At 41.9% G+C, this 124,567-nt stretch overlaps 7 protein-coding genes, 1 non-coding gene and 1 gene segment (V, D, J or C); 7 read left to right on the top strand and 2 right to left on the bottom strand.

The window, feature by feature from the left end:
- Positions 1–1,860: 1,860 nt before the first annotated feature.
- On the top strand, positions 1,861–7,219 carry ube2v1 (ubiquitin-conjugating enzyme E2 variant 1). Of its 2 annotated transcripts, XM_063911770.1 has the most exons (5): positions 1,861–2,003; positions 3,904–4,052; positions 5,325–5,450; positions 5,971–6,134; positions 6,204–7,219. In XM_063911770.1, the coding sequence occupies exons 1-4, from the start codon at positions 1,985–1,987 to the stop codon at positions 6,115–6,117; spliced, it is 441 nt and encodes a 146-aa protein (XP_063767840.1). In that variant the 5' UTR covers positions 1,861–1,984; the 3' UTR covers positions 6,118–6,134; positions 6,204–7,219. The 2 variants fall into 2 exon arrangements, with proteins under 2 accessions (XP_063767840.1, XP_063767839.1); XM_063911769.1 differs by having other exon boundaries at positions 5,971–7,219.
- Positions 7,220–18,724: 11,505 nt separating this feature from the next.
- Positions 18,725–22,584, top strand: LOC134883356 (transcriptional repressor scratch 2-like). Its single transcript, XM_063911683.1, has 2 exons — positions 18,725–19,174; positions 21,317–22,584. Exons 1-2 carry the CDS (start codon positions 19,015–19,017, stop codon positions 22,126–22,128), a joined length of 972 nt encoding a protein of 323 aa, XP_063767753.1. The 5' UTR covers positions 18,725–19,014; the 3' UTR covers positions 22,129–22,584.
- Positions 22,585–43,148: 20,564 nt separating this feature from the next.
- On the top strand, positions 43,149–45,967 carry LOC134882408 (transcription factor 15-like). The gene is made up of 2 exons (XM_063910070.1): positions 43,149–43,771; positions 44,954–45,967. The coding sequence occupies exons 1-2, from the start codon at positions 43,289–43,291 to the stop codon at positions 45,017–45,019; spliced, it is 549 nt and encodes a 182-aa protein (XP_063766140.1). The 5' UTR covers positions 43,149–43,288; the 3' UTR covers positions 45,020–45,967.
- A 9,609-nt stretch (positions 45,968–55,576) lies between these two features.
- On the top strand, positions 55,577–64,780 carry csnk2a4 (casein kinase 2, alpha 4 polypeptide). Its single transcript, XM_063911367.1, has 13 exons — positions 55,577–55,726; positions 57,129–57,410; positions 57,513–57,624; positions 57,710–57,811; positions 59,377–59,427; positions 59,688–59,747; positions 59,987–60,070; positions 60,690–60,800; positions 61,786–61,887; positions 62,362–62,462; positions 62,671–62,819; positions 62,913–63,002; positions 63,306–64,780. The coding sequence occupies exons 2-13, from the start codon at positions 57,310–57,312 to the stop codon at positions 63,548–63,550; spliced, it is 1,308 nt and encodes a 435-aa protein (XP_063767437.1). The 5' UTR covers positions 55,577–55,726; positions 57,129–57,309; the 3' UTR covers positions 63,551–64,780.
- On the top strand, positions 59,469–59,605 carry LOC134883647 (small nucleolar RNA SNORA57). The gene has a single exon (XR_010168309.1). It is a non-coding gene; the product is annotated as a small nucleolar RNA SNORA57 (small nucleolar RNA).
- Positions 64,781–65,669: 889 nt separating the features above from the next.
- Positions 65,670–73,901, bottom strand: slc2a10 (solute carrier family 2 member 10). 2 transcript variants are annotated; one of them, XM_063911552.1, is made up of 6 exons: positions 73,664–73,901; positions 70,779–70,845; positions 67,928–69,142; positions 67,575–67,697; positions 66,161–66,296; positions 65,670–66,069 (listed from the first exon to the last, which is right to left on the bottom strand). In XM_063911552.1, exons 2-6 carry the CDS (start codon positions 70,780–70,782, stop codon positions 65,973–65,975), a joined length of 1,575 nt encoding a protein of 524 aa, XP_063767622.1. In that variant the 5' UTR covers positions 70,783–70,845; positions 73,664–73,901; the 3' UTR covers positions 65,670–65,972. The 2 variants fall into 2 exon arrangements, with proteins under 2 accessions (XP_063767622.1, XP_063767621.1); XM_063911551.1 differs by having other exon boundaries at positions 73,671–73,901.
- A 14,374-nt stretch (positions 73,902–88,275) lies between these two features.
- On the top strand, positions 88,276–90,482 carry tp53rk (TP53 regulating kinase). The gene is made up of 2 exons (XM_063911653.1): positions 88,276–88,676; positions 89,734–90,482. Exons 1-2 carry the CDS (start codon positions 88,451–88,453, stop codon positions 90,213–90,215), a joined length of 708 nt encoding a protein of 235 aa, XP_063767723.1. The 5' UTR covers positions 88,276–88,450; the 3' UTR covers positions 90,216–90,482.
- Positions 90,483–91,328: 846 nt separating this feature from the next.
- LOC134883331 (Ig mu chain C region-like) lies at positions 91,329–99,548 on the top strand. The segment is given in 7 exon segments: positions 91,329–91,537; positions 91,623–91,961; positions 92,471–92,803; positions 92,916–93,035; positions 94,323–94,658; positions 95,803–96,120; positions 97,704–99,548. Coding segments are annotated over 7 exon segments (1,833 nt in total).
- si:ch73-267c23.10 (serine incorporator 1) lies at positions 99,156–119,637 on the bottom strand. Its single transcript, XM_063911652.1, has 10 exons — positions 119,389–119,637; positions 114,481–114,642; positions 112,586–112,779; positions 111,458–111,537; positions 111,223–111,360; positions 109,641–109,810; positions 102,875–102,965; positions 102,234–102,441; positions 101,455–101,682; positions 99,156–100,741 (listed from the first exon to the last, which is right to left on the bottom strand). Exons 1-10 carry the CDS (start codon positions 119,425–119,427, stop codon positions 100,606–100,608), a joined length of 1,446 nt encoding a protein of 481 aa, XP_063767722.1. The 5' UTR covers positions 119,428–119,637; the 3' UTR covers positions 99,156–100,605.
- Positions 119,638–124,567: the final 4,930 nt, after the last annotated feature.

The raw sequence follows: 124,567 nt of genomic DNA, 5'->3' as shown, positions 1-124,567 counted from the left end.
GGAGGAACAATGCGGTTTTCGTCCTGGTCGTTGAACGACGGACCAGCTTTTTACTCTTGCAAGGATCCTGGAGGGGGCCTTGGAGTACGCTCATCCGGTCTACATGTGCTTTGTGGATTTGGAGAAGGCATATGACCGGGTTCCCAGGGAGATACTGTGGGAGGTGCTGCGGGAGTATGGGGTGAGGGGGTCTTTACTCAGGGCCATCCAATCTCTGTACTCTCAAAGCGAGAGCTGTGTCCGGGTCCTCGGTAGCACGTCGGACCAATTTCCAGTGAGGGTTGGCCTCCGCCAGGGCTGCGCTTTGTCACCAATCCTGTTTGTGATATTCATGGACAGGATTTCGAGGCGTAATTGTGGGGGAGGGGGTCTGCAGTTCGGTGGGCTAAGGATCTCACCGCTGCTTTTTGCAGATGATGTGGTCCTAATGGCTTCATCGGTCTGTGACCTTCAGCACTCACTGGATCGGTTCGCGGCCGAGTGTGAAGCGGCTGGGATGAGGATCAGCACCTCCAAATCTGAGGCCATGGTTCTCAGCAGGAAACCGATGGACTGTCCACTCCAGGTAGGGAATGAAGCCTTACCCCAAGTGAAGGAGTTCAAGTATCTCGGGGTCTTGTTCTCGAGTGAGGGAACAATGGAGCGTGAGATGGGCCGGAGAATCGGAGCAGCGGGAGCGGTACTGCATTCGCTTTACCGCACCATTGTGACGAAAAGAGAGCTGAGCCAGAAGGCAAAGCTCTCTGTCTACCGGGCCATCTTCGTTCCTACCCTCACCTATGGTCATGAAGGATGAGTCATGACCGAAAGAATGAGATCGCGGATACAAGCGGCCGAAATGGGATTTCTCCGCAGGGTGGCTGGCATCTCCCTTAGGGATAAGGTGAGAAGTTCAGTGATCCGGGGGGGACTCGGAGTAGAACCTCTGCTCCTTCGCGTTGAAAGGAGCCAGTTGAGGTGGTTCGGGCACCTGGTGAGGATGCCACCTGAGCGCTTCCCTAGGGAGGTGTTCCAGGCACGTCCAGCTGGGAAGAGACCGAGGGGTAGACCTAGGACCAGGTGGAGGGATTATATCTCTTCGCTGGCCTGGGAGCGCCTTGGAATCCCCCAGTCAGAGCTGGTTGATGTGGCCAGGGAAAGGAAAGTTTGGGGCTCTCTGCTGGAGCTGTTACCTCCGCGACCCTGACGGAAAAGCGGGAGAAGATGGATGGATGGTATTATCCTAATAGTTATCACTTTATCAATCAATATTTGATTGTATTTCACTGTACAATATTTAACCCTACATTCTGTAGATATTTTTGTTCTATTTACCTCTACATGGAATCTTGCATTACTTGGTCACTTTCAACATTCTCTGTGTCATTTGGCTTATTGTGTTTATTAATTTTTCTGACATATATATAGTTAACTTCATCTGCACTATTTGTAGACTGGTCTTGCAACACAACTTGTCCTCCACTATGTTACTTTTTATCTATCCTATCCTTATTTTATTTTTATTTTCTCTTATGTCTTATAAAATAATATGATGCATTGTTGGAGGAGCTAGGGATTTAAGATTTCCTTTTCCATAACTATATATGTAGCTACTGTGCATTTGATAATAAAACCCCTTGAACCTTGAACATTTACAAATCGAGAGGAAAAAACGTAGTGACAGAGTCAGAGAGGCATGAATGGAGCAGAACGTGATGGGGATACTGGGAACAGAAGGTGAGGTGGTAACAGCTACAAAGAAGGTCCTTTTTAAGTATTTGGGTTAAACAGGACTGATTGGATTTAAAATAACTTAAACACCGTGGTATACTTCCACGTCTGGTGATCGGATGACATGGTGATACACGATCTTGAACAGTAGGTTGCAGTATGCACCTTACAGTTGTTTGCGATCTGCCAATGACCGAGAGAAGAAGAAGAAGAGGAACTTCTACGACGGACACGCTCCACCGTACGTGCGCGCTTCCGTGAATCTATAACAAAGATGGCGACCGCCTTCTCAGGTAAGCCGACTTCTCCGACAGTTCAGATACTATTTTTCATATATTTTGCTTACGAGGTACAACCCGGAGCATACCATATTAGCTTATAGTTTCGCAGTTCCAAAGAGTCCAGCTGCAGTGCAGGTTTACTGCTGCAGGACTGTCTGAGAGGTAAACGCTGACGATGCTAGCTAGCTCATTAGCTAGCTGCGCTGTCCAACAGTCCATGATCATCACGGCTTCTACAGCAACATACATTTACAATTATGAGGGTAGCAGGCAGAAAAAAGTCTACATATGGGTGCAGTGCACACCACAGACCACATTAGACCGGGCTGCAGTGTGTTAACGTCACTCTGTTTGCTAGGCGGTGCCACCCGGGACTAGCTTGATGGGCAAATAACTTAGCTTTCCGGAAGAAGGGTTCAGAATAAATGGTTCGTCACTAAAACTGAACCAAAAGCAGAGTGTTAAGGAACTAACTACATTTACTCAAGTGGACTTTTTTGACATATTTGTACTTTACTTTAATGCTACTTTATATTTATACTCCACTACATTTAAGAGGCAAAAATCGTACTTTTTACTATATTACATGGAGTAAAAACAGCTTCTAGTTACTTTGTACATACAAACAAATGATATGCTGATATGGTATAATGCAGTACTGTACTACTAATCTACACAGTATTTCAATTATCGTTATTCGGTCCACATTGACCAACCACTACACTAAAATAATGTTATATGTATAAAAATATAATAACATAATAATAGAATACTGTGAAAAGATCCATTCTGCATAACACGTGCTTGTACCTTTTGATACTTGAAGTACATTTAGCTGTACTTAATGTTAAGTACAGAATACTTAATATTATTCTGAAATGGGTCCTTGTGCAGAATGAGTATTTTACGTAAGAATAAAAAATCACAACATTTAAGTGCTTTTTTAAAAAGTAAAGGATCTGAGTACTTCTTCCAACACTGAGTTGGACAAAGATAACACTGCTGCAAATAAAGTTAGGCTCCTTATACAGCCATCTGGAGGCTGCCCTCGATTAAAGATATTTCTAAAGTCGTCAATTCAAGCGATTAGTCAACTATATGATACATTATGATTATTAGTATTATTATTTTTCCTTTCTCCCAAAATGGATCAGTTTTATAGACTGATCAACTATATTATAACAGCATGGTACGTTCTGTTTGATATAAAACTGTAATAATGAACCTTTGAAACTTGTAAAATAAATCTAGTCACAGCACGGACGCAGCGGTCCGCCCGTCAGGCGTGTAAACAGCAGAAGCTCCTGTAAGGATTCTTAATGTGTGTAAGAACAAGCAGCGAGGACACATGGAAGATTTAGTTCTAGTTTCCGAATATCCGAATACAACCCAATAAATACAACTAGGGGGTCTGCGGAGGTACTGCAGGGAGGTTGTGATATTTTTGGTTGGTCAGACAATTGAACAATTTCAGACTAACTTTTAGTGGATTTGTAATAGGATTTTTCAATTATTCATGCTTTACTACCTCAGCTTTCAAGAAAAGTTCTACCTGTTCAGATGTGCCAACAATTACAACATGGATCACACAATGATCCATGTTGTAGCGAGGACACATGGAAGATTTAGTTCTAGTTTCCGAATATCCAAATACAACCCAATAAATACAACTTAGGGGGTCTGCGGAGGTACTGCAGGGAGGTTGTGTGCTTTCAACTTCCCGATTCTTGCAATTGGATTTAGCAGAAAAGTCTTGGTCTGTTTGAGAGTGAAACATATAAGGACTCTCTCTGATAGTTTAGCTTTAGATCAGGAGCTTCTGTACGGGAAAATAATAGAGTATGGTATGACGTTTCTGCATGTATTTTTATCCCATTGTTAATAGACAGTTTGTGTTCTTTTGTTTTGGAAGGCGTCGTAGTTCCCCGCAGCTTTCGCCTGCTGGAGGAACTGGAGGAAGGTCAGAAGGGAGGTGGAGACGGTACGGTGAGCTGGGGCCTCGCAGATGATGATGACATGACGCTAACTCACTGGAACGGCATGATCATCGGCCCGCCCAAGGTGAGCTGCCCCCTGAGTTTACAGCACCGATACATTACACTGCTCTTCTATTCAATGGACTTTTAGCATTGTATAAAACAGTGTTAAGGAAATGTCATTGTATGAGGAGTGACAGAGACCTTTGGTTAATTTTAGACTAAGAGGTCTGTTAAAGTTACAGTAGCTATTGTGGTAAACCTCATTGCTATACGTTATGTTGTTGCTCTCCTAGGGATCATGTGCAGGTCTCTCAGCTGTGTGCAAACTGACCCTATGACGGCTGCATGTAACTAAAATGAAAAGTGTCCCCTCTGCCTGCTGCAGGATGGTTGCAAAGAGACTGCGGCCGGAGCTTTTTTTGTGTGACTCTGCTGCAGTGTGCTAGAAGCTGCGGTGGGGGATGCACAATGTTCTTTGAGCTACTTTTGTTTGGGTTTCAGTTTGGTGGGACTTCCATGTTTCAGCCTACTTTCTGTAGGGTTAAGAGAATGTAGTACTTTTTGAAGTAGACGAGCAACCTTGTGCCTTATCACTCTGGTTCATTGTACGGTTCTGATGGTAGTAATATGGGTCATCAGTTTCCAAGGTGACTATAGCATTTGTAGCTGTGTCTTATTTCCAGTACACTCAGCTTTTTCTATATACAAATCTGCCTTACTCTTCACACAGCTGACTTCTCAGGCTAAATAAAATCTGATGAAAAGACGACTTCTTTACAGATGTGTGGTTCTCAAAGGATAGCACAAAAACATGTGATGACCTTCAAGGATGTACTGCACTGTAGATAAAAGTACCAAACAATATATTAAGGAATATTCAAAGAGTCCAACTCTTTACAGTATCAACATGCAAAAACATATTAATGCATCAGTTATATTGATAAAAAACATCATTTATGAAATTAGAAAAATGACAATGAACATTTTACTGCAGATTGAATGGCTTTACCTTTTGCTGATAATACCTGTATGCCTTTACTCCATTCAAGTTTTGAGTGTAGGTTCTTAAATTAGTATTAATACTGCGGTAAAGGACCTGATACCTTTTTAAACACTGTTCAGTATTCATAATCCTGTAGATATTCAGATGTGATTAGGCCAAAAGCTTTAGAACAAACATGTAGGGACACCATGAGTGAACATTGTGGTTTCATGGTTATGTTTACGGTTATATGAACTGTACTGTCTTTGTTATATTAACCAGTGTTTCACAGCAGAACAGAGGAGCTCAGATGAGTGGACATTCCCCTGAGCTCTCTCTCCCAGAGCTAACCTGTAGTCTCTTTGATTGCAGACCATCTATGAAGGCAGGATATACAGTCTGAAAATAGAATGTGGAAACAGATACCCAGAATACCCCCCCCATGTCCGCTTTGTGAACAAGATTAACTTGAACTGCGTACACAGTTCAAATGGTTTGGTAAGTACCCATACTTCACTATACACTCACCTGTTGTTCTAATACTTCAAAAATGATGCCCTGACTTCAGTTTTTGTACGTCAGATTTTAAAACAAGGGCACTTACTTGGTCACTGAGCAAAACTTAAACATCGGCATATGTCACCTTATTTACCGATGTGCTGATGGCAGTGAATAGGGCTAACATTGACTGATGTCTCACCAAAGTATGCTTAGAATTTAGATTTTTTGTCCTCAAACTTTTCTCCGTTTCTCGAGCTTATTTAGCCCTCAACATGTTTTGTGAACTACTTTGAGTTTTGTCCCTTTACGTTTCACTCTGACCTTGAGCTTTTCAAATTATTCTACATTTATTTTGATTTTCAAAAGCTTTTAAAATACTTTAATATCACTTCAGACATGATCACTTGCTATATATACAACCTAAGCTCCAGGCGGAACAATAGCTTTCTTATTGAGGCCATAATAAAAATACCCACCCCTCTTCCTCCTGCTCCTCTTCCTCCTCCTCTTCTTTCAGGTGGACTTAAAGTCTCTGTCAGCGCTGTGCAGATGGAAAAACTCCCACAACATCCGGATGGTGCTGCAGGAGCTCAGACAGCACATGATGATGAAAGAGAACAACAGGCTCTCCCAGCCACCCGAAGGCCAGGTGTTCAGCAACTGAGGCGCACACACACACACGACACACAGTGACACACACACACACACACACACACACACACACACACACACACACACACACACACACACACACAACACACGACACACAGTGACATCCACACACACACACACACACACACACACACACACACACACACCTTACACTGACTGTGCTTCTTTCAAAATACACCACCGTCATGTTACCAAGACTCGTCTCCCACTTCCTCCCTCAGCATCCTCCCATTGGACAGAGAGGGATGTGTACCCAGTGCCCATTAAAACCCACATGCAGACCATACATTACAAAACAAAAATGACCGTACACCTTACTAATGTTATTTTTATTATCTTTACGCGTGTTCTACATCCAGATTCTGACATAACACAGTTCCTGATTAAGTCTGCCAGTAATGTTTGTGCGCTGGACTCTTCACAAGTGGTGTCAGTTAGTCCCTCTTATATGGGTGTTGTGGTGATGGGTTTGAATCAGCAAAACAAATGTACTTCTGTCACTCCCAGCAACATGTTGAATGTGGGCTCATTCTGCAGCATACCTCAGCATCTTGCAGAATGCTGAAACAGATTCCTTATAGATGAACTCCCGCACCCACCACGATGCTTTGCTTGGTCACCCAGGCTGCGTTAGTATGTAACTCCCCAGCTTCCGCAATCCCGACGATGTGAATTTCACGGGCCTTCCTTAAACAGTGCATGTCCGGTACATGGGAGTAAACTGCTACTAGACATTTAGCAACGTATGTATCAACAGCACTGCTGGCTCATCACTCATGTTCTCAGACTTGTCCTCTGTGTGCCATATGGTTCATAGTGCTTTGTGATTGATTATTAGCAGCCAGTGGGATGTGGGGGGGTACAGTTTCTTGTGCTCGGGATCACCACTGTACTGTGGCCTGAGCCGAGCAGGAGGAGGGGCTGCCATTTGTTGTGTTTTTTGGTTTCTTCAATTCCGGGCTGACCTTCCTGTGTATACTCCACTGAACGCAAAGTACGGCTTTGGATGTTTATTTTATAATGGGTTGAATCTAATCAGGGTAATGGTGACCTGTTGCATGGTTTTATTTGAATTAAACGTTATTACTTTTGCACGTGTTGTGTCGTTATTCTCAAGGGTTGACTGTTTTTTTTTTAAAGTCAATCTTAAAACAATAGTTGGTGGTCCATGTGAGTGTTGAAAGAAGAAGGGTCAGAATTGAAGCAGAAAAAAATATCGGTGCTAATAAGTTCAGTTAATGTTATACATTTTACATTTTATTTATAGAATCAAGAATAAAGTTGTAACGTTTTAGCATCAAAAAGTGAAACTACAAAACAAAAGCACTCATAAAAATGATATATTCTAAATAACTGAATTATTATTAGATACGTTCATTTGTTGAAACTTTTAATGAAGCAGCTGTTAAAGGTGGCGCATATTTAAATAACTTTATATATTTAATCCAAAAAGCACATCATCCTTTATTATGTATAATATGTAAAGCTGACATTAATGGACTGAAGTGAAGCCCGGTCCTCCATCATGCAGTGAGGAAACTGGAATGATGTCAAAATTATACTTAAGTACAATACTTGATTAAATGTACTTAGTTAATTTCCACCACCGTGAAAAGCTGCATTTGCATACCACAGAAGAATGTTTTCAACTGGTATAGTACAATCAGTTCTACATGCCATATCTCAACTCTGAAGTGCTATGTATTCTTTTCTGAAAATGTCAGTGCTAATAAGTTAAGGTAATGTAATACAGTTTACATGTTGTGTATAGAATCTAGTGTTCATGCTGCCTCATGCTTGCATCCACTGTCGTTCTACATATAGACAATAATGTGTTAGGAGAGCCAAACCCAACCAGAAAACTGACATTTATCAACTAGGCGATCCCACATTTTGTGTTTCCGTTTCTGATCTGCATCTCTGCACTTTCATTCCTATAACAAGCCTAAGTGAGAGAGACTAGAGACCCGGCAGAATGAAACAATCCCATCCATCACAGGACGGTAAAGTAAGCTGTGGAGTTAAACGCGTCTCGTCCGTCAAACTGTCCTGACAGCACGATGTTGCTCTGAGCGGAACCAGACGCAGCATCTCCATCCAGCAGCTGTTGGTGCTCCTGTTTGCCTCCTCTCTGAAGGGAAACAAAGGGTGGCACGTGACCTGAGGCAGGGGGAGAAAAGATGAATCAATCACTGGCTGATACAGCTGGGTGCCCTTCACTCCCTTATATACCACACACACACACTTTATGGACTTCAGAGAAACCATCAGCTAGATACAGGGCTGTAAACCACACTGAGTCCTGAATGTCCCGTTCCATAGATTCTAATATGAAACACTTGGAATGTAAGGTTTTTATCAATTACTTTTGATATGTTTATGTGACATGCTTGCTGAATGGGACCATCCATCAGTCTGTGTGTGTTCACATCTGAATCAAATGAGTTCCTCGATGCATGAACATTAATTGTGTCATGCATGAAAATCAGGACCAGGAAAAATGGTCACTGTGCTTTAGTATTTTAAAAGAGGAAGATATGGGGGAACTCTTGCTTTTATCGTCTGTTAGAGTAGACAGAGCTGGGTAGTATTGGTGTTGGTCTAGTCAGTAGATACTTGAGTAATAATCACATATCATTATTTGTCTATCAGGACAGAGCAGGATTAAAGGCAGTTTAGAGTACTCCACTCACTAAGTATGTTTTCTACAGCAAAGTTGCAGGCCGAGATATCCTGACATTGAGTCTCAAGTATGGGGCAAGAGACAAATACTCTGGATCCTATACTTCCTAAAATGCAATTCATTTATTCTCAGTCAAAAAGTACCCCCCCCAAAAAATGGTAAGGACAAAAGGTATTTCCTTTATTATTGTCACGCCTATAGTGTGGGAGTGTGTATGTGTGTGTGTGTGTGTGTGTGTGTGTGTGTGTGTGTGTGTGACATGTGGTATGTCCTCAATCTCTCTAATCATATCTGCTGTGATGGACAGGCTCTCTATCAGAGAGTGAAAGAGAAGACAGCATAATGTGTCCTCAGTCAGCATAATGATATTAACAGTCAGATCAGCAGTCTCTCCACCTGACACACAGAGGTACACAGACCTCACAAGAACATTTATCAACGCTCAGCAACCTGTGGTTCCCCACAACCCCAGAACAAGGCTTTTATCAGTTATATTTAGTACCTATATTTAAACTGACAGTCTCCTGTTGAAATACTCGCTCAGGTCCCAAACCTCAATATTTTCATTTTGAAGAAGTTTAGAGAGAACTTCTACAGACTGTTAGAGGTCCGTAGGCTTTCATTATGCGCTGTGGTTTCTTCACTTAATACAGCTGAACTGGAGAGCAGGAGTGGTGAGGAGACAATGCACTGACCTGCTGTCATGAACACTGATCAACACTCACACACTACACCCATGTTCCCACCACACCGTCACAAAGTGAACTGGTCCTGCAGCTTCAAGAACAAACCGTGACATGTACAAACTTGTGGATCTTATAACTAAAATTGAATATCTTGTTCCCTCAGGACGGCATCCTCTTTATGTTCAGATGTTTTCCTAAAAAAATAATGCCTTGCTCCCTCAGAATAAGGGAACTACCTCTCTAGATGGATCTAGTTCCTACCTCACTTCCTGAATAATATCTTGTGTGATCCATCCATTCAACATCTAAACCCATTTATCCTTTATAGGCTGAGCCTTAAACAGCACACTAGTTGTACACCCTACTGTGCAACAAAATCCACAGTAATATCTGGTTTCTGCAAGTCAAAAGAATAAGAATAAGAATACCTTATTCTAGGAGTCACAGGATGTTTGCGCTGCAGTAATTACTGGTGATTAATTGAATAGAATCTACACCATCATCAAATGTCGACTGTAGTTTTTATTACGCTTAATGGATTAACTACATAATGTACAAGGCAAGTTTTTATTTGCCACCTTGGGAAACAAAGTTCAACGTGTCAGTCATGAGTCAGAAAAAAGGCAGCGGAAAGAGTTCTCCCACTGAGCCAGGAAACACTGGAACCCGCAGACCCAGTCCTCCTGTCTGCAGCGCTCAGACCCACTCTGCAGAGGGAAGACCCGAGGCAGGCTGTGACCTTTACACTGAGATAAGTTGCATCGCTCTGTGACGAGCAACTGCAGTATGTAAAAGTCAACACGTATGCTCACTTTTGTCTAACTGCGTACAAAATCCCTGATTATCATATGAAAATAAAGAATTTTGAACTTTCACTTCCGTAAATTACGGTTATAACAGCATTCCTACATTTAAAATGTTCCTTCAGCAAAAGAATAAAACGTTTAGCATCAAAATAAACTACCAAACACAAAACAGTCATCGTGCAACATTATATATTTTATATAACTGAAATATAAATATTGATGAATTAATTTGTTGGGAACTTTTAATGAAGCAGCTGTTAAAGGTGGAGCATATTTGAATAACTTTATATATTTAATCCAAAAAGCACATCATCCTTTATTATTATGTATAATATGTAAAGCTGACATTAATGGACTGGATTGAAGCCCTGTCCTCCAGGATGCAGTGAGGAAGTATTTAGTAGCATAAACTGGAATGATGTCAAAATTATACTTAAGTACAATATTTGATTAAATGTACTTAGTTACTTTCCACCACCGTGAAAAGCTGCATTTGCATACCATCTCGATAATTAACTCCATGGGCCGAGTCTCACTCCATTTGTTACACTCACATAAAGCACGGAGGTGTCAGATGGCCGCTGACACACACTCCCACATCCATTCTCCTGCACGGGCCTCTGTGCAGCGTGCAGGAGCCCATCTGCTCCCAGGGTCAATACACACACACACACACACACACACACACACACACACACACACACACACACACTGAGCATGCCAATTAGTAAAATGAGACAGATTTTTCTCGTTCTTTTGCATTTTTTATAGCGAGCACATGTTTTCAATACTCACATTAATGGACTGAAATAAAAAACGCAAGAATCTATATTTAAAAACATAGATGCTTACACTATTGGCCACTGATAAAGCATCATTTTTTAAGATTTTATTTATGTTCTTCATGTGTTTTTGAATGGAATATATTCTTATATTTTTACTTCATTTTTTAAAGTAAGCAGCCAAACTGTTGTAGTAGTGTAGCATACTGTGAATCACTGTGCTGGTTTAATCCTTACTTTACCCTCTATACATTGTACTCAAGAATAATATATTCTTTTAAACTTAGTGGAATAGATGCCAGTCTCTTCACTGCACTCCTCTCAGCTTAGTATTAATCATTGGGCGTAGAGGTGTGTCCCAACATGTCCTCCAGTAACACCAGTCCAACTGTACCCTCAGTGGAGCTGACTGGTAACCAGTCTCACGGGCTGAGCAGGTGACGCTCGTTCACTTACATCAGGACTTTATCCTCTCTGCTCTCTGACGTGTGGAACACACCCAGCAACCACCTGAGGCAGAGACAGAAGAGCTCCAAGAAGAGGTTTGAGAACATTTGGAAAATACTTTTTGCATATTGATACCAACCATTAAACAAATGTATGTTATTATAACAAGAAATATTTATTTTATGAAGAATAGGATAATTAATTTTTTCAAAAGTACATTGCAAAGTATTTACCAAAAATAATCATTATCACATAAAGGATCTTGTTTAATGTTAAAATGTATGTAAAATGGGAAATGGAGCTGATATTTTTGGTCAGATTGCAGCAGTACACATCAGTACATTGCAGTACAATAGGTATTAATACAATATGTGACTAGCTGTGAAAATCAATCCCACTGATGAACATTCTGGCCATGTGGATAAAGAGGCTGTTCGTTTGTCACACTCACTACATATACAGACTTTATCAAGTCTATAGTCTATGTAAACATACATCAAGACACTTTGATGTATACATTGACCATTCATCTAACTCCCGATGTTATAAGAACAAATGATCAAAATGCAATTTGCATGCTTATAAATATAATAAAGGTTGTTGTTGACATTATATAGACACCTCTGCAGAGTTCCAAAATGTTGATGCTCGTCAAATACAGCCACCATCCATCCTTCCCTCTACTCAGCAATAGTTCCTGCAGGAAAAACCTCAGCAAACTTTCCTTCAATACGCATTTGAGCATTTATAATGCTGGAAGATTTCAGGTCCACCTTTTGAGAAACTCTTTCAATCAGCCTACCACAACAACATAGTGAGGCTTTCATCAACTCTATCTCTGACCCCAACCATGTCCGGAATTATTACCATCAAATGGGAGATCCAAGGTCCAAAAGTTCAGCCAAAAAACCCCAAACATTTCATTCAGAGTTAATCTCATGTCAAGTGTAAGTTAAAGGTTCTTAAACATATTGTCCTCAGTTATTGTAATGGTATATTTAAAAGTCTGGTCCCTTTTTTCTTGTCTTAAATATTTGTCTGTGTGTGTGGATCTGTATTCTATCATATCGTATCATAACGTATTGTACAATATTTAATAAACCCAACCTATTAAGTTGGGTTTATTAAATCGCCAAGCGCTCACAATCTGCTGTAGGTGAATCAGAATTATTTTATTTGTCCCACAGAGGGAAAGCTTACATTGTTACAGCCAAAGTAAAAATATGGCCTGCACATAATATTCAAAATAAAAAGTAATTACAATTTACAAAGAACACGTTTGGTTAGAAAAGTAGCAGCAGCAGCAGCAGATTTGATAAAATAAATGAAGTGTAACATGCAGAATGTAGTGTGGTAGAAGCTAGATAACAGAAGTAATCGTATATTGCAGTTACTTAGAGATTCAGATCAAGACAGAAACACATTTCATGACGTGTGATCGAGTCTACTCTGGTTTTGTTCTTAAAATCTGTTAAATAAAGGTGCCTGTTAGTGTTATCAGTAACCTTCCACAGCCTGTATTCCCTAACAGAATGAGCAGTGGGGGGGGGGTTCAGATGGAGAGTGATCTGACGGCGGTCGTGACGCTGTGCATTTCTCTCCGTGTGACAGAGCTTCCCGAGGCCCCGTGTAGCTCTGCACTGTGGATGCTTGTAAGGTGACGGAATGTCCCCCCCTACCACTCCCCTCCCTTACCCAACCCTACAACGCCCCCCCCCCCCATCTCCTTGCTCACACACACTCACCCTCACAGCCATAATGAAACCCCAGCAGATGGCCAGGAGACAAAGGGTGTGTGAGGGTGAGAGGCCCCCCACCTGTCCCGACACCCCCTCCCCACCACACTTTTTCTAGTGACACCCACCCCAAACCAATTTTGGGCAAGGAGAAGCATGCAGTCTGTTGCTGTATTGCAGCTGGAACCCACAGGAACTACTTCCTCAGCACACACACACACACACACACACACGCACGCACACACGCACGCACACACACACACACACACACACACACACACACACACACACACACACACACACACACACACACACACACACACACACACACACACTGAGCATGCCAATTAGTAAAATGAGACAGATTTTTCTCGTTCTTTTGCATTTTTTAGGGTGGGGAGCGTTAATTAAAAAAACGTAATCTGTTACAATAACTTAACTGTAAAAAAAGAAATCTGAAACCTAATCTGAGTATCATATTATAAAAGTTATGTAATCTGATTACTCCCGTTACTTTTCGATTACCTCCATAACAAATGCAAATAAATACAAGAGAAATAAATAGCAATAAGATGTTTTCTGACAACAGAACAATGTCACCTTGACAAGATATATAATATGTCTTAAATTATAGTAAAGGCCTTTCGTATAATAAAAAATGCTGCTTTAGTTTAACACCTAATAAAAAACCAGCACAGACTTTTTGCCATCCTCTTTTTGTATATTACGTGACCCGTTACATGTAATCCGTTAGTTCCCAAGCCTGCACACTCTCTCTCACACACACACACACACACTTTCTTGCCACGTGCCTCTCGTTTAAGACGAATGGTCAACGCTCTCTCCGTCCCTCCTTCATGCAGATGTGGGGATTCAGCCCCGATTCCTCACTCGTAGCGAAACGAGCTCCTGTAATGTGCAGACATTAGCCTAAATGGTTCTTGGTGTCCCTTATCAGGCGAGAGCTCCCATTTGGGGCCCCCGTGGCAGGTAATTCTCCTTTTGACAGTGCAATTGAACCGGCCAGCACTGAAGGGCTATTTGGCAAAGAGCCATTTAGTGTAAGTGCTCTCAAGGCCGGCGAATGACACTTGTAGAGACAATGTCACCCCCACTGACACCATCAGCTGATTGTGTATTGAACACAAATGGAGGAGCGGTGCAGGCCTCAGGCCACAAATATGCAGCATTATTGGCAGGGTGAAGTCCAAGGCAGGAGTCCAGGGAACAACGGTCCTGTCGATCCCTGGTGCCAAGGACACCATGACAGGCCTGGGGGGCATTCAACCGTCTCATTTCATAAGGTGCTGCACGATATATTCTACAACAACTTTCCACAGAAAGGCTCTCAACACGCCGACACAGGGAAATGTAGGCTGAATACAAACATTAAAACACACACACATTTCTTTGTTAGATTAATTGAAAGCAATAATATTGACTTGAAGCTAATATTTTTAAATAAACGTAATATTATTGCTTAACCTAATTCAGCTATGTGAAATTGGTTGACATAAAACATTTAAAGTCAACATTTCAGTTTGTTCAATGTACAGATATTGAATTTTCCAGGTGGCTTCTTTTTCTGAAGTTGATCCTTAGCTCTATATGTGCGCACCAGTGTAAGGTATCAGGAACGTCTCTCTCTCCCAGAACTCTTTCTTCAGTTATTGCAGTTACATCACCATCCCATGTAGAGTACTAATTGCCCAAAGGCATTTGATGTATGGATTCTTACTAAAATTACATGTTTTCCTTCCTTCCTTTTTACTCTTTTTTTTTAGTGATTACAGGGGGAGTCAAACAACAGTTTATTTACTGCCAGGCGATTCAGAGACAACAAGCCCAAGAAATCTGTGCTTCACCAAGAAATAGTTCCTGTCCCCTCAAACCACAACCTTCTTTTATACATTTCTGTCCAAATGAAATGCAATGTTTCACTTTGTTATCTTTAACGTTGTTGGAGGGCATTTTTCATAATGTTGGCCATATATGGAATAGTTTGTTTGTTGCAGTTTTGTTGCTTCTTTCAGTCTTTATGCTAAGCTAGGCTAACTACCTTTTACCAGCGGCTCCTTAACGTTCAGTCATGCACATTTGTTATCTCACTTTGGGATCATAAGCAAACAATGTATTTCCTAAATTGTTGAACTAAAATGTGTAGAATTGAATCACCAGTTCTTCTATATCTCATTGCTTCTGTATTTGACATTTTTCTCCATCGTCGCTGTGGTTTCTCTGTTTCGGACAGCATCTGCAGCTCTTGTCGGGTGCTCCCCGGAGACGCTGACATCCGGCGGAGCAGAGGCCACTGTCTCAATGATTGATGACCCCAGAATGGAGAGCAGAGAGATGGACAGATTCCTTTTATCAGGATTGAGGTCTGACTAGATTAAAATGCAGTTGTACAACGCCACCTCCCCCCTTTTTTTGGCATCTCTGTTGGCCTCCTCAGCATCCCCTCTCTATGTGAGTCACTCACCTCACCTGACGGCTGCCACTTTTCCCCTCATCTTCTCTGCTGACCCCTCATCCCACCTCCCCACTCGAGGTGACACGGTGCGGACGTGGCCCACAGTGCGAGACTTTAACCAGTCACTTCCAAATTGCCATGAGGTGAGTTATTTGCTTCTGCAGGAACGTGTGTGAGACAATTCTCAGTGGAGCGTTCCTAACACCATTTGCACAAAGCTGGTAGGTTAAAGAAGTGTATGAAATGTGTTGGAACATAAATCACAAGTCACAGCTAACCACAATCAACTCTTGAAAAAACACGCAGACTGAAGAGGGGAATTTCAGCTTTTTCTTCTGAGTGCTGATTAAAAGAAAAGAGACAATCACTCTCATTCAGTGGCGTGCAGCTGCCTCATTGTTGATGCTGGAGTGGGAGATTTCTGTGGAGGTGCTAAAAAGATGCCTCAGTGAAAAGGGCCTGCGTTTGTTTTTCAGATGGCTCTCTAATGACTGGATGTGATTAACACAAATTATCTCACTTATCACAGCTCAACAGGCTCACACACAGTCTCTGGGAGCTTTCTCTGCTACACTACTTAACATGCATTTAATCAGACTCAGCAGTCAGAAGCACAGACAGCAGCGGGCGGATTTCTCTACATTTCTGGATATGTTATTCCTCTTAGCTAATATAGGGCAGATAATACAAATGGTATAAAGTTATAGAGTTGGTTTAACGTCCAAGTTTTATCTTCCATGTTAAGCTGAGTTTGTTTGATGATTTTATTTGAGGTTTATCAATGAAATCATTGCAAAGATTCCCCTTTGTGTACACATGATTAAAACACCCCTGCATATTACTTGGATTTGTTATAATAGTTTGGGTAATCGTAACGAATACATAGTATAACATAGTGATTGTTACAGATTTTACACTTCATTGAATATATCACATTGCAACAGTGGATACAAGATATAAAAGCTTTTAAACACACACAATCTTTTTTAAATACAGTCATCGTTGGCTCTTCTGTCTGTAAACATGTCCTTCTATGTGATGCTGAATGCCCCCCCCCCCATCGGTGTGTGAGATTATATTACATGTTTTATGATGCAGTCATACTGAACTGTACCGTGCAGAGCCATCTGTGTGTGACGCTGCGTTTAAGCTGCTGCCGGCTCACAGTTTGACCTTGTGACCCCGCAGGCACCCAGGGGTCAGCCTGTCACAGCCCACAGACCGGAAGTCACCGTTGGGGCCCTTTTTATCCAGATGAGGGTTATATGGTTATATAGAGGGCTGAGGGTCTTTAGAGAGACATAAAACTGCCAGGGACATGCAGGGGGGAGATAAAAAATAGAAATGGTAAATGTGTTTGCTCATGTATGTCACACATGCAGGGGGAAATATGTAAAAAAAAAAGTTGATTTGAATTGCCCCCCCCCCCCGGAAGTGACTTTGGGTGTTTTGATGTGTAGGCCTTAGTATTCTTAGACACCAATACATTCACACATCTTTGAACTGATTTAAGGTTAATAATTAATAATAAACAAGCCATGGACAGGGTATTGTTGACTTTAAGACCTTAGCCGCCCCCCCCCCCTTTCTTTTTGATACATCTAAACCTTTTTCGTATTGCAGCAAAGATGAAGCTTAGCTAATGAGATCATGAAAAGTTGTAGTTTAAAGCTACATATGTATATATAAGATTCCATCTACATGTATACAAACTCTTCTTGCACTGTTTTCATTTGTATTTGTATTTACTTGCACATTTTGCAACATTCTCCTGCACTATTTTATTTCTATTCTGTTATTTCTTTCACTATTTGTATTGGTTTTATTTGTTTTATGTCCTATATCTATTATGTTGCATTGTAAGAGGAGCCTGGGACTTAAGATTTGTCTTGCCATATCTACACTGTAGCTACTGTGCATATGACAGCAGCCTTTGAATTTGAATATGAATATAATAAAACAAAATCATTTTAAAATTAGAATTAGAAGATTGGAAAGTGTCCAGGATGAAAAAGCTCCTTACGTCTACCCAAATTATTGAGCAAAATATGAACAATATGCCTAACCCTATAGAAACTAACCCTAACCCTTCACCTAACCCTTGTATTGTAAATACTATTTAAGAAATAAATATCTATCTTAATCAAAATCAGAATAGAAATGTTGTTTTTTTAAGAACACCCTGTTAAATTTAACCAAGTAGAAAATAAGATATGACATGAATTTATGTGGCAGATTTCCCTCTCTGAATTGTTTCGCATATATAAAATATATTGATTAATACATAAAAACGAATATGAGACGCTCACAGTACGAAGGAATAATCTCATCAACAACAAACTCATGCGTCCTTATTGTTCATACAGACACATGAAGGATCTGAAGACAGATACATAAATGTGTGTGAACATTGACTCTGACCTAAATGTGCTGAAATCTGATTTAATCTGATTTAAACACCAAGACAACGTTCCTGCGCGTCAACATTTCCACAAAGCGCTGGATGTGTGTCTGAAGAGGAAATATCAGAGGTGCTGCTGCTGTACGGAGTAAGGGGTGTGTGTTTGGGCCAGCATAAATTGTGTTAGCTACTTCATTGAAAGACAATGGAGGACAAGATGTTGTGTGTAGTGTCACCCACGTGCTTCTGCACCACTATTGTCTGCTCTCCATCCCTGGGAGAGGGGAGACGGAGGGGTGAAAGGAGGAGGCGGAGGATGTGGGAGGAGGTGGGTTAGTTGACTGCTCTATATGTGCGTGTGTGTGTGTGTGTGTGTGTGTGTGTGTGTGTGTGTGTGTGTGTGTGTGTGTGTGCGCAGGGAGAAGCACAGACGGCTCGTGGTAATTTGATGTGTGTCCCCGGGGATGTTTGATGGATTAATGCTAAGCAGCTCCCTCTTCCAAAGCACCACCTGATCTTTGGGCTGCTGCCCCACATATAAAAGGCTGCAGAGTGCTGAGCTCAGCTAGTCCTGTCGCTCTCTCTCTCTCTCTCTCTCTCTCTTCCTCGCTGCCTCTTTCTCCTTCGCCACTTTCTGCCTTCCTCTCCATCCTCCCTGTCCTCTGCTTTCTCTCTCTCTGTGTGCTCTACATTTCCTCTTTCTCTTTGAATCCTGTACGGGACAGATTTCTTTGTGAAGCTTTTTTTTCTCCGCTGTTTGGCCCGCTTAAGAAGGCCCGCCTGGAAGCTCTCTACATTTCTGTTCTTCTCTTTTTTTCTATCACCATTTTTTCTATGAGGCTCTAGCATCAGTTTTGTTCTATCAGGGAAAGAAAATGCCACGTTCCTTTTTGGTGAAGCAGCCGAAGGTTCATGATTTCTCGTCTTCCAACTACTACCATCAGCAGCAGCAGCAGCAGTGGGACGACTCTTACACTGTGACACATGCCATCACAGAGTCGGCCACCAACTTGGCGGTGCGTTTGAGTGAAAATGGTGAGTACCTCTCAACTTTTTGTGTATTTCTGCCGCAGCAGCTACTGATTCCTTCATCTGGAGATGGTCCATGTAGTCCTCCACGCAAAACTGGGAGAAAGAAAATCCTTAATAACAGACAGAGAGTCCTGCAGCTATGTTCATGTTGTTGGCTTTGTTACCTAATCTTTTGGAAATCCCCAAAAAACCCACATGCATGGCTCCCCCCAACCCCTTCCATATGCCACAGGACTTTTGTTTTCTAACTCTATGGATGCTAAATAGTATTCAGGTCACGCCAGCTCAATCTGCTTAATACTCAAACCAGATCACACAGCAGCCTTTAATACTATTGTGTACATGAATGATGCCATGTATGAGTGTACACGCGCTCTCAATCTGATGCAAGCCTTTGTCAGGTCCAACTAGAAAAGAAGGGGAAAAAAAACACTCTGGAGAAAGCAGATAGCCACATGGGACTGTGTTGTCCTTAGATGGTGCAGTTGCCCTTGAGTCTCTCCTCTCATCATGCACCCCCCCCCCTCCCCCCGTTCATCGCTCCATCTCTCTCCATCTGATCCTGCAGGATGTTAGATAGCCACAGGGAGTAGGATTGCAGCAACACAATCCATATGTGGAGCAGTGAGAGGTGATGGAACAGGGTTTTTAGAAGATGGGTATTGACTGGAAAATAGAGAGTGCTGCAGGTAATTCAATAAAGTGCAACATGAGCAGTGCACTGGCAGACAGTACATTCTCATCCATGGGATTTCTGGATGTGAGAACGACCCTGTAATACAAGCAGTATTGAGTGTGTGTGTGTGTGTGTGTGTATGTGTGTGTGTGTGTGTGTGTGTGTGTGTGTGTGTGTGTGTGTGTGTGTGTGTGTGTGTGTGTGTGTGTGTGTGTGTTTGGCTCTGAGAAACATCCAAAGAAATGTGTGCCTTGAGCGGATTCAACACCCAAAAGCCCCCCACGTACCCCCGCCACCAATTCCCCCCCATCACCAACATCACAGATCTTGTGTTCGAGTTGAATCATTTGTCCCCCAGATTTAGGATGCCAGCTGTCTGCTTCCCTTTGTGTTCCAGTGTGTGTGTGCGTGTGTGGGGGGGAGTGGGCTCAATATACCATTGACTGCTGTCAAGATCAGAGCACCCCCCCCCAACCAAAGACACACACCCTGCCCAGCCCTCCCTTCTCTTTTCACCAAATCCCAGTCCCCCACCTGTCACTCAATCTCCCCCCTTCCATACTCATGAACACTCTCAAAAACGCCACAGATGGGGAATGATCTGATTAAAATGATTTAGTGATTGAGGGGATTTCACTGCTGAGTCGCTCTGTTTTGATCACAGACCCCGCCCCCACCATGACTCCCCCCCCCCCCCCCACACACACACACACGGACCTGCTGCTGGTGCTGCAAAGCGGCGACAGGTGGATCGATCTGGAGCCAAACTATTGCTTTGCTGACTGTTTTGTCAGTGTCAGCACATTGTGTTTGACTCATATTCAGCATCAATGTGCCTTTCACATTTTTCCCTGTGATAGCACTTGTTGGAGCCAGTGGAAGTATTGATTGGGACAATGTGTGCACCAAACACTCATTAATATTTAAGTTCCAAAGCTTGCTGAACCTGGCACTTACAAATAGCTTCCTGTGTAGGTTCCATAGTGATGAGAGGGTATGGCAAGAGGGAACTGTTTCTTAGAGGTTACTGATGGTGCATTCCAGTTAGACTGGGAAGTGGGAGAATCCAAGTTCACAGTGGGAAAATTCAACTGGAACGCCCGCTGAGGCCGGACTTCCTGCTTGGAAACTCGGAGACACCTAGCCATACCCGAGATCATCGGGGATTAGTTTTATATATGGTGCTGCTCATCTTCTATATTTGGATATGTTGCTACGATTTTTGTATTCACAAAATACAAAATAAAACGTAGTTATCGACCGGTTTTGCTAACAATGGCTAACCGGAGGTGACTGCTAAAGCTGGAAACAAGGCGAACAACTTTCCTGTGGGCGTCCATATTTGTCGGATGTGACGTCACTCCCAGGTCGACCTCTGACTTCCAATGTAATTGGAACGCAACATTAGATCATGAAGATGCTCCCAAAGAAAATTCAGGTCTTTAATTTTTCTTTTTTTCCTTTCCCAGGCTACATCCAGGATTACGTCATCCCCTCAGTGTTGCAGAGCACAAAGGAGCCGGGTCATGAGCAGACTGGGCTCTCCTCACTGCCCCTGTACTCCCCAGGTGGCAGCGCCGGGGAAGAGTTCTCTGACCACGACATGGAGCATCCAGACAGTCCCGTCTCCAGCAGCACAGTGGAGTCAGACAGTAGCAGCGCTGATTTAGAGGCATGCAGCATCAATGCCTACCTGGTCTCTGATGGCCGCTCCCGCAGGAGGCCCAAGCAGAGGTGTCCCCGCAAGGGAGGCAGCCAATCAGACAGTGGTGATGATGTCAGCTCGGCAGACAGCAGCCCCACCAAAGGGACATCGACAGGGCGCCACATGTGCGGGGAGTGCGGCAAGTCTTACGCCACGTCTTCCAACCTGAGCAGACACAAGCAGACTCACCGCAGCCTGGACAGCCAGCAGGCCAGGAAGTGTCCCAGCTGCCACAAGGTGTACGTGTCCATGCCGGCGCTGGCAATGCACATGCTGACACACGACCTGAAGCATGAGTGCACGGTGTGTGGCAAAGCCTTCAGTCGGCCTTGGCTCCTGCAGGGCCACATGAGGTCCCACACCGGGGAGAAACCGTTCGCCTGCGCCCACTGCGGCAAAGCCTTCGCCGACCGCTCCAACCTGCGTGCCCACATGCAGACGCACTCGGCCTTCAAACATTACTCCTGCAAACGCTGCAACAAAACCTTCGCACTCAAGTCCTACCTGAACAAGCACTACGAGTCTGCCTGCTTCAAAGGGCTCGAACCAGAGGACGACTGCAGCTCTGAGGACTGATGGGAAAATATTATTTTTCTTTTCAATTTATACACTTTTTAATAGTCATACAACAAGTTCAGAGAAAAGCTTGCCACTTCTTAGGCTTGCCACATGCATGCATCATAATCCTGCCTTTTGATATAAGCAATAACCTCACAAAATAAATTATTCAGGAATTATGTATGAAATTCATAAAAATCTGAGTGTTGATCACAAATATAAAATATTTTATATTGTTTTTTATAAATTGAATTGCAATAATTTACATGCCAGTATTATTTTATATGCCAAGTAGCTCTTAATTTACCTCAAACGTATCTTATACATGTAAAGATGTATTTGTATTTATTTATTTATTTATTTGTTTGCTGATTTTTAAGGTTATTTATTTATTATTGATTGATGTATTTATGAATTGAACATGGACTTATTAGAAGCCATGAATTGGATTTGTTAAAAACAAAGCCTCGATATATTCTGACACTATACTTCTCTGTCTGATCAATTCGGTGATGACAATAAAACTGATGAAAATAAATAATTGCTAAAACTCCCTCTCTCATGCCTGAATACATGTGAAGATTAAGCACACTTACATTAGTACATAAGTGAAATGTTCGACCGGAAGACAGCCTTACATTTAGAAGGTATTCTTTTGTGTGCAGCATCACGTCTAAAATGTCTTCACAAGAGCAAGGGGAAAATATTCTGTAGTAATTTTGATTTAGAAGTGTACAGTCAAGCACAACTGTCCATTTGAAATATTCTTAAATATTCTGATTAAATGGCAATGGAGCCGTCATTAAACCTGGGATGCGTCGGGACATGCCCGAGGACAAGTGGACAGGAAGATCTGAGGTCAAACAACTGGTCATTTGGATGTTGGTTATTCTGATTCTGCCTATTGATTTTGATAATAGCAACTCTTGATAGCAATTGTTTGATTTGATATAATGATCAACATACATAAGCCATATACACCATTTATTTGTTAACTAACTAATGTAACATTACTGGTGGCTAAGGTACACAGCTTAATCTTATTTACCTGGCCATGGTCCTCTTTTATTTCATCGCTGGCTGTGATCTCCAATAAATGGTTCCAGAAAGAAAGTAAAGTAAAGATTGTGGATCGTTTTATCTGAGTTAATTTGTTAGCTAAATTTAGCTGTACAGCTTGCTAGCAGCGCAACACAACGTAGCAGATGACGAACGGCTGCAGACACTGACACAGCTAACGCTTTCATCCGTCTTTAAATTCCAATTCTTACTCTGTTCTCTGTCGGGTTCAAATCTAACTTTGTTTAACGTTTCTGCATTTGCATCCTTTCTGCTTTGGTTTATTTTCGTACGCATATTTCTTCTATTTGCAGCGCGTTGATTATGTATGTGTCTTGGGCCGATGTAGCACGTTTGCACAGTTCGGCCACCGTACAGAGCAGTGCGAAAAGTATGTTAATTTAAATCAGATTCCAGTCGTTGCTTCACAGCCAAAGTTAAATTGTATCTACTCCCCTCCCAGAAAGTGAATCTGGCGTTGAAGCAATTCTACCTAGTGACCAAACAGTGGTACTACTACTTCTCTGCTTCTGCTCCACTCTGCCTGTGTCTGTCTCAGTCACGGGATATAGTGTTGGAGCAGGGGTGTCAAACTCATTTTAGTGTAGGGGCCACATGGAGGAAAATCTATTCCCAAGTGGACCGGACCGGTAAAATTATGACATAATAACTTTAAAATAACAACAATTTCAGATTGTTTTCTTTTTTAAATTTGGTCCAACATAGTACAAGCACATTCTGAAAATGTACACATCACAAATAATCTTCTTGACAAAACACTTCAAATAAGTTGAAAATTCTGAGGAACAAATTGGTGCAATTTCAAGAACACAATGCCTCAGCGATTGGAACATAAACTTCGTCTCAAAAGGCATACATAGTCACAGCCTATCTGGGATTGACCAAAATACAAACAACTCTTCTATCAAATACCTCATTTTGCCATTTCCACATATTAATCCTGGGCTAACTCGACAAACCATACAAACTGAGGTAGACACTATTCAAGACGGTTGAGTTGTCCCTGCCTTGTAGGCTACACTATGTATTGACAGAAAAATAAAAGATGTGCAATGCATGAACAATTTCAACAAACCAAACTTATGAACTGAATGACATTATTACAGTAAATCACACACTGTTCACTTTCTTAAAATCGCCACAGAATACATACCTTTTCAGAGCTATATCAGGGTGCAGTGTCTCATGCAGCATTTTAAGCGGGGTTACTCACTGTTTATTTTACTCCTGAAACCTAGCATCTTTTAGCTTTCACAAGTGCATCAATATCAGGTGTCACATCTTGTGTGGCAGCCAATTTCAGGATGTCATTCAAGTGCTTGTGCGTGAGCCTTGAGCGCAGCTTTGATTTATTGATGGTCATTACAGAGAAAACTTGCTCACAAAGATATGTGGTTCCAAACATGCGCAACACTTTTGCAGCAAGGGCTGTCAAGTTGGGGTAACCTGGCAAGAGGTGCTGATAAAATGTGTCCAAGCCAGCTGCGGCAAATTTGCCCTTCAAATCTGAGTCACACTGCAAGTCTATTATTTCAAGTTGAATGTTGACGGGCAGATCAGAGGCATTCACGGTGAATGGCGAGCAAAACACTTTGAAGTCTTTCTCCAGTTCACCAACAATCCGAAAGCGTTGCTCAAACTCCCGCAATAGTCCCGTTATTTTATCTTTGAACCCAGTGCTCGAATTACGTGGGAGCCAGAGGGAGCCGAGCTCCCATAGAGTGATGACTGGCTCCCATGAAAGCAACAAAGTCAAATTTTTGAGGGGGTCTCTCATATCTGAAGGTGTCTGCCATATATTGCATTGTAATTTAATCGTAAACAACACTCATTATCCATCCCTTTGCGGTCTCCAACCATTAAAGACGTTACATTAAAATAGGCTAATACCGGACGTGCTTATACGCTCAAGAGCGCAGCATACTGCACTTCACCACCACACCACTAGGCTACGTGAGCAAACTGGATAAGATCGATTTGACAGCACTCGCAAGTCCGAAGAAGTCACATAAAAATATGCTTTTGAGGTAAAGACCAACAACACATCTTAAATTTAAATGTAATTGCCAGTTGTGCCGCCGAAAAAAAGGCCACCTGCACCGAATTCATATTCGGCCCTGACCAGTTTCGGTTTTACCACTAAAAAAACAAAAATAGTTGCAGATTTAGAATCAGAAAATGGCCTAGCAACAGCTAGTTCTAGCCAGGTGCCTAACTCTACTGAGCCAGAGGACGTTGTGGCTACAACCAGTCATCATGATGTTTTAGCTGGGACACTTACCAATGACGATGAGGACGTTGAGGAGGAATTGGACGGAGAAGAGGCTGCGGAGACGGGGTCGGGGTCCGGGACCGATATGGAACTGAAGCACCTGCGCCACCTGCCTCAGAACTGGGGGCTCACACAGTGGCGATCGTGGAAGGAGAGAAATCCATGGTTGTGTACAAGTGAGAGTGGCCTTGGGTGCGCTCCCTGCCAGGCAGCAAAAACTCTCTTGCTCCATGAAAAAAAGACTGGGGTGCACCTTTCAGATGCATGGGTTAATGGGACCGTCAGTAGCTCATTGCAAAAGCAATTACGTAAGAAGATTTACCTGCACCGGGACAGCCTTGCTCATAAAAGAGCAGTGGAGATAGCAGAATTAAAACAAAAAGATGTTCTGCCCACCAAAGTTGTAGAGCTGAGTTTGGCTGTTACATCAAGCTCATTTAGGGCGGCGTACACTATAGCCAAAGAGAGATTGCCATACACCAAAATGACGCCGATCATGACAGTTAATGAGCTTAATGGTGCAACAGTGGGCCCTGCACAGTGGGCCCTGCACACCGCTCCGATCACTCCTGTGCTGCTATTGTGAAACATATAGCAGATGAAATGAAAAGAAGACTTGTTTCCCATGTCTTGAAACTCGACTCACGTATCAGCATAACGTTGGATGAAAGCACTGTGCATGGACGCTCCTATATGATTATCTACATGAGGTGCGATGTAACAGGTAATGGACACAGGGAACGTGTTTTTGGACATTGTTGAGTTGGAAAAAGGAGATGCAGGATCTCTTTACAATGCGTTAAAAGACAGTCTTCAAAATGTGGGGATAGAGGCAGAATTTCTTAAGAGGAACTTCATCAGCATAGCCACAGACGGAGCCGCTGTCCTTACCGGTAGGCATACAGGACTCATTGAAAGACTTAAACAAGACTTCCCTCGACTGCAGGATGTACATTGCCTGGCACACCGATTAGAACTAGCTGTTAATGATTCTTTGAAGGCTGTGGCTGGGTGCAACCATTTTGACATTTTTATTTCAAAGCTTCATAGTCTGTATCACCAATCCACCAAAAACGCACGGGAGCTTGAAAATGCTGCTAGGGAACTAAACATGCAGATTTTAAAAATAGGCAAAGTCTTCACAATCAGGTGGGTGGCAAGCAGTTTCGGGACAGTTAAAGCTGTGGTGAAAGATTTTCCTGTTTTGGCACAGCACTTTACAATGGCCAGCGAAGATGCCTCGCGCAACGGTGTGGAGAGGGCGAAGTATGGTGGCCTACTCAAGCATCTGACATCTACTGGCTTCCTCTCCGATTTGGCAGTGATGAAAGATGTGCTTCGTGAACTGCAGGGGCTCTCATTGAGACTACAGAGAAGGGACACGTCTCTGGTGGATGGCAGCAGACAAATCCATCAAACCATCGAGATACTGTCTGCTATGAAAGAAGATGCCGGTAAAACGGAATCCAAGATTCGCGCAGGCATAGCAAGTGGTCGGTTCAAAGGCGTTGTGCTCAGGGAAACGCAGCCTAAGATTAATAAACCCCAGTTTTATCAGTCCATCCTTGATAATCTCAGATCACGTCTTCCTGACAGTGAACTTATTGCCATGCTCAAGCCTCTAGATCAGCACTTTTGGCCTGCAGAGAGGTCAGACCTAATGCTATTTGGAGAGCGCGAAGTGGGGAGATTCGCAAAACTCCTCTGTGAATCTTCTACCGAGGCTATCGAGGAATTCCGAGATTGGAAGCTTCAAGGTTCTCAGGGGAATACTCTTAAGAAACTTATCGTCGCATGCCGCACTATACTCCTGACCTCAGCGGAGTGTGAGAGGGGTTTCTCGGCTTGCAATGACACAGACGATAAAACTAGGAACGGACTGCGTGCAGCGAGCATCACTGCCCTGCTATTCATTGACTTGAATGGACCTCCTATTGAGAAATTCAACCCTGTGCCGTTTGTCCACTCATGGATTAAGAGTGGCCACCGGACATCAGCATCATGGATTCCTGGGCGCAGGCCCCAGCCAGCTGAGAGCAGGGCAGTTTGGTCTCTTTTGTCTCCGTAAAGCCCAACAAACATGATCAGAGCATCGAACTGAATTGTTACATGATGGGTGAGTTTTGTCTATATATGCGTTCATTGGGTTACATTATTTGACAAGTCCTGAGAATGTCATGTTTGCTGTTGAACTTGTGCTTTCTTCTATGTTGTTTGACAAAGCCATAGGCTACATAATGCATAACAGTTCACAGTCTAGCCTGTCCCTAAACTGAAATTCAAAAGAATATGTTTAATCTATTTCCGTAAAGCCCAACACGGTCAAACATGATCAGAGCATCGAACTGAATTGTTAGGCCTACATGATGCGAGTGTTTTGTCTATATATGCGTTCATTGGGTTACATGATTTGACAAGTGCTGAGAATGTCTGTTGAAGTTGCGCTTTCTTCTATGTTGTTTGACAAAGCCAATATAGGCTACATAATGCATAAGTTCACAGTCTAGCTAAACTGAAATTCAAAAGAATATGTTTAATCTATGTATTTGTATGTATTGCGATATTGGAATGAAATATGGACAATCAATAATATGTTTAAATGAAATGGAACCGATTTCTGTAAAACAAACCCCAAAAAATCTGTCTGTTGTGTTGTGCGTGTGTTACGTGTGTAAGTTGTGTCTACCGTGCGCAAAAGCGCCATTCGCACCTATTCGCGGCTATTTAATTGACATGTTAGGTTATGGGGGGGGGGGGGCGGGGAGTCCAACTTGTTTTTATAAAATAGAGAGACCCCCTTGAAGACAAAAACATAATTCGAGCACTGTTTGAACCGCTTCATGTCTGCAGCAGGTTGGGTCGCGCACACATCTTTCAGACAAAGGAAGTGAGCAGCGTCACCACGCGCGAGTTGTGTCTCCCACAATGACAGCTTCAACTTGAACGCACATATGCTGTCATAATACTGCGTGACAACTTTGTTGCACCCTTGCAGCATTTTGTTCAAGTTATTCGCCTGCTCTGTAACACCCACCATAAAGGCAAGGTCCTGCATCCATTCTGTGGACTGAAATTCAAACACTGCTTTTCCTTTTTTTCCATGAACTCTCCAATTTCCTCTCGTAAATCAAAGAAACGCCTCAGCACAGCACCTCGGCTTTACCTTGGTGTGGTATGGCAGTTGTGGTCTTTCTCTCTGAGAAGGCTGTCAAACTGACGGTGATTCAGGCCTCTGGATCGGGTGAAATTAACAGTTTGGACGACCTCCTTCATGACGTTATCCATCTTTAATGACTTGCAACATAATGCCTGTTGCAAAATACAGTGAAAAATCCAAAAATCACGTCCTCCATTTGCAGTCTGCACTTTCTCTCTGAGTTTTGTCACCTGCTTTTTTCCCGATCATTGATGGCGCACCATCTGTAGCCAGGCTGACAGCGCGGGACCAGTCCACTCCGACCCTGTCCAGTGCTCCATGAGGGCGGTAAAAATATCAGCTGCTGTTGTGGTATCCGTCATAGGCACCAACTCCATTAACTCCTCGGTGACGGTCAAAGTGTCATCAACTCCGCGGATGAATATTGCCAGTTGCACAACGTCTGTAATGTTCGTACTTTCATCAATTACAACTGAAAACGCAATAAATGACTTCACTTTGCGCTTCAATTGACTGCCCAAATCCGCCGAAAGATCAGAAATCCTGTCTGCAACTGTGTTTCTTGTCAGGCTGATATTTGCAAACGCCTGACGCTTTTCAGGGCACACACTCTCTGCAGCATTCAGCATGCATGTCTTCACAAATTCACCCTCACTAAATGGTTTTGAATCCAGTGCAATTTCATTAGCAATTAGGTAGCTGGCTTTCACTGCAGCGTCACTGATTTCTCGGCTATGAGTAAACACAGACTGCTGTTTCTGAAGACACGCCTACAGTTCATTCACCTTATTTATTCTCTGTTGTCCTTGCAAGTTGTGGTATTTTTCGGCATGAAGAGTTTCTTAGTGGCGCCGAAGGTTATATTCTTTCAGCACTGAAACATGCTGTGAACACACCAAACACCAGGTTTCCCATTCACTTCCGTGAATAAATAGGACGATGACCATTTTTCTTGGAAAACTCTGCACTCTGTGTCCACTTTTCTTCTTTTTGACAGAGACATTTTGGGGCAATGAGAGTTCCAAAGCGCGCAATGTTCAAAGGAGAAGACGTAATAGGCAGATAGAACAAGGCAGCTCCGGGCTAGCTGTATTGCTATAACGTTACTTGCTCAGCCCGGGATAAACAGTTTGCTTGCTTAACAGAATTGCTATTGCAACATCCAGTGGACACATTTAGAACTGCAGTTTATTTCATTGAAAAATTGCGGCTCATTTTTATACTGAACTTTGCAAAATCATCTCGCGGGCCGGATTAAACCCATTCGTGGGCCTCTGTGTTACAGTATGCATCGTAAAGACAGACAGAGGCTTGTTACTTCATAGATGAAATGAAAGGAACTATCCATGAATGTAGAAGAAAAACATACGGCTACACTAATAGAGAGGATAAAACAGAACCCAAATTATTTATTGTCTGTCCTTTAACCTTGTACTTGCCATAGAGTCAATATGCGTAAGTGTATATGTGACCCTTGTGAGATGTCTTCTGTCTAAAATGACTTCAGGAGCTGATCAGGCTGGTGGTAACAGCAGGTTTATTCCGCATACCTGCATTCATAACAAAAGAATAGGGTAGAACCTTCATCACGTGGGCTACATGCATGGTCTGTCTCAACGTAAATCCTCCGTTGCTTTTATACTACCTATCCCTACATCTCTTACACTAAGTACAGTGGCGGCTGGTGAACATTTTTTTTGGGGGGGGCGCAGTTGGGTGGCACGGTTTAAATAGCACTTTTTTAGAGGTTTAGCTTAAGACAGTTGGTTAGGTGGCTGCGGCCACATTCGTGCTTCTTACATTTTTGTGTGAAGTGCTTTAGATCCTTCATCACGGTTGTAGTCCAAAGTGTTTCAGTCCCAGGACTTTGAAATAACAGACAAGGGAAACAAAAAAAGCCATTGCTCACTGTACAACCAGCTAACCAATTCCGCTTAGCATACAAGTTTGAGGAGAAAGTCCGAGTGTAGGTTCTCCCGCGATCAGTGGTCGTCTGTTGAATGTTTAAATCCGGACGCTCGGGTCCCAAGTCTTTCAATTTCTTCTTTTCGACATCTGATAGTCGATGAAACGGTGTTTTAAGTAGAGCTTGCACGGAGTTCTCAGCCATCGATGTCGCCATATTCACTCAATCTAAGTTTCAGCTAGCTACGGTGCTGCTCTTTACGCTTGTGGTTAGGGAATGATAACGATGCTGATTCGCCGAAATAGTCCAATCGCGTATCTAAGAATGTCACATTGAACTAAGAAACAATGCCATTGGCTGTGGGCGCAAAGATTAGCGCCCACAGATCTAAGTTTCATCCCCCAATGAAAAGCTATCCTTGCTAAAATGACTGAGAAAAGTATAAGCTCTCCTATAGACTCCCATGTTATCGGCGCCCACGGACGGTAGCCGACCTGCCTATTCTCAGAAAAGGCGAATGGCAATATATTATGTCCGGACACATTTGAGCGGTTCTTGACAGTGGTCTCCCATACACATTTAACCCATAAACACGGTACATTTCTTATTTCAATTATGTTATATAACGTTTTTTAACTCAAAAAGTCAGGGTGGGCGGAGCCCAAGCGCCCACTATTGACGCACCGCCACTGACTAAGTACAATACAAATGGTGATCGTATAGTCTCTGTCAACTCAATAAAATAAATTAATGAAAACAGAACTTGTCCCCCTCTTAATAAGGTAAGGATAAGATACAAGACAATATTACAATAATGCAATTTCACACGGGACTGTTACCTTTTCCTTCACTTATTTAGAAATAACACAATATAAAACACAGTTGGCAAATAACCGGCAAACGTAACTAATTTGCATAATTCACATTATAGAGCAACATACTGCAACATACCTGCATTCATAACAAAAGAATAGGGTAGAACCTTCATCACATGGGTAACAGCGCATGGTCTGTCTGGAAAGACGGCATCCTGTTAACAATTGCTAGCTACACAGTGGGTATTTTTACTAACACTAAAACACCTTAAACGTATGTTCAATCTTCACTAAAATGTGGCGAAATCATTCTGGGATACACAATATCTAACCACGTGCAGCCGGCTGAACTTACACATAGTTATCAAGCAAGTTAACATTGATTTGCCCACGGACATCTACAGACACGCTACCTCAACGTAAATCCTCCGTTGCTTTGAAGATTACCCATCATCCTTTGCTGTTTGTAATCATGCAGTTAAATCTTTATGAAAGCAGGTGGCGTAGTTGTCCCATTTAGCTGGATTTAACCTGAACCTTTTTAACTATGTTACATATATACTTCTGTAAAGAAACACAGCTGCAGTGATAACATGCAAGGTGTCAGATCTAGAGAAGGTTAACTGCTTTTGGAAGAGCGGCTTGGCTGAGAACAAAAAAGCCCATGAGCCGACTTCAGCTAGCTGTCTACATCGACTTCACAACTCAATGCTGTTAAAGTAAGACGTGGGCCGGATGCTGCGTTCTTCATCTAGCCTTCATCTGTCTTCCTTTCTCTTTGAAAAAAGATTATGAATAATTATAATAAATTATGAATTACTTTTGTAATTGTTAGCAATATATTATTACAAAAAATTAAACTAAATGCCCAACAAACCAAGCCGACAGTTGACCGTTAGCCATTGGTAAAGGGATCTGCCGCCATAGTGTTGGCTGTGTGTCTGTCAATTTAGTGATCATTGCCGGGACGAGAGCGGACCTTCAGTTTGCAGCTTTAGCTACTTGAATTAAGCTAGTGTAAACCAAGCTTAAACTTTCTAAAGCCACGTCTGATTATCTGTGTCCGGAGTCAACCTTTCTCCTCTGGATAAAGTAGTTTCATAGCGGCAGGAAGTACGCCGCTGGGAAGCGTGGTTAGCTATGTAGCTAAGGTATGATATTGTCATACCGAAGTGGCCCAGAAAAAAAAGGAGATGCAGGGGGCATTGGCTTTTTGCAGATTTCTAAGCAGTTATAATTAAACATATTAATTATAATATTAAGATTTCATTTTTACATCTAATATGTATCATCATTCGAATGTAGTGTTTAAATCCAATATTAAGAGTTAGATTTAACATAACGTGTCCTATGAGAGAAGGCTAAGGTTTATCTACCATTCACTTGAAATGAACCGAGGTGGAGATCAATGAAAAACACTGCAGGATGTCAATATTGAATATTGAAAGATGTACTTTTATCAATCTCCATGGGGAAATTTGAGAATTCTGCATTTGACCCATCCTAGTGTTAGGAGCAGTGGGCTGCCATGTGTACGGCGCCCGGGGAGCAGTGTAGGGGACGGTGCCTTGCTCAGGGTGTGACAGGTCTTTCGGGGACCTTCCAGTTCCCAGGCCAAGCCCCTAACCCCTTTGCCACCCCCGTATAATAATATAAATAATGCCGTAATATTTAGTTAATCAGAATAAATGATTCTCTGGTACGCTGACGTGTGCTTAGCTTAGCATGTTGTGCTACTTTATCACCTGAAACCATCTGCAGTTTTTCTCCTGACCAGCAGAGGGAAGCAGGCTCTGAACCCCCTGTGTTGGCTCAATCAGGAGGACAACACAGGAGGATGAATGTGTTGGTCTGAACATCCACATTCTAAATCTGAAACCCCACATCAGGGGGTGTGAGCTTAACGCAGCAGCACCCAGCCTCCAGCTGTCCTCCACCCAGCCTGCCATGTTAGGAGATTCCTCCACAGCAGCGCTCTGCAGCCGGACCACAGGATGTGCTGTGGGTCAGGTGTCATGAGAACTGGGCTGTTAGTCCAGACCAGACAGGGCTGAAGACTGAGGCCACTAAGGACTCATGGGAAATGCAAGTATGTGCCTCAGTAGACCGCAGACTGGAGATGGCTATTTTCAGACACAATGGCTACCATTCAAAAAAACATATTCATGTCTGTGCACATACTGTATGTAAACATTCTCCCTTACTGCACACAGAGACGCACACAGATCAACTCTCCTCCATGTGTTGCAGAAACAGCTATAGTGCTGTACAATAACATCTAACTCCTCAAGGCTGCACCTATCAATATTTCTATATCAAAAATGAATGCAAAGGCTGTAATGTAGAAGGGATCACAGGGATCACCTGTTCGTGTCTTCATTGTCTTTGAAAAAGGTCTCAAACACGAATGACTTTTTATTCATTCATAACATTACATTACTTTATTTAATACTGATCAGAAAAAAAGTAATTAGTTACATATTTAATTTATCTGCTTACCCGCACATTCATATGTCCGACCTACAGCCTACAGATTTGAGGTGCTTATCAAACATCAACAAAGGTCAGCCCCTCAAATCAGAGGAGTGTGGTTTCATACCACCCTCACCGGTAAATCTAACCAGGGGATTTCAGCAAGCAAGACCCCACATATAAACAAAGAGGTTTTTCTGCAGAGACAAGCTATCTGTCCATATTTCCATGTGTGCATTGGTCAATGGGTTCATGTGAGCATGTGTGCATGTGTGTATGTGTTCATGCATATCATAAGCTGATATTTACCCTCTCATCCAACACTTTGACAGACAGTGAACAACTAGACCACAGAGCCTTACTGAGATGACTTTCCATATTGCATTTACTGAATCTCAATAAGTAATTGTTAGCTACTTTTTACTCAAAAAAGTAAATGTAGATGCAAAACGAAACATTTGAAAGCATCACCTTGTTAGCGGAAGTGGGCTTTTGTTTGTTACTATCTGACATTGTAAAGACTGAACCATTTTTAAACAGGAATGGAAAGATTAACTGACAATGATATGTATTTGCAACACTTAAATAGTGTCTTTTCACAGCAGGACATTATGAAAAACTCACTTGACCCCTTCATGCCCCGTGGCCAGACTGAAAAGGATATAGCCATAAAAACAAGCAATCATGCTCTACTGTACATGTCGGCCTACATAAAACCTCCACGCAGACAAAGGAGCAGAGCCGCGCTGCGTGCCAATCAACACGGAGGATATGACCGCCATGTCCAGAGCGGGAGAATGACCTCCAGGCCAAAACGGATGAGTCTTTTAATAGCTTTCTTTATCAGACCTCAGCCCTGTCTGTTACATCGTGTCAGACGAGCTTTTACAGGCCACTTGTTGATTTCTCTGCTGCGATAAACTGTTGAACCGCGGAGGCCTGGGCTCTGAGGTCCCAGGTGACTCTAGAGGAAGAACCGGAGGAACTTCAAGCCCAGCCTGGTGGACATTAAGAGTGTGCTCCAAAAGAATCCTTGCGTGTGAGTAGACGTCCTGTATGCAGGGGTTGACCTGATGTTCTGCCTGTGTGGGGGCCCTCGGGAATCTCATGGGAGATGATGACACCGGTTCATCAACCCAAGGAGCAAGACACACCTGATTCTTTTAGATATGAGTCTCATAAAGAAGTCTCCAGTGATAACTCTAGCAGCTGAAAATGTAACACAAGAAACATTTACTAATAAAACATTTCAAATTTGGAACTCGGGACCAACTGGGCAGCTCTTTCAGTGATAGGCCGCTTTACCCGCGGAGTCTCATGGAGAGATACCGCAGGTCCTTGCTTCCTGCAGCGGTCAGACTGCACAACCCCCACGACCCCTGGTAGCCCCCTACACAGATTGGAATACCCCTGATGTGCAATAACGCTGCATGTAAATACATAACTTTGTTCATGACTCAACACTTTGGTAGAAGAAGTGATGGGGAGATTTAAAAAAAAGCACCACCTGCAGACAATACATACATCTAAACATAAATACATATGTATGCTTACAATACTTTTTTGACAACTAGTGCAGTTGCGCTGCTGCAAAGCTTTTCTCTATTCAATTATTACTAATATTAAACGAGTCGCAAGGTCCAAACTGCACCACCCACCAGACAAACAATCCAAAAGTCCTCCAGATTGTACATGTTCTCTTTTGGAAATAAAATTAAAGTGAGCAATTCTTTGTGCATGCTATTTTCAGAAAATATTCAACAAATGATCCCAATGCAAAGTGGCGGGGACATGTCTTCAGCGTCCCCAGCTTCCCCATTATAAATGAAGCCTATGGGTCTGTGGAATATACACCTGTGCAATTTATGCTTTATTTTTCTTTCAATGAATTTACAATCTGTAAACAATACCAGCCTTCTATAATTTATATGGTCACTTTTACCCTTTTATTTTTTCCCATGGTGTACTTATGTCTTGTTTTGTTTTATTCATTGTGTTTTTATTATTATTATATTGAGCCTACTTTTTAATGATTTAATATGTATTTTAAGTCTATTCTCTTTACTTTATCTGCATTATACATCAGCTGTTGTTCTGAACATTTCCCCTCATTGATTAGGAAAAGAATGGCATCTTCCAGTCTTCAAGAGTTTCTCCAGCCAGTCTTCAGAAGGAGAGCTGAGACATTGGTTGAACTTTTAATGAGACACCCCCCCCCCCCACACACCTGTCTCTGACTGTCAGGAGCTGTGAAAGACGATCAGCGTCTGCAGGAGGTGGAGGAGCAGGGGAGGGGGGGTGGGGGGTGGGGTGGGATGAGTCTTATCTTGAGGTCACGGCGAGGGGCAAATGAAAGATAATAGTGCTGCTACTGTAATGGGGTTACAGTAGCTCCTACACTAACGGAGCGCCGTCTGACTGACGACTCACTGACACATCTTTAGAGAACACTACGATAAGGCTCCAAACTATTCCAACAATGAGAGAGTGTGCAATAAAAGTATTTAGTACAACACAGGAGTAGTCAGAGCAAAGATTAGTTAAATTGAACATTTTATTTTTTCAGTGGGCTACAACAGAATACTAAATTCAGGCTTTTGATTGAGATTAACACGATGAAACTGATGTTTATTCATGTTAAAAGATCTGAGCTAAAAGATGAACTTATATCACTTTTGTAAAAAATGGAAGAATTTTCCTTGAGTATTTTCACATTATGCTATTTGATACTTTTTACTCCAATATATTTACTTTATAGATTAGTTACTCACTACTTTGCAGATTTAGATTATTAATACAGAATATAAATCAGATAATGCATTATTGTATATTACCAAAGGTTAAGCTATACAGTAGTAAATAAAGTGATTAAAATAAACCCTCTTTTATCAAGTGCAACATTAAAGTGATGATTCATCAATATCTTTTATTAAATAGTAATGCTACCAATACTCTTTCACTTTTACTGCTCATACCATTTTTAATGTTGGACTTATACTTGTAACAGAGTATTTTTACACTGTAATATTGCTACTATTATTTCAGTAAATAATCTGAATACTCCTTACACCGCTGCGGTTCCTCTTTGATGACACATGTGATTTTGGAAAATGCAGAAATACAAAGTATTTTGTTGTAAGACTATTAAAGCTGCCACTGAGAATATTTTGATCTAAATAAAGATTAGTTTGGCCACTCTCAGGCATCCTTTACTGAAAGAAGAGCATTTCCATTTGTTGCTTTTGTAGAAACGGTAGAATCAGATATCTGAAAATAAATAAAAGACACAAACTGGGCAGCTGTGATATCCAACAAAGAGAGAGATCACTGTCCTGTGCGGCAGGGAAACATTCCAACAATTAGGGAATTTAAAGTAGTTATAAGTAAAGATACTCTGGAAGCTGTTTACATTAAACTCTAGTCTAAACTATTCAAAATATGCCACTACACTTTGTCTCCCCCACCCACTTTCTCTCTACACACACGCACACACACACACACACACACACACACACACACACACACACACAGACACACACACACACACACACACACACACACACACACACACACACACACACTCACACTCACACAGACAGATAAATCATGAAGGCGCTGTGCAGCTGGCTGTGAGGAGGAGGCTGCAGCTGTTTCCGATGAGTCAGGTTATCTGACGCGGTGTTTCCCAGCAGAGATACTGTAGTTCTGACGGCCATACGCTCATCGTCCGTCAATCCACACTGTGCAGAGGGGAGTCACTGCATGGAGCTGGAAAACATGCACTGTGTTTATTTTGTCTGTCTAAATCATTTAAATCATGTACAATCAATAAAGCACATTGCTTGCAAATAAATACATAAAAGAGAAATGGCTCTTCTGTTGTTAATAGTGCACAAAAAAAGGACGGCTGTCACAGTCTACTTCCTCACTCACCTATTTTCTGCATTAGTATTTCTCAGTCACCTTAGTCACCTTGTAGCCACACCTTGTTTCTCTCTCACACTCTGTTGCACCCATCAGCTCCATTAGCACATTGGCCTCCTTCACTGCTTCAGATTGCTCTCCTGGTTCCGACCTCGCCTGCCCCTGGCCAGCCTGCTTCACCCGTTTCCTGATCCTGCCTGTCCTGGGACTATTCTGCATTGCCTGTTTCCTGACCCTGCCTGTACCTGCATCTACCGTCTTGCCTATTCCTGGAACCCTCGCCTGTCTCTGACCTACCCTTTGCCTACTCCCTGCTGGTTTGGCTTGTACCAGAACTTTGCAGTACAAACTACCATAAATAAAGCTGGTTACCGACTTTCTCTTGTCTCCCGTGTGTTGCATTTTGGTTCTCAGCTCGTTCCTGACAACGGTGGGTCGTAAACACTGTCTGTACACTTCACTACACTGCCAGTCGTCCATTAGTCCCACCATTGATTTATGTCCATAAGACCAGACACATTTACAGCACATGGAAACCTGAAAACCCTACGCATCATCAGTCTAAACCATCCCACCTGTCCCATTAAGGACACAGTTCACCCAATTTCAAAATGTACAAGCTATTTTACTGCACTGGATTATTCAAGCAATATTTGGAAATTTGCTAGAAATCTGAAGTGTTAAACTTCACTGAAATGAGCTTCCTGTCTGCCACTGAGTGCTGCTATAAAACTCACTAAAGCAGGGTTGTCCAAACTACGGCCCAGGGGTCGAATGCGGCCTGTGGTTGATTTTGAATCGACCCGTATCACATTTTAAAAGTATAATGAAATATGGCCCACACCTGAAACTTGCTTTTCTTAAATTGTATTTCTTAAATAAATATGTTAACCTATATTACACAGTAGTATTCATGTGTTAATAAGCCCACTCTTTCAAATAAACTCAGTCAATTAAAGCTGAAAACATTTTCAAACAAGTCTTAGTTGATAAAAAAAGACCAATAACTTATTTGCATAATAGCTTGAAATATACCCTTCATATTTCCCCTTATTATAAGCAATATGAAGCTCCTGTTTTAAGCAATGAGCTGCCAAAACTGTTTGTAACAAAATAAATGAAACCGTACGAGAGCTGTGATGTCGGTGATTTAAAAAAAAAAGCATATTAAGGTATCAAGCATAATTTACCTATATTTGATTGATTTTGCTAACTTATAACTTAACCTATAATCTACCTAAGGCAATATACATCACCTCTACTGTAGTCAGGGGCCAAGCCCTTCGTATGTTTTTTCACATGTGGCCCTCAGTGAAAAATGTTTGGACACCCCTGCACTAAAGAATCTTTTGCAAAGCAGACATTACCATTTTTCATAGCATGAAAAGCACAGTTGTAACGTGTGTCATAAATAATGGCTCATGTCCATTGACAGTAAGCCATGGGGGTTGGCCAGCATGCTCAGCTGTGTAACTGTAACATATACAGAATGCAGCTATTATTGATGCTAAATATCCCCTTTGCTTTGCTGGGAAATATCTGAAGAGAAAAAAACTCTACTTGTCACAGAAATGCATCTCACCTATTGAGTCATTTCTTTTAGTCTCTTGGTTGAGAAAATCTACAACCACTGAAGCACTATCGTGTTTTAAAGTGTTAGCAGATAACATAGCTACTTTAAATTGACTTTGTCTGTCATTATAGAGCAAGCCAGGGTGAGAGCTAAAGGTGCATCTGTCACCTGTCATGTTATATGTAATAACCTATATCAGAGTTATTATGTTGGCCAATGCTTTAAGCCTCTATGTTGATGTAATCGACACACTCTTCCCAGGTGAATAAAAGTCGATACAAATTGTTTCCAACTGAACTCTTAGGCCATTATTTTTCCATTGCTGTTCTCCATTAAACTTGAATCAGATTCCATCACCGTACAAAAATGACACTTCAAACACAACAACTCCAGTAGCCAATCTTTACCTCAGCGTATGGGTGTGTGTGTCCGGGTGTGTGTCCGTGCTCAATAAACTGTTTGCCCTTCCAGCGGAACCCGATTAACTGAAGACATTGGTGACATGGGAGTAAAAACTGTTAATTCCTCCAAGGGATGACCTGCTAACCAACCTAATGGGAAGAAATTCTTCTTTTTGGACAAGCTGAGCATCTCCAAATAATCTTAAAGTCAAGTCCGGCTTACAACGCACTATTTATCTTGTTAGCAGCTTCGTCCAGAGATATTGGTGTCAGCTAGCAGCAGAGAGCCTTCAGTTACCTTCATAAGGATTTCTCACATCTTCCCGGACACACATTCCGCTGGACACACACTTCATTAGAACTTTAATGGCATTCCTTTCAGTTGATGCAGGGGGTGGGGGGGTTCAAGTATTTACGGTTACAAACTGAGAAGCATGGTGTTGGGGGTGTGAGAGCAGCGGGTTGTGTTGCTGGCTGCTCGTGTGGTAAAACTGCATGGTGTCCCTGCTTTATGAGCAGAGCCAGGTTGCACACAGGTCGCTGTTGTTGGTGCAGCTGAGCCGGGGGCCAGGGGCCGCCGGAGCTCCGGTTTGATGTGTCGAGAGGTTGTGTTTGTAAAAACAGACCCTTTGATGACACTCTCCCTTTTCCAGTGCTTGCCCCCCCCTTCCCTCTGACAGCACCAGTCAATCTGGAAGCCATTTGCTGCGTTTCCATGCAGCGAGAGTTCAGGTTGATCACCTCCAGCATCTGCTGGGTGTTTATTTACCCGCAGCAATTAACCCATTACACAAACTGAAACAGGGCAACTGCAGAGCCACCGCTCACTGTGGCCCTCTGAGGACAGGAGCCAGCGGGGCCCACTGCATTATAACATTAGTCTAAAATCTAAATTTGTATAACCAAGTAGGATGACACATAAAAGGAATTTGCTTTGGTGTAAATGGTGCAAATAAAATACCTTTATCTTTTAAACAAGTGTACAGACAGGATGAACTGAAAAGCTAAAAGAGCGATATACTCAAAAGGATATGTTGTAAAGGATTCATCAGAATAATCTTTCAAAAAAAGAAGCGGATAATAGTACAACTTTTAAAACTACTTTTCAAATGTTTAAACAAAGACAATATTTACACAAAATATGAATAAGAATATATATGTATATGAGTACATTAAAATAAAATAAAATATGACAAATACTATATTTAAAGATAGAATCGGAGGATGAAACCCTCTTTATTAGTCACATACATGCACACAGCAGAGCACACACAGTGAAATTGGTCCTCTGCATTTAGCCCATCCTAGTACTAGGAGCAGGATGTGCAGGATATACAGTGTATAAGAGTCTATATGAATGATTTATAAAGTGGTCTCTGCAGAATCTGAGGCAGCGTAAGAAACCGTACTGAAGGGAGAGTGGTATGTATTTTTCAATTTGCTGATGGAAGTAAGGGAAGTTACAATAACTTGGCTTTACCTGAGCCACAGGGCTAGACTTTTTGCTAGGGGACACATCATTCAGTTCATACAGTGTCTGATTGTTCTACTTATGAATTGAATTTTTGTATCGAATCAAACGACCTGAACCCAGAAACAGAGCTGCTGCTCCACACCATGCTGCACACAGGACCCACACAGCATGGTACATTATTTAGGGTTTCAAATTGTAATTCATTATTAATCATTAAATAAAGTTAAATACAAGCGGTTTTCTGTATTTATACAAGTGGTTTAAACCCCCCCCCCCCCCCCCCCCCCCCATTCTGAATGCTGTTTGGAGCATTAAGAACCTTAAATACTGATTTCTAATAGTTCCTCACTGTTTTATAAACAGAGAAAAATTGGCAGTAGTTTATAGAATACAATAAAAATAATAATAATAAATTGAACTCAAACACATGTCTATAAATTATAAAACAAGAGAAAATGATAATGCTGAAGTGGTCTCTTGATTTTTTCCACGGCTGTACATAAAACACAATTATCTGTCTGCATGGTCTTTGCAAGGACTGTAGAATCACGTGGTCCCTGATACACCACACACACATCACACACCACACTGACTGTTAAAGCAACACAGAGTGTAACACCACTGTTGTGAACGTCATTACTCATTGCAATATCCATTTTTTACAAAGTGTTACTGTTATTACTGGCTGCAACTTCCCTCACTGTTAGAATGCTGCTCCTTGTTTTAGAATGATTGGATTGTATTAACGTGGCTTGCCTCTTGTATGCGTGACTGCAATGATTTTAATTCATAACTTATACGGCAAACAACTTAACTGTTATTCTCTGATTCCATTTATTTGGACCTTAATTCCTTCCACAAACATTGAAACTCAGGATTCAAAATCAGGATTTCTGATTCTGACTGCCTAACAAACTGGTGTCTAAATGTTTTTCATTTGTTAAATCCAGTGGCGGAAAGTAACTAAGTAAATGTACTCAAGTACTGTACCTTAGTACGTTTTTGAGCATGTACTCGATTTGAGTATTTCCATTTTTGGTACTTTTTAAAAAAAAAAATGTAAAGATATCTTTTGGGGGCTTTTTGCCTTTAATCAGATAGGACAGTGGAGAGTGACAGGAAAGTGGGCAAGGGAGTCGGGGTGGGATCCAGAAAGGATCACGGGTCGGGAATCGGACCCGGGTCGCCGGCATACGGTGCAGGTGCCGCAGCCAGTTGCGCCACGGCCGGGGTCCAGTTTCGGTACTTTTAATCCATTACATTTTGGAAGCATATATTGCATTTCCTACTCACTACACTTATTTTACAACATTAGTTACTAGTTACTTTTGCAGGTTCATTTTATTAATACAAACACGAAATTAACTGATACATTATGATATACTATGATGGGTGGAGATACCTGTTATATAATCCTTTACGGTTAAAAATAATAGACACATGATTGCATCATTAGTTAAAAACCAGTGATATAATATATGTTATTCTGAAAACAGCTTCTTTGGATAATGAGTACTTTTACTTGAGTAACATTTTGAATGCAGGACTTTTGTAACAGAGTATTCCCCCGTAGTATTATTATAAGATCTGAAAACTTCTTCCACTACTGGTAAAATCTTCATCTCCAAGTAGAAGTAATTCCTGCAGCGTTTGTTAAGTCATCAATCTGCGTCTGAAGGCCACCAAACTTTTGCTCCAAATTGGCAGTTTTTAAAAACGCATCAACAAATGTCAGCTAGTGTTTGCTCTGCTCTCTACCCATAAACACTAATGGATTGTTTTGAGGAAGGTGTCCACATCTTGCCGTACTCAAATCATGTGGACTTTTAGGACCAAAACATTTGGGAAGATGGGAGCCAGGGCTGCATGTGCCCCACCCCTCCCCCTGCAGCTGCTGAGGGGCTGCTGGAGCTGCTATAAGAGCCCTCCCTGCCCAGATCACCATCACTCTGGAACATCCTACTGGGAAGTGTCAAAACAAACTGAAGACTCGTGTGCAAACCTTGGAGTTACAACACTTTTACGCACGGCTCTAGACTGCATGCAGCTGTTTTCTACGTCAAAATAAGGGATTGTCTTTCCCCTGGAACACTCTTGGCTACAAATGATGGCTTTCACTATGCTGAGGCCGGTATCGACCCATCCCTTCTCTTACCCGGCTGACCTGACCTTGATTTCGGACGACGATGAGGAGAACCGCAGCGAGAGCGACAGCAGCACCGACCAGGGCTACGGCTGCTGCGGGATCCCGGGGCAGAGCTACAGGCTTGAGTCCGGCGCCGTGGTGCCGCATCGGAACGCCGCTAACGCCAGGGAGAGACACCGGACCCAGAACGTGAACACGGCCTTCACGGCGCTCCGGACGCTCATCCCCACGGAACCGGTGGACAGAAAACTCTCCAAGATCGAGACTCTGCGCCTGGCTTCCAGCTACATCTCACACCTGGCCAACGTGCTGGTAGTGGGGGACGGGAGGGAGGACGGAGAGCCGTGCCTCAGCGCTGTCTACAAGGAGGGGAAGGGAGGAGGAAAAGGCAAAAAGCCCCGGAATATCTGCACGTTCTGCCTCAGCAACCAACGGAAAGGGGTAAAATATGAATAACCTATCCTTCTCTCTGACAGAAAAGCACTGGCAGGTGCCAAAGGTTCCATTTCAAAATGCCTACTTAAATGACTTTATTATTGGGAAGCGTAACGCACACACCAAATAACACTTTAGATCAAAGATTCAAAGGTTTCATTTTCATATGCACAGCTACAGTGTATAGCAATGGACATTTTAGGTCACAGGCTCCTCCGACAATGCATTAAATAAAACAGAATGCAAGAAGAAAAGAACATAAATAAAATAAAATAGTGCAAGAGAATGTTGGAGGTGACCAACGTGCTTGTAAATACATACCAAGAAGAAGTCAACTATATACATGCACAATCTTCTACTCCTAAAAGTCTACTGCTTGATACGATGTATATCTAGTACGTTATACAATGCATTCATCACAGTGCAGTTTCGATTTTATTAACACCCCCGCCTGTAATCCCTGCTCCATCGTTCATGCAGAATGCAGCGCGCGGTGCCAACTGGAACATTTGGCCGGGATTATAAAACGTGTTTAATGGTTCATTTGTGTGCAGAATGACTAAAAAAATCACAGCATTTCAGATAGTTCAGTGTCACTGATGGATTACAGCGTGTATCTTTGCAGATAGACAAGGGGCCACAATAGTTGCAAATTTAAATATAAAGTTAAAAAGAGAGATTTTGTTTTGGTGTGAACTGAATGCATTTGTACGCTTTTTTATTACAGCATTGTCACATTTTTCACCAGACCAGAATCTATTGAAAGCTAGGAATATAATAAAAATATAAAATAAAAATTGTGTACATATATAGTTCTATAGACGTAATAAGTTTACATTCTCACACCCCCATTTTCCTGGAGTTTTCTACAGTTCATCAGCAAAGAATAGTTTATAATAGGTCATGTGACAGTGCTGATGGATTAGAATTGGCTGCATGCTTCAAAGTAAAATGGCTGTGGTCAGTCTTGGATTTATATCTTCCTGATTAATTTATTGGTGCATGATCATTCAGTTCATGGAGGTGTTCTTTTAAGGAAAGCTGTGTTTTTATCCATTGTTTACAGCTATGTAGCTAAATCTATACATTTGTTTGTAGGAATTTACATGACACCACCTAAATTTAGAAATGATTGTCAAAAATATTTCCTGCAGACACAGTGACAGTAATTTCTCTCTTTGTTCACAGCTAAAAGACAGACGGGACTTTGTGAAAATGCATGGAGGCAGTGGGAGACAAATAAGTCGACGATGAGAGGGTCTGAGCAGGACTGGATCCACTCTTCTGAGCAGACTTCAGGGAAACCTCCACAAACTGTTCCACAAGTCTGGAAGCATCTCTGACTCTGAGGACCACTTTGACTTTTTGCTTTGGTTCAACGGTCACTTTACCCTGTGAGATGAGAGGACTGGCACCAAAACCACCAGTGTCTGCAGCACAAACTCAATGCAAACACACAAACTAATGTCATAGGGGAATAAAAGTGAGAGGATAAGAGCTGAAGCTGCTACATGGCCATGGATGTTCTTTTCATTTTTAAAGACAAACATGTTCAGGGCATTGGTGGAATTCTAAACAATGAGGCAGAGTATCTATTGGCCTGAGTCTCAAAGCAGCATGCAAAGCTTTGGTTCTTGACAGAGGTTTTGCAGCATGGATTATGGGTAATTATCCATTATTACTTAAAGGCACAATCAATAATCACAACCTTAATTAAAGGAAACATTCCCTGTTCAAATTCAAAATAAAATGTTTGAACCTGCTCTCACTTTAAAAAACGCTTGTTCATTATATCCACAATCGATATATGTCCACAAATGAAGTTATCAAAGTTGCATAATGCTGGTTAAGGTTTATTTACATAAATAGTTTTGACTCTAATCCATAGGTCAAACCTATTGAGTCATATTTGTGAAATTACCAACGCATTAGCATGACTGCTGAGACAGAGAGATGCAGTTATTCTATCCCTGACCTGATGAAATGTACTGGGCAAGGCACTGAGACAAGCTGGCATAGAAGTCTGCATTATTCTTTACGATGAAGAGGATTTCAGATAGCAGTGTGAGGAGGGATACGTGAGGCCGGACCACACACAGCTGTTGGGAAGATGTGTGCGACAGGACATTTTTGTGGGACACTATGTTGTTTTCTTTTTCATGTTGTAATGTACTTTGAAATTAAATATATTTTTACATAGAAGTGGCTCTCGTGTTTGCCGTTAACAATGGATTTAACTATTTGAACTGATAATGCACACACACTATTCCTGTTGAGTTGCTGCAAATACCCTGGTCCTGCAAATATCAAATGTGAACTGGTTGCATTTGTTTGTAAGGTTTGATAAACTCAATTTGCACAAATAAGAACAGAGCAACATTTTGTAAACCTGGACAAACGAAACCAGAACTATCTGCATGGTTACTACAGCTTAGTTTAGATTAGTGATGCAAAAGCTGCAAAAATAGTCTCTGCAAATAACTTCTACATTTATCTATGTTCCTGTTTTCAAATGCTATACACATGTAGAGTTCATGTTACTTCAGGACAGCTGGATCCAAAGAACAAACCACTTAACCATAACTGGCATCTTCTGCCTGTAATGGCTCAGAGAAGGAAACGTATACGGGGAATTCCAGAAGGTTTACCCTCTCCGTCTGAGTAATGCCAAGGAATCTCATGGAGGAAGTAATCAATCTTTTCCTTAGCGGGTTCTCTGAAACGTGCCATATCCCAGCAGTGTGAGTCCCCAGACAGCCTGTCAGTAGGTAGGGGCAGTGCCAGTTAGGAAGGCATGAATCAGAGTCAACTCTGAGGTAAAGGCCAAACAGGAAAGAGACAAATTAGCATTGTTGGATCTATTGTGGAGACTGATGATTACTTATGGGAACCATCGGGGGGTGTAGCACATTACTGGAGCCATGCCAACGAGATCAACCACAGAAAGGAAGAAGCAGAGTTCAAACTTTGGTGTTAGAGCTCAAAAAAGAAAAATCCCGGTGGAGGTTCAAATATTTCAGCCTTTTCGCATTTAACAAACACAGATCTGTTTTTTTGAATGACACAACATTTTTTGGGTGAGTTTGTATATATACCACAGTATTCAAAGCTTTGGATATTTAGAAGCAATATTCAGGAAAAAAAATGAAATCTGAGGGCTGATCTTTGCATGACTCTGCTCTGGTAGTAAATCTCCCGGGTTGGAATCCACATGTGGTGTTGATCAGTCACAGCTAATATCACCTAGCACCCTGTGTCCAGACAAACACAGCTGCTACAGAATTAAAGTTCAGAAAGTGAACCCGCAGAGACAGAGAGAAATACTGTTTTTAATTGGATATGGCAAAACTTCCAAAGAAGTCCAGAAGTTTGATTTGAAAAATCTGCACAGCTTTGCAACAATCACATAATGTGGCAAAATTAAAAGTATAAAAGGTGTCCACTGTGATGGATTACCTCCTTCAAGTCGCTACCAGATGCATTAGAAATAACACATTCAAAAGGAATTGTTGACTTATTCACTTTCTTTCTTTCGGGAGAGAGAAGACTGATATCACTCAAGTATTAGCTACAGCCATGTTGTGTTTAGCTTAGCTTAGCATAAAGGCTGTAAACAAGGGGAAACTGCTAGTTTAGCTGTGGCCAGGTTTGTCTCATGGTTTAGTAGTTAATTTAAACATAATGGATTCCTGTATCATAGTTTCAGCATATCTTTTTTGAATCTTTCACAGCAAAATGTTGATTGTGCATCTGGCACATCTTTGTGTGTTCATGTTGGGAATAGCATGTCCATTTACATTACAATATCTTATGATATCTCTGTATTTCTGCCATAAGCATTCCTCACAAAAGCTATGAAAAGTGACTCATTATCACAGTGTGCGATGCAACGGTTGAGTCAGAGCCGACTCTGAGATTTATTGCTGATTTTAAACATTTGACAACAGAGTTATGACTAAACTGAATCATTTAAATGACCCCTGAAGTGATGTTTGGGGGTACACCCCTCTGGAAGAAAGTTATTGCACTCCGGGTCCTCTGGGGCAACACAAATAACTGCACACTTGCACAAAGCGTCCCAACCCTCCACTTTCTCTCCACCTGTCAGTGCTAAAGCCTAATTAGAAGCTGCTGTGTGAGCTTATCCTGCAGCTCAGAGGGCCCGGCGGAGCCCCGCTCAATGTCTCCCAAGGGCCCCTCCATGCAGGAAGATGTCATAGACGAACAGGAAGGAAAAGGCCTGATCGCTCGACCCTGCCGAGGTTCTCCCTGTGGGGCCCGGGGCCCTGGGTCAGTGCCAGCTTTGACATCGGTCAGGGCCCAGATGACCCACGTGATCAGCTGATGCGGGTTTTAATTCCAGGGTGGGAAAGCAAGGCCGAACATAGAAGGAAACAATAAGGACATCTAATAAAGTAAAGGTAAGTACACATAGTATAGCTCGCATACAAGCTACTGTACATGTGAGTTCATAGCAATCTGTAGTTGTAAGACATCCAAAAAATATATACATGCAGATTGTATTGCAGTGTAAAGTTAAACAGAAACATGCATAGGCGTCAGTACGTCAATGTGTGACTTAAAATCAGTAGGTGCGGATTGTTTTTTAACAGAAATAGGGTCAAAAGTAGCGATGCTGTCCATAAAAACTAGAATGGCAGAGGCAGGGATCCTACAGAAAGGAAACATTTCTTATCTTTTGGATTACATATATCTTTATGATAGGAGATACAAAAAAGGACAGAATAGAGCAGCCACCTCTGACTGGAGTGGATTTTCATTAAAGTTAGGGGTATCCCTGAACAGGACAGTATAAAGATCCAGCTCGGCATAAATGAATATGTCCAAGACTTTAGCAACGCTTTCCCTATCTTCATCCTCATCTGGTAAGCATTAGTGAAAGATACCATGGGGCAAATAGAAAGGGCTAAGATTGTGATATAGTTCCCCTCCACCACACTTCACCCTAAACAGACCCTTATGGTGCTGTAGCTCAACTGTTTGACAGGGAAAATGTCCCCCCCCTCACTGCCTCTTGTTCAACCCTATAGTTCGCAAGGCAGCCACTGGCCTGTCAGAGTCATCGCCTTCTGACACGCACTGTGGTCCTCACATGGGACTGAAGCTTTGGACAGGACGCTGTTCCAATCCTCCAAGTCCTCTGCAGCAGCCTAACAGGCACTAACCGGGCCAAACCCAGTTTTCTTTAGTATGTGTGTTTGTACTAACTGGATCAACAGTAAAGTGCAGGCGTTTTGCGAAGATTGTACATCTGCAACAATTTTGCAACCCAGTTGTTAACAGAGTGAAGCTCAGCTCTTTGCTGTGCGCACCCAGGGTTAAATCATAATGGATAAAGGAAGAATAATTAGTGGGCATCAGTACTTTATGTATGCACATGACCTTACATTGTATTGGCTGTCAGCAGTGTCCATCCATACAACACAAATCGCATTAACATGTATGTCAACACTAACATCAACATGAAGCCAGTGTCATGTTAACATGATAAAACAACATAGTAAGCCAATGGAAGATTGTAGCTAGTTAGTTAGCTATTTGCCAATTTACCTAATGTTAAAAATAACATGCCGGGTGCCGATTGCCTTTCTTTAGACATTGTTGGTAACCTTCAATCCAGCAGCTGTATCTCTTTGTTTGGATTCTTTGAGGGATCTTTACAGACTTATCTGCCCACGTGTAATTGTTTCAATCAATCTGGGGTGCACAAGTTAAATGTTGATGTCAAGGCTAGCTGTTGGAACAGTTCCCGGGAGATTCCAACCTGTTTCTCAAGTTTTCCCCCTGTGCATGAAGGAAATCATGCCTTTGTGGGAACAATTATATGATTGCCTGAGACATTTGATTGGCTATGGAAAAGTCCCTGTTTAAAGAAAAACCCATTTTTGAATCGAGGAATGGTAAGGGAGTCTCACAAAGACGCACAATGGGGGTTAGCAGTGAGGTTAACGAATGAAAAGCAGTCTACATATGCTCTTGGTGTGCCTTAACAAACCTGTTTAGAAAACAAAAGGACAAGAGCTTTAATTCCTCATGTGTGTGTTTTGATGTTCAAAAGGCCAGTTTATGATTAATGTGCGATCATAACGTGTATGATAAAAGCATCAGGTTATCACAAAATAAAGCTCAGTGGATTAAATCAAACTACACGTGAACAAACAGTTGTTGTATGCTTCCTTAGCTGAGTAAAGGTACTATATAGTAAATAAAATAGTGCTCCCAGATGATGTTGAGTCTGTGAAAGCAAATAGCCTATGTCTTAGCTGAATCAGCTAAAGTGGTGAATTTGTTGGGATTAGGAAAAGCAGGCTGCTGTCTGGTTTTTACTGCGAGCTGTCGGTCGAGTTGTGTTGTTGTGCCGTTACAGGTCGGTTGGCTGTGTTCAAGGCCAAAGTGAGTGGTTGCTAAAAAAAAATATCTTACAGAATACAGAATGCTCCTTTTTAACTGCTTCTACGGTACGATACAATACTATACGATAATACTTTGTTGTCAGATCGAGTCTGAAATGGTTTTTTTGCATCACAGCTGCTCGATTTGCAACATCCACAAGGACAAATACAGTCCCAGAAAAAATAAGAGACCACTTCGGCATTATCAGTTTCTCTTGTTTTATTAATATAGGTACGTCTTCTGAGTTAAATGGGTTTTTTTCCACACTGGAAAGGCTGACATACATGTAGAGATAAAGAAAAAGAAATTGGAGTGGTCACTTCATTTTTTCAGTGGCTGTATATATAAAAGTAGTCAGATTAAATGAAACAAAACAAAGAAAAATCTGGGGTCAGGTACCAGCCATGCTTTTCAGTTAGTGTGTGCACTGTACAGGACAGCCAGGGTTTATACACAAAAACAATGGTGTCATGGGGCTGTATGGTCTTGGTATATGTATGAATACCTTAATAGCATACATTGAGAAAAGCCTGAACCAAGTTTTATTGTCAGCACTCTAAGCCACCATCAGAAGTGACTGGTTTAAATTGGCAGAAGACTCCCATTGGCAACATTCAATAAGAAACAAAGTTCACGTCACTGTGGTGTTGTGCTTGGAGCGGGCACTCACTCTTGTCAAGAGCACAGCAGGCAGGTGGGGAGGTTGTTGGGGGCAGCAGGTTTCTGTCAGCCAGACTATTCATTGTGCTCTTTGGGGCCTTGATTGAGGATATCCTCTAAACAATTGCTGTGGGTGTTGAAACTTGTTCAAAGTTTTCAAACGTATATTCTTCTTCCAATCCATGTCCGAGTTACAAGCAGTACACACTTGCATTCATTTACCCCAAGATAATTCTTTATGTCTTGTTAAAATGCAGATCCACAGGCGTGCTTATACCTTTTGAGTTTTCCCATGCATGTGTGTATTTTTCTGGATTGAGGAGACAGTTGTTTAATGAGAATCTCTGCCAACCAAAGGCAAAACTGTTATTCAGCATCACACGCTGGGTTTGAAGGGAAGTGCGCAGTTCGGTTTAATTGTATGTGGGGAAAAACCAGGATGTGAATGTATTCGCCCTCTCGAAACATCAGATTTATTTTTGGTAAAAATGTTCAAGATGGTAAGATTGATCTCACATGACAGACAAAAGATCAACGACCTGTATTCTTCAGATGTAAGCCTTGAGTATTTCATATGGCTAAGACGAGATGCAGGCTAAGATGTGACAGTCACACTGCTGCGAAAGTCTGCCTCTTTCCTCCTGTAAAGAACGCTGCCAGACATATTGTACTATTATTATGTCAGGAGATATCAGGCATTAGATTTGTCACCTTTCACCTCTGCATTAAGGACCGCCGCCCTGAGTCTGAGGTAGCCGGAGAGCAATCAGAGCCCTGACCTGGTGATCTGATATTGTCTGTACTAATGTTTCAGGTCATTACACAACTTCCTCCCAAAAGGCGAAAAATTGTCCAGAGATTGTTTGCTGTTGAGAGGAGAGTGTGTCAACCCATAAAGAGCACACTCCCACACACTCATCTGCTCTGCTGGACCCATTTCAAAAACTCGGCCCTGCTTGAAATCAGCAAACAAGGTCGCCAATCTCTACAGATATATGACCGTGTATATATATATATATATATATATATATAAATATACTTTATTTAGTAATATGCACCCTGGGATAATATCATAAGCTCAAATAATTCCAATTGTACGACTAGATTTAGAAACATGGCCCCAGCATTATGAATTACCACTAAAGAAATGTGAAACCCATCAAATATAATCTGGTTTTTGGGCTGTTGACCATAATGGCAATAAATAATCTTTCAGTTTTATAGCGACAGGGGTCATTTTTTCTTAATTTAAAAAAGATCTACGTATTTTTGACCACACGTTGAAAAATACAGTAGCTAAACATTAACAACCAAAATAAAAAATAGCCAATGACAGTGTTGGTCTTATTTATAAAAAGGTTTAAAACAAGACCTTAATATGGTGAAATAAGACAAAGAAGTAAAAGTGTACAAGGGAAGCAGTGGCGGCTGGTGGAGTTTTCTCCAGGGGGGGCTATAACTCCAAAATGTATTAAAAAAAAAAAAAAAGCATGCATACATGTACTAAGGTATCAAACGAGTGTATTTACATAAATGAAAACAACAAAAACAACATTATAGATAGATAGATAGATAGATAGATAGATAGAAGTGCAAAGAGAAACAAGTGCGATATATAGAGTATGTTCAGTATATGCAGTTAAGAGTGATTATGTAAAGATAAGGGCAGTATAAAGAGGGGGGAATAATTGGCATAGTATAAACAGATGTAGTATGAACAAATATACAGGTGTGCTATATTACTATACAGATGGCCCATATACATATATAATAAATATCTATCCATCTATCTCTAGATATATCTCTATCAGTGGCGGTTGGCCAATAGAGGGCGCTAGGGCGCCGCCCCACCACTCACCTCTCACCACATTTCCTTGAATAAGACATAAAAAAATTAAATAAAATTTAAATAATAAAATAAAAATATTTCGAAATATATGTATATATTTTTTTTAGATGTGCAAGATAAATATTTCATAGTTAATGATGAGTAAAGTTGTTTCGTTCGTTGACATTGTCTGATTGGTGACGTATTTCCGCCCTGGGGAACAGGAATCTTTGCCCATAGACTCTTGTTAAAAGTTGTACATGCGCAGTAGCTCCTCTTCAATACAAGAGATAGGACGATGTTGGGGCGCACCTCTCCTGCGCCCCGAGCTGAATGCAGCTGGATTTGGCGGCGGGGCTGACGTCACAGCCTTCTGTCATAAAGTATGTGTATTGTCCATGTTATATATGATATATATTATTTAAATATATAGATATAGAGATATATCTAGAGATAGATAGAGAGGTAGATAGAGAGATAGATATTTATTATATATGTATATGGGCCATCTGTATAGTAATATAGCACATCTGTATATTTGTTCATACTACATCTGTTTATACTATGCCAATTATTCCCACCTCTTTATACTGCCCTTAATCTTTACATAATCACTCTTAACTGCATATACTGTACATACTCTATATATCACACGTGTTTCTCTTTGCACTTCTATCTATCTATCTATAATGTTGTTTTTGTTGTTTTCATTTATGTAAATACACTCGTTTGATACCTTAGTACATGTATGCATGCTTTTTTTTTAAAATACATTTTGGAGTTATAGCCCCCCCTGGAGAAAACTCCACCAGCCGCCACTGATCTCTATATCTATATATTTAAATAATATATATCATATATAACATGGACAATACACATACTTTAAGACAGAAGGCTGTGACCTCAGACCCGCCGCCAAATCCAGCTGCATTCAGCTCGGGGCGCAGGAGAGGTGCGCCCCAACATCGTCCTATCTCTTGTATTGAAGAGGAGCTACTGCGCATGTACAACTTTTAACGAGAGTCTATGGGCAAAGATTCCTGCGCCCCAGGGCGGAAATACGTCACCAATCAGACAATGTTAACGAACGAAACCACTTTACTCATCATTAACTATGAAATATTTATCTTGCACATCTAAAAAAATATATACATATATTTCGAAATATTTTTATTTTATTATTTCATTTTTATTTCATTTTTTTTATGTCTTATTCAAGGAAATGTGCAGAGAGGTGAGTGGTGGGGCGGCGCCCTAGCGCCCTCTATTGGCCAGCCGCCACTGAAGGGAAGTAAAGATAATAAAAAAACATTATTTCAATGTCTACAAACGAGTCTAAAGAAAAGTTTGTTTATATATGGCAAGTACTGTCAATTTGAGCTCATAAGTGAAGTTCTATAACTCTCAGAACCTGATTGGCACATCGTACTAACATTATCCCTGTCTGTTCAGTGTTGTAAGCCTTGGGTGGCTTGAAGATGAACAGAGGGAAAAATAACATGCATGTCCTTTTTAATGTTGAGGCTCCCCCTCTTGGACAAAGTAAGTAATTTTCTCTTATTCCTTCAAATATTTGTTTGACTTTCTTTAAAAAATATATAGATTTTTAAATAACACATTTAAACAAATTAATTATTTTTACAATTATAAAAACATATACAATGATAACATAACATATTTTTACTGGTGAATGTTGCAGCAATCCAAATTACCAGGCTGTAACAAGTATATTACTTGATAAATATGAGAATTAAAAGACTTTTCGAACAAGTTACGCTCAACAAAAGCCTACTCAAAAAAAGAAAAAATAGAAATAAAATAAATAGAGATGGATAATTTGTGTTAACTTGTCTAACCATGTCTGTCAGAAATTAGGTCTCCAAGCCCATACACAATCCTACACTGTTTAAACTCATGTCACCCTTCATCCTTGGTCAAATAAATATAAGCCTATCATAAATGGCAGTTGTTGATGCCAGAAACCCACTATGGTCTTAATCTGCAGAAGTTGAAATGGAAGTTTGGTATGGAGCCGTAACCAGCAAGCACCTCTGTGTTTAGTTTAATGAGAAAACATCCTATATTATCTCTAACACTGACATTAAATGCACACACTTAAAAGTCAAGGGAGCCAGTGTGTGAGTGAGTGTAATATTCTATGGAACAAATATTTACTTCATATGCTAGCTTTATAAGTTGCACGTTTCCTACGATTACCTTCAAAACCGATCCAACACCGGCTGCAGAGGATCTCACTCTATCTCTCTATCTCTCTATCTGTGAAGGACCAGTGTATGCAAAATCTTTTTTTTACTGAGGGCCACATACAGGAAAACATATGAAGGGCTGGGCCACTCACTAGAAGTTAGCTATATTGCCTCGTAAGTTAGCAAAATTAATCAAATGTAAGTCAATTATGCTTGATTGTTATGCTTTAAGAAACAACCAGCCTACATCATAGCTCTCCATAGGGTTTATTTTATTTTGTTACAAAGGGTGTTGCAGCTCATCCCTTAAACGAGAACCCTCAGATTGCATTTAATACGGGATCATTTGAAAGGAACATCTCAAGCTTGTTATGTAAATACTTTTTGGGGTTAGAAAGAATGGTTAGAAAATAACTTTAATTGACTGAATTGATTTGAAAGAGGGCTTATTAACACATGAATACTACTGTGTGATATATGTTTACATATATTTAAGAAGTACAACATAAGAAAAGCACAAGTTTCAGCTGTTGGACATACCTTGAAATAGTTTGCCATTGACCTGGTTATTAAAGAATATTTGAACATTTGACCTAAACAGTGTGCTGGGGTTATCTGAAAATAAACATGACAGTTGCTACTGTTTTGACAGTTATTCCTCCAGCAGATTGTCCCTTCACGGACTCCGTTGCATTACTCGAGGACGTAGGTGGCGGCGGTCAGCCATATTGTCTCTGATACAGCAGAAATCACACTCTTGCAGACACACCGGAGACGGAGGGAGGCGAGGAACTTTGGCTAAACAACACCAGCTTACTGGGAAGCCTTTCAGTCGTCGAATTGATCAAGGGGGTAAATATCCACTCCATGTTCCTCTACTGTAGATAATGCAGACTCCCGTTCTCTCTGGGAGCTAGCGAAGGAGCATGTTAGCCATGCTAATGTTAGCGGGCTAGCAGCTCGGGCCCGCCTAGAGCCGACAAGTTGCCAACACCTTCTACTCACAGCTCTGTTGTAGCGTTGGTCATTGGCAAATAAACACATCCTATCACCAACATTTCACCACTATATGGACACATTAGCAGCCAACGTTATGTATGCATGTACCTTTAAAGTTTTTATTCGAATGTCGACATCGTTTACGTTGTAGCTGTCGCATAATTCCGAATCAATAACTGAAATGATTACGTTTGATTTAACGTTAGCAAAACAGTTTTAAATGATGCTAAATAATCATTCAGCATGGTGACTCTATGCAAGACGATCGAGCTTTTGTAAAAGTTAAGAATTAATTGAATTTAGCGATGGTTTCTCTAACGCTAGTTTGATTGGATGAATGCCGAGTGAGGTTTGAATCCGGAAAAGGTCTTCATTCAGGTAACACGAGTTTGTCTTGAAAGCAGTTATTTAATATTATACCATACACTGTGTTATTAACGTTACCTAACACGGGTGAAACCTTTCGTTTCTCATTTGAAGAAAAACAGCTATAAATCAGTCTTTTACCGGATTCGTTAGCAAATGTTAGTTATCTGAAGATGTAACCAGCAAAATAACTACATGAACCAATGCTGTATTAGACAGTAGATTAAATATAAAAATCAACTAGCTAACGCTAGGGTGTGAGTTGGCTGTACATGTTTAACGTTATGGTAGCTACTACGCAGTCGACCTATAGGACGATACACATTGCGCAAATTGTATCTCAAATCTGACATGATATCTATTCACAATACCGATTCAATATCGGTGTATTGGCCAGGTCAAGTCACTACCCAGTCGCCTGACACAGGTGAAGGCTAGCTTCAGGCCCAGCTCTCCTCACAGCAAACGCCTGGCACAGTGCCTGTATGCTGCAACCATCCGTCTGTTGGTCTGATGCTCTTTCTACCCTCCTCGTGAACATCAACTCAGGAGACTGACTGTCAGGGTCACTCATGATATATCTTAAGTAACCATTGAGTGTCCCTGTCTCCAAGTCCCTTTGGAAGAGTTGAACTAAAGAAGCAATCAGCTTTAGCTCATCTATCAACGGCCAGCTCGCTGTTTTCACCAAATCGGTTTACCATCAAAGGGGCAGACAAAATCATATGACTTGTAAAATGATTTATTGTTTGTGTGTTTATGGCCATCATGCACTGGTGTTATTATGTGTGGAGTCCTTCTTGAGAAACTGCAGACAACTCTGATGTATCAGTAATATTGAAAAATTAAAGTGTTCTAATCCATTATTTCCATTCTCACCCTTTTTCAGCTATCCCACCGTGCCCCCGGTGGCCCCTTCCCCCGTCCTCAGGCAAACCCCCCCCCCCCAACCCTTTGCCCTGTTGGGATCAACCCCTACCTTCCCTCCTCCCACCCACCCATCCTCCCTGTACTCCAACAGTCTTCCGCTGCAGTGAGAGTTCCTGACCATCTCAGCCAAGCTGTCGGACATGTCAGGACCCGTGCCGAGCCGGGCCCGAGTGTACACTGAGGTCAACACTCACCGGCCGAGGGAGTACTGGGACTATGAGTCCCATGTGGTGGAATGGGGGTAATCACCTTGCAGACCTTACACAACTTTTACAGCATGCAGCTTGACAACTCTTCAATCCAGCTAATGGTGATTGTGTTTTTTGTTTTTTTTCAATCACAGGAATCAGGATGACTTTCAATTGGTGCGTAAGCTCGGACGTGGCAAGTACAGCGAAGTCTTTGAGGCAATCAACATCACCAACAATGAGAAGGTGGTGGTGAAGATACTCAAGGTAAATCCCTACAAAAAAAGCTCAGATTTATGATTACATGCTTTTATTCGATCTGCCTTACTCTGCCTCCTCTTTTCCCTTTCAGCCTGTAAAGAAAAAGAAGATCAAGCGTGAGATCAAGATTTTAGAGAACCTACGTGGAGGTCCTAACATCATCTCCCTCATCGATATTGTGAAAGACCCTGTAGTAAGTAAGACTTCACGCTCTGGTCATAACTGCAGCGAAGGCTATATTTGACATGTTTGTTATCAACAAACTTATGTTGTGTATGTTGGGGTTCTGAAATGTCGTCACTGTACCAATAGCGTGGCCAGCCCATCATCTGTGCAAGGTTATCCATTTTGCTTGGGAAGTATGTGTCTGTAAGTACTGAGCCAGCTCTGGCTGTAAGTTAGATAATGTGTCCTCGCAGTTTAACACCCTTTATATTCCTGTTTTGTCACGACTCTCCCCAAAGAATGGACTGTTAGTATATTATGATAAAAAGATGCAGAAGTTTGCATTTGTTTCACACTGCAAAAGTGAGACTGTTGTATACACTTAAACATAAAACAACTATGAAGTACTATCACAATCTATGAACCTCAGCATAACCACTGATAGTTTGATCATCACATCGGCTTAAGAGTCCTTTAAAGTTAACAAACCCCAGGAACAAAGCAGGGGAAGTCAAATAAAGTAGGAACTAAAAGAGCTTTTGTGCTTTGCAGTTTGTGTTTCATGTAGCGCAAGGATTAGTCAAATTAGTTAGATGATAGCTCCTTTACGGATGACTGGCGTTAGAATAGGTTATTGAAATAATGAAAAAGAGAAATACAGAGGTGGAAATAGGAAAAAAACAACACCTGGGCCCCACAGCATATTTATTCTTGAAAAGGTAACTGCAGTGAAACTATGGGCCAATTAATGTCCCTCAATTGATGGTGCCCTGAGTTGAAACAATCACTCAAAACAGAAAAGTAATGTACACTTTTGATAAAACAGGTGTAACATTTTCTTGTTACGATGCCCTTTTCCTATATAAACTGATCGACAGTTGTAACCATAGATTTGTTTTCTTCCTCCATCATAATCACATTACCTAGGAAGAGCCCTGTTTGAGGAAGCAGCTGTTCTCAGACATTTAATATAGTGCTGAAACAAGTTGATTCACGGACTGTCCTGACAGTAAATACTTTTTGTTTGCATTATTGGAAAATAAATACCTTTTTTAATATGTTGCAGAGACAGACTAAGCAGTTTGGTGACATCACCTGGACTCTGGCAACTTGTCGCTTTAGAGGCTGATTAATAGAAAATAAAACCATGAATAAATATAGTGAAAGCTCATTGGTTAATGGCAGCTCTAGTTCATACTGTAAGCAACACATGTGGTTAAAGGTCAACAGACTGTTTCTTTTACCCTAGTGTCACTAAGGATATAAGAAACAGTTAGCGTGTTAATTGAGCAAACAAAACTAGATCAGCTGCCCATTTCTTCTGTTTTGATTGGCCAGTGACCGTGGTGGCTGTTGACGTCCCCATGCTGGCTCAGTTTCCGTGCGTACTGGTGAACAGATTATAAATGTATATTTGGAGACTTGGTCATAGTGTTGCTCACAGTGTGGCTTCCTGGTTAGTTGAAGTTTGCCTTAGCTAATACAGTGTTGCTTTTTATGTCTAATAGAAATATTTAACCCGTTGTAGAAATTGTTGGCTGTGACCGCAACGCATTAAAAAGACAAATATTGATATTCCAATGTTTATTTCAGTCCCGGACGCCCGCCTTGGTATTCGAGCATGTTAACAACACAGACTTCAAGGTAAGAGCTAAACCTTCTCTTTATGCGCTCAAATGTGGAAACCTCCTTTCTTGGCATGCTCGTTCTTTTCCTGTACACGTGTGTGTATGTTATGGAGGAACATGAAAGTCCAGTTCTATGTCTTCGGTGCCAGAAAGTCCACCATCTTCTGGTTCTATCCTCAATTACTGGTACATTTCCATGTCATGTAGGACTGTCTCATGAATGTGTGTGGCCTGTTAATTGTAAGACATTACTAATGACATTGTTTTGGTCTCCAGCAACTCTACCAGACCCTGACAGACTATGACATTCGGTTCTACATGTACGAGATCCTTAAGGTGAGTCGGCAGTGGTTCAGCCATCTTTGTGCTCATTATGTTTAACCTCTAAATGTCTGGAGGATGTGAAGCATTAAGTCCTTAATCAAGCTTGGGTATTTTCGCAGTGCCAATCCATTGTTAAGGCAATCGAGATTGGGTTTGGTCTTGTAGGCCTCATCTTCTTGTAATCTTTCCATTTTAAAATGACTAAGAATGAAACCTGTGACCAACGAATAACGGAGTGTGTCTGTCTGTAGGCCCTAGACTACTGCCACAGCATGGGAATCATGCACAGAGATGTGAAGCCACATAACGTGATGATTGATCATGAACACCGCAAGGTAAGGGATCAAGTCAGTCTGTGTCTCGATAACCTTAGCAAAAGAGTGTTTCAGGAATGAGTCCTAAAACCGAGACTTGACTTAGCATTTTAACACTTCTGGTTCCCTCGTATCAAAGTAAACCGTTGTTTTTTACAGGTTTTTGGTTAGAAGCCTGAAATAAGGTCTGTGGTTAACACAAGCTGAAGAGATGATTACTTTTCCGAACCCTAAGCCTACCACACTGTTGAATTTCTAAAGCTGCCATGTGTCATTAAAAACACAACAGTTTCTAAATGTCATCATGCTGGAGATGAGCTGCCTTTAGCTTAGCGGTGGCTATGTGAAGTCATGTGACCATGACTTTTTTGTGTTGATAGCCTAATGCTTTTACATTTTTTCTGATTGCATTGGCTTCAAATATCATGAACGTGGTGTTAATGTGGAGAATGTCCTTCAGAACAAAACATATTTAGTATCATAAATGCTTGTTGGACACAGATCTTATTTTCTGCCCAATCCAAATTACTATCCAAAAATCCCCTTGCCATACCTAGAGGGAGCCCTTGCAATGCTAACTTCTGAGTAGGCCTACAGGAATGTCCTGTACACCAACTAACTGCTTCATATCTGTCTGTAGTTGCGCCTTATTGACTGGGGACTGGCCGAGTTTTACCACCCGGGACAGGAGTACAACGTCAGAGTGGCCTCCCGCTACTTTAAAGGCCCCGAGCTCCTGGTGGACTATCAGGTGTGTGTGTGTGATGATACCTGTACTGTGTGTGTGTGTGTGTGTGTGTGTGTGTGTGTGTGTGTGTGTGTGTGTGTGTGTGTGTGTGTGTGTGTGTGTGTGTGTGTGTGTGTGTGTGTGTCAGAGTCGGATGTATGATACCTGTGCTGTGTGTGTGTGTGTCAGAGTCGGATGTATGATACCTGTGCTGTGTGTGTGTGTGTGTCAGAGTCGGATGTATGATACCTGTGCTGTGTGTGTGTGTCAGAGTCGGATGTATGATACCTGTGCTGTGTGTCAGAGTCGGATGTATGATACCTGTGCTGTGTGTGTGTGTCAGAGTCGGATGTATGATACCTGTGCTGTGTGTGTGTGTGTGTATCAGTCGGATGTATGATACCTGTACTGTGTGTGTCAGAGTCGGATGTATGATACCTGTGCTGTGTGTGTGTATCAGAGTCGGATGTATGATACCTGTACTGTGTGTGTGTGTCAGAGTCGGATGTATGATACCTGTGCTGTGTGTGTGTGTGTGTATCAGTCGGATGTATGATACCTGTACTGTGTGTGTGTATCAGTCGGATGTATGATACCTGTACTGTGTGTGTGTATCAGTCGGATGTATGATACCTGTACTGTGTGTGTGTGTATCAGTCGGATGTATGATACCTGTACTGTGTGTGTGTGTCAGTCAGATGTATGATACCTGTACTGTGTGTGTGTGTTTCAGATGTATGATACCTGTACTGTGTGTGTGTGTTTCAGATGTATGATACCTGTACTGTGTGTGTGTGTTTCAGATGTATGATACCTGTACTGTGTGTGTGTGTATCAGTCGGATGTATGATACCTGTACTGTGTGTGTGTGTTTCAGATGTATGATACCTGTACTGTGTGTGTGTGTTTCAGATGTATGATACCTGTAGTGTGTGTGTGTTTCAGATGTATGATACATGTACTGTGTGTGTGTGAGTCAGATGTATGATACCTGTTCTTTGTGTTTCAGATGTATGACTACAGTCTGGATATGTGGAGCTTGGGTTGTATGTTGGCTAGCATGATCTTCAGGAAGGAGCCCTTCTTCCATGGCCATGACAACTATGACCAGGTAAACACCAAGCTGGGTGGGCTGATGGGGATCAAACCTGTACCCGTTGATTGTTGTGCTCAGCTGAGCCCTGCATGTGCACCGCTTGCTTTCATTCCGGTGTACATGTTGATGTATGAGCTATTTTATCTTCTTTACATGTGGCTCACTATTATTTAATATTTTTCCGTTTAAACTGATCACTATAAATGAAATGAAACCTCTTTAATGCAGTAAGTTTAAGCTGGAAGCACCATTTCTGTTTCCCCATGAATGCACACAGAGCAATTTCCCCATTCCTGAAAACGCAACACACAAATGTATTAAATAGAAGGCTACAGCAATGAAAATATATATGAACTGCTGTCTTTTTTTCATGAACCCAATACTTTCACTAACCGACTTGTCTGGGGTTGATGTAGATTTATGTGTTTGAGGGTGACACAGTCTCACTCAGAGCTGACCGACTGTTGGTTCTTGTCTGTGCTCCTGTAGTTGGTGAGAATAGCCAAGGTTCTGGGGACTGAAGACCTGTACGACTACATCGACAAGTACAACATTGAGCTGGAACCGCGCTTCAACGACATTCTGGGGAGGTAAGAGCTGTTACTGCTGACTCAGGGCAGCTATCACAGGCTATCAACCCCTATGTGAACTCCATATTTAAAATTGAGCATATAACAAGTCCAACTTGTAACAGTTGGGTTCCTCCCTGCTCCATGCATGCTGCTCTGCTGTGTCCTCGTTAATTTAGAGCATAATAATGTCAGAATGCAGTTTTAATGTAGTCTTATTTTCCTTCAGGCATTCTCGTAAGCGGTGGGAGCGTTTTGTCCACAGTGAGAACCAGCACCTGGTCAGCCCCGAGGCTCTGGACTTCCTGGACAAACTGCTGCGCTACGACCACCAGGCCCGGCTGACGGCCCGCGAGGCCATGGACCACCCCTACTTCTGTGAGCATTCATCAACATCAACATAAACATGAAATAATAATGAGCAACAGTAAAACAAAATAAGTGATTTCTGTATTCCTGTTGTTCCTGCAGTCCCCATCGTGAAGGATCAGTCTCGTGGGGTGGCATCAGCCAACCTTCCCAGTGGGAACACAGCTGTTAGCTCAGCCGGCGTGATCTCTGGTGAGAACACACCAAATCAACCTGTAGTGAAGCGCTGTACTTCATATTTATAGGCTAATAGTTTCAATAGAGTTGTTTATTTTAAGGGCTAGATGGGCATTATATTGAAATCCAAACTACATCATCGCAGTGACATGTCCCTCATTGTCCCGTACAAACACACTCTTTGTCCCACGTGTGGCTTGTGGGCACCTGGTCATCCTTAGTGTGGGTGTAGTCCAACCCACCCTTTCTGCCCATGTGACTGAACACACCGTATTAAGTATCTAACCCCCCCTCTGTGGCCCCCCTCTCTTCCTTCAGGTATCTCTGGCTTGCCAGCCTCCACTGCCCTGGGCCCCCTCACCGGCTCCCCAGGTCCTCTCTGTTGCCACCAACGTCCTAAGCCCCCCGGTACCCACGCCCGCTGGCGCCCCGCAATGACACCCCACCCACAACAACCCCCACTCCACCTCTCCCCAGGCTCTCCCATGTCCCCCACCATCACGCCTGGCGGGGGGAAACTCGACAGGTGCCACTCTGCCAGCTCCCCCCACCATCCAACCTGACTCTGTGACCATGTTCACCAACCTCCGGGCTGCAGGATGCCATCGCCTCAGAAAAGAACGATGTTTTTCCGTTCCTTTTCCTCTCCTGAACTTGTTACCCTGACATCTGAAATGAATATTCTGTGTAATTGAAATATACAGGTATTTCTTTAAATTTCCCACAAGCTGTAGTGAATACAAAGGGGTGTGTGTTTGTGTGTGCTGAGTCTGAGAGCGCTGTCATCCACGGCTGACTCCTGTGTGATTAAGTTTGAGTTGTGAAGGAAGTCCTCAATAAGTGCTGCATCAGAAAGCGAAGGAAAGACGTGTTGGCTATCAGGACCAAAAGGAGCACATCCTGTATAGTTTACTGCTGCAGCGTCGGCAACAAAACCAGACCTGAGGCGCTGTAATCCTCTCCCCGATGAGTGTACCGGCCTCCAGGTCGCAGCATTTTGGACATTTTTGGTGCTGTTCAGTGCTCCAGGTGTTTGTGAACACAATGACACTTTCTCTGCCTGAGTAGTTTTGTCTTGCCTTTCTTACCAAACCAGATCACAAGTCTTCTTTTGATATGCGACTCTCCGTAAAGTCATCCGTTAATAATTAGTTTTGTATAGCTGGTTAAGGTGTATCACCATCAAGTGGTTTGATCGACTTTAGTTTTATACTAGGATCTTTAAGAAGCCAGGTAAGGTTCATTCAGGTTCTCAAATAAATGGTTTCTCAAATGTGCTGCTTTCCAGTTCCTTGAATTACTTCAAGACATAACCAAAGTTTACTCAGTTGGTTGGAAGGAAAGACTGACCCAACCTAGTTGTGTGGGAGTTCCTCACGGAGACACTGAAATGTAGGTTTTCGTAAATAAGATGACAACATGATCCAATAATCCTCTGCAGGGGACTGAAGTGCTGTAAGCGTTGGAGGAAAGGTCACCTGTGCTGTGACATGAGTCGGACCGTTTTCTGGCTTCCACTGACATGTAAAGGGAGTGATTGGAGTTGAATAGCACTTAAAGTGTTCCCAGTGTTTTAGTGCCAGATCTGTACGTTTTAGACCCTGCTGTACATAAGCATTTTTTTTTCTCATTTCAGAACCTGTAAATGCAAATAAATCCGAACATGTATACATTGACCTGAGAACGGAGCAGTTTGAGTCCCTATATCACTGTATATATTTTGATGTCCTTATGTAGAAGACTAGTATTTCAGAATATTTGTGTAAATAAACACGTGTTTTATTTATCAGGTACATCTGACTGATTTATGTCTGTCATGTTCATACAGACCTCTGACATCACCCTGCATCAGGGCTGCTGTTTCCAAATTACTTTTTAAAGGGTTCCAAATTACTTTTATGTAGTTTTCAGAGTTATTAGCTGCTTTTAGGTATTCCTCCTGTCCATGCTGGGAGGGAAATAATCCTCTCCTATGTAGAGTTAATAGGTAATGTTAACCTTCAACATTCTTGAGTTAACCAAATGGAGTGCATATTTACTTAAAAATAAACGAGATAAAAAAAGATTTCTCATTGTTCCTTATGTTTGAGTCACATTAGGACATATAGGATAGATTGGGGGGGGGGAGAACTTTGCAGAGCAATAACTGAAAGGATTCATATGATAATAAGCATCAACTTAAAGATTGCAGTTGGAACATTTCAATACTTGTGTTGATAACGACTGTAGAACTATTCAAAAAGTCAATTTGAACATCATGTCGTTTTTAGCAGTAAAGCTGAGATGAGGCTGCCATGGGGCCGCAGACCTGAGGGCTTCAGAATTCCTAGTCGACAGTATCACAAAATCAACTGTCCTGCATTCTGACCTAATGTGCAGCCCCTGTGTGGAGAAAATATTTTGTATTTATTTATAGTGCATTCCAAGATGTTAAAATCCTGTTTGAGCAATGCACCGAACACTGGCTTATATCGCACTCACTTGATGGATTTTTCTTGTATTTCGGAACCCGGTGCAAAACATTAATCAGATGCTAACTATAGGTCTGTGTTGCTGTGTGAACAGTGCATCATGGTACCTTGGAAGCAAGAGTAAATAATTACCACTACCATACAACATTTAGGATTTAGGATTCGGATCATTTCAAACTCAAGACATCATTGTTTTCTTTGTATTTTCCACATCAACAATATGTTACAATTCTTTTTCCAAAGGGAACACAAGGTGGAGGGGTTGAATGATCAGACAGCCAGTTAACACATATGCAGATTATTGTTAAAACTGAATTATTTTTAAGCAAAAGCTTTGTGCTCTGTGAAACTAAAGCAGCTGGTGAAGTTGCAACAGTGACGTAGTTCAAGAAAAATAACACAAAAAACATACTGTTAGCATGTTTGACAAAGATACAACACAGATGCTATGTAGTGCAGCAGAGGGAAGACTAGCACCAGTCTATAACTGTCGGTCTTTATGTCATACAGTGAGTCACCCTGAGGTGATGACCTGGCAGTGCACGCTCTGGTACTGTCGGGAAATGCTTCTCCGGCTGATGATGCTACAGCAATCCTCGCTGTGGTAAAACCTGGAACACAAGAACACACACATCAGTGTGTCAGCATGCCGTCTGACATGGTTTTGTGTATTTCGTCGGATATACAGTATATAGATTCTACTTGTTCAAACGCAGCTCCTTGTCGATCTCCTCTAGAGTCTTCCCTTTGGTCTCTGGTAGCATGAAGTAAAAGAACACTGCAGCAGCCACAGCTGTCACCCCGTACAGGAGGAACATCCCGGAGAGACCAACCATATCTGTGGATTAGAAACACCGTTCAGTCCCTGGGGCCAACATTTTATTGGAAGTAAACATTTCAGAATATATGCATTCATCAATTTGGTTTGATTGATTGATGATTGATTGATTGAATTCCTTTTATGTTCTTACATAAAATCCTCTAAATGTCATTCATCAATGAATCCGGCTCTACAAAGGGATCTAAAGTTTTCTTACGGAATGACATATCACATTTTTGTAAGAACACTCAGTCAGAACGTACTGATCAGAAAATATAATTTTCAGGCTGCATTATGATGAGCTTTTTGTATTAAAGCCCTTCACAGTGGCGTGGTTCATCCTCAGTGCTGTTATTATCAGGTAGATCTTGTTTCAGCAGAGATTTTGACTGGTTTTACCAAGAGAAGCTGATTAAATTATCTCTGTAAGCCATGCCAACGAGTCAACATGCACAGTACAAGGGTCACTACATCTGTGACATGTCCAATACATTTACTGATTGATTGATTGAACGATTTAATTCCTTAAAACAAATTAATAACAGTGATTACTGAATTCACAAATTAACTCACATTTTAAAACTGAATATTCTCCTTATTAATGTGTGCGTGCCTATCACATCCAATATCACTATTAATTTGATTTTTAAAAATGTGGTGGGGTTTTCATGCTTCTGAAATAAAGACATAAGGATAAAGCTATGCAGTTTTTCTGTTATTGTATCACCTCAGATTGGTGGTGGATGCATGGCACCACATGTACAGGACTGGACTGTGCTAGCTAGTCACATTTCTTTTTAGCATTAAGCCGCTAAAGAGCTATGTTTTCTCAGGAGTTTGTGGAGACCAAACACAGAGCTAAGAGTGAGAATACTAGACATAAATTCAGCAGGTGGAACCAAACACAACTTCCTATAAATGCAGACATGTCTGCTGTAGGAGGGTGAGGCATTGTTAGCTAGCATGTTCTTCTAGCTACCTCATGGTTGATATGTTGTTGCAACACAGATAGTATGGATCTAACACAACACAAAAATGGATTTAAAATTGGTACTCAGAGAGATTCAATGGGACTTTAACACAGCGAACATTTTGAGTTGTTGATAAATGAGGAACGTCAGGTTTAATGATCACATGGCTTTTTGTAATCCAGGCCTGGTATCATTATTGCTGACTGATTGAGAAATGTGAATGGCGCAGAACCATCTTTCATGTCTTTAGACTTTAAAAAAATGCACTTTTACCACTGTGACTAGAAACAAAATCTCTGAAAAATCTCTACGTATGGAAACTTACCGATAAAATTTAGGAAAGTGAAGGTGACCAACAGGTTGGCAGCCCAGTTGAAGCAGTTGATGAAAGCGAAGGCTCTTCCTCTGATAGCAGCTGGAAATATTTCACTCAGGAGCAGCCAGGTCACTTTTTAAGGAAAAAACACCTCTTAATGTCACAGCTCTAACAACTCCATAGCGTTATGTTAAAGCTACATTAAGTTTCATTGCATGCTAGCATCCCCACAAGCCTTATTCATGTAGACTGAAAGTGTTACGGTTGTATTTGGATCAATCTGGCCTTGTCTAGCATTAAACTTCTGTACAATTCTAATTAAAAGCTGTTATACACCAACATTTAAATGTAAATGTACAAACTTGGTCCAAATCCAACGGAGTAAGCACTGACGACAGCCATCATGCACACGAGGATGATCCAGTTCACAGCGTTGCCATGGACACCAGGAGAAGATGCCAGAGTGTCAAGAACCTCATCTCCATTTTGTGTGTGGTTATTAAAGAGTCTTTGGCTCTCCTCTAAAGGCCTGTCCAAAAATGTCTGATTATCAACAGCTAAATGAGGTAGATGGGTTTTGTTAATATTGAAGCTGTCAGAGTTACAAGGCCTCTCAGCATTCATCACTGAATATCCACTGAGGAGTCCAATGGTGATCAGACCCAGAGCCATCACGGAGCATCCACTGATGAGCAGAGGCCTCCTGCCCACCCTGTCTGAGAACAGCATGGAGGTCAGAGTGACGATCACCTTGACTAACCCCAGGCCCACAGATGCCAGCACTGCCGAGGCGTTGCTCTGAAAGCCCACTGAGTGGAAGATGGTGGAGGCGTAGAAGAGAACGTTGGGCTGGCCTGTGAACTGCTGAAAGAGCACCAGCCCGAGGCCGAGTACGGTCCGAGTCCTCATGTTGTCTTTACGCTGGAACAGGTACATGCTGCTGTACTGAACCTTCTTGTTTTCCATGCCATCAGTACTCATCAGGTCTGTTTCACTTTGAGAGATTTGGCTTAAAGACTCCTGAGTGCTGGATGGAAGGAAGCAGATAGAGACGAGCTGAATCACAGTCGGTACTACGGCAAATCCAAACATCCACTTCCACCCTCTGTTGGAGTCAGATAGGATGTAGTTCATGGCGTATGCTGCTAGGATGCCCACAGTGATCCCAGCTTCATACAGGGTCACCATGAAGCCCCTGCGCTCCGGGGTGACCAGCTCAGACACGAAGATGCAGCAGGACATGGAGGATATGCACATGGCGAAGCCCACGGTCACCCGGCCCACCAGCAGGGCCAAGAATGAGCCGATGAGCAGCACCAGGCTGCCGGCCAGGATCAACACGTTGCTGAGAAGGATGGAGTTCCTGCGGCCCCGGTGGTCAATCAGCCTTCCGCCCACGATGGAGGCCAGCAGAGCTCCTACCAACAAGGAGCTGACCACGGCCTCCTGCTGGACACACGACAGCCTGAACTCTGCCTTGAGCTGCAGCAAAGCCCCAGAGATGATGCCCAACTCATAACCAAAGACCAAGCCGCCCAGACTGGACACCACACTGGCCAACAGGAGGGTGGAGATCCCTGGGAGGGAGGAACGCATTCACATGGGTTACTTTTTGAGTGGAGCACACGGACAGCAGATATATGTCATTATTTAGTATTTTGATGCTTTGGCAACATTGTTTCCTTTAACTTTCATGCCAATAAAGCCCCTTTGAATTTGAATATATACATTAAGACTCTAGAATCAACTGTATGGTCAACCTGGGAATTTTATTTTTAAAGTTTTAACTACAAGGGTTTTCATCAGAGCAACTCCACAGTGTGTTCTTTAGGATTGAGTGCATGTAAATGGTCTGCAAAGACTAAAATCGCTGTGTTCCCTCCAGGGGGAGCTTCTCTCCCACACACTCCCCCCCTGCCTGAAACAACTCCATTTCTTCCATAGCACAGGGACATCACTATGTAACACTTCTGCTTCCATTGGCTAGCACTCCAACACATTGTACTTATTAGGCTAAGGGGTCGGACATCTCTTAGTGGCTTTTTGAACATGAAAGCATGGAGACATGTCCCAGGAGAGACACTAAATACTAAAATGAACCAGAAAATGAGCAGATTAAGAACAATTCACGGTGCAATACCACTAAAGGCCAACAGATGATGACTCCGGAATAAACAATGACTCCATAAATATCAATTAAAAAAGAAAATACAGAGTGGATCAAAATGGAATTGACTGAAATAGTAAGGGCATGATGGGAGCCACGTTTGGGAGTATCTGTAATTTTAAGCTCCATTATCCTCTCTTGATATCAGCAAAGTCTGCAAGTCAAACGACGGCTTAAAATGTGCCGCCAGGAAGCTATGAAATATGTAATAAATGTTGAGCAGTGGTTAATATTAAAATTGTTAATGCAATACTTCAGAGGTGTGTAGGACAGCTGGGTGCAGCAAGGGTTGCTAAGTAGAAAAATGACACTGAACTAGAGCCATATTTTTGTTCTGTCTCTAGTCCAAATGTAGCGTTAGACTCATCTGGATTTTAACTTTAAGAAATGATCTTGCTGATGAGATATTGAACAACAGAGCCCCTTATGTTCACACAGTAAGCAACACAAGTGTAATGATTTTTACTCAGGGACAGATAACTACGCAATGCATCAAAGTGCAACCCTCATGTTTTATGTTGATCACAGTCCTTTAAGTTTACTGTGTTTTAATGTTTTCTGTCAAAGATAAGGTAGATCCAATCTCAGAATGTTAACAGAGTGTATCATGTTTGATTTAGTTAATAAATGATACATTCAGCAGCTCTTCACATTCACCTGTGAGTCCTTTATGTGCAGAATCTATTGACAGAAATGCAAATGAGGCAGACCCAGATCCAACTGAAAGCTGCTGAATCTCAAAGCTGAGTAAAAATTACTCTGTATTCCTTTCAGATGAGTACATATAAAGCTTAGGACAGTTCCTTCAGATACAGTCCATTGCACATAAGATTGACTGAGTTAAAAAGAGTTATGATTTTGATTGCCCATCAATGGTCTAAATGTAGTTTTTGAGGTTTCAGCACAAACAGGAGCCATCAGCCGCGACACTGCAGTATGAGTATCTGTCAGAGGAACAGGTTGCAGTTGTTATGAACCTTGCTAAAGTAAAACCACAATCCTTACAAATCTGCTTTAGAATGGAAAGTAATTTAGGAAGAACTTACCCATTGCGTCTGTCCTCTCACAGTCACGTGTCAGTCAGGTCTTGATTCATTTTCAGTGAGACATCCTCTGTGAAATATGAGCAAAGAGATTCATTACAACACAGACAATCTACAGTTCTGGCCCCACAGTGGGAGGCTTGTGTCCTCATCATTGAGAAGACAAGGGAGCACAAGAGCCTGCTGCTGCCCTGTCGTCATGACAACCCTCCTGTTGATTGCCATGATTTCATTAGGGAGTCCACTTGAGATGGACTCACCAAAATACACGGCTCTGTGGCGATCGGTTAGCTTGTTTAGTTTTCTGTTTACACCAAATATCCTGTCAGCTGATTATGATAGAGCAACAACAGCGGGAAAAAAGCTCCACAGAGGAGAGGACTGGGACACAGGGAAACTTTAGAGGACTTCAGTATTAGATATTCAACAAAACGATGTATGGAAGAACAAAAAGTTCCTGTTAGGCTCATAGCATCATGGTTTAAAATTCTGACAAATTTCACCTTGAACTGAAAAAAGTTAAAATTAAAATGGTTTTCGATTACCTTTTAACACGCCCAGCTTATATTGACAGGCTGTAGTACCCGTGTCAACAACCAATGATTTCATGTTGCCATGCAGTTTATTCAAATCTTTTAATTCATCAAAGTTTTAGCCGACAAAATCAAGAGGTCCTAAAAGTGCCTCTGAAAATTGTTAAGTATCAACTTGTCCAGCACCATGACAACTGAGCGAACATCCCCTGCTGATGAGGACTGGGATAAACTGGAAAGCCTCACAACAAACCAGGATGTCCATCCTTCAGTGCAGCCTTTCCTAATGTTTAGCCATGACTGCTTTTTTACAATTCAACCTACATGGGAGGCTGTGGCTCAGTGGGATAATGCGCTGATCTTCTGATCAGGGGAGAGCAGGTTCCAGTCCTACTGCAGGCAGCATGTGCCACTGGGGAATACACTTCACCCCAAGTTGCTCCTGTGGGGATTGCCCACAGTATTGAATGTATGTAAGTTATTTTGGATAAAAGTCTTATAAGTTACATGTAATGTACTATATAACATTGTGAAAAAAAGTGATATTATTATTATTATTTTACATGGTCATACAATATGTTAGAGACTTTGGATCCAAATGTTAACTGATAAGCTCTAATCTGTAAAACAGATCCTAATAAATGTGACTGTTTAGTGTTTTCTGATGCTGTTTAAGGATTATCTACATTGATATTAACTCAGTGAAGCATCCTTTATGAAAATAATCCCAACCCTATGGCATGTTTGCATTAGGGTTGCAATAAATTCACCTTAAATTCACTGTAGTTCGCCATATATTGCCATACTTTCATTGTTCTAAGTGTTTTTGAAGCTTTTAAGGTTCTTTGTATATTTAATTTGGTTTAAATAATTGTCTTCAGCATTTTCTTTATAATGCTGAATAGTTTCTTTAAAAGACTTACCTTTATTATCTTGATATGTTTGACCTACTTTTAGAACTTACTTTCTGAGATTGTTTGTGTCCGCACCACCAGACACCAAATCAAATTCCTTGTATGTGTAAACATACCTGCAATTAACTTGATTTTGATTCTGAAGTGATCTCTTTATTTCAGAATATTCTGTCAATATATTTTATCAGATTTATCTATAAATAGTAAAAGATACACATTGAATTTCCCAGAGCCTGAAGAGACTTCTTCAAATGACCTGTGCTGCCAAACCAGCAGTCTGAAAATCTAGGAACAAAACAGAGTTTCATACCTTTGAAAATGTTAGCTGGATCTGTTTGACATCTGCTTGATATGGTTGTTTTTATCCATCATCTATTATATTTAGAAGTGCTATAATACCTCATACAAGCATACAATGTGTTTATTATAAATGCAGCAATTACAAGACTAATATTAGCACAGTGCTCACACATAACCTGTCCTGCTAAGGTAAGCCAAGCAAGGTAAACACGTGTTAACTGAATTATCAGGGGTGGAGGAGAAAGCATATAATAGTTTGACTAAGTAAATGTCCTGAAGTCTGAGCAGCAAAATATACTTAAAGTATCAGAGTGAAAGTTCTCAGCAGATCGGGCCCTGTCAGTGTTAAATACGGACACTTCTTATTACTGCTGCCATAGTATTATAGCTTTAAAGATTGATACAGCAATACTCCACTCTTCATGAGTGTGTATATGTTGTTTATGGAAAATCTTAATCTGGAAAGTAAACAGTAACTGTTGTCAGATAAGAAGGGGGATATTATGTTCAACAGTTACGGATTAGAACTATAAGTGGAAGTATTTTAAACTCTACACTAGGCTACCTGAGTAAATGTAATGAGTAGTGAACTTAAGTACAATTTGGAGGTACTTACTTACTTGAGTAATCCATGTTATGCTACTTTCTACTTCTACCCCACTACAACTCAGAGGTAAATGGTGTAATTTTACGCCACTACATTTATTTAATAGCTTTAGTTACTTTACAAATCTGGATTAATGATGTGAAATATACTAATATTCTACTTTTACTGTCGCTATTTTTAAGTACATTTTGATGAGAATTTTCTACTTTAACTTGAGTAACATTTTGAATGCTGGGCTTTTACTGTGACAGAGTATTCCTACACTCTGGTACTTCAACTATTACTCAAGAACAAGATCTGAGTACTTCTACTTTTACTCAAGTACAAGATCTGAGTACTTCTACGTTTACTCAAGAACAAGATCTGAGTACGTCTTCCATCACTGCTAATAACGTACTTTGACTTTGGGTAGGCCTACGTTAAGTACACTATTTATTTTGATGAATACTAATTCACATTTTTAGAATGCAGGAGTTATAACAGAGTATTGCAGTTCATTATTGGTACTTTTACTGAAGTAAAAAGTGTGAGTACTTCTTACTCTGCTGTCCCGGCTCTGTCTCAGCAGTTCCTCAGTCCTCCTGCTTACAGCTGTTCCATGATAACAGTGTGGTTCCTGCAGGCCGTTACTCATCTCTGTTGGTCGTGCAGGAATGAAGCACCTTAATGCAGGCTGCTGCTCACATCTAAACTCTGAGGCACGGGAGTCCGCTGTGGGGTCTTGTGTTTTCGGCTCTGAGACATCCGGAAAAGAAGCGGACCACGGTGAGGAGAGAGGGGCTGAGGATATGTGAGATCTACGTGGCAGCAGTGTCGGATTGCAACAGGAGAAACTTCTGGCGCAGTTCTGACGCCAGAGGTCGACAAGTGTCCCAGAAAGAGCGGGCCCAAAGAGCGGGTCAAAAGACCAGTACGCAGCTTGGAGTTCGGATAATTTCATTAGCATGCAGGCATAAGAGTTGGAGGCTTCTTAAAAGTTAAAATACCCCCCAATAAAACATGTCAAAGCTAACAGAGGTCGGAGAAGTACTCATCTCTTGTACTTGAGTAAAGTAGAAGTAGCTACTCAGATCTTGTACTTGAGTAAAGTAGAAGTACCAGTGTGTAGGAATACTCTGTCACAGTAAAAGTCCTGTATTCTAAATGTTCCTCCAGTGAAAGTAGAAAGTACTCTCATCTAAATGTACTTAAAGTAGCGACAGTAAAAGTAGTCATTGTTTGATTGGTCCATTTCAGAATAATATCTCTGATATGTTTTATAATTATTGATCATTAAAGTGTTCTCAGAGCTGGTAAAGGTGCAGCTAGTTTGAATGGCTTTGTATACTGCAGGGTAGCTGCTGGATTTACTCCAGGTGAACTAAAGTCTGATTTAAGGGCTGATTATATTTACCATCATTAATCCAAATCTGTAAGTAACTAAAGGGATTAAATACATGCAGTGGAGTAAAAGTACATCATTTATCTCGGAATTGTAGTGGAGTAGAAAGTAGCAAAAAAAAATGAAATCTTTAAGTAAAGTACAAGTAGGGAGACCGGGGCTTGTTGTCACACGGGTAAGTTGTCACACTGCAATTATCTTCTTCACCAAAGGGGGAGCTAGAAAGTGGAATACTAGTTTTCTTCCTCTATGGTCAGGTCTCATGTCCTGTGTGAGAAGACACCAACACATTGTAAGTTGAGATGAGCACCAATTAACCATTTTCCACAACCCGAAGTAAAAAATATTAACTTTATATATTTAAAATTAAGCTTCTTTCAGATAGAAATCCTAGCAGTGATACATGTGGACTTGTTAGAGAAGAGATTAAGGTATCCTTTCATACCTCAGTCATTGCTCTGTGTTAAGCTAACTTTGAGCTAGAGCTAGCATCAGCAAACATGGTAGTTTGGGGCAACTTGTCTCAGTCATCTGGGGGTTAGTTGTCACATGTGACAAGTTACCCCAGACTAACAACTTTCAAAAATGATTTGAATAAACAAAGACAGTCTGCTTATCAGCAGTTGTTGTAATGACATTTTTACTTTATTTTTACAGAAAAAAAGAGTGATTTAAAGGTGAGGAGAAAGTGAGAAGACATGGTCAGGAATTACAAAAGAAAAACAGAACATGGCAGTGCAGCGCCTGACGTGATGCTGAGGGCAGTCCGACAGGTGACCCTAGCTAAAAAGTCAATCAGGAGTACAGCAAAGGATTTTAAGGTCAACTACCGTACCTTGGCTCGGTACTGCAAGACGTTCCCCCAGCTGAAATACAGAGTCAGACAGCTGTCCCAACTACAGTGGTTGGGTACAAATCACCACAGCAGGTTTTTAGTACAGAGATGGAACTACAGGTTGAGAAATATATTAAGAGATCATCTGACATCTATTTTGGCTTGTCCCCATCTGAGGTGAGAAAGCTGGCATATGAACTTGCAGTGGCACAGGGCCTGACATTTCCTCAAGCTTGGTCTGACAAAGAAAAAGCCAGCGCTGAATGGTTTACAGGCTTCTAAAGCGGCACCCTTCACTCTCACTCAGAAAACCAGAAGCAACTAGCCTTGCCAGAGCAAGTGCCTTTAACAAGGAGAATGTTAAGTCTTTTTTTGACAATCTGGGGAAAGTGTTAACCAGAGATTCCCTGGGACCAGGAGATATCTGGAACATGGATGAAACTGGCATGACAACGGTACAGAAACCAGACCGATTGGTAGCCAGGCGTGGGTTCAAGCAGGTGGGGTCACTGACATCTGGGGAAAGGGGTACCCTGGTGACCCTGGCCTGCGCAGTCTCAGCCACAGGGAACAGTATCCCCCCTACTTTATATTTCCTCGGGTGCACTTTCGTGATCACTTCATCAACAATGGGCCACCTGGCAGCAAAGGTGGAGCAAATCCCACAGGGTGGATGAAAGAGCAACACTTTGTCGATTTCCTCCATCATTTTGTGGAGCATGCCAAGTGTTCAAAGGAGAAGCCCTGCTTGCTCCTCCTCGACAACCACTGCTCACACCTCTCCATTGATGGGCTGAATTTTGCCAAAGAAAATGGCATAATCGTGTTGTCCTTTCCACCCCACTGCTCGCACAGGCTGCAGCCTTTGGACAGAAGTGTTTATGGGCCGCTTAAAAAGCATGTGAACTCTGTTTCAGATTCCTGGATGAGGAACAACCCAGGTAAAACACTCAGCATCTATGATATCCCTGGGATTATAGCCACTTCTTATCCTCTGGCTGTAACCCCTCTTAATATCCAGGCTGGCTTTCGGGTGACAGGGATTCAGCCTTACAACAGAGATGTGTTCTTGGAGACAGAACTTGCTCCTTCCTATGTCTCAGATCGCCCTCTACCAAGCCCAAGCACTAACCCAGCCATTCCAGGTTCCGAAACTGAGCCATCTTTTCCAGGCCCCAGCACTAACCCATCCAGCACCAGACCAACCATTTCAGGACCCAGCACTGACCCAGCTGCTCCAGGTCCAAGCAAGCCAGCCACCTCCACCAACACATTAACTCCAGAGGATATTAGGCCTTACCCAAAAGCTGGTCCAAGAAAACAAGTTAACCAGCAGAGAAAAAAGAGAAAAACTGCTATTCTCACCGACACACCCGTGAAGGAGGCACTTGAAGCTGAAAGGCAGGTACAAGGGGAAAAAAGACTATTCAAAAATAAAGGCAAGGCAACCAAATCCAAAATACCAAAGAAGCAAAGCACAGGGAAGAAGCAGAGGGCAGGTAAAAAAAGAAAAACTCCAGATGACTCCTCATCGGAAGAAGATGAGAACCTGTGTCTGGTCTGTGTAGAGCCATTTGGAAACAGCCGCCCAGGAGAAACCTGGGTGCAGTGCATAATATGCAAAGGATGGGCCCAAGAAGAATGTACCCCTGGCAAATCTGTGTACGTATGTCAGAACTGCGACCCAGATGAGGAGTCTGACTAGTGAGGTCAGCTTTGTTTGAGATTTTATGACTGGATGTTCCAGGACTGACTGAGGTCAGGTTTTGTTTTAGTTTTTTGAATAGATCTTCCAGGATTAGTTTGGGACTAGTTTAATGTTGCATAATGTTTTATGTCAAGGTTTGTTCACATTCAAGTAAAAAAATAACAAGAATAATTTTGTCCTTGTTTTATTAATTGCAAAATCCAGTGTGACATCTTACCCCATATAGTGTGACAACTTACCCGTTGGCGGGGCAACTTGTCACATGTTCACAATCTCTATTTGATTGCTTATAACTCTGCACTGACACAAGATATGAACATGATATGAATACAAAATATATACCTGAGACTTTTGTCTTTCATCTGGTACACATTTGTTTTATATATGATGTATTGATTCCAAGAAATATATAAGAGTGTAAAAAGAGTGACAACAAGCCCCGGTCTCCCTATCTCGAAATTGTACTTCAGTACAGTACATGAGTAATTGTTCTTAGTTTGTTGAATTATAATCATTAATGAACTGATGTGTTCATCACTTCATTGTTGCACTTGGTAAATGTGGGGTTTATTTGAATTACTTTATACACTTTTTATACCTATAATAAAACATGATAAAATATTAGTTGATTTAGATTATGCATTAATAATCTAAATCTGCAAACTAATTTAATAGATTAAACAAATATAGTGGGGTAAAAAGTACAACATTTGCCTACTAAATGTAGTGGAGTAAAAATGTGAAGTACCATAACGTGAAAATACTCAAGTAAAGTAGACGCACCTACATTTTTTACTTGAGTAAATGTACACACATTCCACCACTGGAGGCAAGCACAGGGTTTGCAGGCTTCTTAATACTGTATCTAAAATACCTGAGAATACCACCTGTAGATTAAGCAGTAGCAGTACTTTAAATAATGTAAGTAATAACAGTAACTCTAGAGGTAATAAATATATGTTTTAATATTAAAATAATGTATTTATTATTAGTTTATGACCTGATCTTAGTCTGTAGTGACAGCTCCATCTTCTATTTTCTGCCTGGGAGGTCAGAGGTCAGAGTCTCGACTACAGGAGAGCACCTGAGCATACCTGTCAAGTATCCCGTTTTGGCCGGGAAAGTCCCGTATTTTACTATTCTTTCCCGCCCTCCTCCCGTATTAGTATTTTCCCGTAAATCACCCGTATTTTGCAGTAGCCTTCTACAGGTACTGCAGGTGGCAGTTGTCGCGAGGTTAGTGTGTGTAGTCAGATGATGAACTGACAACGCGCGAATAATACAGAAAAAAACAGAGATGGATGAGGAACGCCACGACAGAGAAGGCACTCCGCTTGCCAAAAAACAAAAACCCTCGTGTAAATACCGCGATCGATGGGACAGCGAATTTTCTTTTCTCAAGAGGAGCAGGGTGAGCGACAGTCACGCGTTGTGTAAAATTTGTAACTGCGACTTTAGTATTTCACAAGGGGGAAGGAATGATGTTAGTCAGCACGAGAAATCCGCCAAGCACAAGCGCGGGCTGGAGGCTAAAGAAAATGCCCAGGCGATGTCAGCATTCGTGACGAGAAATGCCACCGAGGCTGACCAGGTTACAAATGCTGAGGTAAAAATGGCAATGCTGTGTGCCAAAAACAACATCCCTTTCTCCTTCCACGACGACTTCAACAAGTGCGTAGCTGACATGTTCCCGGACTCTGCTATTGCACGAAAATATTCAACGGGAAAAACTAAAGCTACTCAACTCATAAAAGGTAAGTTAGCTAGCCAGATATAGCTACCTATCTCACTGTTGGGCTACTGTACATTTGCTAAAACGGTATAAAATGGATTTGAAGTGTGTTTGAATATTCTAACACTTGAGCATTAAGTATGACTATTGTGTAGGCCTATTTGATAATGTGCCCATGCCATGGCATGCAAGTTGTAGGCTACTAGCTAATTACTGGACACTCAACAGGTGCCATAGCAGCAGAACTAGAGGACGACTTGGCCAAAACATGCCAATCTGGATCTCAGCCCTTTTCACTGATGTGCGACGAATCAAACAACAGAAAAACAGACAAAGAATTCATCATCCTGACTAGACTCTTCGATGAGGCCACTCTGCAGGTCGCTACAAGATTCCTGGAGATGCCTATATGCAATGTAGGAAATGCAGAAAATCTGTATGAAAAGCTGAGTGAAGCATTTAGGTAAGGGGAACTGCACTGTGTTGTTGACATGTTTAGTAGTTTGCATTTAATTACAACCTTACATTTTGTCTGAGACGTTTTGTGCCATTTTTTCCTGTTTCCAATAGAAAAAGGGGCATCCCATGGGATAACCTTATTGCATTTAACTCTGACAGTGCGAGTGTTATGAAAGGCCGACATAACTCGTCATCAGCAGACTGAAGACCAGTCAGCCCCACATCCAGGACCTTGGCTGCATCTGCCACCTAGGGCAGCTGGCCACTGGCTGTGGCATCAGAGCAGCCCAGGCTCACACATTCTCTCACAAAGAGTTTGTAGACTTCACTGATTCAGACCACCTGAAGCTCCTCAGGTACTGCAGCACCAGATGGCTGAGTCTGTTAACCTGCATCCAGAGGGTGCTGAACCAGTGGGATGCACTACAGGTAGGATGGTAACTCCGCTCAGCAGATATCTACACAGTTTATTATGCTATATTTCCATTTTAACCATGTACTGCCACCCTGTATCTCTATGTACTGTAGGCCTACTTTAACAGTCATGAGGAGGTGGAGAGGAGTGTTAAAGTGCATGATCTGGCAAGCCATCTGCGTGATCCAATCGTGAAGACCTACTTCCTGTTCCTGAGTGCTGCCCTTAAGCCTTTATCTGAATTTAACATTGCCTTCCAGGTGGGTGTCAATGATATTGAATGAACAAGTGAATAATAGTATATAATTAAATGTTTGTGCCTATTGTAACATTCTTATTTCACTGTTGTTTTGTTGTGACCATTGATATTATCTGCAGTCAGAGGGAGTACAAATTCACAGACTTGAAGAGGAGATGTGCAGGCTGATAAAGAGGATCCTGGGCTACCTCATACCAGTGAGGGCAATCGTGGGTGTACCTCTCAGGGAGGTGGAGTATGGAGATGGAGTATGGAGATGGACATCAGTTGGCTGATGAAGATCTATTTATCGTAGCAGACACAAAAGCATTCATGAGAAGCGCTGAGCTCCCTGTGTCAGCCGACAAGAAGATCTTTGAGTATATTACCCAGTAGTTATATTATGATATCATTTTTTGACAGTATGAGAGTATAGGCTGTAGTGTGCCTAAAATATTACCACTAATGCATTTTTTTCACTCTTATGCTGTTGTAGAACTGTGAGAAGCTTCTATGAGGCGGTGGTTAAGAAGATGTTCACCTCCTTTCCCCTCGACCATCCACTCCTGAGGGACCTGAAAGTGCTGGACCCTGCAGCTCGCCTTGACATAACTCCAGGGACAGGTAGATAGATAGAAACAGTTTCAAGGGACCTGATGAAACCCATGAATAAAGCTGGGCATAAACACCTTATTTACTTTACAGTGGAAAGGCTAGGGGCCCTGTTCCCTCAGTTGAGGCTGAACGATGATACAATACGTGAAGAATTCACAGACTACCAAATCACACCTCATGAACAACTCCCCCAAGAAGCCAAAATTGATCGATTCTGGGGCCTGGTAGGGAAGGACAGGAGATTTAATGAACTATCAAGACTAATGAAAGCATTACTGTGCATACCTCACAGCAATGCAAGCTCTGAGCGAGTGTTCAGCATGGTTAGGAAGATTGTGACAGAAAATAGAATGTCATTAGTGTCACACACCGGGTCAGGTAGTGGCAAAATAAAGGGAGTCCACACATGAAATAAACAAAAACTAATTTATTAGTAACTCATTTTTACTGGTTAAAGTAAACATAAATGATTATACTTAAACAAAAGAAATTATACTTAAGACCACATGGCGAGTGGAAGACTGAGCCCAAAGCTCAGCCTAGAAGCAGCAAAGAGACCACTGAACACATGGCTACCCAGCCCTTAAAACTCTGGATCCCTATACCCCCACAGGTGTGGCCAATTGGCCTGACGCCCTGTCCCAATCTCCACCCAGGGAAGTCCCACAACCAATGGGCAGAGAGAGGGGCAGGGCGTCACACCCCCCTCCTACAGAAAAGGGGCCCCCCCACATTATCCCCCCCCACTCCTCCCCATCTACCCCCATCCTCCACTCAGCAACCTGGATCCTAGGAGCACATTAAGAGTAGTGAGAAGGTAGACCTGGAAAAGAGCAGAATAGACAAATCAGTGAGAACACCACCCAACTTTAAGGCAACCGAGAAAGGGCATCCGCTATCACATTTTCTGATCCCTTTATATGACGAATATCCAGATGGTACGGCTGTAAAAACAATGCCCACCGCATCAGCCGCTGATTTGGATTTTGAAGTGACCGCAGGAAAGTCAGTGGGTTGTGATCGGTATAGACCACCAACGGAGTTAGACCAGATCCCAAATAAACATCAAAATGCTGCAATGCCCATATTAATGCTAGTGCCTCCTTCTCGATCACTGAGTAATTGAGCTGGTACTTATTAAACTTCCTAGAGAAGAAGGCCACAGGTTTTTCAACCCCGTGGTCTCCTGCCTGCATAAGTACAGCTCCTGCCCCCACGTTAGATGCATCCACCTGCAGGGAAAAAACCTCATTCAGCCGAGGGGCATCCAACACAGGTGCTGCACACAAAAGTGCCTTGACCTTTTCAAACGCCAGTCTACATCTGTCTGACCACACAAAGTGTGCATCTTTCTTCAAAAGTGCCGTCAGAGGCTCTACAACTGTTGAAAAATTCTGACAAAAGCTTCGGTAGTATCCCACCATCCCTAAAAAGCGCATTAGCCCTTTCTTGGTGGTTGGAGGGGGATATCTTACTATTGTATCCACCTTATCCTGTAATATACGCACCTGGCCCTGACCGACCTCCTTACCCAAATAGGTGACTGTGGCCTTCGCAAATTCGCATTTTGCCAAATTAACAGTCAACCCTGCCCAGACCAATTTGTCCAACAATGCGCGAATGCGCTGAATATGTTCAGACCATGTATCACTGTATATTACCACGTCATCAAGGTACACTGCGCAGCCATCCAGCCCCGCCACAACCTGGTTCATGAGGCGCTGAAATGTTGCAGGTGCATTACGCAGGCCAAATGGCATAACAGTGTACTTATACAGACCAGAAGGTGTAATAAATGCACAAATTTCCTGTGCCCGCTTAGACAGGGGAACCTGCCAATAACCTTTCAAAAGGTCAAACTTAGTCACATAAACGGCAGACCCCACCTGATCTATACAGTCTTCCATGCGGGGAAGAGGAAACACATCTGGCTTCGTAACGTTATTAACTTTACGAAAGTCAGTACATGGCCTAAAAGTTGTGTCCGGCTTACTGACCAACAGACACGGCGATGCCCAACTTGAAACGCACGGCTCAGCAATATGATTGTCCAACATATACTGAACTTCTTTGTCTAAAAGCTTGCGCTTATCTGATGAAACCCGATAAAAACGCTGCTTTATAGGTGCTGCATCACCAATATCCACATCATGCTCAATAAGATGTGTGCGAGAAGGTACATCTGAAAACAGAACAGGATAGCTTTTAATAAGGGCACCCAACTCAGCACGTTGTTTATCATCCAAATTTGTCAACATGTTATCCAAATTTTTCAGTGACTCTGAATTTTTCAATCGCCCTTGCAAAACCACATCAGTGGTCGAACTCTCCTCCATTCTGACTGCCGGAGATGAGCTCAGAACTGCAGATGTACAAACAGAAGCATTAACCATACCACTCCCACTTTCCCCTTTCCCCACTGTCTGACGTCCGTAGAAAGGTTTTAACAAATTCACATGACACAGTCTAGTGGCTTTCCTAGAGTTTGGAGTGGCAATGATGTAATTCAAGTCTGAAGCCTGCCGTACTACAGTGTACGGACCGGAGAATTTTGCCTCAAAGGGAGAAGTCACAATAGGTTGCAAAAACAAAACCTGGTCACCAGCCTGAAACCGCTTAGGCTCTGCACGCCTGTCATACAGAGCTTTCATTTTGTGCTGTGACTTTACCAATTTCTCTTTTGCACTTTCAACCGCCAAAACCAACCTATGCCTGAAGCCCTTGACATAGTCAAGCAAATTTTGGGGAGGATTTGTTATTTCCCAGCTATCTCCCAACACAGCCATGGGACCCCGTACCTTGTGACCAAACACCAAATCATTGGGGCTAAAACCTGTGCTCTCCTGAACCACTTCTCTCGCTGCCAACAGGAGCCACGGCAACCCCTCCTCCCAGTCACACCCCAGCTCTGTACAATAAGAGCGCAGTAAAGACTTCAGCGTTTGATGAAAACGCTCTAGGGCGCCCTGTGATTGCGCATGATAAGCCGAAGCTTTATTATGCTTAATGTGAAGCTGCTGCAGTATTTCGGCAAACATTCCGGATGTAAAATTCGAGCCTTGATCGCTCTGAATAATTTTGGGAATCCCAAACACCGAAATGAACTGTGTCAAAGCTTTCACCACTGATTTAGTAGATATATTTCGGAGTGGATACGCCGCTGGATACCTGGTTACCTGGCACATGACAGTCAGCAAATAATTATGACCTAGTTTTGAACAAGGCAACGGCCCGACACAGTCAATAATCAAATGTGCAAATGGCTGCTCAACCACAGGAATTGGACAAAGTGGAGCCGGTCTGATTGACTGGTTTGGCTTGCCGGTTAACTGACATGTATGACACGTTTTGACATATGCTGAGACATCACGCTTCAGGCGGGGCCAAAAACAGTACCGCAACACCCGGTCATATGTTTTCTTTACCCCTGGATGCCCAGCTACATTATCATGACAAGTTTGCAACACCAAGTCCCGAAACCTACTCGGCACTACAAACTGAAAAACAGGTTCCCCAACAAAAGCTTCTCCATGAGGCACCCATTTCCTAAACAATAAGCCTCCCTGAATAAAATAGCCGTGAGCAGAACTAAGTATCTCACCAAGCGAAAGTACTTTGTCAAACAGTTCTTTTAAACTATCATCATTTTCCTGTTCTTCAACCAACTCAGATCGTGACATAGACTTAAACTGATCAGGCAAAGTCACACAAACTTCAGCAGGTTCCAACTCTGACTTTTTGGTAGCAAGACTCTGTGCGTCACACGCAGTGGTCATGGCACGCGTCACAGCACAGACTGGATACACAACTGCAACATCTGATACACTGTCTGGTTGACCTTGACCAGGCACACTTTTAGTGACTATATTGGGAGGAGGACCATCAGCCCACACCTGCGCCCCAGCAAGACCGTTCCCCAGAGTTATGTCCACCCCATCCACTGGCAACTCAGTGCGCACACCCATCTCAACATCTCCCTTCACCAAACCTGAGTCAAGACACAGCCTATGCACAGGTGCAGGGAACACCACCATCCCCATTCCTCTGACCAGCACAAAGTCTCCTGTGTCAGTCTCCGACGAGAAGGGTAAAACAGACTTGCACACAAATGAGTCCAATGAGCCGGTATCCCGCAGTATCTTTACTGGCACCTGTTCAACACTACCCGGCAAAGAGACCAAACCCTCAGAAATGAATGGTCCAAAATCCTCCATGCTCTTCTGCTGCCTGGCTTCAACCTGCTCCTCAACCACTACCGCTGGGCTGAGTGAACTGGCCAAAGCCGCTGGTCTTACTTGCGTACCAGAGAATTTATTTTTTGATTTGAGGACTGGACACTCACTCTTCCAATGCCCACTGCCTTTGCAGTAATTACACGTTCTACCTTCTGCCTGCCTTTCTCGCATGCCATGCTCACTCCTAGCATAAGAGTCTGATGCACCTTTTTGATGACCATAACTCTCTCTGCGCACATTATCTGAACTTACCGCATTGAAATTGCTTTTATGAATCAACACGTACTCATCGGCCAACACGGCCGCCTGACCAGGAGTACCTACTTTATTCTCTGTGAGGTAAGTAGCCACATTTTTAGGTACAGAGTTTTTAAACTGTTCTAATATTACCAGGTCGCACAGTTTCTCAAACGTGTCCACCTCAGACGCTGCACACCAACGACCAAAATGGGCTGTCAGATCTCGCACAAACTCCACATGAGACTGTTTATCTCCTCTTTTCCAACCACGGAACCGCTGCCGGTACGCCTCAGGCACCAACTCATATGCTTTAAGCACCGCAGACTTAACTCGCTTGTACACTTTACAATCAGCAGTACTCAAAGTTGAGTACGCCTCCTGGGCTCTACCGGTCAGGACGCATTGTAACATTAACGCCTGATCACCCTCCGGCCATTTCCTCGACTCCGCTATTCGCTCAAATAATGAAAAGAATGAATCAGGGTCTTTTTCATTGAATTTTGGAAGCAAGCGCAAATTATTGAATATATCAAAAGATGCCACTGGTGCACCAGACTGAAACACAGGGTTGTCACTATCCGCCGAACCTGGCAATATACCCTGTTGAATTAAGTTCAGCTTTTTATTCTGTAGCTCTAACCTAACTAACTCAGTTTTTTGCTTCATCTCTTCCAAAGCCAAGTCATTTTGCTGTTTGATATTCTGAAGTTGTACTTGTAGCTGTAATTCATGAGATTGCTTTAACAACAAAAGTTCCTTTTGCTGTTCAAAACTCAAAACAGTACCTGCAGACGCCGAAGACTGAGTCCCCCCAACGGGTTGAATAATTCTCTGTTCCAGCAAACCTGCCATCAAACTTCCCTTAACAGACTCCTTTAACTTTTTATCCAATATCTCATCTCATATCTCTCAGCAATTAGCAGTAACTGGTCTTTAGTACACTGATCCAGTAGTGCTACTGACGGTGAGTCAACAAATGTATCCACTGTAGATGCCATACCTGGACTAACTACACTCACAGACAAAATAGAATAGGAGAAAGAAAAAAACAAAAACAATATCAGCTGGAACCACTAACAAAGTCTGGGACAGCCAAACCAAAATGGAACCTCCCCAGCCCTGACTAACTAAGACATTAGCGACCCCATAACTACCTTAGCTCCATCCCTAGTCTTCGTGCCGCTACTGATGGGGGGTATTTATGCACTTTAGCCCACTGGGAAGAAAAAGGCAACTGTTACCAGCGACCCTCTCTTACACCGTGGATGTGCTCCCGAGACAACCGCTCTACCCACTTTTGCAGCCACACTAAAATTCCCCAAGACCAGTCCCCCTATTGGAAACCAGTCTTCTTAGCCTCACAGGGGATTCATGGTTCCCTACCACATTACAAGACTGTCCCCAATAACCAAACTCAAAGTTCCAACCTTTATTTTATTGATTACAACCAAAACATTAACCTTTAAGCAAAAACAAAACGTAAGGATACAATGCTCTACTACTTCCAAACTTCACCGACCAACTCCCTCCTAAAACTGAAATCCAAATGACAAGTCACATGTGGAACTCCCAACACTAGCAGCTACTGAATTGGCTTCAACAGGTGCTACCAATAAGCCAATCAATCCTTTGAAACCAAACAACTTACTAAAGCAAAACTACAATTCCTAACAGGAACACAAAGCAAATGCCAGCACACAAACCATATTCAGACCAACCAGGCTGAATTTGACCAAATGACCCTTACCAAACTAAAGATACTTACACTTGTCTACGAAATGAACTTAACAATCGGACGAGCCCCCATTTTGTCACACACCGGGTCAGGTAGTGGCAAAATAAAGGGAGTCCACACATGAAATAAACAAAAACTAATTTATTAGTAACTCATTTTTACTGGTTAAAGTAAACATAAATGATTATACTTAAGACCACATGGCGAGTGGAAGACTGAGCTCAAAGCTCAGCCTAGAAGCAGCAAAGAGACCACTGAACACATGGCTACCCAGCCCTTAAAACTCTGGATCCCTATACCCCCACAGGTGTGGCCAATTGGCCTGACGCCCTGTCCCAATCTCCACCCAGGGAAGTCCCACAACCAATGGGCAGAGAGAGGGGCAGGGCGTCACATTAGACAACCAAACTGTTTGCGCTCTTCTTTCATGTAAGATCAACCACACTGACCCAGCTCACAAATACACTCCTTCAAAATCAGTCTTGAAGAATGCTAAGTCTGCAACAAATGCATACAATATGTCACTGAAAAAGTAAAGAAAAGTTATGTGAAATGAAAAGAAAAACTGTAAAAGAAAAGCAATATGAAATGAAAAGAATGTGTGGAATGAAGACAAAATGTAAAGACAAGCCGTGTTAAATGAACAGAAAATATGCAAGCCTTTTAATAAATGTTTTTCATATATACCCTTTTGTGTTTTCATTTAGGCAATAATGAATGTTCACATCATGTCAATGTCAACAAAGGTAGGCCCATCATTGGCTTTATGTACAGCTGCACTACTTCCTGAACTTCAGCCAGCTCCTTTGTTTCCTGTCTGCCATTATTGGACAAACTGATTAATCCAGGTGTGCCTGACCTCAGTAGTGACAACAACAATAAATCAGACACACCTGAATTAATCAGTTTGTCCAATAATGGCAGACAGGAAACAAAGGAGCTGGCTTCAGGAAGTAGTGCAGCTGTACATGAAGCCCATTGTAGTTTATAAGTGTTTGACAAGTGATGATTTCAGCTTAGATACCGGAGCTTGGTTGGGGTGGTAGGACTGCTCGTGGCGGGCGCCGGAAAACTTCCCTTATTTTCAAATCCAAAACTTGACAGGTATGCACCTGAGCAAAGCTTCCTGTTACTGCTTAGTAGAAAACCACACTAATACAAAATAAATTATAATCATGAGTCTGTATAAAAATTATGAAGGAATACGGTTGTCAAAGAAAAACAAGTCAGTGAGCTTTTAACTTCCACAGTTTATTAAAAATATTTCATTCTGTAACGAATTTGAAGACATAAACAAAGAATACCTTTTGAATTTGGCTGTACTAAATTGCTATCCCCTGACGTGGTAAAGACATTTAAGAGATAAACATCACAAAAATGGGATCTTTATTTTACTAATAAAATGTTTTGCTGTCAGTCTACCTTAACCCTATTGATTCTGTACAGACTGTGTAGCTTTTTTCCCTCCTTAATTGACCAGTATTAACTTTTATCCCGTTTAGCCGTTAGTTGGAACGGATTTGGCCCATGGATGTATATTTGGACCCGCCCCTATACAGTCTATAGGTTGGTTGTTTGCCAACCGCCATTACAATATAAGAAGAAGTCTATAGTTTGGCTAGACATTCCAGCTTAGTCGTGTTGATCGGTGGCCGCCAGGGGGAGGCTGTGGGAACATAGCCGAGGAAGCAGCAGACAGACAGTAGAAGAAGAAAACCGGAAGTAAACATGGCCCAGGCGAAGAGCATGGCGGCGATCCTAGAGTTCCTCAGTAAAGCAGAGCTACTTAAACAGGGAGCAGAAGCCAGAGTGTACCGGTCAAATTTTCTGGGAAGGCCGACTATTGTGAAGGAAAGGTTCCGGAAACAATACAGACACCCGCTGCTGGACGAGAAGCTGACCCACCGCAGGACGGTGCAGGAGGTCCGCTCCGTGCTGCGATGCCGCAGAGCAGGCGAGTCACACACACCACCTGTAATAACGACTGGTCTTGAAAAATAAAAGTAACTTATTCAATTTTTACTGACCTAACTACAATACAAAAGTGTACATTGCTATCCGTGCTAGGGTTGCATCGCACTCCACTCAGGTTTCTACGGTGGCTGGCAAACGCACTGCATTTTTTAAAATGATGCAAATATAAAAACACCACTTTGCCAGAACACATGCAAATGAAAACACTTTTGCGCATCGTTTACAGAAAGTGCTGCAAATAAAAAAAGTTAACAAAATCACTACATATGAAAAACACATGCAAATAAAAAGACGCTGCAAATTAAATAACAAAAAGCAGCAAGAAGCTCAAACCCAACGGAACCAGTCTTTACTGAACAGATTTACACAGCGGGAATCTGGACATGGGGATTATACAGTTGGCCAACTGTCTCTGTCACTGGAAACCTTCCTAAAATATACATTGTACTGGTTTATTTAACAATATGATCGCAGGATTCCTTCTGATATTATTGCAGATCTGTTGTACGATAGCTACCTAAACTACCCTACCCAGTCATTTCAGATAAACTGACAAAACACTTTTATGAAACACACTACCCCTGCCAACAGTGCCAGTGGGCCAATTTTATAATCCCATCAAGCACTCCGCTCCCAGCTGCGTGTATTACTTTTTAGTATCCCCTTTTTTCTGTTCTTCTTGCTGCGTTGTTATTACATCGGTTTTAAATTTGTATTTATATTTTGTGTTCGGGCCACACCAACCCTAACTCTGATATAGGCTATGGCAGCTCTTTCGCTCTTGACACCTCTTCATAAAATCCTTGTTTATGTGGATGTGTTGTCCATCTGTGTTTATCAGGCCTAATGTGTATTGGTCCTGTTTGATATCTCTATTTTTGACTGTCTATATATTAACAGAGGTAATCTGAGGACTGGACCCAGTACTAGTGCAAGGTGTTACTAGATACTAGAAAAGCACAGGGTCCTCATAATTTGATTTGAGGCCAAGAGGCAATCTGTTTTAAATAAAACTCTTCTTTAACTCCTCTCCTCAGGCATATCAGTCCCTGTAGTTTATTTTGTGGACTATACATCCCACTCTATTTTCTTGGAGGAGATTGAGGGCTCCTCGACTGTGCGAGACCACATCGCCTCCGCTCCGCGGTCTGCTTCCTGTGAGGGGCTGGAGCCGCTGGCTGAGCGCGTGGGTCAGGTCCTGGCCAAAATGCATGACGAGGACGTCATCCATGGAGACCTGACCACCTCCAACATGCTGCTGAGATGCGGTCCAGAGGACGGGGAGTCGGAGCTGTTCCTCATCGACTTTGGCCTGAGTTACATCTCTGCTCTGCCCGAGGATAAGGGGGTGGACTTGTATGTGCTGGAGAAAGCCTTCCTCAGTACACACCCCAACACAGAGGCGCTGTTTGAGAGGCTGCTGAAGAGCTACGCTGTGTCATCCAAGAAGTCGGCAGCGGTCATTAAAAAGCTCGATGAAGTCCGGTTGAGAGGGAGGAAGAGGTCCATGGTGGGATGATGATCTGTGGTGTGTTCAGGGACAGGCCTCTGGAAATCACGTTTATAAAATCTGTCATAGTTACAAAGCTTTCATTGTGCATAAAAGTACTAACATTAAATAAAAAAATGTGAAAAAAACGTTTTTTCTTCTCATGGAAGGAATATTTAATAGAAATATGGAGTTCTAAATGATGTTGGCATATTCTGGAGATTCTGGAATTGTTGTGTGTTGTCTGTCTGCAAAATGTAACATACAAAGTGAGACTAAACATGATACATCAGCCCCTTCATCCATATTTACTGATACTGTAGCATTTAGTACTTATATCCTACAGAGACATCGGAGCTGACCTGTTTCCCTGCTTTACAATAAAGTGAACATTCATCATTAAATAATGCTTTTCAGGTCAAAATATGTTATGATGACATTTTTTACATGTCTTAATGACTTAAAATCCTTTTTCTTTTGAAACTGGTTATATGTAGGCCTTATGTCTATCCTAGTTAGAGAAATTACCTAGCCATCTTTTGACCTGAAATCACAATATCAGTGTTGTTACTGAGATCCTTTTAAACCCTTAATCATACCATGAATGATATGCAGCTTATGCATTTATTCAGCACACATCAGATAACAGATATGTGGATCTTACTGTTTTAAATGTAGCTATATCCATCTGAATCACAGTAAACAGTACAACCTCAAATATTACAAACCAAATATGAGGCATTCCCTTTGAACATAGCAGCTGCTTTATAAGTGTTAGTGGAAGTCTTGTGTTCTTTGCAGTTGTCATGGGTTTTAATATTGCATTGAAAGCACACTTCAGAACTGCTGCATCATTTTGAAACATGTCATACGTTGTTGACACATCTTAAGAGGATCAAAACAAACAATGCTTTTACTGCTGATGGTAGGTATGTTTTGCAGAAATATTAAGTCATACTAGAATAAGAAGACCAGAGACCTCTCATTATTGGAAGATAAGGGCTCTAAATTATATAGAAAAGAGAGCAGAGGAGTCCTACTTTTAGAAAAATGAAAGTATTACCTCCATAAGGAGGAGGTGTCAGCCCCAGGTCAGAGTCCAGGAGGAGGTGCATTAGAACAGCACTCCATGATTCATACCTCCTGAGAAACCAGGTGAATGTTTACCCACCCAGCCCTACTGAACACGTTCCTCACAGCCATCACATGACCCTCAGTCCAGGGAAACCCTTTGAACTGTGCAAACACACTCCGTACATCACGATGTGCTGACAGCGTGACCGTCCAAATGAAGCACCTACAGAATGTAAAAGTGATGATTAAAGTCATGCTTATTGTCTGCCACTGTAGAGGTAAGTGAAGCATTGTGTTCAGTATCAAGCAGTTAGCGATTATTAGCTTCTTCTTCTTAACTTTTCTTCTCTCTCATGTCCCCAGGCTCCTCTTCGGACACGACCCGGCAGCTCAGTGTGTTGGTGGGTGCAGATGTGACTCTGGGCTGCCTGTTTGATAAACTGTCCAGGCTGGTGGAATGGAGTGCTCTCACCATTGAGTGGAATGTGGTGGATACACATGCAGATAAGAGCATAGTGTACACCTTTGAGGATGGAAGAGCGCATGAGAACAGGGAGGGCTCTGCGGTGGACAGAATGCACCTGCTACAGAGTGATGCATCTCTGCAGCTTCACAATGTGACTGTGGGAGATGAAGGGCTGTACACATGCAGAATCATCACACCTGTGGTCTACACAGAGACCACCTCACTGGAAGTGCTGGGTATTTACTCTGATCTGCATCAAGTGCTCTAGCTCAACATGTGCTGATGATTGAAACTCTGTCACAGATTTCCCTCCAAAGGTCTCAGATTGCTTTCAGCAGTTTTTGTTGCATTCTGTTATGGAGGGCAGAGTTGGGAGAAGTAATCAGATCTTGTGATCAACTTAAATAAAAGTTATTACTATATTATTATTAATCCAAATCTGCAAAGGAACTTAAGGTATTAAATATGTTTAGTGGAGTACAAGTAAATGATTTACCTTGAGTTGTAGTGGGGTAGAAGTACACAGTAGCATACATTGGAGATACTCGAGAAAAGTACATGTACCGTATATCAAAATTGTAGTTAAGTACAGTACTTGAGTAAATGTACTTAGTGACTTCCCACCTCTGATGGAGGGTGTGTGCTACAAAATTTCCTCTTAGAGAGAGCAGTTTTTTATGGTACATTTTAAGAAGTACAACCCCACCCTAAAATGACAATGTAATGTTTTTGCCCTATCCCCAAGCTCGGCCTTCAGTGTTGCTCCCAGAGAAGGCAGCAGTGACGGAGGGAGAGGAGAGGACGATACAGTGTGACGTCACAGGTTTCTATCCAGAGAAGCTGGCCGTGACATGGCTCATCCAGAACGGCTCCCACACGGTGCACGCAGGTTTGAGCGCCTTCTCCCGCGTCTGCACGGAAATGGCCATTCTCAATGCAGATGGCACCTTCAGCATCCGCAGTGGCATCACAATGCACTCCTCAGCAGTGAAGGGTGGAGAGATGTGCATCATGTGCCAGGTGGAGCACAAGACCTACAGCCGGCCGTACAACACATCTGTTACACTGACGGTTCAGGGTGCTGCTTTTTGTTCACTGTCATATTTTTGACTCTCATTTAACCGTTTTGCATACTAAAATACACATATATTATATGTTACATATATTTCTCAAATCCCTTTCCCCTACAGCTCCGCCACAGCCTGTGTACAGTGCCGTTACTCTGATAGCTGTCACCAGTGTCACCAGTCTGCTGCTGGTCACCGCCATCATTGGAGGCGCTCTGCTTCTCTACACCTACTTGTGTAAAAGTAAGTCTCAATATAACCAGGTGCATTTCTCTTTATTAAACTATTCAACAAGTCTAGACTAACTGATTGGGTTTGAAGTGAGAGTGTGGTGATAATGGGTGTTATGGAGGTTGTTATAGCGCATATTATCATTGTTCAGCTCAATAAGGGTTGTTGATGGGGTAGGAGCAAAGTGCAGATTTTTTGTTGCAACTCTAATAAGGTTTTTCATTGTTTACCTTGTTCTTTCTTTATAATGTTATTATTTATTATTTAGTGATTTTATTATGGGTTGGATTTGTTGGCTCACATGGCTATGAATATTGTCACCTGTTGACCTGTGTGAGGTGTGTGTGGAAGAGAAGGTGAAAAAGGTCACTGTATTTTTTGTTAACTGCAACTTTTAGATTTTTGATTAATCATACCACAATGTGTCTGTTTCACTCATCTGACCTTCATCATTCAATCAACATTTTCTTTAACGCATTTTTGATCACAGCAAATCCTTTTTGTTGTGGTATCCTGGCTGACTTCAGCCTGTCAACGACTTCTGTTTGTTTCCTGAAGTTGCTACGGGTGGAGGAAATGATAACCAGAATTCATTCCAATGCAACGTTTTCCTGAAATATATTTCTAAATACATTTTTTGATTAGTTCTAGTAGTTGTAGCAGTTGCAGAGTTGTACTCTTTCTACGCTCATTTATGTTGTTGTTGTTCTAACTTGCTAAATAGCAGGATTAGTGACATCACTGATGATGGTCATCATAGCAGTGATGCAGTGTGGGGGGGTCCAGTGGTCCAACACACTGGAAATATGCCAGAGGGCAGTGGCTTTTGAGCATGGTGTCAAGTTGTGATCAAGAATAAAAACTGAAATTTGCCCGTCAAAAAAGTTTTACTCTTATCTCATCCTTAGTCAGAGTTGGTTTGTCACTATATTTCTGAGATAAATCTAATACTTTTATCTTGATTACCTTCCATTTAAGGCTACTTTGCAGAGTAAGATTATGATTATGATGAGCGTGTAAAGTATTCAAGCCTGTCAAATATAAGGACAAACGTAGGAGTATTTTCATCATTATTCTTCTAAGATAACCCTTTATTATATATATATAATGATGATGATGATGATGATGATGATGATGATGATGATGATGACTGTGCAGCCTTCAGAACAAAGTTGGTTGAGGAGCTGTTGATTGCCGAAGCGTTCTTCTCCTCCAAGTTCCACATGTTTTCAGAATGAAAAGAAACACTTTATTGTCTTGGTCTTATATGTGCAATAACATTCCTGTTTCTCTCCACAGCCCCCCCAAGTGTTTCTGAGATCAGCCAACCCAGCATCGTTTATGCTCAGGTGCAGACCGACCTCAAATGCACCATCCAGGGAGCAGGACAGCGGGAGCTCAATGTGAAGTGGTCTAAACTCAGAAGCAATGCCGGCTCAGAGGAGCTGTCAGAGTGGGGCTCTCTGCTGGACAGGGAGGATCTGAGTGATCAGGCCTGTCTGCTGTCAGATTGTGAACATCACACATCTGTCCTGACTGTGTGTCTGACTGTGGCTGAGGACCAGACCCAGTACCAGTGCGAGGTGCTCTGCAGGGGCCAGAGCATCATCAGACTGACCACAGTCCAGGTTACAGGTAAGGAGGGGAAGCGTACTGTACTGCATTATGTTCTGAAACAAAATAGAAGGTAACAAAAAGAGAGAAGGAATACTCTGTTCATTATCTGTTACAATACGGTTCTGTTAAACACTTCTTTACCCATGTATGCTTTGTGCAATCATTCTAAGAAGACTGCAGGGTGGTTTCAAATGATAAACCTCTTCAAAATAATATATGTTCTCTGAAACGATCAGAATAGCTCCCCTAAAATCTACTACTATTTTGGGCAGACCCCCTGACCTTTTGTTCTATACCTCCATCAGGTCAAAACCTCCCTTTGATTAACCCTCCAGCCCAAGTGGAGTAATTGTAACAACCCTGTAGACTCTCCTCTGGTACCACCCTCCCCTTAGCTCTCCATCAGGCTAAATGCAGCTTCGTTGCTTTAGCCTTATCTACTCTCTCCTCTGGCATTAATAATGCAGTGAGGTTGAACCAGAAAGAAAAGTTGCATGCCGTGAAACAAAACTGCTGAGTTGAAATATAACAATAATTCCCTTTGGGTTTGTTCAGCAAAAACTGAAGTGCTCTGTGCTTTCTTCAGTGTGTGTCAGTGGTATGCTCTATGGTAAATTGGTTTGCTTCATGTATGATGCTTAACTTCTGCCAACTATGAGCCAATAACATCAACAGCAACAGCACATGGCATATAGACCATCAAACTGCAGCAGGGGGAACGGTCTCAGCCCCACTTTGTACCAGGTTGGTGCCCCCCGCTTTCATTGCCAACAGCTTTGAGAATTGATGTTTTTAAACTTGGGGCACTATGAGCGTGGGGCTATCCCCTCAAAGCAGTCTGTCGAGCAGAGCTGGCTCCCATTTAAAATGTTAGCAAGCCTCTGTCATTACATAATAGAATAATTGTCACTGTAAAAGCAACTAGGACTGTATCCCAAACATTGCTTTTTATTGGTGTCTTTTAAGATTTGGTGAATAACCTCATCATACACCTGTTCCATTATCCTTAAACCTCTAAACCAGTTCTCTCTGGGAAACCCTTCCCCTGAAATGCAGAGTAATTGTTCAGCAGATGGGATATATTTATGAGTTCTGAGTTTTTATTATCTTCTCCTGTGGATAACACGCTGCCCCTCCTCTCACCACACTGACACACCTGCAGTGGAGCCGTCCTTCCTCCAGATCACCAGCATCCCTCAGATCCCCAAGGTGGAGAGGAGTCTGGTTCTCTGCTGTCGGCTGGAGAACTTCTACCCCCAGGAGGTGGACCTGGAGTGGTCCAGGAACGACGGAGAGCCGGTCTGTGGCGTCACACACTTCGGACCTTTCTCCGACCACACCCGGCTGTACAGCGTGTGGAGCAAGATCCAGCTGCTCATGGCCAGAGAGGACGAGAGGGCCGTCTATACCTGCCGGGTTTACCACTCCAGCTTCCCTGCTCCGGGGTACAAGGACGTCCTGTACCACATCAACACTCAAGGTAGCTCCACCTAACCCATCACGTTTGGCTTAAGAAAACTACCAGCTTCTATTGACTTTCTACAGAGGTGGAAAGTAACTAAGTACATTTACTCAAGTACTGCACTTAAGTTCACATTTGAGATACTTGTACTTGACCTGAATTTATACTACTTTATACTTCTACTCCAATACATTTATTACAGACTTATGTACTAGTTACTTTATGAATTCAGATTTTGACACACAACACTTAGGAAATACTTGGATTAGGATTATTTTGTACAGATGAAACCATCCATCATTATATGGCAGCAATTTTGCTAAAAAGCTTTCCGTTCCAAAATATTTAACAGTTCCAGCGTCTCAATTGTGAAGATTTGCTGCTTTTGCTATAAAATATTAAAAAATATTTAAATGTTTTTCTGCAATTACTACTTTTACTCCGAATACTATGAACATGTTCCTAATCATGCTTTTATTTAAAGGTCCCCTATTATGCAAACTGCACTTTTTGCTGTCTTTTATACATAAATATGTGTCCCGGTGTGTAAGGAGACTCACAAAGTGTCAGAAAATACAACCCTCTCTCTTTTCCTCCTTACCCACATCTCTAAAAACGGGGGTACAAACGAGCTGATCCAGATTTGCTTCGGTTATGACGTCATAACCGAAATGTATTCAGCAGGATGTCTGCAGGAGAGACTTAGTGTTGTTGTATACTGTATACCTGCCCGGCCAAAAAAAAGGTGACAAGCCTGTGGGGGCAGTGCTATGATCTGGGGTTGCTGCAGTTGGTCTGGTCTAGGTTCAGCAACGTGCCCAAAGAATGAGGTCAGTGTATAATGTCTCTGTTCTAGTGGTAAACACTGAGAAGTGTTTCAGAAATAATGCTGGATGTGGTTTGGAACATAATATTTAATCACGGCAGCGTTCAGCTGAGTTTCTCCCGGTAGAAAACTCTCTTCAGAGGAGATCACGACGGAACAGGGCTGAAATAGAGGGTCGATGGGGCATGCTACAATGGGGAATCTGTTTGGTATTGTGAGAGAAACACTTCACAGACAAGTTTTGTATAGATTTGCCCTACAATATATTGTTCAAATATAGCATAATAGGAGACCTTTAAGTACCATTCTTGATGCAGTAGCTTACTTTTACTTGAAATTTAGTTTTTTCTAGTGTGCTATTAGTACTTTTACTTAAAGAGTCTGAATACTTTTTCCGACACTGACAGCCCCACCTTATGGTTTTCCACAGATCAAGTCAGTACGTAACAGCTTTGTTGGCATCATGTGACCGAATGTTAAACCTGGGTCAGTTGATGATATCTATATCAACTATTTTTTAACTATTTTAACAAAGAACGGTATGTATGATGTGCTCCAAGTTTTCTCAGAATGTGATTCTGTTTATTAACTCCTGATTATATGATACAATAAGGTTTGTTAAACACTTCTTTACCCATGTATGCTTCCTATACAGCCTGAACACTATAGTATGTTAGAGGATTCCTAGGAAGACTTGCAGGGTTGTTTGAAATGATAAACAACTACAAAACTGAACTGTTCAGAGCTGATTCAACTGATTCAAATGTTTGAACAGGAACTCCTCCTGATGTGATGTTCATCGACTGCGAGCCTCCGTGTCCTCTGCTGGGCGAGGAGTGCACTCTGCAGCTGTGCATCAAAGACTTCTGTCCGGAGGACGTGTCAGTGGCCTGGACTAAAGATGGAGAGGAGGTTCCCTCTTTTAATACCCCCCCGAGCCTGAACATCAACGGCCTCTACTCCATGTACACTTTCCTCAAACTCACCCCTAACAATGAGGACCAGGGCTCCAAGTTCAGGTGCCGGGTGGCGCACAGCGCCCAGCAGGAGCCTGAGGAGAGGCTCTTCACCCTGCCGCTCACACACAGCCTGCACTGACCGGACACACAGCTGCTGATGCCTCCACCCTGCAGACTCGTGATGACTCCACCCTGCAGACTACTGATGACTCCACCCTGTAGACTCCTGATGACTCCACCCTGTAGACCCCTGATGACTCCACCCTGTAGACTCCTGTTCCTACAGTTTATCTGCAGTCTACACATGTTTGATTTATCAGAGTGGGGATGCCATCCTACAGTGTAGTGTAATGAAAAACTTGGGTCCCAGGTTCCTAAACAATGCAATATGAATATATACGAGACATACATTTAAAAAAACAAAACAATAAAAGAAGCTCAGGAGTTTAGCAGTCTTGTGGCCTGTGGGATAAAACTGTCCCTGATACTGTCCACCTCTGATATGATGCACACATTTTATTCATGGTTTTATCATCTCTTATAATATGTATAACAATGTTTTATATCCTGGAAACACACAATATATTATTAATATAATATTGATACTAACTATAAGTTAAGCCGGTGATAGCAAAACATATTTCTGCATTGTCTGCTGAGCACTGACTGCTAGAAAGCTTTGTAACTTTTCTAAATCATACACAATTTGAACTAGAAAAGACAGACTGTGGGGGAATTAATAAATTAGAAAAGAAGATTTTTTGTAGGATATTGTATTTATACTCAGCAAAGTTTACTTCTGCTCAGTATGCATTCTCATGAGTTCTCATGCCCTCCAAGGAACTTTAGCAGTTTATTTAATATCTGAAGACCTTTTCTACCTTGCAATGTGAGGGCAAATTAATTCCCTCAACGTTACTAACAACACACACTAATGTAAAGCTCCAAGATTCAGTGAGAAAACATTCAATAAATAGTGTTAAATCATTGTATTGTACTATTGAGCATGCATTTTTGATTCAGCAAATCTCCCGTATTGTGGCTCTCCTGTTCCTTATCAAGTAATGTAATGTCTCTGAAGAGTTGCAGCTCTAAAAGGTGGGAATGAGAACGATTCATCTTCTATCAGTTCTGTTTATGGCACTTCTGTCCAAGGTGCAGCGTTATGTAAGCGCCACATCCTCAGGTTTCACTGCTGGAGTTCATTAGCCTCCATAAAGTCAGTCTGTATGACAGATGATAGTATCAGTAAAAGAATTCAGTTGTAAAACTGCTTTTATTATTTTACAGTGTTTGCACAATAAATGTTAAACAGCGTTTCCATGTAGACAGCTTTGTTAAAAGCCAAACTGCCCTGCTAAATTATAACAAAACAGACCCTGCATTCTCAGTTTTATTGACTATTGATGATCATTTAAAAGAGACGAGAATGATTACATTTTATTGATCATAAAAAATGATAACATGGTGCAAAAAGGAATTTATGATAACAGTTTTGCACATCAAAAATCTGTTTTGAATATTGAGTAGAACAGAAATGAGATTAGAACTCACATCCAGTTAATCTCTTGGGTTTACAAGGCATTTGGTTTAAATCAGTCTTAACATATAAAACTTTTCATTTAGCACTCCCTGAAACTCTTTACAAAACACAGCTTGGATTAAAACAATGACATTCTTACAGGTTAGATCATAATTTACATAACATTACAGCTACTCCATACATTAAGAGTCGAACAATGATGCACAGAAAATAATATCAGCTTTAAACATACATCCTTTGATGGTGAGATGAGTGCAGTTGTGCCATTGTAAGGATTTATTTTACACCCTGAAGCGATCACACCTTAAAGATAAATAAACATTAAAAAATATCTTGGTCCATAAATGTTTGGCTGACACTTAAATTGACTTGAAGTCATATTGCAGAGTGTGTCACGTTTATCAGCACTCTTCACTACATTACACATAATACTCTAATATTTCCACATATCGGAAACATTTCACAGACATAAGACATTGGAAGGCATAGCAAGGAACCGAGTGCAGTTCATTATTAACACAGTAATACATTCATCTTTTTATGCAATGTAGAAACTATTTGATTAAATGTAACTAATATGTGTTACAGTTACAGCATACATTCATATTAAGAGCATGTGATTAGAATGTGACTTTGGACCTGAACCCCAATAAAGATAAGGTAACACAAACTAAAGAGAGAAATGTTGTGCTTCAGAGTCTGTGTGTGATTGTCCTTGGATGTCTTAGGTATGAAATCACTACAGTATATACCTAAAGCCACCCTTATGAACTAGACCTGACTAAACTTTATTAAAGAGGACATATTATGCTCATGTTCTGGTTCATATCAGTATGTAGAGCCTCTACTGGGACATGTCTCCATACTTTAATGTTCATAAAGCTCTTTCTTTTTCTCATACTGCCTGTGCTGCAGCACCTCTTTTCACCCTCTGTCTGAAACCAGAGCCCAGTCTGCTCTGATTGGTCTACCGCTTAGAGATGTCCCGCCACTTATTCTATCATGTACAATGTGTTGGAGTGCCAGCCAATAGAAGCCTGAGTGATAAATAGTGATGTCATTATAATATTATAATAAGGCCCCCTTTAAATAGTGAAACTAATCTCAAGCCCAAAGGATAAATTGTGAGTGCATTTTGAAAGTAAGATGGAGGCAATGTAGTCAGAGTTTGGAGATCAGCTGAAGTCTCTGTTGGTGAGGATCATGGGGGCCACCAGGGTCCACACGTACAGGGCCAAACACACCCAGCTGGAGGTGATCTTCACCCACACCGCTGGCCAGCTGCTGGTGACTGCGTAGTCTGCATCAGGGCTGCCAAGAACACGACAGTCATTCACATTCATCTGCTTATGACGTCTATCATTTACAACAAACCATTGTTTCAGAAGAGAAGGGGAAACACACTGGAGGGCTACACATCCAAGTAAGATCCTTTTTAGACCTGGAGATTCCATAAGTTACAACAGTCAAGGAGGGCTTAATATTGGCCGTAGGGTAATGCCTCACTGGAGCGAACAGAGAGTAGGTCAGAGCTGAAGCTTTTCATAGTTGTGGCCATTCTTTTGTGGTCACGGTTGCCCCAGTTACAGCCTCTCATGCTATTGTGACAATCTAGTCTCTGGGGTAAGCATTTATTTATCTGGCAAATGAATAGACATGACGTTGATAAACCCAAAAGGCCTCTTAAACAAGAATCCTCTAACCAGAAAACATGAAACAGAAGCGGATGAGGTTGCGAGTGAATCTGACATTTGTGCTACTTTCGCGTCTAAATTTGATGAAGTTTCATCTGATGTGTACTAAATATTTTTCAGATTTATGTACGAAATTTCAGTTTAACCACCAATTTTAACCACCGCTAAAATTGAAAAAAAGTAAAAACCCCCAAACTGTTGAGCAGTAGTGAAAATGCAGTTATCTTTATTTATTTAAATGGCACGGCGGGACGGCTTTCAGAATGTAAAATAACAGATGCAGATGTTTCTGCTGCTCAAGTGGGGGTGCAGGTTGTGTGGAGGACTGACCTGTACCAGTTGGTGAGGGTCATCATGATGTACAGGGAGGCAAGGAAGAGCATGAAGTGGAAGAAGGAGTAGCTGTACTGGACCAGGTCCCGCTCGTTATCCTCCACCCGCCGGGGCCCCGTGGACTCCTCGGAGAGGTCAGAGCTGCTGCCCTCCTCCGCAAGGGTGGCAGAGTCTTTGGAGGCCATGGTCAGCTTGTTCACCTGGCTGGTGCTGGACGACCGAATGCTGAGGGGAGAACACAGGAGAATGGATACTATATGTCTTTTTAGAAATTATGGATGTAGAGAAAGGTTAAATTGGCCCTGAAGTGCAAAAACCATATTAAAAACAAACAGAAAGGAGCACCTGTCGTATACACACAGGTAGTTAGTATGAAAACATTTGAACGGAGCTTTATCTGTGAGGCTGTTGCCATGGAATATTAGACTTTTTTAAAAAAAATGTTTCTTGAGAACTTATAAGACCTTTGAAGCAGCAGCCGGCAGATAAAGAGGTATGATGTAAAGCTGCAGAACAGAATCTAAATCGACCTTGAGGTGAGACTAAACTGTGGAACTGTGTCGAATTCTTGAGTTTTGAAGTAGAAAAGATTAGAAAAGCACTAGTGAGACCATGTTTTTCACAGGTCACATTGTTGTGAAGAAGGCTTGCATGTGATATGATGAACCCTCCAGGATGATGAGCTGAGCTGTGACAAACACCCACACTAATTAAATCATCTAATGAATGAAAACAGTTTGCATGAGCTGATCACATGGTTTCTAATCTCAGTCTACCTTGAGTAGAGGATGCACAGGACGAAGATGGCGAGCCCCACGATGCTCTGGGCGTCCCACCACTGCAGGTAGGGGGACGTGAGGACGGGTTCCTCTGTGTCTGGGCCGAGGATCAGCACAGCTGTCTGGTTCTCCATCTCCAGAGGGGCCAGGGTGGGCACTGCTATCTGCTGGAAGATGCTCAACAGGCTGGGGTTACACTCTCGATCTGAGGGGGGAGAATAAAAACTAAATATAATGCACAGGGGAGTAAAAATGGTGACAGTGAAAATGCTTCTTATTTGCAGATGTTTGTTGCATGTTCTCTGGAAACACTGACATGAGATCAATGAAAGTAGCTTGAACATTTTACTTAGACCATTTTAAATCAGTAGTAATGCTTTGAGTGAGAATACTTTTACATAATTTATCGAGGAATCAAACATGTTCGGCTGCGGCAGGCACAACATGAATCATGCTTTTTGAGCAAAACAACCAAAAGCATAACAAACAAAAGCTAATGGTCAAAGTCATCTGACATAAAAGAAGGCTAACACTGTCCGGTTCCTTGGTTGGAGCGAATGAATTCCTCTTGTTTCTCCTCATTCCTCACTGAATCAATTTTTACAGCAATATTTCACGCATGCAGAAGACATTCTCACCAGGTTCATTGGTCATGGCGGACCAGGTCAGATACATGGTGTACAGGGTGATGATGGAGGACTGCAGAAGGCCTGAACGTGTCTGGGACTCCTGAGGATACACAGATACAATAGGCAGAAAATGATATATTTATAACATGAAATAAAAAATACAAAAATGATATCTCTTCGCCGGCCTGGGAGCGCCTTGGAATCCCCCAGTCAGAGCTGTTTGATGTGGCCAGGGAAAGGAAAGTTTGGGGCTCTCTGCTGGAGCTGTTACCTCCACGACCCTGACGGATAAGCGGGAGAAGATGGATGGATGGAACATGAAATACTCCATGATAACTGGGCAAACCATTCACTCATGACTATGTTGTTAGCTCAGTTGTTTCTTCTTTTTTTTTTAAAGCAGCTGGATTTCCATTTGAAAATGAGGTTCAGAATGGATGCAGTTATTAAGGAAAACGTTAGAAGTTAAATAGCAGATTTCACAAGTCAGCTTAAATTAAACTACAACTTTAATTATTTGTTGAGGTGGTGAAATGCAGGGTTTTACGAAAACATGGAAGTCCCCCCTGAGCGTTAAACACAACAATAACATAGAAACAAATATTTAAATCAGAATCAAAGTGAATGTATGTGATATACAGTATGGTGGAGGTGGAGGAGGAAGGAGGTACAGCAAAGGATACTGCCTCTCTTTCCACACAGCAGCTTACTGTGACCTGATCTCTGATGCTCGGTGAGATGTTAGCACTGATGTTCTGGTCAGTGTCTATCCCCCTCTGCAGAGCCTCCTCTCCTAGGTTGTGCTCACCCTGCTCGTGTATAATGTCTCCTCTCAGGATGCTCTTTACTCCTCATTGTAACTTGAGCTAATTCCTATCTATTAACTCATATCGCAAATAAAATATTCAAACATTAGACTGTATGCGTGTTTAGATTCATGTCACATATCTCTCCTTGAGTCAGGTCATTCTCTCGCAAATATAGTCATGTAATATAGATGGCAGAGCTGTCTGCCCCCAGCTGATAAGATGCTCTCTGGTATATGAGGTAAAGGAGACGGAAAGATTGACTAAGACTTGAGGAGTCAATTCTCTTTAGATAAAAGAAGAAGAAACCCTAAATCGTCCTGCAGAAGGGAAATTGACATTCTGCATTTGACTCATCGCAGTGTTAGGAGCCGGTTCCCAAGCAGAGTCCCTAAGTACTTTTGCCACCACCGCCACGAAGAAGCTAAAGAAGCTCACTAACTGTCCTGTGCAGGATTCTTATGAACTTAGCCTTCACTAAAACTGTTCACTGTTCCACCTCAGTTCCATTGCTAGGTGTGTGTCTTATGCTCCTTTCTTATAAAACCAACAATCCATTTGTGATTTTTCTGAAACTGAGAAATAACTCAGAGCATGACTGCATAGAATATTAATTTACTTCCGATATGAAGAGTCATTGTTGTATCAGATGATGGTGCAAAACTTTGACATACACAGCTTAAAACAAAGGGCTCTCCAATCTGTACAACAAATGTGGCCATTTATGTTGGAGACAGTCAGTCTTGCTGGAGTTTCAGTTTCACACGTTAAAACACACACAGCCGTGAGGGGAACATGGTCACAGTGTTATCTTTAGTCATTTGCAAGTTGATGGAAATGGTGAGAACGCACAGATGGTGGACACAAATGAACGCTCTGGGTGAAAAGTACCGCACCATAGTCATTAATATAAAAGCTGCTATATCTGCAGCTGCTTCCTTTAACATTGTTTTGTTTTCATTTGTACATTTGTAATACCCACTGAGCTGCAGATACCCAGTGCTTTTCTTCTGACAAAACTGACTATTATTTCTCTTTTTCACTGACTGTCATTAAAGGTCTCCTATTATGTTATATTTGAACAATATATTGTAGGGCCATATCTATACAAAACATGTCTGTGAAGTGTTCCTCTCAAAAAACCAAACATAGCACGCCTCATCCCTCTCTATTTCAGCCCTGTTTCTGAAGTGCTGATTCTGTGACTTTAGCTTTAAATCAGTGTTTCTCAAACTTTTTCAGACCAAGGACCACTTAACCAATAAAAAAATACTCACGGACCACCTAACTCCCCCAATATCCCAAAACAAGATTCAAGATTCAAGAAGCTTTATTAATCCCGAGGGAAATTGAGGTGCAACAGTTCAATACAAAGAAGGAAGGAGAAATATACACTAAATATAACTAAATATACACTAGAATAAATACAATAGGCATGCTTACTACTCCAACAGTATATTACAAATTACAGCCTAATAATAACAGCTTTATGTGACCTTCTCTATATCGCTCGTTCACACATTAAATCAACGATACAAATACAACTACGGATTCTACAAGCATTTCGTTCACATGCGATTTAAACGGTAAATGCGGATAGATTTCACACATCATATGAAACATAGACTACATTTATTACTGAGTTTATGTCCGAGCGAACAGAGAGATACGCAAAATGCACCGCATTTAGTACCACACAAACTTCTGCTGTGTATTTTCAAAAATAATATACAGTAAAACTATGGTTGCAGGCCCAAGTTTAACAAGAATTTAACAATAAACACAAGGTCATTATTTACACTGTTACATTTACAAATAGCAGTGTTTACTCACTCATACACTCAGTGCCGCCGCTCCCATAACGCGCATTACGCGCTGTGCGTAGGGCACCAAGTGTCGAGGGGGCACCACCAAAAATAGCCTAATGAAAAATCGTCATAATAATTATAAGGCCGAAATTATTTCAGTAGACTATAGAAATATGAGGCACTTTTTAGGCATACTACTCAAAGGTACCGATGGTGCCCCCCTCTCCCCTCCCCCCCTCCCCTCCCCACTCACACAAACACAAACGAAAACACAATCTGCACAATCTGCGTCCCAAGCGCCCTGTGGGTGCCCTTGCTGTCAGTGGTCTTTTGGATTACTCGACATTTTTGGAAATGAAAAGGCAACAGGAGTCAGGAGCAGAAAAAGGAAAAAAGAGGAAACAGCGAGATGATGCCCGTGCATCACTTGCAGGTAAGTGTCCACGTTTAATCTTTCTTAAATACGGGAAATATGTGCAGCTAGTGTAAAGCTTAGCCTATGCATACACCTTGAACTAGCTGACGTTATTGCTAATGTTAGCAAACTCAAATATGTGTTATAACTTAGGCGCAAGCTAAATTGAGATTTTGCTGTTAAAAATTATAACTGCATTTTGCAAGTAACTGATGCCAGTTAGCCGTTACTTTACTTTAGATATTGAATAGTAGACAGTTTATGGTTTATTTTGACGTGACGGTGGCCAATACTTTCTCAGTAACAGTTAGCAGTCATTGCACTAGGTAGGCTAACAATTCTGGCTTCAGACCATTTATCACTGTGTGGCGTGAAATTAATAGTGTTTAGCCAGGCATTTAGAAAAGTTTACATAGCATTTGAGAAAGTATATTTTATTTTGGAGTTTGCACTTTCAAATGTCAAAAGTTTGTTGTTTTGCTGTGTGTTTGCTGCTGCTATTGTTTTATATGTTTGGTAATAAAAAAGTTAAACTTTTCCGCGAATGTTTTTTTATTGGGGGGGGGGGGGGGGGGAGGGCATCATGAAGGAATTATGCTTAGGGCACCAAAATGGCTAGCAGCGGCACTGCATACACTGCGTGTCTCTGTTGCTACCTAATGGGAGGAATGGTGCTGCTTGTGCTGAGACATCAGTGAAACAATGTCTGGATCCAAACTGGAGAGTTTTAGTCTCATATCACAGTCCACATTGATCCTGTTACGCTGCTTTGTTTTCAGACCAACAAGTGTAGAAAAACCAACTTCACAGTTGTAGGTGGTTGGAAACGGCATCAACAGTTTCAGAGCAGCGTCAGCCAGCTCTGGGTGCTCATGCTGGACGTGGACCCAAAAGTCCGTCAAGCTTTTCTCTCTGAAAGTCGTCCTCAGTGTCCCATCAGATGCGATGTCCACAAGGCTGTCAACCTATCGTGATGGGAGCTTGGAACTGACGTGTTCGATGTGCGTTTTGTCCCCAAATGGATTCCTGATCCACTCATAGCCTGCATCTAGTTCTGGGAAATATCTTCCCAGCTGAAAGTGAAGGCCTTGCAGATGTTCCTTGAAGGCTGCAACTGTGCCGCCGTCCAGCTCTTCATCTGCAGCGAGGAGAAAATCCACAAGCGTCGGAAAACAGTCAAACTCCTGGCGATCCAGACTGACACACCACAATGCCATCTTGAGGCGTGCGGCTTTAATTTTGTCCTGCACATTGAAGGCGGTGACGGCTTTTCCCTGCACCGCTAAGTTCAAAGCATTGAGTGCGCTAAAGACATCGGCCAGGTATGCCAATTTTGAGAGCCACTGGAAATCATGCAGTCTGTCATACAGTTCATCAGTATGATGCAAGAATAACATCACCTCATCGCGCAGTTCAAATAGATGGGTGAGAACTTTCCTATGCGACAGGCAGCGAACTTCAGTATGGAAAAGCAGTTTTGTGTGTTCACTTCCCATTTCATCACACAGAGCTTTAAAAAGACGTGTGTTCAGTGCTTTGGTTTCTATTGTATTCACAATTTTCACAGACTCGTCCAGTACTGATTTGAGGCATGGTGGCATTTTTTTCACAGCCAGCTGTTCTCTGTGAATGCAACAGTGTGTTGCTGTGGCGCAAGGTGCAACAATCATTGCAATTTGCCTCATTCACGATATCAGTTGACTCGTCCAGTTGCAGTGTGAAAAACTGGCTTTGGCGTAAACGTGTGATCAGCTGATCTTTCACATTTTTGGCCATGGCTGTTATTCGCCGCTGGACAGTATCATTGGAGAGGGGGACCCTGTTAATTTCGTTGCTTGCTTTCTCCCCAAACAATACATTAGCCATAACCTTGGCAGCTGGTTTGACTAAATTCTCAGCTATCGAATGAGGTTTCCCTGTTTTTGCGATGAGAAGGGATACCCTGTATGATGCCTCTGTAGCCTTCGCATTTTCCCCCGTCGCAAAAAACTGTGAGGGCGCCTTCGTCATGTGTTTTTTAAGTTCATCACATTTTCTCTCAAACAATGCTAAAGGTTTCCCGATGTAATCCTTGTGTTTGCTCTCAAAATGACGCTTGAGCTTGCCGTGTATCATAGCCTCGTTAGCCAACGACTCATAGCACAAAACACAGTGTGGATTGGGATCCTCTTCATCTCCAGTCCAGAAAAATCCGAATTTTATGTAGTCGCTGGGATATTTTCTCTTCACTTTAGCGCTGGACTTTCCGCGATCCCCCGAGTTTCACAGCTTTCAGCCGGGTGGTGGTTAGACTGCGAACCACTCTCCTGGGACTCAGTAACGCACACAAAATCACTTGTCGCTGCGGCTGAACCACTTGTAGTTGCTGGATCTCCTGCATCAGGACGATGCACCTTGACTGTCACGTCAGATTTGTGATTTAATTTTCTTTTAACTGACCCTGTCTTTAGCCATCGATCCATCTTGTCAGTTGACAGCTCAAATTGACCGCGCAAATCATTTATGACGTAAGATCGTAACCTACGTAGCTACGTAGCTACGAACCTACGTAGCTACGCTACATCTATGCTACACTCTATACTAGTCATTTTAAGACAGTTTGAGAAACACTTTAAACTTATAATATATTAATTTCAAATGTGACATTTTACCAAAATACTCACGGACCACTAGGGGTCGTTGACGGACCACCAGTGGTCCACGGACCACTCTTTGAGAAAGACTGCTTTAAATGAACTAGCTTCTGCTGGCCACGCCCCTTTGGAGCTGCTGCTGGCCACGCCCCTTTGGAGCTTCACGATCCAGCAGTGGCTCAGTCAGTAGGGGCTTGGACTGGGAATCGTAGGGTCGCCGGTTCAAGTCCCCGAACAGACTTGTAAAATGGAAAGTGGACTGCTACTTGGAGAGGTCCCAGTTCACCTCCTAGGCCCTGCTGTGGTGCCCTTGAGCAAGGCACCGGACACCTCCAATCCCCCCTCCCCATTGCTCCCCGGGCGCTGCACGATAGCTGCCCACTGCTCCTAGTACTAGGATGGGTTAAATGCAGAGGACCAATTTCACTGTGTGTGCTCTGCTGTGTGCATGCATGTGACTAATAAAGAGGGTTTCATCCTCCGATTCTATCTATCTATCTCTCCTCTGTGAAAGACAGAAGTTTCTAACGGAGATATTCTAAACTAAACGTTGCCCTGATTAAACCTCATATTATGTTCCAAACTACATCAAGCATTATTTCTGAAACACTTATTTTCGGTTCAGATGTCATATCTGAAGCAAATCTGGATCAGCTCGTTTGTACCCCTGTTTTTAGAGATGTGGGTAAGGAGGAAAAGAGAGAGGGTTGTATTTTCTGACGCTTTGTGAGTCTCCTTACACACCGGGGACACATATTTATGTATAAAAGACAGCATGAAGTGCATTTTGCACAATAGGGGACCTTTACAGTCTGTATTGACACACATTAGTTTGTTAAGAAATTAGAGTTCTTTAAACCAAGTTAAACCTGGCCACATTTTTTTCAACAGCACATTGATGAGGGGAACATTACATTCATTTATTATTTTTAGATTTTTGAAAGCATGTTGACTGTATTACTATTACTAGCCTGTGGCGCAAGGTGTTTCCTACATGTACACTATATAATACGCAGCTTTACAGGTGTTCATTAAATTGTTTCCCCTCCTGATGCATGAAAGGACTGCTGACTGAATGTTCCTCGTGTGTGAGACACGGTCCTGTTACTGTACCTGAACCTGAGGCAGCACAGAGAGGACGGAGGCCACGAGGCAGAACAACAAGTTGAAGCTGATGAAGAACTTGTTGATGGAGCATCCATCAGGCTGGGTGTAGAAGATGAAGAACAGCACCACAGCAGCAAAGGACAGGATGTAGTTGATGAGTGTGACCACCAGCAAAGCTAAAAACAAAAAGGTAGAAAAGGTTCATATTTGTTACAAAAAACATGAAACACTCATTAAGAAGTATTTAATATGTTTCTGTGGAGTGTTCAGAGGCTGAGCACAATGAGTTGTTTTAAGTTGTGACCAATCTTTTATAGTGTATTTATTTGTGGAAGTGTATTTCTATCATCAACTGATTGGTCAATTTCGTCTTTCAGTGGATTGTTCTTAGATAGATAGATAGAATTACGTCTCTTTTATAATAGCAGACCACTACTAAGTAAAGCAGACCGGCGCTAAAGTGGACGCTCTGATTAAGGGACCACGTGTAGTCATATCAATACACAGAAAGAAGTCTGGCCTTTTTAACGTTAGCGGTGAAATTATTTAATGAATATTGGGCTGGCAATTTATTTATTAAACGTGGATAAGAATCAAACCATTGACTGTCTTTTAGGTATTTAATTTCTTGCAAGAAAGTTCAGTCAGAGCTTGGTGATAATGACAGGAGCCTTCAGTAAGTTTTAGGGAGGTAGGGAGGCCGTATCAGGATGTTCTCAGTTCAACAGAGGTTGTTGGTGCACACAGAATGTAACTAACATTGCAACAAATCTTCTTAATAAGGAATTTTCCCAAGCTTAGCAAAGAAGAGAAAGCCAGTAAATAGAAATACAAATTTGAAAATAAGAATCACTCAATGATACTAATAAAGTAAGTAAAAGTGAGTATAATATTTTTCCATTAAAATATACATTTTTGTATTTGTGGAGGGCAACACACTTTGGATTCATGATGACTAATCTGTCCCCAGTAAAGAAAAGCAAAAGAGAACAAGAGAAGGTAAGAGGTTAAAAATCAAGAGCACTGGAAGTCAGAGAAATCAGCAGAAGACAGACAGGAAGTAGGGGCATTGGCTCAGTCTATAGGGACAGCTCGGGATCTGAAGGGTTGGGATCTCAAGTCCCGATTGGACCAAAGTACTGAGTGTGGACTGGCAGCTGAAGAGGTGCCAGTTCACCTCCTGGGTGCACTTGAGCAAGACATGGATCCCCTAACTGCTCCCGGGGGCGATACAACTGGCAGCCTCTTTGCTATGCCACCTCTCAACTAAAGCATGAGGTCCTGTATGTGTTCAATGTGTATATAAAAAAAATTGCTGTTGGAACGCAGTGGATCAGAGTACTTGGTCTTGGTGGAAGATATTTTTTTATAATAATTCATCTTTAAAACGGTCATCAATCAAATCATTGATTTATTTATTAAGTGGCCATGCAATAGGCGGATAAGCACATTATCCTTTACTTAGTCTCAAGGTTGTTCCTATTCAAAAAATAAACATATTTTATTCCTAAGTTTGAACAGAATACAAGTCAGAACACAGGTAGAAGAAGTGTACAGTGTGTCATTGTTCCACTGTTGACTCACTGACCTGCGTACCAGCACCTGGAGCTGCCGGTCTCCATCTTCTCCACCCAGGACTCGTTCCATGAGTGGGCGAAGTCCACCAGCAGCACCAGCTGGATCAGGATGAAGCAGAAAGCTCCCCCAGAGCCCACGACAAACCACGCTGCAACACAGACACATAGTTCATTCAGTTACTCACTTCTTATTCTCAATTGAACTCAATTGGATGTCATACTTAATGTAGAATATGAAGTTCTTACTGTAGGTGAAAGGCCCGTCTGGAATATAAAAGGCACCGACTGTAACTGCCACCAGGGCAGCAAACTTAAAGAACCAGAATCTGAGAACAAAATGTCAACAGCTGATTATAAAGTAGGATATAGATAAACATAAACAGTTTAAAATATCTCTAATCAGTTATCCTTAAAGTCCTTTCTTCTGATTAAAACACTAACACACTGCAAGGTATGATGTGGGGCAAACATTGGATCTGCTCAGATGTGCTTACTGTGCTCGGGACCATTTATTGACCAAGCGTATCCCATACAGGTGCATGAGCAGGCGAGTAAAACACTTCAGCGTTATGACCAGTCGCAACACCAACGTCTGTGTGTGTGTGTGTGGGTGGGAGTGTGGGTGGGAGTGCCAACAAGGCACAAGGTGATCCTGAAGACACACCTGTCTCTCTCTGTACTATCTTATTGTCCTAAAAGTTTTCATAATAATATTCAATTGTCCTTTTGAGACACCTAGAGTATGGCATCTACAGTATAACTAGGGGCTAACACAATTCAATAAGAAAAAAATATTCAAAGGAAGACTTCACAGCTAAAAGGTATTTAAATTGAGTGTTTGAATAATGTGGGACAGGTCAAAATAGAAAAACACAAATTTAAAGTGCAGACACTTCTTTCATACTTGGCAGGGATGTTTGGTTTGAGTTGTTGCATTATGTGCTGCAATGCCGACCTAAAAACAGTCTAGGTAAAATAGGAAACACCTGTAAGCTTGTTGATGCTTTTTATCTGTGCCGTAATTCTGTAACGTTGTTAATCCTGCACACACAAAACAATACATAAGTAATGTGATGTCTGTAATGCAAATGAATGAAGATTATAAAAGTGTGAGTGGGACAAAAGCCATCTGCTGAACAACATGTTGCATAACTGATATCCTCTGACCTATATATAGTTACAGTGCAGATAAAGACAATGTCCTTTTGTTTGAATCAACAGCTAAAACTCTGTGGATGCAATTGATATCAGCCTGCTCTGTAACATCTCCAGTGTGAGGCTGAGTGATTTTAAAAGCAGCACACTCAGATAGATGAAGGTTAGTCAGAAACTGTTTGTCATAGAGTGTGCTGCTGCGGTTACTGCAGGGTTTACCCGTTGTGGATGGCAGCACGGGGGTCTGTGCTGTTCTTGATGTCAACCATTAGGATGGAAAACCCCAGGAACCACATGCTCATGCCGAAGCAGATGCGGTACACTGCCTTGTAGCCCACGAACATCTCACAGTTCACATCGGCCTGCATCCCGGGGATAGAGGAGCCGGCCCCGTCTTCACAGAAACCTGGGATCTACAGCAAACAGGAAGCCACATCTTTACAGAGTTACTCCAATCAGCATTTCACCTCATGATAAAACGAATCATTTATGCTTTATTTATGTAAGACATAATAGGTTACCTAAATGTGGCAGGACTGTCTACTGAGGGCAGATGCTTGGAGAGGAAACATGAGCTATTGGTGTTGCCAATGGATCACAAGTAGGTCACACAACACATCGAGAGCATAGCAAAAAAAACACCTAACCACGGAACGTCACACACAGCAGTCCTTTTGAGTTAAACAATGTGTGTGAATAAGTATTAGTCTGTGAATGTTTCATTTGTGGTGAACTTTATTTCTATGAGACGTTCCGTTCCCGTGGGAATACCTTTACGTTGCACATCGTTGTTTACTTCCTGTTTGTCATTTATCTGTGAGGGTTGAGGCGCGCTGGAAACGGTGTTATACCTTAAATGTGTTATTGAAGTTTAAGACAGCGATGTGTATTGTTCAGTGACAGTTCAAGTGCCTAATTCACAGTTTTTTTAATTAAGTTTAGGAAATAGAGTTATTATTGATACAGTTTTTGCCCTATTTAGAAGTGGTCTGTGCCATGTTGTTGGTCACTATGGCAACACTTGAGTAGATTTTTCTGTAATTTATTCTTGTGTTTTAGTAAAGACATCAGGTTTCAAGGTTTCAAGGTTTTATTTGTCATATGCACAGCAGATACAGCGTATATGTTGGCAATGAAAATCTTATGTCGCGTGCTCCTCCAACAACTCAACATGCATGGTGCAAAAAACATCATGTGCATCATGAAGTTAAAAAGGACATTGTGCTGTTGTCCTCAGTGAAAATAAATGCCAGAGAACCTATCAGATGCTTCGCTGTCCATTCTTACACATCTGCCACATCATCTTTCTACAATAGTCAGTGACGACCGCGACCCATGACACTTTTACACTACACTCATAACTCAGACTTCAACCAGTGTCTCTTGTGTCCTCTCTCTGGGTCAGTTATTTTTATAAATTCTCAGATAATAACAAGTAGGCAGGTTCAGCTGAATTAAACCTTTGTATCCAGTGTGTAATGTCAGTGAACTTCATCACACAAAGACAATTGTGATGGAAACTTCAGGAGCAAGGACTCGGAACACAATGATAACAGAGGAGGGCTCAACTTGATGGCAGACACTGAAAATGTATTGAAAGTTATGGCTGGAGAAAGACATTTACTGTAGCAACGAGGCGAAAGCTCCTGCTGAATCAATTCTGAAAGTCCCTCTTCCAGTCGGAGACTCTAACTAGTTCTATGGGCACAATCAACATTAGTCATAACAAGATAAAACAGGCCTAATAACTATAACTATTGTCCCTGGCTTAAAAATGTATACACAAGGGACATATGTACCCGATAAGGTGGACTACCAGATGTCCCTAGCCAGTAAACTATCTTATGGGAGCTTTTGCCTGACCCTAAGCAGGCATAACAAGGAGACAGCGCTGCCTTTCTCTCAGAGGGATAACCGCAATACCCCAAGGCTATGGACAGGGAGACAGGGAAAGTAGAAAAGTATGAAATAGGTTAAAGGCCACTATGCAAATATTTCCTTAACATTGATTACTTCCCATTCTGCTTGACACAGCAATAGAGCATAACTGTGAATAAACATGTGTGTTGTATTTATATCTATACATTAACTGTATCTCCACAGTTCACTCGTACCCTTTTAAGCTGCTGATCGACCCCCGGGGACAGCATGATGCAGGCCACGATGGTCCCCAGCAGCAGGATGCAGGCGTAGATGATCCGGGTCACCGTGGAGTTCCTGGTGCTGGGACAGCAGCTGCACAGCAGACAGGTGGCACTGCTGCACAGGCACGGCAGCTGGGGACACACACACTCACTTCATCATCTGCATGTTTAAGCAGGAGCACCAAACAAAGGATTCTGCAGAAACATATTAATGCAGATGCTTTCACAACTTCAACTGCTCACACTCTTTTTACTAACAGCACTTTCACTAATGTCAGCCGACGCCTCTCTTACTGTATCCACTTGGACTGGTCTTTACAGGACTTCTACTTTAACTGAATATATGAATAATAATATTAATAAGTAACCTTCTCCCAGTTCTGGTGGTGTCCATTCTTGGCAATGTAAGTGTTTTTACACATAACTGTCATTGTCCTGGGAAAGAATGTGAGCAGATTCAGAGCATGACAAATGTTCCCATGTCCTTCTCCTAATTAGCAGGAAGCTGAGGATAATGGCTTTTCTCTGCTTGTTAGGATGGTACATCAGACTCAACATGAGACACACTGCTGGACTGTCATGTGAAGGTCATCTGACTGCAAGGCAGTCTCCTCTGAAGACTCTGGAGTAAGGGCTTTAATTATCTTTCAACCATTGAACATGTTCTACCAACAGGACATGTTTGCTTTAGACAGATTCTTTAATCTTGGAATACAAAATAGTTTTTCAGAATATTAAGAATCCCACAGGGCGCAGAAAAGAGAATCTGTTGTTGGAAGAAGAACGGTTAAGACTTCCCTTGCATGTCCACTGAAGTGAGGATCAGTATTTGTTGTTCTTGTTGGTTTCACTGCCAATAAATACTGAAATATTGCTTCTATAATCTTGATTGCAGTGTAAGATGACAGTGAAATGCTATGAAAATACTAAACCACTACAGTTACTAACTGAGACAACAGACTTTTTTGCAGATGAATCTGTGTTTTCGATGGTCATGTGGATCACAACAACACAACATTTGTATACGTTCTAGTATAAACATCTTTGTATACAGTGTTCATATTAATATACACAAGTGTTTGGATGAAAAATATCCGAGTTTGGCAGTTGAGAAGAAAAGCTAATGTTTGATTAACTGTAATAGGGAAAGGAATATCCTTTAAGAAATCAAACTTTTACAGAAAATGTATCTGCAGCAAGACATTTTGGAACAAAAGTTCATAGATTACAGTTTGAGCAATTTTTTGAGACACTGTGGCACCATCCATACATACACACATTAATCTATTGGAGCATAACACATTTTGAGGTGTTTCTCAGATATAAGAAACAGACTGTTGCCCACATTATCAGTAACTGTATAGGCCTGCAAGGTTTACAGGATGTAGCCTGCTCTGAAACCCTGAAACCTGAAACCCTCTTCATTAGTCACATACATGCACACAGCAGAGCACACACAGTGGAATTAGTCCTCTGCATTTAACCCATCCTAGTACTAGGAGCAGTGGGCAGCTATCATGCAGCGCCCGGGCTCAAATTCAGTGTCCATGGCAACGCTCTGCAAAGGTGTATACCATCAGTCACATCACAGTAAACCTGCTTTAGTTATCCCATCCCAGAGATGGATACTTCATTTCAAACAAATCCAATAAAGATATTATAACCAACATTGGCAGTCCATCATGCAGTAATCTAAAATCTTCAAAAAACAGCTGGACAGTGGCCACTGTTTTTTGAATTCTATTTATTATCAAACATCACTTGAACACAAAGAATTAGTGCATGTTTGGGCATATTTTCAGCAGCGGACATTTACATTACCTGCTCTAGTGGTAAATTCCAGCAGATGGCCATCTTTTGTGGGATTGATTTAAAATAAACTACTGTGTATGGTAGTTTTCTTTTGTAAAGCACCTTTGAACAACAACAAGACAACTCTTAGTGCTAAAACTTTTTGTAAAGCAGCTGACACCAGAGTGATTGTTCTCTATATTAATATGTTGGTGGTTAATATAATGTTATGCCAAACTTAGTGACCCAAACTGACACAGGTGGGTGAAAAATCCTTCTTATCCTGGAAGTGGTCCTTAAGCTTAAGAGAACTGTGAGTTGTAAACCAGATGGCTTTGTGAGTTAGACACTTTACAGACGAATAATACATTCATATTCTCCATATTTTGCCCTTAAAGGCCTACTGAAGTGCAGCACTACACACCACGCAGTCTAATAGTACATATACAACTGAATAACATATATCATTGCAACCCATGTCATTGCGGTCGAATTAAAGGAGTAAATAATCATTTTAAATTGCCCTCCAGGAAATCCCTGAAAACGTTCTTGTTTGAGACCCTTGGGGGCGGAGCTCCGTCCTGACTTCACAAGTGTACCCACAAGTTTGGGGTCTATTGTTGCCGGTGTGTTTCGTCGTGTTTTGCTTTGTCAATTCTAGGCTACAATGACGAAAATCGCGAGTGGGAAGCGATGCATTGCGGCCTTCTGCAGCTAATATAAATATAATCCACATGTGTCTAATCTGTACACATTATCATAAGTGCTTTGTAGACCATACATCCCAGTGATGCAGTCCTCATACTCTCTGACTTTGTACAATGAACTGTGAAATAGTAGGGCCGGGGCAGCTTGTTAATGGATCCCTTGTGTGCAGTGTGGCAGTGGCCACCTGTAATGTTACGTACATGTATCTAGAATTGACTTTTGTATTGGTCATTGACATTATTATTACTATTTGTTAATAAATGGACTCCTTTCAGTTTCACAATGCCAATGGCACGATTATCATGGGTCCCAAAGGGTATAACAACTTAGCAATACGTATTTGATTGGTTTAAACAACGCTTCTACACACGATGCTGTTTGGGTGCTGTATCTCGCCCTGGGCAGGCTGCAGTACCTAGGACTCTGGCGCTATATGACGCCCAGGGCTGGGAGGCAGTTTAGAATCTTGGCGACTGATGTCGCCCAAGATAGTAGACAGGTTAAAGAAAACAATAACAATAACAGGCCAGGGTCAAAAGGAATACTAATTACTATTCTGTATTATGTAGGCGATCTATATCGTGGTCTATCCCTCCACCGGCTCCGTCGTCCTCACCACTGTCACTGTCACTCCCAGCGTCTGAGACAGCTGGCTCAAACATATACAGTATGGTTGGACTCCCAGTGGCTCTGCCACGTCGATTTCTCCATCTGATGATGGCTCAGGGGCATCAGAGAGCTCACTGACGCTTTCATCGTGTTCGGCACCAACAGAAACAGACACATTTTCGCTGAAATCACTCTCACTAGTACTGCTAGCCATGGTTGCAACACCGGTACAGTTACACTCGTGACGTCACGCGAAAGTTGTCTGCTACTTCCGGTACAGGCAGACTGTTTTGGGTAGGCCCTCGCCGGCTGATAAAAATCGGTTTATCTTGTCAATTATTCTGCTTGTACGTGCTCCCGAAAAATACAAGAATTTCACCAAACGATCAAGTAATATACATAGAACTGAACTGCTATCCCCATTTAAGTAAACAAAACCCGTTTCAGTAGGCCTTTAAATAAAGGTAAGGCTTGGTTGATTGGCATGGACATACAGCCTGTATATTAATTAACCATCAAGCCTTATCCACAGTGCTTTACCTGTGTCTCTCTCCTACACCAATAGCAGAGCGGTGTGTGGAGATAAGGAGGCTGGAAGATTGTCAACAACTTAATACTCCTGCTAGACAGCTTAGCTCCAGACTATTGGCCATGGTAACATGTGCCACATAACACAGGTGTAGTGAGTACTACTATTGTACTACTTTAGAACATCCTCTTATGAAAAGGATGCGTCACTATTAATCCAATAACTGGAGCATTTGATCATTTGGATAGTGTGCTTGTTTTTAATCTTCTAACGTTTTTTGTTTGACTATTAAAATAGAGATACACATACTGTGGTAAGTATTTGTGCTCTGTGGCTCTTAAAGCCTTTCATCTTTACGTGCTTGTAGTATTGTTCCTAACCATAACCATTCATGTCCATGCTCTCTTCTTGCCTTGCATAAATGCATGCTGTCATCATCGTCTGCACTCATAATATGGCGCTCTTGTTGGTGGTACAAGCAACAAAGCAGAGGTAATCCAATTAATCACGTGAGAGCAGATGACCGGGTTCTGTCTAACCCTGCGATCTGTGTACTGTCTCTGTGTTAGGACATATGATTTTAGATTCTTCTAACAACATTTAGCCTCTTAGCTTAGCTACAGGCTGTAATATGTGTTACTGTAACACAGGTACCTGTGAGTCAGTCACCAAGAATACCCTTTCGTTTCGCTCTTTGCATTGATGTGCTTGATGCCTTCATGTTGATAGGCTTGCCATATCTGTACACTTAAATGTCTCTTAATATCAAGTTACATTTCGGCTTATACAATTATAATGTTCAAACGCACCATTTACAAATGCTAATGAACAGGTAAGTGCTGAATGAGTTGTATATATTATCTCTGCCTACATGTGAGGCAAAGAGAAACGAAGTTGAAACGCCAGGTTATTTGAATGGAGTTCGGACTGCGTCCCCACCCCAGCAACAAGCTGTCGCACAGGTAGGAACGGAAGGACACTTTTAAATAACATAAAGACTTTAGCAGCAGCATGTACTGCTTTGTGGAGAAGCTATCAATAAACCCCGGCTGCGAGCCCAAGTAATCATTATGTGGTATCTTAGCCCAAAGACCGAGAGGAGGACAGAGCACTGTACTATGGAGCGATATTGGCTACCTGTTGCTTACTCTTCATGACATCACCGTGCTTTACGTTACCAATCAGTGTGAAACAGTGTAGTTGTAAATAAAATACTTTATAATACAAATGTCATAACTTACACAGCTTGCCAGGGAGAAGGCTCCCAGAACAGCTCCCATATCTGAACACTTTCAGTACCGTTACAGGAGCGGACAGTCCGTAAATCCCACGTTTTCCTCCCGTTACTCCTCCTCTGTCCCTCCAGGGTGGATGTTAAAAACAAAGCAGCTAAAATCACTGTGAGGCAGCCCAGGACACAACATTGACAGTTAAAGCAGCTCAATGTGTCATGTAAATCCTCAATAGCGCTCTGTGTGTGTGGCTGCCGGGTGTGATTTCTTTCTGCTCCGTGCGTCTTTGAAAGCGTCTTGCGGGGTTACGTCATTGCGACATTGACCCGTTGTGAACCCCATCATACGCAGTGGTGGAAGAAGATTAAACAGACTTTGTTACAAGTAAAACTCACGCATTCAAAATGTAACTAAGTTAAAAGTACACATTTATCAGCATTAAATATACTTAAAGTACCAAAATTAAAAGTATTCGTTTTGATTTGTTAGTGTGTGTATTACAGCTGGTATGTAGAGCTAATTGAAGTACTTTCTATACTGCTGCTTGATATCATAACTTAAAACTACATGTTAAAGTTTATTTTATAATTGATTTATACTTTTTATTAGTTTATAATCTAAATATAAAAGTGACTTAAGCTGTCAAATAAATTGGCTTCTATAATGTAGTTGCATAGAATTTAAAACTAGAATAGAGAAATGCTCGGGTAAAGTACAAGTACCTAAACATTTTATTTAAGTACAGTACTTGATTAAATGTACTCATGGTCTGGCTCTTGGCCATGACAAAAGAATGGGAAAATACACAAGGTACGGGTAAATGTAAATTAAATGTATTGTTTATAACTAAACAAAGGACACTACCAAAATGAGTGAGGCTGTAATAGTGGTAGTGTATGTGTGGATGTGTGAGAATGAAGTAGTGCCAAGTGTTGTATGCCAAAAACAAAGACTATGCCGAACAAATGACAAAACAGGTAGCTGCACTCAGGAAGGAGTACGCCAGCAAAGAGAGAGGCTGGCGAGAACCTGGATCGGGCCTTTTATCCCCAGGATCTCAGCGACCTTTAAAGCAGAAAAAGGACACAACTTCATTACTATCCCCCACTAACCATACGAACCAATTGATAAAATGTACAGTAAATGGTGTATATATTTCAGTCAGACAACTCACATGTTTCATTAATATGTTTATTAGCAGCAGTATATAGTTTGGCTCGGGCCTCATCACTCCACATATTAACATAGAACATTGAGTGATGTTTAGATAACTATCCCCCGAGCCTACAGGTGGAAGCTGGGGAGGAAGCTGGGGTGGTGGTGGGGCAGGCGAGCATCGCCAACGTGAACGCAGCAGCAGTGAGGTGAACGCAGCAGCAGTGAGGTGAACACAGTGTGGAAACTGCAGTTGTAGTAGCAGCGGCAGCATTAGCGAGGCAGAGGTAGGCAGATCCAACAGCTTAAATAGAGCGCCAGATTCAGAGACTATGTTTGGTTGGTTGCAAGTGTGACGAGGGGCGTTATGTGCGAATTTATCATTGGTGCTCGAGTTGACTGCCTGCACTAGCTCGCAAGCTTCGCCCCATTTTCATGTATAATATTTAGCAGTATATAAGATTAAGAAATGGATTAACTATTTCATTGATAAAAGTCAACGGCTTATATTTTGATCTACTCTTAATTGTGTATAATGTTAGGAAATAGTTTGTTCTGTCTAACCAAAAGTCCCTATACTGAGAGAAGCAAACATACCCATTAACCAGCTGGAACTGAATAATTAGGCAAATTTAAGCTACTCGATACATTTAACAAATAATGAAAACAAGTTCTAATGGATTTATGTTTGCATTGTGTTTCTGTTATGATGATAGGATAGCTACTTTCTCAGTTGAGTTGTATCAAAATGTATGATCAAATACATGCAGTGGTGGAATGTAACAAAGTACATTTAGTCAATTACTGTACTTAAGTAAAATATTTAGGTATTTGTACTTCACATGAATATTTTCACACTCATTTTGTAAGGCAATTGTTGTACTTTTTACTCCACTACATACTACATTTTTTGGTTGCTAACTACTTTTGAGATTTGGATTATTAATACAACATATAAATCAACTAATACATTGTTATTATTATTATTATATGTTAAGCTACCCAGTAGTATAAAAAGAAAGCCACATACACACCACATTTACCAAGTGCAACATTGAAGTGATGAACACATTAATTCATCAATGATTATATTATATAATACAATAATTTGAAATGGTGCTTTAACCGCCCATTCTTTAAAATGAGTACATTTAACATTGGTACTTTATGTATATTTTGTTGCTAATACATTTACTTACTTAGTAGTTATTGTACTTTTACTTAAGCACAATTTTGAATGCAGGACTTTTACTTGTAACTGAGTATTTTACACTATTGCTACTTTTACTTAAGTAAATCATTTGAGTACTTATTACTTCTCTGTATATATATAGTGCTTTTATTTTTGCTTTATTAGTCAGGAAATACGCTGAGTTTCTCTCCAGCTTCATGTCTGTCAAACAAGAACAAGACCAAACATGTATTCAGTTGAGGCTGGTCTATGGAGCCAGAGGAGGTTGTTCCTGCTTAACTGAGAGCCAAGATCTACATAAAAACATTATTAATTGGTTGAAAATAAACCAATGCCACTCTTCATTGTAATGCACACAGTGAGCACTATAGTGAGTGGGTAGTGTCGGTGCAAGGCAGAGGATCGCAGGCTGCTGCTGCTGCCATCCCTCATATCAATTTATATATCTCCATTTTTTAGAATGCACATTTGGATTTGAGCAAGTTAGCATTCCAAAGCTTAAAGATCAAAGCATTCTATTCCGGAGTTTCGGAACTGAAGGCTGTCTAGAGGTCCATTCCAAAACTCGGGATCTGTTCATTTACCTCCTGGTTGCCTTCAGAGGAAGACCAGACTTGCGTTTGGGAATTTGAAACATTTCACTGCAAAAATGATTATTCCCAATTCAACTTCGGCACTACATCAGTTTCACAATGGTTATAATGTACTCGTGAGCAACTCCACCAGCTACTTGGTCACAGAGATCTATGGAGAGGGATGCTTTGGCGAAGTTGCCAAGTGTATCGACTTAAAGACGTCCAAGTCATTTGCTGTAAAGATCCATAAAACAACCAAAGAGGCCGTCATTCAAAGAGAAGTTCAAATGCTAGAAGCAATCAGGTCTCTTGACCCAGAAAAAAAGAACATAGTACGATTCATAGAGAATTTTATGTTCGACAACCTCTCTTGCCTGGCTTTTGAAATGCTTGACAAGAGCCTGAAAGACCTGGTGAAGGAGAGGAATATCAAAAGATGTAGCGTTAATGAGATTCGCCCTGTGACATGCCAGCTTCTTATAGCATTGGAAGCCCTGAAGGATATTGGTATCGTTCATACCGACTTGAAGCCTGACAATGTAATGCTGGTAGACCACAAGGACCAGCCTTTCAGGATCAAGCTGATCGACTTTGGTGTGGCCCGTTCAGTGAGCGAACTGGAGGTGGGGATGACAATACAGCCTTGTGCATACAGGGCTCCGGAGGTGACCTTGGGCCTACCCTTGTCTGAAGCTGTTGATATGTGGGGGTTGGGATGCATCATGGCAAACTTGTACTTCGCCATCAACCTCTTCCCTGGAAAATGTCAATACCAAAGAATGAAATATATGCTGCACCTGCTGGGTCAGCCTGAAGACCACCTGCTGAGTGCTGGCATATACACCTGTAGGTATTTTAACAGGGAGCAGGAATCTATCAGTCCAGAGTGGAGACTCAAGTCGCCAGAGGAATATGACATAACAACGAATGTCAAGCCCAAAGTTAATTGGTGGCCTTTTTTCCATGCCAGAGATTTGGATGATGCAGTGCGGAGAAGCCTGCACATACAGGATGCTCTTCACTGTAAAGATAGGATGGCATTTATAAGCCTCCTAAAAATGTGTCTAAATCTGGATGCTGGAAAGAGAATCACGCCCAGTGAAGCCCTAAAACACAATTTTATAACCATGGGTCACTTGGTGGATAAAATGGACACTAGCTATGCAGGTGCCGCCCTTAAGTTAATGACTGTTTCCACTTGGGCTTCTTTAAACCATTCAGATAACCCCTTCACAACACTGAAAATCACTTCTGACTCTCATGGGGACCGTGGCTCTGCAGCTCAAGTTGACCCAACTGCTGGAGCCTCAGGCACATATCAAACCAGTAATAAGTTGGACCATATCACGATTCACATAGGGAATGAAGTTCCAGCCCCTACTAGTTTAGAGAGTAAATCACCTGGCGCAACAGTCAGTGAAGGAGATTCACTCCACAATAGCTCCAATGATGGACATAACGACACTGAGATTAACAGCCATAGAAATGTAACAGGACCTCCATTGACCACAGACTTTAATAAAGGAGTAAGAGGTGTTTTTAATCCCAGTGAGGAAGAGTCAGCTGCTGCTAATGATGAGAACACAGTTACAGGTTGTGTAGCAATTGTCTGTGAGACCAATAAGAACAGAGCTTCAGGTGTTGCTGGCTCAACTGATGAAGCTACAGCCTCCATCTCTTCAAATGACGGAGCGGCTGCTGCCAGTAAACCTGCTGAAGTGAATGTCAGGGAGAAAAAGAACAATGTGTTTCAGAGGACCTGCACACTCTTTAGCAGAAGGAAGGCAAGACCTGAGGTTTCCAGCCCCCAACCTCCAACAGAAACTACATTGGCTGCTGATGGATGTCATGATGGAGTCAGGCAAGCAGATAGGAATGATTTTGAGAGGACTACTCTTTATCAGAGGACCCACACATGGTTCAGCAGAGTGAAGTCAAGAACCATTTCCATTTTCAAACGTTAAAAAAAAAAAAGTCCAGACCTGACTATCGACTATGGCTGTAACACTGATATTTAGGACCAGGGGCGTCTCTGCATTAGGGCCCGGTGGGGCTGGGCCCCACCACTAGTGGCCACTGTGGCGCAGTTCACGACATGATCAATAATTTGATTTCCACTAACAACAAGTAATATATGTGTATTTTATTTCGTAACTAACATTATTGCATGTGTATTACATGACATGACATAATATGACAATGGTAGCGCTGTAACTGTCTGGTACATTCCAAATCGCTTCCTGTACGTGTTGAGTAATGGTCGTGC

Source organism: Eleginops maclovinus, chromosome 20 (genome assembly GCF_036324505.1).
Source record: "Eleginops maclovinus isolate JMC-PN-2008 ecotype Puerto Natales chromosome 20, JC_Emac_rtc_rv5, whole genome shotgun sequence".
NCBI classification, from domain to species: Eukaryota; Metazoa; Chordata; class Actinopteri; order Perciformes; family Eleginopidae; genus Eleginops; species Eleginops maclovinus.
The sequence above is the reverse complement of the archived record's forward strand: the minus strand, read 5'-3'. Positions and strand labels throughout refer to the sequence as shown.

Excerpts from the sequence above, each read along its gene's own strand:
- si:ch73-267c23.10 (XM_063911652.1), bottom strand. The coding sequence starts at position 119,427 with ATGGGAGCTGTTCTGGGAGCCTTCTCCCTGGCAAGCTGT. Across the intron at positions 111,361-111,457 it reads AGACGGGCCTTTCACCTACA|CGTGGTTTGTCGTGGGCTCT; the intron begins GTAAGAACTTCA and ends TCTGTGTTGCAG. Across the intron at positions 101,683-102,233 it reads CTGTGCATCCTCTACTCAAG|CATTCGGTCGTCCAGCACCA; the intron begins GTAGACTGAGAT and ends TTCTCCCCTCAG.
- csnk2a4 (XM_063911367.1), top strand. The coding sequence starts at position 57,310 with ATGTCAGGACCCGTGCCGAGCCGGGCCCGAGTGTACACTGAGGTCAAC. Across the intron at positions 57,812-59,376 it reads ATATTGTGAAAGACCCTGTA|TCCCGGACGCCCGCCTTGGT; the intron begins GTAAGTAAGACT and ends TGTTTATTTCAG. Across the intron at positions 59,428-59,687 it reads TTAACAACACAGACTTCAAG|CAACTCTACCAGACCCTGAC; the intron begins GTAAGAGCTAAA and ends TTTGGTCTCCAG.
- ube2v1 (XM_063911770.1), top strand. Across the intron at positions 4,053-5,324 it reads TGATCATCGGCCCGCCCAAG|ACCATCTATGAAGGCAGGAT; the intron begins GTGAGCTGCCCC and ends CTTTGATTGCAG. Across the intron at positions 5,451-5,970 it reads TACACAGTTCAAATGGTTTG|GTGGACTTAAAGTCTCTGTC; the intron begins GTAAGTACCCAT and ends CTCTTCTTTCAG.
- slc2a10 (XM_063911552.1), bottom strand. Across the intron at positions 66,297-67,574 it reads CACTTTCCTAAATTTTATCG|ATATGGTTGGTCTCTCCGGG; the intron begins GTAAGTTTCCAT and ends TCTAATCCACAG. Across the intron at positions 66,070-66,160 it reads AAGGAGCTGCGTTTGAACAA|GTTTTACCACAGCGAGGATT; the intron begins GTAGAATCTATA and ends CTTGTGTTCCAG.
- LOC134882408 (XM_063910070.1), top strand. The coding sequence starts at position 43,289 with ATGATGGCTTTCACTATGCTGAGGCCGGTATCGACCCATCCCTTCTCT. Across the intron at positions 43,772-44,953 it reads TCAGCAACCAACGGAAAGGG|CTAAAAGACAGACGGGACTT; the intron begins GTAAAATATGAA and ends CTTTGTTCACAG.
- tp53rk (XM_063911653.1), top strand. The coding sequence starts at position 88,451 with ATGGCCCAGGCGAAGAGCATGGCGGCGATCCTAGAGTTCCTCAGTAAA. Across the intron at positions 88,677-89,733 it reads GCTGCGATGCCGCAGAGCAG|GCATATCAGTCCCTGTAGTT; the intron begins GCGAGTCACACA and ends TCCTCTCCTCAG.
- LOC134883356 (XM_063911683.1), top strand. The coding sequence starts at position 19,015 with ATGCCACGTTCCTTTTTGGTGAAGCAGCCGAAGGTTCATGATTTCTCG. Across the intron at positions 19,175-21,316 it reads GGTGCGTTTGAGTGAAAATG|GCTACATCCAGGATTACGTC; the intron begins GTGAGTACCTCT and ends TTCCTTTCCCAG.